This window comes from Mytilus edulis, chromosome 1 (genome assembly GCF_963676685.1).
Source record: "Mytilus edulis chromosome 1, xbMytEdul2.2, whole genome shotgun sequence".
Taxonomy (NCBI): domain Eukaryota; kingdom Metazoa; phylum Mollusca; class Bivalvia; order Mytilida; family Mytilidae; genus Mytilus; species Mytilus edulis.
Window position 1 is genome coordinate 22,380,415 of NC_092344.1, and position 103,973 is coordinate 22,484,387.

Here is a 103,973-nt window from a genome sequence, read left to right on the forward strand (position 1 = left end):
CCAATAACTTTATGTAAATAACTTCATTGGAAATTTGCCAATATAAAATGTTGCTGATGAAGTTTTTTTTATTGTTTTATACAATAAACAATGTATATTCACTTTTACTACCAACCAATCTTTACCATTCAGTGATAACAAGCACTTTATTTTACATTTTAATATTTTATGATGTTTTTAAAAGAGTAGTTATTGTTGCAAACTCCATCAGAAATTTGAATCGATATCAGTTTTGGAAAAAGGGAAACGGGGATGTGAAAAAAGGGGGGGGGGGATTTAAATTTTTCTCATTTCAGATTTCATAAATAAAAAGAAAATTTCTTCAAACATTTTTTTGAGAGGATTAATATTCAACAGCATAGTGAATTGCTCAAAGGCAAAAAAAAATTTTAAGTTCATTAGACCACATTCGTTCTGTGTCAGAAACCTATGCTGTGTCATGATCAACTATTTAATTTTAGATTTAAAAAGTTTGAAGAAGAAATCTTTAATTGATTTGTAAAATCTTGACATTTGTTTTGTGTAAAAAAAAACCATGTAATGTCAAAAATTTGATCACAATCCAAATTCAGAGCTGTATCACGCTTGAATGTTTTGTCCATACTTGCCCCAACTGTTCAGGGTTCGACCTCTGCGGTCGTATAAAGCTGCGCCCTGCGGAGCACCTGGTTCGTTTCTGTTCTCTTAACTGTAACTTGCTGTAACCAATTGTTATCAAACTTGTACACACTGCTTATCACCACAAAACATAGATCTAAAATGAATTTTGGTGGCTTCAGTTTTACCGTTCTAGGGTTATGCCCCTTTCCAAATAGAAAAATTGCTGAATTCTATCGTTTCCCTGATCTAATTTAAGTTTGTCTCAACTCTCAACTAAATGTTATTAAATGTATATTTAATGCTTATAACCACAAAACTCAACTTAAGTTCAAATTTTGGTAAGGTCACTTTTACAGTTCTTTAGTTATGTCCCTTTATAACGATATATGCATAGTCTAGTGTCCCTATGGACACATTCTCCATTTATTTAAATCATGTCTGGTGTTTATGACAGATCTTTGATTGTCTCACAACTATTTTGGAATGAGAGATTCAGGGTTTAACCTACCTGTATTGTAGAAACCAGCATGCACACGCTGAAATGTCTTACCTGCTTTACTGAACATTGATTTTATGTTGAAAACAAAGATTTCCCTACAATTATCACATAATTTTAACCTTTTCCAAGATGTTTGACAATGGGGTCAAGGTAAGATAAATCCTTTCAGAATGACAGGAACACCTTACAAGCATTCCATTTACTAAATATAGTTGACCTAATGCTTATAGTAATTGAAAAAAGAGACAAACATGAAAATGATCTCAAGTCAGATGAAGTATGCCAGACTGACATGTACCCCTTACAATCATTTCATCACATCCAATTGACCTACTGCTTATCAGAGAAAAGGACCTCATCAATTAAATTTAACTTTGATCTCTGATCCATGAAATTTAGTTTAAACATATTTATATATAGTGGATTGGGAAACAAGTATATTAATCCTTTTCCACTTTGCGGGTGTGAGTGCTGCCTTGTAGCAGCATTAGCCTACTCTTTTTCGAAATCTACAAGGGTGGCTTGTACGTGCAAGAGATATGGCTCTCTCTTAACATGGGTCAGCCATTTATCGTCCCCTTCCGACGGACTATCATCGTTTCCTCAAGACCATACTCGCAAATGGTGTCAAGGAAGAAATGAGGTAGAGGTCAGGTAAACCCTGTCTAACAGACATGTAGATGTTGCAAAGAACCCATGTACCAAATATAGTTATCCCATTACTCATAATAAGTGAGAACTTAATAATACTTTTTTTCAAGTTGTCACTAAACCATGATAAGGTCTAGGACAATGGACATATAACAGAAGGAAACTTTGTAAATTAAGGTATCTGCATACAAGGTATGAAGCATCCAGGTCTTATAGCTTCTGAAATATGAAGCTTTATACAAATTGGTTACACAGCCGCTGGTGGCAACCCCCATGTCTCACACACTGTGACTTTTGTCAAAGGTGAGACAAAAACTGCCAATTGTTGAAGACCTTTTGGTTTTGGTTTAGCAAGGTTGGTTTGTTCCTCAAAAGTATTAAAATTATGATGTACATGTTTGTTATGTAAAACCAATGTTAAAGTTATGTTATATAAAAGTTGAAATGATATGTCAATGCGTGATGCATTTTATTATTTGACCAATAAACTATTACTCATGTTTCAACACTAGTTCCTCTAGGAGAGATTTGGGATCTGAAAGAGGAATGAGTTTTATCTCCTGCTAAAAAAAACCAAAAAAAACTTTTATATTATACTTAAGGGGGTTTGCGGGTCTAAATCATTTTTTTTTATTTAATATAGGATATTGCTATATTTTTCTATAAATGAACTTTATCTTATACTTAATAGAAAAATGAAATAAAAAAATGGGGTCACCGTTTATTTACGTTCACAATATGCCTTCGAAAGAAGCATACATTTTTGTTAAAGTCCTTTTTTTCTGTTGAACTAATAGGAGAAATAGCGGTAATATCGAAATAAAAAAAGAACTAAATCACAGAAGTCGCTTAAATTTTACAATTATTTAGTTTATGTACAGTTAATTCAAAAACAACAATAAAAAATATAGTTCACTGATGAGCTACAAAAGATATTTCAATTTTAATGCCAAAAAATGTCATTTTTGCACCAAAGGGAGGTAATTTTTAGCTTTTTCAATGATATCTACATTTTAAAAGTCACCTGGGGCCAACAAGAATTGAATTTTTGGAATGATTTTTGTACCATATGATAAAGTAACAACTACTAAAGGTAATTAATAAAATTTGTAATGAAAAATAAATGTTTATTTTTTTCTGAAAATCTTATACCCGTGAGCCTCCTTAAAACTATAGCCAAACCAACAAAACTTGTTGAAACAAGAAACAAGTTTATAAGAAATTATTTTATTCACAAAAATTATAACAAAGTACATCAATAAAAAATAAAAGAGTTAATTACTAATGTTTAATAACTGCACATGATATTATAAATTTTGGTTGACTTAATTAACATCTAAATGCCATAATAAATCGTTATTTATTTTCAATATATAGTCTGAGAAGTTCTACTTAAATTCTTCTATCATAGCTAGATGTGTGTGTAATTTGGGTTTTTACTAGTCTGAGATTACTTTGATGTCAGTCTGTGTTTTCGGGGAAAGTGAGTCTACATAGCAGTCTACATAGAAGATTTGACTGAAGGCATAAAGTTTCTGTGTCTAAATCACAATGGATCCTTTCCCAAACAATTCAATCATAAATCATGTTTTCTCATATATTTTTCTCCATGACTATTTAAATGTTTATTTGTATAAAAAACTGAAAGGAGTACGTTCAGTAAGACCTCTTTTTGGCCCCAAAATATAGCAGTTTTACAAAATTGTTAAAATGTAAATCTTTAGTTATTTATTGGACAGTAGAATGCTTCTGCTACATAGATATGGGCTGTTTTTGACAATACAATGCACATATATCCGGTACTAGCACCATTAAGTCATGCTAAATTACTGAAATCCTCATAATTCTAGCATTTTAGTTAAATTTTAGACGGTTTTCGTGTAAAACGAAAGTGGCCGCATTCGTGTTCATCCTTAATATTGAAATGTAAGTTGTATTTGATGATAATATATAACATATATAAAGGTTGAAGATGAACACGGATGTGGCCACTTTCATTTTTACCAAAAAACATCTGAAAAGTGACATTTTTCGGCATATTATGTAGATTTTTCATATTTGAGCTTGAATCGGATCGTTTTTAATGATTAAATCTGTTAAAATCTTTCACATAAACTAATTAATTCAAATAAAATAGATACTTAAGTGTTTAAAAAGTGGTCAAAATATTTTGTCAGATGAACCTGAAGTTTGAGGCCAAAATTGGTCCTTACCGGACCTACTCCTTTATTCCCTTCAACCCTCCATAAGTCTTTGTAAAACTAAAACTGAAAGTAGAATGTCACTTTTTGGTTCCTTTAATATGACATTGCACAGTATAATAAATATTATCAAATACATGGTTGTCAACTAAACGTACTACATTTTGGTTGGCGACTCCAAATTTGTTTTAATTGGAAATCTACTTCAAACATCACTCCCTATCTCTGCTACTTACCATTAATGCATTATCTAATTATCCATGAGTTTTAACCCTGTCTAAATTGACAAAACTGTTTATTAGGGGTACACAAGCTGCCTGACATGATTCTACTAAATTTTCATAAGTGATTGGAATTTTGAATATGAGAATTGAACTTCAAAAGGTCAGCTTAAAGTGGATCAGGCCTATTCGATGTTCCTGTCAGAAGTGCCAAATGTTTTGCTTTTTTTTAATCTAAACAGAGAGGGAATGAAAGTGGTCAGAAAAAAAAGGGGTCCTGGACCATTCAAGCTCAAAAACTTTAAAACAGGTATGTAAAAGGGACCATTTTCAATGAAATGATAGGGTAAATAGAGGTGTTGGTGTTGGTCCAAAACTGTAGTATAAAAAGATGAAATATAGCTTCAAAGAATAAGCAAATAAAAAATATAGGTCAACAATGAGGAAAAAAGAATATATTGCCGTAAAACCTAAAATTTTGGCCGGAAAATGGTGAAATTGGGTGAAATATCATTTTGAGCCTTTCCCAGACACTCATAATAACGGTAATATTTTTTAGTGACAAAAATACAATAATTTAACATTTTTAATTAATCAAAATATTAAAAAAAATAATAGTGAATTTACAACACAGACTGTTCCAGTGCTTGGTAATTCATGCATGATATTATATTCCGTGGAATAGTCCTGATCCCCTTCAAGTACAATAGCAAACTGTAAAAAGAGATCAAATCTCAATTCAAATAAATTGCTTGGAGGGAGATCTTTTACTTTGGTTGAAAAAGATGACATCTATGTGTGCATACAAATATTACAAAAATCACAGTCAAAAGAGTGAATTCATATTTGAAATTATGGTAAAAATACCAATATCACAGTTTGTTTCATACTTTGAATAAACTTTATAAAATAAACATTAAAAAAAGTTCATAACAAAAAAAACAATGGTCAATAAACCTGAGCATTACACAATATCCAATATATCTATAAAAATGGGATCATAAAACTTTACAAAATTTATTATGTATACTATATACAAATAGAATAAATCCTATGTCCTTTTTCCCTGACTTATATTATAACAATATGATAAAAGATTCAAAAAAAATTCTAGAGGTATCGTGAGCAAAGCTAAAAAAATAATATCACAGCCCCTAGCAAAGTCCATGCTTTAGTAAGGGAAAACTAAAAAATAATTGCAATCAATATTTCATATATTATCTACAATTCCTGAAGAAAATACGAGCTGCACTTTGATATTATATGGTGAAGATTCTGCAGAAATTTCATGCAATCAAAGATACGGCCATGCATTGGAACTTTTTTGTTTAAAATATGGACTCCTTTCTTGTATGTTCTTGTATGTTCTTGTATGTTCTTTAAGACCAGGCCTGAAAATAGTGGTTTTATACCTAAATGGCAAGATACAGTCTGGTAAATTAAAAAAAATGGCTAACATAAAAAGTTATCTGATGTTAGCACTAACCATATTTTTGAAGCATCAAAGGACATATTGTCAAGCTTTGATGACACAATTTGACAGTGATTACAATAAAGTGATATCTTCAACATGTCAATGTTACTTACACCGAAATAAGCCTTATAATCTGTAGCTACCTTATAAAATCACTAATCACTTTGTTGATTATACAAATCCCTGATATTTCAGTGATTTTACAAAATCCCTGATTTTACAAATGCACTGTAACATATATATATCAGTTAAATATTAACAAAATTATAATAAAATATAAACAAAGGAAATATCAGTTAAATATTAACAAAATTATAATAAAATATAAACAAAGGAAATATCAGTTAAATATTAACACGGAATGCAACTCAGCATAGACACTTTGCATGTTTTATCCCAAACATTCTTTTACAATGATTTTGTTGGATGAGGAGTTGAAAAATTAGATGCAAGGTAAAAATTTGCCAGCCTAGACAGATGCCAAGTGATGACAACTGCTCACTTTGTAATTTTCACAATCATTATACTATTTAACTTTCTTATTTTGCTCAGTACTTGTACTGTTAAGGATTGTTTCTTTGATGTTGTTCTCTGTATTTTTATCCTTCGATTCATTCATTTCTTCTTTGTCTCCTAAAGCATTAGAATCTTTTACACCAGTTAAAATTCCAACTTTCACAGAAAATTCTATTCCTTTGATCCTATCATCTGTAAGAGATCTACTTAAATAATCTTTATCATGGTCAGGCAGTGGAATTTTAAACCTTTCTACTCTAGCTCTGGTTTTTCTTGCTGTGACAATATTGTTAACTTTGACCTTCATATCATGCAGAATACCTCGAGGATCCACCTCTGGTAATGGGGGACATTTACATTCATGTCGTACATGGGTATACTGGAAATAAAAAGTTTTTCAAATATCATTAAACTTAGTTTTATTAATAATTACTGTTGATATATACCAGAACATTTGTTTTACATAGATGTCAAAACAAGCAATGAATACAAGTATAATGTCAACGGATATCCCAGTACAGCATGTCAACATAAATTTGATCTGCTTTACAAAAGTTCAACAGGACACTTGTTATAAATAAGCCATAATATATAGATATAGGATGTGGTATGAGTGGCAATGAGACAACTCTCCATCTTAGTAACAAATTTATAAAAGTAAACCATTATAGGCCAATGTACGGTCTTCAACACAGAGTCTTGGCTTATGTTCCTATTGTAACTGAAGGTCATTTGGTAAACTCGAAGTGTCTATTTTATGAAAATGAAAATGTAGGTCACCATACCTTTAAGTTAACTTTAGTTGAAGTGTTGTTTTTTTCAATGATGAATAACCACCATCTCCTTTTATATACTTATCACTTCAATACTTCAAAACACGTACATGTATTAGATTCAGAAAAACATAAAAAAAACATACATATGCACACTCTGGTATTTATCTAGTATTTGTCTGATGTTGCATTTTCCCAGCATACTTTAAATTTAACTAAATTTAATTTCATTAAATTTTGTAAGTTTTGTAAATTTTGCAAATTTTGTACTTTCAATTTCATTAAATTTTGTAAGTTTTGTAAATTTTGTAAATTTTGTATGTTTAATTTCATTAAATTTTGGGTTCTTTTAATACACACTTCCTTCAGCCTTAATGAACCTATTTAAATATTATATACCTTATGAATGAGACAATCAAATAATTCTGCCCTTTTAAAAGATGATGGGTGAGTACTTAACCATTCTGGTTTAGATCTGCCTTCAAGCTGCTCAGCCAAGCTCATCATTGTCCAGAATACAGTTCCACATCTGATGTCGTAACACGCCTGTAAATAATTTGTAACATGTTTTTTTTAAATGTATTACATCAATATATATTGCATTTTTTTTAAAGTCAAAACAAGATGTGTATCTATGTGGAAAAATGTAACAATTTGCAATATATAGTCATATTAAAATAAAGACATGGTTCTGGTTACTGAATTCTCAAGTCTTCCTTCTTTGGGAAACAGTAGCTATTTTAGTAAGACTTGAACCTTTGCACAATAAAAATTTTGTTTATTCATCATATTGTTACATTACATTAATACTTTTATACATTCATGTATTTTGGAAGTTTGAACTGGTTTTGCTTTTATTTCTATGGCCATTGTGATCTATTTTATTATGTATGATTCTATGAACAGAGCTACTGGTTACAAATAAATGCATCACTGCAGAATTATAACAGATGACCCATTTCACATTACTGGCAATGTTTTTTATGTATGGAATCAGTGGCGGATCCAGAACTTTTCCTAAGGGGGGGCCCGCTGACTGACCTAAGGGGGGGGGGCCCTTTCCAGTCATGCTTCAGTGATTCCCTATATAATCAACCAAATTTTTCCCACGAAAGGGGGGGGGGGGCCCCAGGGCCCCCCCTGGATCCGCCTATGGGAATAGAACTTCTTTTTCTGTATAAGGTATTAGTTGATAAATGGATCTGTAGCAGACAAAACAATAATGTGTCCATAGATGACCCACGTGCACTATCATTTTCTTGTTCAGTCGACTGTGAAATTTGGGTAAAAACTCTAATTTGGCATTAAAATTAGAAGGATCATATCACAGGGAAATTGAGGGAACATGTGTACTAAATTTCAAGTTGATTGAACTTTAAATTCATCATAAACTACCTTGACCAAAAAATTTAATCTAAAGCAGGACAGACAACAAATAGACGAATAGACACACAGACCGAACAACATAATGCCCTTAGGTTGAGCATAAAATGTATATTTCAATTTCAAATCACCAGAAGGTCATATATATAAAAATCAGCATACAAGAAGTAAGATATATAGAAGGTACTGTTGTTAGTAATAGACTTTTAGAAATACTACTTGTATTGTTCTTATTAGGACTTACTTTTGCTGCCAGTTCTAAGCCAACTTTATCTGCTTCATTCTCCAGGAATCTACTGTAAGGTAAATCTAACAGAACCTAACAAGATAAAATGTAACAGTATAAAGAATGATCTTACTTCCAAACCACATTGTATGAACAAGGATTGAAACAAGAACTGAAAGCAATGCAAATTATTTCTATTCTAATTGAATGGAATAAGTTTAATATAGTTTATAGCTGTTAGATATCACAATGAATAGTCCTGAAACCATGTTTATTAAAGCTGTAGTAAATTCACAAGTCTTTGAAGTAGTCAATAATCAATATAAGTCATTTAAAATTCAGTGTTGCTCATATTTTAATATGACAATTTTTAAAAGGCATAACTCATATAGTAAATCAACTTTTATCAAAATATTGTTATCATACATTCGCACATGTAATACATCTATCTCTTACGTTGACAACTTTGTTCAGGAACCAGTGAAAAACAATGGCTATCCCATCATTTGGCATTAAGGCCCATAAAGTGGTCATGGTAGATATCACAAGGTAATCAACTAACTGTAGCCGGCTTAAATTTTCTGCCTGCAAAAAAAATACAACAGTTATTATGATGTCGCCTTGCTCTTTTCAAACTTATCAATTGTAGTATGGCTGTTTACCAGCATACCATGCAGTAAGCTGCTGATAGTTTAGGGTAACTTCTGTGCATTCCTGGGTATAAGATATTTTATTTATTATTTTATTATAAAGAACTGTTATTATTATTTTATTGGAAAAAAAATGCATGGAAATATTTGAGCTTTTTATATATGTTTGTTGTGGTTTGTGTTGGTGGTTAGTATGGTCTGTGTAAACACGGAAATATTTGAGTGTGTTTTGTTTGTTGTGGTTTGTGTTGGTGGTTAGTATGGTCTGTGTAAACACGGAAATATTTGAGTGTGTTTTGTTTGTTGTGGTTTGTGTTGGTGGTTAGTATGGTCTGTGTAAACACGGAAATATTTGAGTGTGTTTTGTTTGTTGTGGTTTGTGTTGGTGGTTAGTATGGTCTGTGTAAACACGGAAATATTTGAGTGTGTTTTGTTTGTTGTGGTTTGTGTTGGTGGTTAGTATGGTCTGTGTAAACACGGAAATATTTGAGTGTGTTTTGTTTGTTGTGGTTTGTGTTGGTGGTTAGTATGGTCTGTGTAAACACGGAAATATTTGAGTGTGTTTTGTTTGTTGTGGTTTGTGTTGGTGGTTAGTATGGTCTGTGTAAACACGGAAATATTTGAGTGTGTTTTGTTTGTTGTGGTTTGTGTTGGTGGTTAGTATGGTCTGTGTAAACACGGAAATATTTGAGTGTGTTTTGTTTGTTGTGGTTTGTGTTGGTGGTTAGTATGGTCTGTGTAAACACGGAAATATTTGAGTGTGTTTTGTTTGTTGTGGTTTGTGTTGGTGGTTAGTATGGTCTGTGTAAACACGGAAATATTTGAGTGTGTTTTGTTTGTTGTGGTTTGTGTTGGTGGTTAGTATGGTCTGTGTAAACACGGAAATATTTAGTGTGTTATATTTGTTGTGGTTTGTGTTGGTGGTTAGTATAGCTGGTTGAATTGTCTAATATTTTTGGCAAGTCCTGCAATCCTTTTTGTGGATTATAATATATGCTCAAATGTAATCAAGAAAAAAATACTCAGATTATATAAAAATATTTTACACAATTTCATGACATTTCTTTTCAAACATGTACATTTTTTTCTAATTTAAATATCAATACATACTGTATGTTTCAGAATAGCATGAGACATTTCATGGGCTAGTACAAAAGCTAACTGATCCACATCATGTACAAACTCTATCAGCCCTCGGTTTACAAATATATGACCTGTCTAAATATAAAAGTACAAAATATTTACTGGTATGTCAAATTTTTTTACATGATAATATAACAACTATAAATGTTATGCACTACTTTTGTACTCATTGTTACTATTTGTTTTATGTTTAAATATAGAGAAACAAGGCACATCAAGATATGTAAGGGGATCGCAGGTCTAAATCAATTTTTTTATTTAATATAGGATTTCGCTATATTTTTCTATAAATGAACTTTATCTTATACTTAATAGAAAATGAAATAAAAAAATGGAGTCACCGTTTATTTACGCTCACAATCTGCCTTCGAAAGAAACATACATTTTTGTTAATGTCCTTTTTTCTGTTGAACTAATAGGAGAAATAGCGGTAATATCGAAATAAAAAAAGAACTAAATTACAGAAATCGCTAAAATTTTACAATTATTTAGTTTATGTACAGCTTATTCGGAAACAATAATAAAAAATATAGGTCACCGATGAGTTAAAAAAGATATTTCAATTTAAATGCCAAAAAATGTAATTTTTGCACCAAAGGGAGGTAATTTAGAGCTTTTTCAATGATATCTACATTTTAAAAGTCATCTGGGGCCAACACAAATTGATTTCTTGGAATGATTTTTGTACCATATGAGTCAGAGTATTACTAATTCTTAGGCAAGTGAACCCTTTATTGGCCTATATTTAAAAACAAATTAATTCTTAGGCAATTTAACCCTTTCTTGACCTATTATTTAAAAACAAATTAATCAAAGTGTGGTTCCAGATGATCTCAGTAGGTGATTGGTTAAGTTAAAAGGTCACAACATATATCAGCTCTAATTATTGTTTAAGTTGTTCACTATAACATATGAATATATATTTTATTTAATACAACATTCTACGTTAAAAGAAGTCTTTCATTTATATATGCTTCCTTTTGATCCAGAGATGCATATATATGCAGCATATATGAAGTGTGTGTGCATCAATTTTGTAAGTGAATGACTTAACCAAGAATGTGAAGGTTCTCAAAAGAGAGTTTGGTCTTGGTTTGTCTTTATAGATGGTCAGAGATGTCTCCATAGAATAGAATTAGATGGTATGAGTTATTGTACCCGTTGACAGCAGGATTGAGGTTTCCCTATACTAACTAGTAATAGGATAGCATTTACAGCAGGATTGAGGTTTCCCTATACTAACTAGTAATAGGATAGCATTTACAGCAGGATTGAGGTTTCCCTATACTAACTAGTAATAGGATAGCATTTACAGCAGGATTGAGGTTTCCCTATACTAACTAGTAATAGGATAGCATTTACAGCAGGATTGAGGTTTCCCTATACTAACTAGTAATAGGATAGCATTTACAGCAGGATTGAGGTTTCCCTATACTAACTAGTAATAGGATAGCATTTACAGCAGGATTGAGGTTTCCCTATACTAACTAGTAATAGGATAGCATTTACAGCAGGATTGAGGTTTCCCTATACTAACTAGTAATAGGATAGCATTTACAGCAGGATTGAGGTTTCCCTATACTAACTAGTAATAGGATAGCATTTACAGCAGGATTGAGGTTTCCCTATACTAACTAGTAATAGGATAGCATTTACAGCAGGATTGAGGTTTCCCTATACTAACTAGTAATAGGATAGCATTTACAGCAGGATTGAGGTTTCCCTATACTAACTAGTAATAGGATAGCATTTACAGCAGTATTGAGGTTTCCCTATACTAACTAGTAATAGGATAGCATTTACAGCAGGATTGAAGTATCACTTTACTTACTGGTAATAGGATAGCATTTACAGCAGGATTGAAGTATCACTTTACTTACTGGTAATAGGATAGCATTTACAGCAGGATTGAGGTTTCCCTATACTAACTAGTAATAGGATAGCATTTACAGCAGGATTGAGGTTTCCCTATACTAACTAGTAATAGGATAGCATTTACAACAGGATTGAGGTTTCCCTATACTAACTAGTAATAGGATAGCATTTACAGCAGGATTGAGGTTTCCCTATACTAACTAGTAATAGGATAGCATTTACAGCAGGATTGAAGTATCACTTTACTTACTGGTAATAGGATAGCATTTACAGCAGGATTGAGGTTTCCCTATACTAACTAGTAATAGGATAGCATTTACAGCAGGATTGAGGTTTCCCTATACTAACTAGTAATAGGATAGCATTTACAGCAGGATTGAGGTTTCCCTATACTAACTAGTAATAGGATAGCATTTACAGCAGGATTGAAGTATCACTTTACTTACTGGTAATAGGATAGCATTTACAGCAGGATTGAAGTATCACTTTACTTACTGGTAATAGGATAGCATTTACAGCAGGATTGAGGTTTCCCTATACTAACTAGTAATAGGATAGCATTTACAGCAGGATTGAAGTATCACTTTACTTACTGGTAATAGGATAGCATTTACAGCAGGATTGAGGTTTCCCTATACTAACTAGTAATAGGATAGCATTTACAGCAGGATTGAGGTTTCCCTATACTAACTAGTAATAGGATAGCATTTACAGCAGGATTGAGGTTTCCCTATACTAACTAGTAATAGGATAGCATTTACAGCAGGATTGAGGTTTCCCTATACTAACTAGTAATAGGATAGCATTTACAGCAGGATTGAAGTATCACTTTACTTACTGGTAATAGGATAGCATTTACAGCAGGATTGAGGTTTCCCTATACTAACTAGTAATAGGATAGCATTTACAGCAGGATTGAGGTTTCCCTATACTAACTAGTAATAGGATAGCATTTACAGCAGGATTGAAGTATCACTTTACTTACTGGTAATAGGATAGCATTTACAGCAGGATTGAGGTTTCCCTATACTAACTAGTAATAGGATAGCATTTACAGCAGGATTGAGGTTTCCCTATACTAACTAGTAATAGGATAGCATTTACAGCGGTATTGAGGTTTCCCTATACTAACTAGTAATAGGATAGCATTTACAGCAGGATTGAGGTTTCCCTATACTAACTAGTAATAGGATAGCATTTACAGCAGGATTGAGGTTTCCCTATACTAACTAGTAATAGGATAGCATTTACAGCAGGATTGAGGTTTCCCTATACTAACTAGTAATAGGATAGCATTTACAGCAGGATTGAGGTTTCCCTATACTAACTAGTAATAGGATAGCATTTACAGCAGGATTGAGGTTTCCCTATACTAACTAGTAATAGGATAGCATTTACAGCAGGATTGAGGTTTCCCTATACTAACTAGTAATAGGATAGCATTTACAGCAGGATTGAGGTTTCCCTATACTAACTAGTAATAGGATAGCATTTACAGCAGGATTGAGGTTTCCCTATACTAACTAGTAATAGGATAGCATTTACAGCAGGATTGAGGTTTCCCTATACTAACTAGTAATAGGATAGCATTTACAGCAGGATTGAAGTATCACTTTACTTACTGGTAATAGGATAGCATTTACAGCAGGATTGAGGTTTCCCTATACTAACTAGTAATAGGATAGCATTTACAGCAGGATTGAGGTTTCCCTATACTAACTAGTAATAGGATAGCATTTACAGCAGGATTGAGGTTTCCCTATACTAACTAGTAATAGGATAGCATTTACAGCAGGATTGAGGTTTCCCTATACTAACTAGTAATAGGATAGCATTTACAGCAGGATTGAGGTTTCCCTATACTAACTAGTAATAGGATAGCATTTACAGCAGGATTGAAGTATCACTTTACTTACTGGTAATAGGATAGCATTTACAGCAGGATTGAAGTATCACTTTACTTACTGGTAATAGGATAGCATTTACAGCAGGATTGAGGTTTCCCTATACTAACTAGTAATAGGATAGCATTTACAGCAGGATTGAAGTATCACTTTACTTACTGGTAATAGGATAGCATTTACAGCAGGATTGAGGTTTCCCTATACTAACTAGTAATAGGATAGCATTTACAGCAGGATTGAGGTTTCCCTATACTAACTAGTAATAGGATAGCATTTACAGCAGGATTGAAGTATCACTTTACTTACTGGTAATAGGATAGCATTTACAGCAGGATTGAGGTTTCCCTATACTAACTAGTAATAGGATAGCATTTACAGCAGGATTGAAGTATCACTTTACTTACTGGTAATAGGATAGCATTTACAGCAGGATTGAGGTTTCCCTATACTAACTAGTAATAGGATAGCATTTACAGCAGGATTGAGGTTTCCCTATACTAACTAGTAATAGGATAGCATTTACAGCAGGATTGAGGTTTCCCTATACTAACTAGTAATAGGATAGCATTTACAGCAGGATTGAGGTTTCCCTATACTAACTAGTAATAGGATAGCATTTACAGCAGGATTGAGGTTTCCCTATACTAACTAGTAATAGGATAGCATTTACAGCAGGATTGAGGTTTCCCTATACTAACTAGTAATAGGATAGCATTTACAGCAGGATTGAAGTATCACTTTACTTACTGGTAATAGGATAGCATTTACAGCAGGATTGAGGTTTCCCTATACTAACTAGTAATAGGATAGCATTTACAGCAGGATTGAGGTTTCCCTATACTAACTAGTAATAGGATAGCATTTACAGCAGGATTGAGGTTTCCCTATACTAACTAGTAATAGGATAGCATTTACAGCAGGATTGAAGTATCACTTTACTTACTGGTAATAGGATAGCATTTACAGCAGGATTGAAGTATCACTTTACTTACTGGTAATAGGATAGCATTTACAGCAGGATTGAGGTTTCCCTATACTAACTAGTAATAGGATAGCATTTACAGCAGGATTGAGGTTTCCCTATACTAACTAGTAATAGGATAGCATTTACAGCAGGATTGAGGTTTCCCTATACTAACTAGTAATAGGATAGCATTTACAGCAGGATTGAGGTTTCCCTATACTAACTAGTAATAGGATAGCATTTACAGCAGGATTGAAGTATCACTTTACTTACTGGTAATAGGATAGCATTTACAGCAGGATTGAGGTTTCCCTATACTAACTAGTAATAGGATAGCATTTACAGCAGGATTGAGGTTTCCCTATACTAACTAGTAATAGGATAGCATTTACAGCAGGATTGAGGTTTCCCTATACTAACTAGTAATAGGATAGCATTTACAGCAGGATTGAGGTTTCCCTATACTAACTAGTAATAGGATAGCATTTACAGCAGGATTGAGGTTTCCCTATACTAACTAGTAATAGGATAGCATTTACAGCAGTATTGAGGTTTCCCTATACTAACTAGTAATAGGATAGCATTTACAGCAGGATTGAGGTTTCCCTATACTAACTAGTAATAGGATAGCATTTACAGCAGGATTGAGGTTTCCCTATACTAACTAGTAATAGGATAGCATTTACAGCAGGATTGAGGTTTCCCTATACTAACTAGTAATAGGATAGCATTTACAGCAGGATTGAGGTTTCCCTATACTAACTAGTAATAGGATAGCATTTACAGCAGGATTGAAGTATCACTTTACTTACTGGTAATAGGATAGCATTTACAGCAGGATTGAGGTTTCCCTATACTAACTAGTAATAGGATAGCATTTACAGCAGGATTGAGGTTTCCCTATACTAACTAGTAATAGGATAGCATTTACAGCAGGATTGAAGTATCACTTTACTTACTGGTAATAGGATAGCATTTACAGCAGGATTGAGGTTTCCCTATACTAACTAGTAATAGGATAGCATTTACAGCAGGATTGAGGTTTCCCTATACTAACTAGTAATAGGATAGCATTTACAGCAGGATTGAGGTTTCCCTATACTAACTAGTAATAGGATAGCATTTACAGCAGGATTGAGGTTTCCCTATACTAACTAGTAATAGGATAGCATTTACAGCAGGATTGAAGTATCACTTTACTTACTGGTAATAGGATAGCATTTACAGCAGGATTGAGGTTTCCCTATACTAACTAGTAATAGGATAGCATTTACAGCAGGATTGAGGTTTCCCTATACTAACTAGTAATAGGATAGCATTTACAGCAGGATTGAGGTTTCCCTATACTAACTAGTAATAGGATAGCATTTACAGCAGGATTGAGGTTTCCCTATACTAACTAGTAATAGGATAGCATTTACAGCAGGATTGAGTATCACTTTACTTACTGGTAATAGGATAGCATTTACAGCAGGATTGAGGTTTCCCTATACTAACTAGTAATAGGATAGCATTTACAGCAGGATTGAGGTTTCCCTATACTAACTAGTAATAGGATAGCATTTACAGCAGGATTGAAGTATCACTTTACTTACTGGTAATAGGATAGCATTTACAGCAGGATTGAGGTTTCCCTATACTAACTAGTAATAGGATAGCATTTACAGCAGGATTGAGGTTTCCCTATACTAACTAGTAATAGGATAGCATTTACAGCAGGATTGAGGTTTCCCTATACTAACTAGTAATAGGATAGCATTTACAGCAGGATTGAGGTTTCCCTATACTAACTAGTAATAGGATAGCATTTACAGCAGGATTGAAGTATCACTTTACTTACTGGTAATAGGATAGCATTTACAGCAGGATTGAGGTTTCCCTATACTAACTAGTAATAGGATAGCATTTACAGCAGGATTGAGGTTTCCCTATACTAACTAGTAATAGGATAGCATTTACAGCAGGATTGAGGTTTCCCTATACTAACTAGTAATAGGATAGCATTTACAGCAGGATTGAGGTTTCCCTATACTAACTAGTAATAGGATAGCATTTACAGCAGGATTGAAGTATCACTTTACTTACTGGTAATAGGATAGCATTTACAGCAGGATTGAAGTATCACTTTACTTACTGGTAATAGGATAGCATTTACAGCAGGATTGAGGTTTCCCTATACTAACTAGTAATAGGATAGCATTTACAGCAGGATTGAAGTATCACTTTACTTACTGGTAATAGGATAGCATTTACAGCAGGATTGAAGTATCACTTTACTTACTGGTAATAGGATAGCATTTACAGCAGGATTGAGGTTTCCCTATACTAACTAGTAATAGGATAGCATTTACAGCAGGATTGAGGTTTCCCTATACTAACTAGTAATAGGATAGCATTTACAGCAGGATTGAGGTTTCCCTATACTAACTAGTAATAGGATAGCATTTACAGCAGGATTGAGGTTTCCCTATACTAACTAGTAATAGGATAGCATTTACAGCAGGATTGAGGTTTCCCTATACTAACTAGTAATAGGATAGCATTTACAGCAGGATTGAGGTTTCCCTATACTAACTAGTAATAGGATAGCATTTACAGCAGGATTGAGGTTTCCCTATACTAACTAGTAATAGGATAGCATTTACAGCAGGATTGAGGTTTCCCTATACTAACTAGTAATAGGATAGCATTTACAGCAGGATTGAGGTTTCCCTATACTAACTAGTAATAGGATAGCATTTACAGCAGGATTGAGGTTTCCCTATACTAACTAGTAATAGGATAGCATTTACAGCAGGATTGAAGTATCACTTTACTTACTGGTAATAGGATAGCATTTACAGCAGGATTGAGGTTTCCCTATACTAACTAGTAATAGGATAGCATTTACAGCAGGATTGAGGTTTCCCTATACTAACTAGTAATAGGATAGCATTTACAGCAGGATTGAGGTTTCCCTATACTAACTAGTAATAGGATAGCATTTACAGCAGGATTGAGGTTTCCCTATACTAACTAGTAATAGGATAGCATTTACAGCAGGATTGAGGTTTCCCTATACTAACTAGTAATAGGATAGCATTTACAGCAGGATTGAGGTTTCCCTATACTAACTAGTAATAGGATAGCATTTACAGCAGGATTGAGGTTTCCCTATACTAACTAGTAATAGGATAGCATTTACAGCAGGATTGAGGTTTCCCTATACTAACTAGTAATAGGATAGCATTTACAGCAGGATTGAAGTATCACTTTACTTACTGGTAATAGGATAGCATTTACAGCAGGATTGAGGTTTCCCTATACTAACTAGTAATAGGATAGCATTTACAGCAGGATTGAAGTATCACTTTACTTACTGGTAATAGGATAGCATTTACAGCAGGATTGAGGTTTCCCTATACTAACTAGTAATAGGATAGCATTTACAGCAGGATTGAGGTTTCCCTATACTAACTAGTAATAGGATAGCATTTACAGCAGGATTGAGGTTTCCCTATACTAACTAGTAATAGGATAGCATTTACAGCAGGATTGAAGTATCACTTTACTTACTGGTAATAGGATAGCATTTACAGCAGGATTGAGGTTTCCCTATACTAACTAGTAATAGGATAGCATTTACAGCAGGATTGAGGTTTCCCTATACTAACTAGTAATAGGATAGCATTTACAGCAGGATTGAGGTTTCCCTATACTAACTAGTAATAGGATAGCATTTACAGCAGGATTGAGGTTTCCCTATACTAACTAGTAATAGGATAGCATTTACAGCAGGATTGAGGTTTCCCTATACTAACTAGTAATAGGATAGCATTTACAGCAGGATTGAGGTTTCCCTATACTAACTAGTAATAGGATAGCATTTACAGCAGTATTGAAGTATCACTTTACTTACTGGTAATAGTATAGCATTTACAGCAGGATTGAGGTTTCCCTATACTAACTAGTAATAGGATAGCATTTACAGCAGGATTGAGGTTTCCCTATACTAACTAGTAATAGGATAGCATTTACAGCAGGATTGAGGTTTCCCTATACTAACTAGTAATAGGATAGCATTTACAGCAGGATTGAGGTTTCCCTATACTAACTAGTAATAGGATAGCATTTACAGCAGGATTGAGGTTTCCCTATACTAACTAGTAATAGGATAGCATTTACAGCAGGATTGAGGTTTCCCTATACTAACTAGTAATAGGATAGCATTTACAGCAGGATTGAGGTTTCCCTATACTAACTAGTAATAGGATAGCATTTACAGCAGGATTGAGGTTTCCCTATACTAACTAGTAATAGGATAGCATTTACAGCAGGATTGAGGTTTCCCTATACTAACTAGTAATAGGATAGCATTTACAGCAGGATTGAGGTTTCCCTATACTAACTAGTAATAGGATAGCATTTACAGCAGGATTGAGGTTTCCCTATACTAACTAGTAATAGGATAGCATTTACAGCAGGATTGAAGTATCACTTTACTTACTGGTAATAGGATAGCATTTACAGCAGGATTGAGGTTTCCCTATACTAACTAGTAATAGGATAGCATTTACAGCAGGATTGAGGTTTCCCTATACTAACTAGTAATAGGATAGCATTTACAGCAGGATTGAGGTTTCCCTATACTAACTAGTAATAGGATAGCATTTACAGCAGGATTGAAGTATCACTTTACTTACTGGTAATAGGATAGCATTTACAGCAGGATTGAGGTTTCCCTATACTAACTAGTAATAGGATAGCATTTACAGCAGGATTGAGGTTTCCCTATACTAACTAGTAATAGGATAGCATTTACAGCAGGATTGAGGTTTCCCTATACTAACTAGTAATAGGATAGCATTTACAGCAGGATTGAGGTTTCCCTATACTAACTAGTAATAGGATAGCATTTACAGCAGGATTGAAGTATCACTTTACTTACTGGTAATAGGATAGCATTTACAGCAGTATTGAAGTATCACTTTACTTACTGGTAATAGGATAGCATTGACTGCAGGATCATCAACTATAGCTACTGTCCACATTATATCCTTGACCTGACTGATGTCTTGATTAGCATTAATCAGTACATTCAATGTATTCAGAACTACACCATAGTACAAGTGATTAGCAGGGAGGAACTTTCCCTTTAATTCAGCACATAACTGCAAATAATAGAAACCCAATGAATGAGACACATACAACATAAAAAATAAAAAAAGTTAAATCCAAAATTAACTGTCCAACTACTAGAAATAAAAACACTACAAAAATGTACTAGGAGGTGGTTAATGGTAATATTTATCAAAATTTAGGAAATTGATCAATTGTTGCAAATACAGAGATTTTTTTATGCCTAACTTTCCACAACAAGAATGTTCAGTCAACATTAAATAACTGAATCTTAAACCAATAATTTGGTCCTTAAAAATGCTTGATAATATGTGAAAACTTTCCCTGGTATGTAATTTTAAAAATCTGGTAAAATAAACAATATTTAAAATGTGATTAGGTGTTTGAAGTTCAAGTAAACATGGTAAACAAGTTAACAAACCTTTTGAGCTTGAAATTCCATAATTTTATCAAACTGATAATCTGTAAAAGCAATAAACCTCTCTCTTCCTGAAACTGGTGCCACCTGGAGATGTTTCCAATGGTAAACATAAAAACAGCAGCCTAACAAGGTGATTAGTAATAGCAGTTCATGGCGCTTTTTCCTGGCAGAATGAAAGAAGTATCTTCGTTTTTTATCTGGAAGTGCTTGCCACCATTGTCTAAAACCTCTGGAATAGCATAATAGAATATGAAATATAAAAACTTAACAACAGCCTTATTGATTAAATAAGGTTATAAAACTATTGTTGTCTAAAACCTCTGGAATAGCATAATAGAATATGAAATATAAAAACTTAACAACAGCCTTATTGATTAAATAAGGTTATAAAACTATTGTTCAATCGTTGTAATGAACATGATGTTTTTGGTCATTTCTCATGGTTTGAAGCATTTATATAATAGACAACTATATTATGTTTTTTCTGCATTGTTATTCTGTGACAGACTTGTTTAAAGCATTGTACAAGATCTGACATGTCTTACCATATTGTTTATGAATCTTACTATTTGAGTACAGTAAGTGATATAACAGCAAATGATTATATAATTCAACATCATCAGATCAAAGTATTGAGCTGGCTTACAGTAATTGCAAGCATTTTTTTGAAGATATTTTTCATTTTTGTTGTATTTGTGATTGTGGTATATTAACTGGTATGCTGTTATTATAGAGTTGAGTGCTTTTCCTTTACTGATTATTGTACATGTAATACTTAAACAATATTGTATAGACATCTTTCTATTATGTAACCACCTTTTAAAATGAAGGTCTAATACAAAGCAAGGTTCATATTCAAATGACATTAACAAGTTCTTGACCTCAATATGCATTTAACTTGTCACTGGACAAGAACAGTTATCATCATACATTCACATCGTATCTACACTAAGGAATATTCAATAAATTGAAATCTGGAACAGACATTTATTGAAGACAGATTTTTAAAACTCTGTAAACCAACCAACCAAAGAAAAATTCTACAAAACATTATAGGAAGCAAACAAAACAATAATACATTCTATTATACATGTTATATGTCATAACAATTATTTATTGTTGTCAAAAAAATGTTTCAATTCTATTTTTAATTTGATATAAAAAATAATCCAACCATCATGACTGTTCAACAAACATTATTTCCACAATCTTATTTCCAGAAAAAAATTACCCTTTTATATTAACTTTTTAAAATCATATTGTGAAAAAGAAAAGTTTTGTATCATTACAATCAGTGATGCTGCAGAGTAAAATAAAAAGTGCCCTGCAAAATCTAGGACGGACTAGTTCATTAAAAATATATACCTGTGAAGTAGTACCAGCTTAAAATAAAGAAGTTACCCTTATATCAAATTTGAATATTTTTTCATTACTTTATTCAGAAGGAAAACAGCTTATAGAATTTACATGATTTTTAAATGAATCAATTTGATATTAATAACAACTAAACATCATTGAGATGGGAGTCATCTCTGTGGGCCCCGCTCTGAATAATTATGTGTAGTAAAAAATTATATTATCATAAAACATGGGGTTTTCAACTGATACAAAAGTTTGTGACCTTGATCCTTGACATTAGGGAGTTGGTTAATATACATACATGTCAAGTATAAACTTTTAAATCATAAAGGTTCTCAAGACACAATGCGGACACGATCTTTACCATAGGACATGGGATTGTCAACTGAAACCAAAGTTTTGAACCTTGACCTTTGACCTAGGAAGTTGTACATACATTAAGACCCTATGGTATTGGTTAATAAACATGTCAAGTATAGACTTTGAATAATAATGGTTCTCAAGATATGGAGCACACGATTTGTTATGATTGAACAGGCGGATGGACGAACAGACAGGCGGACAGGTGGATGAACAGACAGGCTGACAGGCTGATGGACAGGCAAACAGACAAACAGGCGTACGGACTTACAGACCCAAGGACATCTTACACCTCTGACCAATAGGTCAAAGCATTCACTTACCGTCCACTAATAATTCCTGTTCCTTTCAAGACATTCCTAATAATTGGCCAAACTGTTGGATCAAAATGACGTCTTGGACTAGTATGAAATTTGCTGTGTTTATTTGGTGATTGACGATTATAACAGAATTTTGTGAAATTAAGCTGAAGTAATAAATTTTTTCTTTTGCTGTTTTGATGAAAAATATGAATAGATTTCCATGTTTTGTGTACAATGGTTCTATATTGACTAGGATTGTTAAATTTAAAGAGTGATCCTGTTCTAACCAAATGCATTGCTATAAAATTACAATCACATAACCCTAAAAAGTTCTAATCATTTAGCATATCATGTAGAAATTTCTTGAGACGGTCATGTTTTCTTCCTCATGTTTATTGTGAAATGTGAAATGGTAGTCAAAACGAAAGTAGAACACAAGGGAGATAATACAACAAAAGTTTAAGCTAATGACCAACTAAAAAGTTAATCTTTTATCAACAGTAACGGTCAATAAACGTTTTCAATAAATACAAAGAAAATGTACAAGATGTTATGATAGATTGTAAACATTGTCTCAGCACCAAACAGTTTTATGAAACATTTAGGAATTATGTTGGGGAAGTTTTTACACTGAAGTTTGTGATATTTTATAAGACCAATATTGGGCACTTTAGATGTCTCTTCTTGATGCTAGCTTGCACAAAGTATGTTAATATAAAAAAAAAGAAGAAAAAAGTGTGGTATGATTGGCAGTGAGACAACTCTCCACAAGAGACCAAAATGACACAGAAATTAACAACTATAGGTAACTATAACCAGTATATTTTAGATGCAAGAATGTTAAAATGTGGAATTTGAATAATTGTCATAATTCAGTATTAGTTAAGATATTTAGCACTAGCTTAAGAAATAATTTACTTGATAAATAGTTAATATAAATCTTCACAATTTTAGATAAGTGTAAAGCAAATTATTATGTAATCCCCTGAGGGCTAAATGACAATAGAGAATTAAGGATTAGAGAAGTGTTATAGACAAAAAGGATTTCTTACTTTTTAAGATAATTTAGGTTATGTCACAAAGACCTGATATTTGGGAAAATAGATAAAATAGCATTATTATGTAAATTAGATAAATGAGTATTAATGTTATGTTAATTGAATTATGAAATATACAATATATATTAGTTGACCATGTAGTAAGAGACACTTGCCTTATAGTCACGTATTGGACACTGGTGTTATAGACTTGGATTTATATTAGACATGCTGTTTTATCATGTCTCATTGTCATTATGTGAGAGTTGGACTTGTCAATATTAGTGATCTTCAGAGAACTTCCCTGATATGGACAATCTAAACTTGACCATTCCCCAAACCAAGAACATGTACATGTATATATATTTAGTAATGTTTTATTACAGGATTCAGTAAATTAATTAATGATTTCACCATAATTTTTTTGTACATATTGTAATATCTTATTGAAAGGAATCAGTGATTCAATTGCTTCACAATATATTGTTATATCTTATTGACAGGATTTAGTAATTCACTTGAACTATATGATATGTGTATAACATTTTTTTTTTATGATGCATTTTGTATTTTAATTGAAGATTGCAATCTTGGCAACGAAGGGAAGGGTATAACCAGTATATTTTAGATGCAAGAATGTTAAAATGTGGAATTTGAATAATTGTCATAATTCAGTATTAGTTAAGATATTTAGCACTAGCTTAAGAAATAATTTACTTGATAAATAGTTAATATAAATCTTCACAATTTTAGATAAGTGTAAAGCAAATTATTATGTAATCCCCTGAGGGCTAAATGACAATAGAGAATTAAGGATTAGAGAAGTGTTATAGACAAAAAGGATTTCTTACTTTTTAAGATAATTTAGGTTATGTCACAAAGACCTGATATTTGGGAAAATAGATAAAATAGCATTATTATGTAAATTAGATAAATGAGTATTAATGTTATGTTAATTGAATTATGAAATATACAATATATATTAGTTGACCATGTAGTAAGAGACACTTGCCTTATAGACGTTATAGTCACGTATTGGACACTGGTGTTATAGACTTGGATTTATATTAGACATGCTGTTTTATCATGTCTCATGAACTTATGTGATTATTGTGATTATTGTGATTGATAAACTATACTGAATGCTGATTTAATAAACATTATATATTGAACTTTGAATCTGTGTTACGTTGACATGTATTCATATAAAAGCTACCAGCTAGTTCCCCCAACCTAGCAAGATGATTAACCAGGTCAGGAACGAGCATTGTACTGGCCTTGGTTATATAACTTCATTTTAAAAATTTAGTATGGATTTTTAAGGAATAAATTAGAAAATAATGTCAACAAGATGCTCCGCAGGGCGCAGCTTTATACGACCGCAGAGGTTGAAGAAATTTTCTTTTTAAATTCTGAAATCTGAAATGAGAAAAAAAATTTGACCCCCACTTCAATTTTTTTTCACTTCCGTCTTTCCCTTATTCCAAAAATGATCTCAATTCAAATTTCTAATGGAGTTTGCAACAATAACTACTCATTTACATACATCATAAAATGTCATACAATCATGGTTAAAATTAATATTAATTAATAGTAACTTCTAAAAAAATAAATGGGGAGTGTGCAAAAGGTCACAGATTATGCCCCGTTAGCATATAACGTTATAAAGGGACATAACTCAAGAACTGTAACAGTGAAGCTGCCAAAAATTGAGTTTAGAGGTAATTAGCATTATATACACATTTCAGTTAATTTAGTTGAGACAAACCTAAGTTGCGAGAACAGAAACTAAAAAAATCTTCAATTTTTCCACTTGTAAAGGGGCATAACCCTAAAATGGTAATCAAATGCTTGTAATCACTGAATGATAAAGATTGCTTTAACTTATCAGTTGGTAGTAAAGTGAATATTGCATTGTATGTTGTATATAGCATTGATTTAAGTTGATCCAACTTCTATTCTGGGCAAAGAAAGATAACTCCAATTTTCAAAGATTATATCAAGCATTGGTTTTAGGTGAGTCAACAACCATTCTGGACAAAGATGACTCCAATTTATTGACTTGAAACTACAAAAATGCTTGTTTTTTGCCCCTTTTTGGCCCTTTATTCCTAGACTGTTTGCCCCATAACCCTTAAAATATATCTCAACCTTCTTCTTATGGTATTAACATTGTGGTACAGTTTCAGAACAATTGAAATACTTATACACAACTTATTGTACTGACACTAGATAAATGCTATTTTTGGGCCCTTTGGGCCCCTAATTCCTAAACCTTAGGTACAATAACCCCAAAAATCAATCCCAAGATTCCTTTTGTGGTTATAAACATTGTGTTAAATTTTATTGATATCTATTTACCTATACTAAAGTTATTATCCGGAAACCATCCGTCTTTGGACGCTGCTGACAACGACAACGACAACGTGATACCAATATACGACTGCAAAATTGTTTGCGGTCCCATAAAAATGTTGAATACTTTCCTTCAAAATATTCTTCAATGTCAATAATGGCCTTAGTAAGCATACCACATCTTATTTTAAGAAATACTGAAGTTCCAGGTCCTCTATTATCAGGAGATTCATACTTCATTGTCAAACAGATTGTTTCATGTACAAATCAAAAGTTCATATCTCAATTTACTCTGTGATTATTTATGTTGCAATCACAGTTGCATTAAACTAAATAAAATACTGATCACTGCATTCACTTGAATCATGATCATCCCTTGTCCTTTGTCTTTTCTTGTTATTGTGTTGCTGTCTCATCTTGATGTACCTTGCATCTTCTAATAGTGCTGTTACTGATGTAACATCTGTTTCACATCAAACTATCTGAAAACCTGAATCTGAGCAAAATAAAACTTGAACCAGCAATAACAGAAGACAATAGATCCAAACACTATATGGATGATTTGATGGCTGGCAAAGGTGTGTTATAAAGGGATTTATTTTACTTATCATGACTGTACTTTTAACAGCTGTTTTTTTTCTTTCCTTCTCTTGTTCTGAATACAATCTATTGAATTAGACAAAATAATGTTTCCTGTAATTCATTTTCCAATATTTTCAGCATTTTTGAATTAACAATATAGAGGCAGAGTGAATATATATATACTAGTTGTTGAAGGCATTGTCACTATCTGAAGATACTCCCTTTTTTCTTTCTGTTTTTTTATCAATTAGTTACAGGCTCATTGGCAATAACAACACATCACATCATTTTTCTGAAAGTACGCATCAGAAAATGTCAACCATTATATATTCCTCATATCACTCAGACTCTGATTTATTCTCAAAAAGTCAAACTAAGTGTAATGATATATATATGATTTTATTATGTGCCCCATAGATTAGCACTGATACTGATGACATGTACACTAAGATGATGCTACTGTTTACAATTATACTTGTGTGCCTAAACTAGTGTTACTTCTTATTGCCCACATACCGTAGGAATAACGATACACTAAGGACAGTTTCTTTTTTTAGCCATAACTCATAAGACTTTTTAAAGTTATTTTTTATTAATCTCTTTAAATATATATATATATTTTACAAATATCACAGAATAAAATAATCAATTCTGATTTTTAACAAGAACTTGCTATACATAAACAAAGTTCATAATATATATCTAAATTGACATTTTCTCTACATAAGAACCATTTGTTTATGTTCATGAATGTCAGAAATTTTTGCCAAGGTCAATTCCTAGCCTATTGACCCCCTAACCTGAAATCCTGTGTTTGTCCCTGATTACACATTAACAAGTTAAACTGTGATTTGTGCTCACTAATGGTATTCCCACACATGTATTATGTTGTCAGAGTGAGTGATAGATGTTAAAACAAACAACACATGTAAAGCAGGCCCATATGAAGGTTGATTCTAAAATTTGGAATCCCTTGATTAGTAGATTAAAAGATATATAGTTACCAATAAAAAATACATGAAAATTTCATGATTATCATGGTTATACTTCTATTTGAACATTGTTGTGGGTATAGAAGAAGAAATAACTACATTAAAGGTTCAACCAAGTACCAATTTCGTATAGGCATGAAGGAAGATTTTTGAAAAACCACTAAAGTGTGGGATAGCAAGAAAATGAAAAGAAATAATTAACTGTATTACAATCTAAATTTAATTTATACTAGAAAACTTTATTTCCTAACAGTACAACAGTATCTTCACACTTGGTGCTTAAGATTAATTGACTCTTTTTTAACATTCAGCCAATAATATAACACATTATCCCCGGCTTAGTATATTTTTAGGATTTTGATTAGTTACACGTCGTTACAAAACCCATAGCCCCTGGGTGTTGCTAACCCATATCCCCGGACGTTGCTACCCATTACATCTGGGAAATTCACGCACGTTTTCCTTAGTTCCATGGTTGTTCCTTATGAAATATCGAATTCTGTAGATTATTTATGATGTCTGTATAACTAGATACTTAATACACTAACGATTTTATCTTATTATGTCGATTATTTGCACTCATTTTAGAAATGCATCACTATTCTGCCACATTGCCAATGAATGGGACTACTGAACTAGCTATGCAAATGACCCACGTTGACGTCACACCGTCTATGATGTAACTCTCACAACTTTGAGCGCCAAATTCGACCAACTTCACTTTCTCTGTCTTTAGATTAAAAACGTCTTATATTTTTCTACTGTTAAAAATATGTCAAAATCCCAAATTTCAATAAAAGATATTTAAAAAATGAAAAAAACGTTACTTTCACGTAAAACTTTGTGGTCGAATTTCTCTTAAAATCGCCAGATTTAGATGAAGACAGGGGATAAATTTGTTATCTACGTTCATATCCGTAGATATGGATATGAACGTAGATAACTTATAATATTGTGGCCTAAAAATGTATAAAATATTGCAATATATATATAGCAAAAAAGTTTGTAAATATAAGTTGAAAGAGTCAATGTACATTTCTTCTAAAAATTCAATGACAGAGACACATACCATGCTGAAAATTCCCTTGCTAAAATATGTACATTTTTTATATAAAATTTATAAAACATCTTCTTCTATAAAATGTGATATATGAATTTGAAAGACACTCAGCTGGACACAAAGTGATGTGATAACAGTTTAACCCTGAGAAATTTCTCTCCAAAAATGCTGTCAGGACTAGAATAATACTTTTATATTCTTGAAATGTAAATGTAAAAGAAGAACTATTTCAAAGAGCAAAATATAGCTTATATAGTCTATCTCCCAATGATATTTTTTTTATACCTTTCAAGAGGATAGGTTTTATTATAAATACTATATATTCTATTGACTATTAAACCCCAAATAGCTCTACATTACACAGCTTTATTAGACAGCTGAAGGTTGACATGTGCTAATTTTTCAACCTACCAATTAGGATCAATTAGATCTTCCACCTTCAAAAAAGGAAATTCATAATAATAACTACAAAAAAAAACTAATTAAAATAAACCTAATAAATTAGTCATCAATGCCCAATTACTTCTTCCTTGCTTCCAATAATATTTTTGTCTTTACTATTCAGTTCCTGTGATATAAGAACATTTGGCACAACTTTAGAAGAAAAACCTTTTTCACATTCTGTTTCAACAATCCCATCATCAGTTACTTGTGTATCATTTTTATCAGACCTGATAGGAGAAACTGCTGACAAAATGTTTTCTTTTTCAGCTGTGTCTTTGTCATTAAGAATTATTTGATTTGTCGGTTGGTTCTTTGTTGATGGGTTGTTTGCCTGATTTTGTGAGACTAGTGGACTACGGCTTGAAGGTGCAATCTTTAATCTTTCGATGTTTCCCCTTGATCTTTTAGAAGTAATAAGATTATCAATCTGCTCTTGAAGAGGTGGAAGTAATTTTCTTGGATCCTTTTCTGATAATGGTGGACATCTACAACGTTTTCTCATCTCTAAGTACTATAGAAAAAAACACACATTTAAAATACTATTGGTAATGTTTTAAAATTTTATTTATGCTGCTAATGATACCAATGTATTTATTTATTTAATAATTATAACCTGTTGCTAGGCTGGCAGATCTGTAAGACTTTTTTCCTATTGTACACAAACATTTCCTACATTTTGTGGGTCATAATTATTAATCCTTCATTTAAATTTTTACCAAGCAAAGATATTCATTGCCAAAATGTACCTGCATATCTGACAGACACATGGACAGATTGGTGGACAAACAGTTCCATTCTCAATTTTAGAAATAAAGCAGTCAACCCCTATATGAAAGTTATAACAGTGAAATAATGCACATTTTGGATTATGATATGTTCTGTTGTTTCATGCATAAACTATTTGGTTTGATTAGCAAATTTGTCATGCTATGAATTTCAAATAAATAAACAAACCTCAGGAATAAAATGTTCAAAGAAGTCCACTCTTTTCTCACTGGCTGGATGAGTTGATAACCATTCAGGCATCTTTCCATTATCAACTTTGTCCTTTAGTTCAAACTTCCTCCAGAAAACAGTTCCAAATCTCACATCAAAACATGCCTACCGTATATAAGGTGTATCATAAAAAATCTAAGACAATATACAGTATCTGTTCAAAAGAATCTGTTATTTTTCTTAAAATTAAAAATGCACGTTATAGCAGTTAATTGAAATATTGAATACCATTATTCCAGTTATCTGAATATAACAGACTACTATACACAAATTTTGATATGCCAAGATATATACTGCAATTTAAGAGGTTTATTTTCACACAATTTAGATTTGGTGATTTATTTCACCAACTTGCAGGGGTTTATTTTTGTGCCTCAAAATTTAAATAGTAGTTTAAGAAGAGAAGATTTTTGTTAAATTTAAGACAGATGATAACATTTGACCATGACGACAGACAACAGATGCCACGTGATAAGAAAAGCTTAAAAAAATGATAAAAGGAATGAGTTGTGGCCTGTTATCTTTTTCCAGTATAAACAGATAAATCTTTTACACTTAAGGTGAGGTGAGGTGAAAATTAATAAATCAAGAATTTAAAATTGATACTATAAACTGGTAGAGCATTTGTTATGAACAAAAATAAGCTAAAAATATTGATAGGTCATGGACCTTCTTTTTGAGATATTTGAGACTTAAAATATGGCGGGAAAAGGCTGACTCGGACTTTTACCTTATATTTGCATTGGTATTATTTGGGTCTCAAAACAAAAGAAAGAAAATCAAGAATCTTCTAAAATTTTGGTAAATGATCTTTCATGAGCTATTAAGTCTTGTATGAAAAAATAAATGGGTGTTATGGGGCAAAATATTTTAACTTGTATTGTATGGAAAAACACCAAGGAGTCCGAACATTTAACACGAATTCTAAAACCTCACCTAAGTACATCCTTAATGTGTTGTTCGTCCTGATAAGTATAGATTATAACATGGCCTTTTCCATATTGGCCCTGGTATCATCCCAAGACTCCCATATCGGCCTCGAGGCTTTAGCCGAGGGCCGATATGGGTCGAGGGATGATACCAGGGCCAATATGGAAGAGACATGTTATAATCTATTTATCACATATCTAAGTTCTGCAGAATAGAGACACAAAGTTCAATTATTACAATTTAATAAAACATAACAGGTAAAATTTTAAATTTTGTATCACAAAAGTGTCGTTAAGGATGCAATGACGTAACGTCATTTGGAATCAGGGCACAATATCAATATCGTCTTTTTTGCCCTGGGCAATTTTGAGGTTATTGCATATGCAAAACCCAACGTATTTGTAACAAATATGTGATAATTCATTAATATTGTTAACTCATTCATGATTGTTGGGTCACTTATTTAATATTTTTTCTATATCTGAATTCTTGGATTAGTTATTTTAAAGTATTCAGATATTTTAAGAGATATTTTATATGAAGTTTCAATAGAGTATTTAATGGAGAGTTAAACCTTACTCAAATAATCTGAAATAATTCACAAACAAAGTGGTAAAATAACTAATGACATACTTTAGCAGCTAGTTCTAAGCCAACTTTGTCTGCCTCTGTTTCATGTAGCCTGTTATGTGGTAAGTGTAACATATACTGAAAAAAAATATCACTTTTTATTTTCCTTCATGCATACATATCTATTAAGATCTGTTCTGAACTTCCTTTATTTTTCATACTCTGTTTTTATTTCAAAATGACCACTCACACAAAATGAAAAATATCACTTAAACTTGATCACACAATGGACTATGACATTATAAGAATAATTTCTAATTAAAATGACATGATAGCACAAGAGCAGAAATGCAATACCTGTATCAATATCAATTCAGGAAAATGATTGTGTTTTGTATAATTTCTGGATGTATGGAAGTCAACAGTCAAGATTTTGTGTAATTTCATAATTTTATCGAATACTGCTTTTAAATAACCAACAAAAAAGATATAAATGTATTCCATTGTCTTTAAAGTATAAACATGAACGAAATTCAACATCTAATTCTGCAAATTGGAGATATATAAAAATACATTTGATTTAAGACCAATTTGACTTTGAATCACACCTTTTACTTTATAGAACATATAACAAAATAGATATAAGAAGCAGTGATATGAGTGCCAATGAGACAACTCTCCATCCAAGTAACAATTTGTAAAAGTAAAACATTATAGGTCAAAGTACAGTCTTCAACATGGAGCCCTGGTAAATGTATGCTTTCCATTCTCAATTTTATCTATTTGAATCATTTACGTACAGTCACTTTTTCAAATTTTATTCAGTATCAGATATAAGCCCTTTTATGAAATATGAAAATGTGTTATGTACTAGAACTATAATATCTTATTCCAAAATATTAGTTATGCTTGTTGATTTTAAACTTACTCAAGTTACTTACACAGTTCATGCTATTTCTGTCATTGGTGGACCCTTTTACATGGTAATGCCATTGTTTTCATATCTAAGTAAGTTTGTATTAGTGTTTTATATGCATGTCCTCAATGCTGTAAGTAAGTGTAACTATTATATAAATTTACCTCAGTTACTTTGTGAACAAACCAGTTGAAAACAAAAGCAATTCCATCGTATGGTATTACAGCCCACAAAGCTGCCATAATCAGTATCACAAAATAATCTATCCATTGGGCCTGACTTAGTGACTCTGCCTGCAAAACGATAATTCTTTAAGTAATCATTTTAAAAAAGCCAAACCATTTAAAATTTTTGATTTTGACTATCTTGACTTGATTAAAACAAATAAATAAAGTAAATTGCAAAATTGCAACTTCAAATGCTTTTCTTCCAAAATTAAATTATCATGTATTCTTCAGCCATTTAAGGAAAAAGATTATTTATACTGCTGGATACATACTATTATAGATCAGAATAGGGTATGATTAACTAGATTTTTTTTTAGCTAGAGTTATTTCCCTTATTCAGTGAACATTATACACAAAACATATCTTAAAGAACTTCAGAAAAAGGCAGAAATTAGTCCAGATCTCTTGACATTTCAAAGGTTAATAATTAACTCATGACAAAACAGATTTTTTTCTTCAATAAAACTGATTGACATCAAGTTTTATAAATGTATAAAAAGTGGCATTTTACTTGAACATAATAAGCACATTTTTGTTTTAAGTGTTTTAGTCCTATAGTTATATACCAGTCTTTAAAACTTACTGCATGTTTGAGTATAGCATGTGCCATTTCATGTCCTAATACAATTGCTAGTTCATCTTCAGTTTCCACAAATTTAATCAATCCAGTGTAAACAAACACATCACCTGTCTAAAAGTAAAATCAAGTCATGTTCAAATTTTAAAACACCTTCCTCTAGATTTATTATAACTAGAGAGTGCACTGAGGGGTAAAAAAATCATACAGAAATGTTTTTAATAAAGAAAAACTTTCTACTGAATACTGAAGGGTCTTGTTGTGAAAAATAAGAAACTATGTGCTTATCTGAGACAATCTTAACTCTTTTATATATAACAATTTTATGCTATGAGGCGAAAAGTACATCTATAAATATCAACAATATATGATGTGAGAGAAATGGGGTATGAACAAATCTTATGGTGCATTGGAAAGGTCTAACATAAACCTCACAGTGAGAAATCAAATATCATTCTTTAATGACATTGCACAGGTTTATAAAAGATACAAATGTTTAAACTTAATCATAGTTTCGTACACAACATGTCAGTTTTATGACTAGAATAGTGTGTTTGTATTAAGGAAAACTGTTTAGTCAGAAAAAAAATGCCTAAGGTAGCACTCCACAGTTAGAAAATAAAATTAAAAATGTACTGTACATGTGCATATGTATGTAATCAGTATCTTCCACAGATTTGATTTTCAAAAGTTGAAAGGATGAAATATAATTCTTTTTATGTGTATCCATGGCAACATCCTCCATTTATTTACCATAAAATATTGCAAAACAGGGGTGAAAATGTCACATATCCCCCCAAAATGTGGATCAAACTAGAATTTCAATACCTGAGTATTGAGTGATACCTTTTTAGAAACTGTTGATATAAATCTTCTTAATGATCAAATAAAAAATGGGTGCCTTTCGCCTCATTTTTTTGTAAAATTTAATCATGAAGTTGGTGCGACAAAAAGATGGAAAAAAGCATTGGTATGGATATGTAAATACAGACTGTCATACAGAAAACAGCCTATATTACATACATTACATAATCTTGATGTTCATATAAACCCAATATGAAGGCTATTTTTATCCTCAGCTATCCAAAAATGAATTTTATCGCACACTAGCTCTCATATTTGAAAAAATCCACAGGGGCCAAAATGCGAAACTACACACCTTACTGTGGAGTGCTACCTAAACCCTCGATTTTTGTTCTTAATCATATAATTTTCAGATAGTGAATTTACATGTATTTGGAAATTCATTGAAAGAAAAGTATTTGTCTGGTAAATGTAACTGTTTTTAAGCCCTATTAGTAGCTATGTTTTGCTATTTTATTATGATAAAATATCCAATGAAGTATTATATGTAATAGTAAATATCACAAATGCAAGCTCTATTATATAGATGCTCATAAGATCCTGTGTCGCTCACCTAGATATATAAGCCTCTTCAACAAAGGGCCACGTCCAATATTTAAGACTAGGATAAAATTCATAACAAGAAATCACTATTTTGTTCATCTTCAATTGCGGATAATTTTTGTGTTACATTTTCTCTCTAGGTCTCTTCAGTTTATGCACACAAAAAGGGTAAACAAATTGTTATTGGGCAATAACTCCAATAAAGAATCTACAAACTATTTAGGCAAAATTTTACTTATTTGGAGATCATTTTTGCTACTTAAAGTTTAATTATAGTATGTATAATTTTGAAGATATTAGGCAAAAATGCAAAATATTGAAAATAGTTGTCATTCTTAAATAAGAAGTGGTCTGAAGATTTCAACTATTATAATCATTTGAGGATATTGCATTGCTGATCATTTTTGTAAAAAAAAAAAGCAGATTGCATCAATCACTGAATAAGCTAGAAATATTAAGTTTTCTTTGAAATACCTACTGGTAAAACAAATGCATTGACATTATCAGGGTCATCTACAATAGATAGTGTCCACTTTTGCATCTCTACTTCTTTAATATCTGTGTTAGCTTCATATAATCGCTGAACAATCTTTAACAAAACAGGATACAGTTTATGGTTGTTTGGAAGAATCTGTTCTTGAAGCTGCTCCTGAAGCTAAAATGAAAATTTCTATAAAGATTTTAGATTCTTTTGAAAAATATAACATGTGTTAGACTTTGAAAGTGTAGTTAGTTGTTTATATCCTTGTATTTGTGTTTTTCGGTCACATGGATAGTTGTTTTATTGGCAATCATATCAATTTTTTTTTTAATTGGATACCCTGCATTTATCATGTTTTTCAATAACATTATGATATGATCAAATTGCTGAAAGACACCCTCCTCAATTATGGAAAATTCTCACATGACGTTCTTCAAACGCTTTGAGTACACACCCCTTGCTGTCGCTCGTGGTAAAATAATTAGCATAAAGGGCCAACCCGTTGTAAAATCAGTATAAATTCAAGCCTTATTATTTCTTAACATTCATTCTACATTGACAATAATATAATGGTGTAAATTATATATATATCCCATTCGAGCTAACATCCTCAAGGTGTATCTAATACTAAAAAAATGGCACTTATCAAACTGAATCTAAATATCACTGAAAAATGTGATTAAAAGCAGACAGTTTCGAACACAAAATATGTCTCAAAATACAGGGTCAACGCTTCAAAGTTTTACATATTAGGGATATGCCTAAAGTGCTCTGACAGAGAGAAATCCTTGCCTGATATGCATTTGTCACTTTGTATAAAAGGGGGGAAATATAAGAAGTAACCAAGGAGAAAATAAAATTTTATGTTACAATCAGCATGATTGGTGAGCTAAGGTGCTCTGGAAGGGTAAGCAGTTGCTGGTCAAATGATAGCACATGTGATGTTGTGGATATCAATACAAATATGATATTATAGTTCTTTTAACTGAAAAATCAAAGCATGGAATGGTGAAAAGAATAAAATATAATTTTCATAATATTCATTCAACTTGCATATTGTAGATAGACATATATATATATATATCTATGCTAATCAAAACCCTAAATCTCTCTGCATTTACATATTGGTTTGATTTTTTTTTCTATATCATATTTTAAAATCAGAAGCAATCAACAAAGAATTCACAAAGTTTAATAAAGATTGGATGTGTGATTTAACTTACATGCTTTTTATTGCTATACCTATAAGCAACTTTTTTGCATGTAAGGGAAATTATTAAAGTTATTTCCCTGTGTTATCTGAATCCTGATTTTGATCAAACAGAATACCTGCTCAGCTTCAATCTTCATCACACGTTGAAACTGATTATCTGTAAATGCTATGAATCTTCTCCTTCCTGTTATAGGGGCCTCTTGTATATGGCTCCAGTAATAAAGACTCCCAAGAACAGAAATTCCTGATATTGCTAATAAAATTTCCTTCCACTGTTTTTTAGAAAGATGAATAAAGTGAAGTCTTTTATGGTCAGGTAAGGTTTTCCACCATTGTCTGAAACCTCTGTAAAATAAATAAAAACTCATAAAGTTAAATCAAAGTTACTACAAATAACAATGAGTAAAAGTAAACATTTGTTGTACTGTTATACATGTACCACTGTCCTAGGTTAGGGGAGGGTTGGGATCCCGCTAACATGTTTAACCCCGCCACATTATTTATGTATGTGCCTGTCCCAAGTCAGGAGCCTGTAATTCAGTGGTTGTTGTTTGTTTATGTGTTACATATTTGTTTTTCGTTCATTTTTTTACATAAATAAGGCCGCTAGTTTTCTCATTTGAATTGTTTTACATTATCTTTTCAGGGCCTTTTATAGCTCACTATGCGGTATGGGCTTTGCTCATTGCAGAAGGCCGTACGGTGACCTATAGTTGTTAATGTCTGTCATTTTGGTCTTTTGTGGATAGTTGTCCCTTTGGCAATCATACCACATCTTCTTTTTTATAGTATCACTTTCTTGTATAGATAGATAGATAATGTATAAAAATAATGTATATAATAGATAAAAATGTATAAAACAATAGCAGACCTTATATTTTGTACTTCAGAATAGATAATAAATATGATAAAGTAACAGATATTAATATATATGTTATCGAAGTGTTAAAATAAACCATGACTTATGTCAAATTATTCGCTGTATATAAAGAAGTTCATGAGCTGCTACTTTAATGCAGCAAATAAATCTATTACATTGGTTGCAACAAATTACTGTGATTTCAGATGTGAGATATGTGTAATATGGTTTATGTAAAAGTAATATATATTAATTTCATTGGCACTTACATACCACATCTTCTATATATATTATATATATGTAAGATGTGGTATGAGTGCCTATGAGACAACTCTCCATCCAAGTCATAATGTATAAAAAGTTAACAATTATAGATCAAGGTACGTCCTTCAACATGACACCTTGGTCTAATTTATATAGAATACATGTAACTACACATGTAGTCCAAGAATTAAAATATCAGAAAATATTTAACTAGTTACCTACAACACTGATAATTAACTTTTAATGCACATAGCTTATTCATGAATTTAGGTGTTGTTGTCACTCTGAACATTTTACTATATTTGAATTCTTTGATTAGTTATTCTAAAAATTCATTACCTTTTGTTCACTTTTATGCAAAAAGAACCTGTAAGCATCTATGTTCTTCATTGTCATGATTGTTGTAAACCAAGAAATGATGATTAATTGGTTTTTATATTATATAACATTTACAGTTGACTTCACCTACTATTACTATCAATGAATGCTAGATTTCTGTAAGGTGTGATGTCAAATTCAATAGTCATATACCTTACAAGCTTCTAGTCTGACAAATATTTTTTTCAAATTAGTACCACTATCTTAATTTATGTATTTTTTGGCCTAAAAATCTTTATTTATGGCTCATTGTAAAGAGATTTTTCAGCAATTTACTGTACAAGAAGGGGTTAATGACCATTAATGAATAATTTTATTTGAAATTATCACGTATAGGTATTTTTTTTATGAAGAACCAAATTTTAAATTATCAAATTTGTAGGTTTTTGAGTAGTCCGAGATTACTCTGATGTCCAACGGCTGTTTTGCCAGACAAGCTGGGGCCTTGGGACGTCAGAGCTTGTCCCATATCAAAAAGTGGATATTTGTCCATCCAAAATAGATGCGCTGCTAAAATGTAAGTCGCTTCTGGTGCCAACTAACAGCCTTGGAATTATATAAATCAGGTATCAATTTGTTCATTTTTCATTTACCTCTTCATTTATGTAAGTTTCATCTACCTGCCATACTTTATTTTCTTATATTCAGATAGTTTTCAAAGTGACCGATCGTTTCACTTTATTTTCAAACGTCCTACGGCCCCAGCTTGTCTGGCAAAACAGCCAGAGTAATCTCGGACTAGTTTTCAAGTAACTTATTTTGAAATCTTGCCTTATACATGTGCAACAGGCAATGCCTTTCTCTAAAATGACTTATACACTGCACTTAGTCACAATGTTTACAAGTACCTGCCACTAATAACACTTGCTCCCTTCATAGCCAATTTCACCACAACCCATAGATGTGGTCCAATTGCTTGCTTTCTGGAACTTGTATGAAATCCATATTTGAAACAGTTAATGCATCCTTGTTTTAGTGGTTGAAACTTTAAACTGTTGGTACCTGAGATCAATGGGCCAGGAAAAGTTTTAAATGTACACACACTGAGGGGTTTTGTTGTAGTTCTTTCAGATAAAAAGTTGATTATTTTATTTGTATTTGAACGTGTAGATGGGTGGAACTGAAGTTTGTGTAGATGCTTAAGATAAGACATTGCTTCTACTGGACAAATTCTGAAAAAAAATCGTGTGTTACATCATCTATTTTAAACTCCTCAAATCAACATGAAAGTGAAACTAGTTACAAGGGAGATAATGATGTTGGAAACCAGTGGGCTAACTAATTACCAAAACATAACACCATGAACAGATAACACAGATACAGAAAGAATTTGTCTAAATATTTAAAATTTATCCCGTTCTAAAGGATTAATGATAACAACATTACAGACGAGACTCATATTATTCACTTCACGAAAGAGATAAACAAATATTTCCTCGTAGGTTAACAGATCTATCTTACTATCACCAAAACCGGAAGTTCAAAACGCCATTTGTCGTTTTGATCTTTAACTCGTCTAACAGAAACTGGCACGTTCCCAGTGTAACCGACGTCACGAAACCAGAATGGGATATGAATATTTGATAAAACTGTGTCACTGTACTTTTCGTGCGTCTAAAACAGTGCTGCTTTGTGTTTCCACATAACGATATGGACACCATCTGGAAAACCCCTTGAAAATATAATTTTCATTTCACTTTTCATTTTCAATTTAGAAAATCAAAGCTTCCTTATACAGCTATATCTTTCTTTAAGACCGTTGAGTTTTATTTGAACTAATTGGTAATCCATTGATTAGTTAATACGTTGTATTATAATTTATTTCGACATAAAAAAATGACATTATTTTGCTGACATTGCAGTGATGCTAAATTTAGACAGAACACTTTAAATTTGAAAAAAATGTTTTAGCATTGCAAACATCAATGGATTTCATAGACTTAATTAAATTGAGAATAGCCAGCATAAATTGAATTTTACATGTAGATGCAATTGGTATTTGAAATCCAAAATTGAACTGGACAAGTATAACCAACAGCAATGGGAGATCCTTTAGTAAGGAAATCTGCAGCGTTGTCTCGCTTAAGGCATCAGTTGAGGAAGAAACGAGAATCTTTAGCAGACCACTTTGAATTCAAGATGTATATTATTTTCCATTTTAAAGATAAGGTAAATGTAAATGATAAACACAATTGTTTTATTCACCTGTTGTAGCAGAGGGGGCATTAAGTTTTACCCATGTCTGTCTGTACGTACATGTACACATATCCAAACGTTGCAAAGTTGGTTTCCATTCTCTAACTTTTTGAGGTTTGTCTCAACCAAATGTAATGAAAATTCTACACAATAAACGTATAATATTTACGCTTTTGGTCTTTAGCTGTATCTTGCCTCCGAATGACCTTAGATCGTCTCCGAATCACCTTTTGACGTCGAACAACAATCACTTTTAAAATGTGACGTCAAATATTTAAAATGATGTCAAAGTTTATGGGAACCTGTGTGATTTTATGTAATGGCGGAAAAATTTGCATACAAGTGTAAATACTTCTATGCTTAGTAACACACAACTTGGATCAAGTTTGAATGTTGGTGGCATCACTTTAACCGTTCTAGAGTTATGCCCCTTTATAAAATAAAATGCTGAAATTTTGTTTCTGTTGTCAAACTTGAGTTTGCCTGAACCATATGATATGAGACTTATATATGCTTATTATTACCACAAACATCAGTGTTTTCCCTAGGCTATTCAAGCATAGCGGTACCGCTACACATCAATTTCGACCGCCATGCTTTCATCATTGCCTCTATGCATCCCACTATGTGTGAAAATCGTAGCTGTGTAATATATTCATAATCAATATTTTGAAAGTGAAGTGACAAGTAACAAACACAGGTGATTTAAACTCATCCAACTGATAATAACATGCATCACGTAGCGTGTGCCGGTATTTTACAACCTTCTTAATTAGTTGGTTATACTTCTAGACTTCAGTTATATAATAGAAGTTGCCAGATAGCTAATAAATAAATAGTCAAATTAATCTCCAATGCTCAAGTACTTTCTGTGAAGAAAAAAAGTTTTAACCTTTTCTGTAAATTGACTTTTACCTGTCATTTTTGCCTGTGCCGTGGCTAACTTTTAAAACGGGTTTTTGACATCGTTGTTTAACAGAGATCTTTAAAATGTTTAATTTTGGTCAGGTTAGTTTATGAAACTAACATTTCACCGAGAATGAACAACGTATATATATTTTTTAAAATAATTTTCACAGTTACTTCAACAGTTAATAGAAGGTCATAGAAAGTTGATGAACTATTTTTTGATTGGTCATAACAAAAAGATATTTTTAGATTATGCGTGGTTGATTGATTTTATCAAAGAATACACATCGCCGGGCCGAGTAAAAGACAGTCTTTATATGAAAAATTTATAAGATTTGATAATTTACAGAAAAATTATTTGTTTTAATAAACTTGTGTTGTTCTATTTTTATTTCAATGGGTCACAAGCTAATTAGCGGCCCCATTTACCGTTTTTAAACAAGTGATCACAAGTGGGGGTCTTTCACTTCAGCAAAATAGGAATTTTACAATATGAATCTTTATAAATAAATCAAAGACGGGTGTATTGAAATCGATAGTTAATTTTCATGAAATAAAATGTCAGCTTAGCTTCCAAATAACAGATATTGACTTCATCTTAATTGAAACTCTTGTGTCAGCAACACACATAACCACTACAAAACTGATTGATCAACCTGGACACTACATGCCTTACCTAGAAGGTTAAAACAGAGTAAAATATCAACAAAATAATGTGTACCTGACATTAATTTGTAAATAAGCAGACTGGATTATTTTTATTATTGTCTGTAACTCCAGGGCTTTACTTTTAGAGTTGCATGATTTGTATGAATTGCTGTAATTTTAATAAAACAATTAGATTGGTATATGGCTTTTAATATATACATTATGAAGTGAAAATAGTTCTGAAAAAAGAAGCGTTGCGCGCCATGTTGCAAGTTCACCATGGACCCACCATGCATGAGAAATTTTCTAGGGAAGACACTGAACAGGACAAAGCACAGATCAAGTTTGAATTTTGGTGGCGTCACTTTTCACCATTCTAAAGTAATGCCCCTTTACAAATTGAAAAATTACTGATTGTTTTTCGTTTCCATTCTGTTACATGTATTTTACAAAAGTTTTTATCAAAAAATTGTGTCCAACATCATCTGTTTTTCATGTAGCAAGTGGTATTTTCCCTAGGCCAAATAAAAAAAGTATGTGTGGTTCGTTACATCTGAAAAAAAGTTAGGGTAGGTAGGCAGGGATTTTTTTAATTTTTTTTTTTTTTTTTTTACATTAAGTCTATGGGAGCAACATTCTGACTTTAACAGTGCTAACGAAAAATGACAATAAAATGTTTAGGGTAGGCTATTTGTAAGCCAAAAAAGTAGGGAGGGTAGGGTTACTGGAACCACACATATATTTTTATTTGGCCTCAGGTAGTCTTCATTTTCTGATTTGGCCCACATCTGTCATGTGTCTGTCCATTTCCAAATCGTGACCACTAATATAATGCATATTTATGTTGTAGACCGTCACATTCATTTACAAATGTACGACTCTTCTTCATTGAAAAATTCACTAAATGTTAGACTTGCAAGAAATTCCTGTGCAATATAGTGTTAGCATAAACATATGAAATGTATAATAGAATAACAAAAGATATGGGGTATCCACCAATGATCCAAAATCAATATGCACAGCAAAAAAAGTACATGTATAAGTTTATTCTTACAAACATAGTTTAAATGTATGATTTATTGAAGAGTATGAATGATGAAATCATGTAAAAAAAAATATTTTCCATTTTAAGCAAAAGAAGAATGGTGCAGTATTTGAGGTAGCAGAAGTTATACCAGTTATGACAAACAACTATGAAGACAGTATTATGAAAGGAGTAAAGGTATTCTTACAAAATATATAATAACAGAGTCTACTATCAGCCTTCACGCTTAACTTTTGAGTCCACAAGCCATGTGCCAGAATCTTTCAATTTTTTAAAAATTTTAGTTGGATTCTGTTGGCTTGTAGAATACAATTTTACAAGTCTGATAGCAATTTTACAATCCAATGTCATAGGACTTGTGGGTAAGCGTGAAGACTAAATGTTCTTTGGTTTTATTTGTTGTGTACATGTATATACGTTGTATAAAAATATGAAAAGTATCCAAATTAAGTGGTTTAATTTCAATTTAATTTGTCTGTCTGCACATCTGTACGTCCAGAAATTGTTACTATTTTCTAACTGTTTTTGCATGTATGTTATCTGGTTAAAGTACATTTATGCAAAAAGTCAGCTAGGATACTATACTGATCTGCATGTATCTGTCTTTTTATGCAAAGTCAGCTAGAGCTAGTAGACTATATTCATGATATTGATGTGTTAGCTGGATTTAACTATCCAGGTACACCATGTACATCTTTAAAATCTTGTAAAATTTATGCAAAGACAGGAAATACTGACTGATACATGTATGCATGCATCAAGGCCAGTGTAACAAATGTCCTTGCTTCTTTTTTATGCTGATCTAAACATGCTAACGGTTTTATATTTGAAATTAGTATGACCAGTTAAGATAAGGCTTATCAACTTGCCCACATTAGCTTTTTAAGCTGACATAGCAAAAATATTTCTTTTTATTGATATCTTACAAAATGAATTGTATATAATATGTCAGAAGAAAATGACATGATAATTATTACTTACTACTGCGATTGCTGTACTGAGATTATTTTTGAGTTTTTGTTAAATCATTGTTATGTTTTATTCACACTTGGTTGTATTTGTAGGAGGAAGCATACTCTTTAGAAAGCTCAAAAGAATTACTGGAAAAAGATGTGGTTCAACTCCATGCCCCAAGGTGGCAGTCAATGAGAAGGGTAAGCTTTATGCATAGAAAAAATGTGAATTTGAATGAAAGGGTGTAAAACCGCAAGAAAAAAACAAAAAAACAAATTCAGACAAATATCATTGAGTCGACACATTAACTCAAATTTTTTCCATTTTCAACTGCAGCAGAGGATGTGAAATACACTTGATAGGAAATGGAACAATATTCAACAAAATATAACAATTACATTAATTTAAAGTCTCCTCAACTGCGATGTTTCCATTAATAAAGTTACCAGAATCTTGATTAGTCCCTAAATTGTTCCAGAATATCCATACAAAAAGATGAAAGCACTAGTTTTTATACCACCGCAAAAAAAAATATTTTAGGATCGTAAAATGGAATGATGTTCTTGTCTGTGTCATGGCCGTCCTAAGACAAATTGGTTTCCAAACAATAACTTTAGTTTAAGTGATTGGATCTCTATGAACTTTTTTATGAAGGTTCAATACCACAAAAGGAAGGTTGGGAGTGATTTAGGGATGATGGCCCCAACGGTTTAGGAATTATTGGCCCAAAACAAGCATTTTTCTAGTTTCAGGATAATAACTTGTGCATAAGTGATTGCTATGAAATTGTACCACAAGTAGAAAGTTCAGATTCATTTTAGTGGTTGTGGGGCCAACAGTTTAGGAATTAAAGACCAAAAAGGGGAAAAAAACAAGCATTTTTCTAGTTTCCAGACAATAACTTGTGTGTAAGTGTATGATCTCTCTGACATTGTACCACAAGGTTCAACATAATAAAGGGAAGGCTGGGATTGGGTTTGGGGTTAATTGCCCTTAACATTGAGAAATTAGGGGCTAAAAAAGGTGAAAAAAACAAGCATTTTTCTAGTTTCCAGACAATAACTTGTGTTTAAGTGTATGTATCTCTCTGAAATTGTGCTACAAGATTTCATACTACAAATGATTGGCTTGAATTGAGTTTTGGTTTCAAAAAAGGGTGGGGGATATTTTTTGCCCAATTTTTTTCAGGGATTCCAATTTTTTTTTTAAACTTTCAACAAGAAATCTTCAATTGCAAAGTATTGCCCAATATATTAATAAGATCTTTGACCACATTTATGTTGTATCAGAAACCTTTGTAAAAAATTTGATCACAATCCAAATTCAGACAGTATCAAGCTTGAATATTGTGTCCAAACTTTCCCCAACTGTTCAGGATTTCGACCTCTGTGGTCGTATCAGGCTGCGCTCAGCCAAGTATTTATTCTGAAATAAAAAGAAAATGTTTTTAATATGTTATATTCATCAGAATTATTTTTTCAAATGTAGATATAATTTTGATCTACCAACAACAAAAGATTTGTATCTTTATCAGAAATTGTCTTTTAATCACAACCCATAGATAAATCCAAAGTTCTGAAGAGAAAATGTTGATTCTAATATGACGTGCTTCTTTCACTTTGTAAACAACACTGTGATAAAATTCTCTATATATCTATACTTAGCGCAGACTCAGAGATATACATAATAATGGCTTAATAATGGCTGTTACAATATACTTCCCACGTTAATCTACATGTATTGGAAACTATTCACAGACCCTTTGTTGATTTTATTGTTTTAAAAAGTGCAGTTGAAAAAAGACAAAATAACTGTTTTTCTTATTCTGATGCGTAATAAAAAGCAGTATTGCACAAGAGCTCGGAGAAATCAACAAAATAAAATAAATTTCTGCGAAAGACTATTATTTTTTTTGGCGCATTTAAGTTCGATTTCAAAACATGACGTCATACAAATGAAACCTCTACAGTTGAAAGTTTTCTGTTACGTGAACCATCGTAATTCGTATGATTTGTATTAAAACTGATTTTTGAGGTAGGTTTTGTTTTGTTTTATTTTCTATTCTATTGCATTATTTGCATATTTACTAATTTCAGTTAGTCGACATGGCGGCTCCTTAGTTACGAAATGTCAACTTTTGATATGACAGAAGCTTACAAGAAAATCTTGTAAATTAACGCTCAGGATAAAAATGACAGAAGCTTACAACAAAATCATGTTACTTTTTGTAAACTAACGCTCAGGATAAAATTTGAATATCAGGGCCCAGGCCATGTGTAAATTTCCAAGGATCTATGGCTTCCATGAATTATTTCTTAATTAAAGTTGTGATGACATCTTTAAAGAACTATGGAAATGGAGAAAAGCAACATATTTTTTCTGTGCAATTAATAAAACATATTTATGAAATCCAAACTTAACAGGTTGCAATATCTATTAGACTGTGGTAACCTGGCAAATTCATTACAAAACAAAAAAGTAAAATGTATTTTGTTAACTTTTCATTTTTTACCTGATAAGGGACTGGGTGATTAAAGTCTTACAATCTAATTGAAATGTATGGGCAATTTCAAAATATATTGCAGGATGTACTTGGATGTACAACAGAAATAGACTTCTTTTTGTGGCCAAGAAATGATATAGAAAAAATTGAATGCATCTTATTCTCAAGATGGAAAGGAGAGGACACACCATTCAAACCTATTCAGGTATTTTTCTTTTATAAATTTTAAGTTTATGTTTCAGAAAGAACATTGATTACCCTCTCGGCACAGGGTGTTGATTAGGGTGACATACAAGCTCCAGTATGTTGTTCAATATTATATTTCTATTGAGTATAGGTTGGTAAACTTACATAGGTTTTACTTTGTTTCTTTAAGTTTTACTAAAAATTAAGATTAGAAGATGAGGTATAATTTCCAATTGGACAGTTCTCCACAGGAAACCAAATAATATAGAAATTAACAACTATTAAGATACATGTACAAGTCATCCTCAAAGAATGTTTATTCAGGCAGACTTGTATTTATGAAACCAATTCTCAAAATCAGGCTTATTTACTTTTTAAAATTTGATATATTGATTATAATCATTTAAAAAAAATCACACCTTTTAAAATTTGCTGTGACTTTTTTTCAGGCAGAATTTAATTTTCTACGTGGTGACTATGAAAAACAATTAATGCGGCTGCTAACCAGAAAGGACAAATCTGGAATGATTATCAACAACCCAGCACAATCTATGTTTTTATTTATAGACAAAAATCAATTACAGGTAAATATTTCTTGCCACTAAGGTAGCGACACCTATTAATTGAAAATGAGTTAAATATCATTTATGGTATGATTTAAAGACAAAAAAAAGTGGACATGTTGGAACCATTATAATTCTGACCAACACCAAATAAAAAAAATAGTGTGCTTCAAAACACCATAGGTATATGTTTATGACTTAGAAATTTTTTATTGCAATGAAATGTACAACTAATTTTCTACAACTGTCAAACTCAAGGGAATATTTTTTTCAACCCTTTTTTCGTATCCCATTAGATGTGACATACTATGAAATAGTGGTATTACACCTAAATGAGGACATTTTGTTTTAACTTTATTTAACATCAGTCTTGACTCTAAAAATATTGTTGTTGGATCCTTGAATTTTGATCACATCTTAATCTTAAAATGACTATTGTATATTTCAGACAAGTAAAAACAAGGCGATTGTGTTCAAGCTGTCAAGTGTATGTCTCTACTTGCCACAGGTAAGAATTATATTCTTATTTGGTGAAAATTATTGCATAACATTTCATGAGTATTTTGTAAAACAGGGGGATGGGGTTTTTAACATGTCGTGCCATATCTCAAAAAGGATTTCTGATTATTGTTTAAAACTTTACACACTTATTAGTTGTAGTAATCTAAAGATCTGTATACTTTTTGGTTTTGATTCAAAATTTTATTTAGAAATATTGAGTTTTTTTGTTAAAAAAGGTGGGTTTTCACATGTCACGCTGTATCTCAGAAACTATTTATAATTGCACACAAGACGACAGGCGTATCATGCGCTCCTGGCGCAGCTGTTTATTCATTTTGAAATAGTTATTATTTGACTACAGTTCTACTGCGGATTCACTATTATTTATGGGGAACAAATTTTTGTTGATTCATTGGTATTGGGAACTCAAATATTTTGAATGTTCAATAAAGTATGAAATGACTATAGACTCATAAACAAACTTTTGCTGAACCACCAATTCAAAAATCCAAGAAAATATTGTGTTTCCTCAATCTTCAAGAAATGGTACCTATGAAGGAAAAGTATCCACCATAAACACTATTTTGGACAATGAACCATAAAATTTAATATGTTTTTTTATTCTTCAGGATCAGCTGACATCATGGGGGCCTGGTACTGTGGAAGAAATTCTCTCACAACATATTCCAGATTAAACCAAAGCATACATAAATCAGGGATGTTCTGTGTCATATAACTGTTACAAAGTCAATATGTTGATAGTGAAAATAACTATGTTAATGGCAATGTAATCTTTTGATTGGCCAGTGCAAAAATTATTTTTATGGACATTTCATTCATACATGGCTCATATAAAAAGCTTGTTACATATATAAAGTAATGCAGACATTTCATTTCACATTTAAGTTGGACCCAAGATGATTCTGTCTGAAGGACAATCACAAAGATGGCATTTAAGTGTAGAAAGTATAATTTCTTAACGACCAATCAACTACTCTGGACTAATAAAAGCTACATTATTTTGTTTGTCACAACACATGTTGGAGAAGAAATGTTTAGGCTTTTATTCATTATAAAATTAATTTAATAGGTGACACAATTTTGGAGTCCTTATTTTAATTTTCCTAATAAGAAAATAATTAAGACAGTATACAACAAACAAATATGAATAATAATAACCTATCAAAAATTAGTTTTTAAGTTACTAAATAAGGTTTATTACATTTATTCAAAGCATTTGTACTGAAAAATTTATGTATATTGAGTTAAGAGGCAATTTTTTTCCACTATTTTATCAATAAATTTTCTTACCACTTTCAGACTTAAAACTGTAAGGGAAGGTTTAAATAGAGTCAGAATATAGCTACCAGTTACTTCTTCATGTCATCCAAATAAGTGTTCTGCATTTTGAAAAGCTTACTTGAAATATGACATATATGAACAGAAAATTGTGTGTTTGTTAGTCAGGTACTGAGATGTTACAAAGAAAAGCATTTAAATGTTATCCTTGTTCAGTTTATTTCAGGTTAATACTATTGCATCTCTAATTAAAAAGAAGTGCATCTCTAATTAAAAAGAAACATTTATCTAAATAAATTTTAACAATTTTAAAATTGAACTCCAAGCATTGCTCACATCTCAGGGAGCAGTAAAGGATCAGATATTGGATTTTCCCTATGGTGGTAGTGATTTATTTTAAATCCAGATGGTGAACCAGAACATTAATAATCTTTTCATATCGTTTAGGCATCTTTCGTTATCCTTTTTATTTTATTTTCCAAAAGTAAATTATAAAAGGTATCTAAAATGTTTATCAATTTTGTCATGAAAGTGTGAGAATGAGGGTGTATGCTAGTAATTGTTACAAAGTTTTCCTATCTTAGTTCTATGTTAAGTGTGTTAATTGAAATTTGGTTTGGTTGTAAAAGGTTAGTGTGCATGCATGTATTAAGTGTGTTTGTATGTATTTTATTTGTTTGTAAATACAGTAGTGAAATTGGTGGTCTCCTGACATACTAATCAAGCAAGACGTTTTTCTATTGTCATCAATTGACTTTTTTCTTTCTGAAAATATGATTTTTTTACTGCGTTGTATTTATGTTAAAAGGGAGGGAGAAATTATGCACGGATTTTATGTATTAAAAACTTATTTCCATAAAATGTTGTTAATGTTGAGAATTGCAGTGAAGTATGATTTCTTAACAGGATTGAGCCATGCGAATTGATTTTTCAATTCATTGCTTTGATATGCTTGAATTTTTAAGAATCACTTCTATTAATGTAGAAGTTCAGAATTTTTTACACAATTTCCACCAACTAAAGTTTCAACAAAAAAATCCTGATAATATTTACAATTGGTTTTAAGATATCAATGTGTTTGAATCAGGAAAGTTGGGAGTCATTCTAGATACAAACTACTGTATGGTATAAAAGAGTTGTTTTTATCATTTGTTGATTTTGTTTTTTATTTTTTATTTTTGCTGATATTTATATGTTGATATATAATCTTTGGCAGCACAGTAATTGTGATTTTCATTTTTGCATAGGGCGAAAAATAAATTATGTCTGCAGCTACATATCTTCACTGTACTATTTCCGCATTTTAAGTAGGGTTTTTGGTATGTTTTTTAGGTCACATATATTCAATAAAAACTTGTGATTTTAGTACTTTAGAATTAGATAATGTCTAAAATTCCATTCACTTCAATGCTAGGTTACATCTTTTGAGTGGTGAACCTTATTTTAACCTGAAAGAATTGAAAAGCAATTGAACTGGGTTTTTTTTTGCATTTCTGCAATTAACATAAGACGAGCAAATTGCAAAAAACATTATTTGTTTCATAAATTATAAAGAATCCCTCAACTTATGTAATCTTTTTCTTCATTTCTACTTGTTTTTTTTGTTAATCAAATCATGGGGTAATGCATTAGCACTCTATACAATTTAGCCTGTTTTGGTGAGGATCCAAACTCATATACAATGGGTTTTTTTATGATAACAAACAACATTGTTATGCTACACATTAATTTGAGAGGGACATTTAATATATATTAAATCATTGCTATTTGACATTTTTGATACATGTACTTGTTAGAACTCAAGTAAGTAACTTTTTTGATACGATTATTCCCAGATTGGTCCGTCAAAATTACTTAACTTTAATCTACCAAAACTTGGCAATTTTTCTTTTCTCTTACTCTCAGTAACTCAGGTATGCTCCAAACAATCGCTATTAAAAAATGTTATCATAATAGAAGCAATAATATTTTCACTTTTGATTATTTTAAGATCTAAATTTCAAGAGTTATGGAACTTTAAATCTTGTGTAAAAATAATGATCTATGTTCAAAAGATTCTTGAAGTGGAATTATACAAAATAACATTTGTCTTAAAGTAAAAACAAAGAGTCAACAGGAATTTAACAATGCTTTGAATTTTGTTTTTATTAATTGTTTTTGGTATCATCTCAAGTATAAGCAGATAGAAAAAAACAAACTTAATGACTTAACAAAATGAAGACGAAAAAAGTATACATAAAATAGGAAACATTCATAAACAATGCCATATGATCTTTAAGCAAATTAGAAATGAAAGCAGTGAAAATTTTCTTCTAATTGAAGTTTGTTCTCTATATCACAAAAAGTTGAACTTATCCTGATGCTAACATGCAATGTTAATAGATTTAGTATTTACTATACATTTGTAATATGAAATAACAGTGCAGTACATGAATTTCATTTCTCATCATATACGGTTTGGAAAAGCCAGTCATAGACTTGTTATGCTGTTTAAAGGATGTCATTATTTATCATTTATATAACAATATTCATTAGTAGAAACAAATTTACATCTGCATTTTCAGATTGCAGACATATAAGCTACTGTTTCATCTGCCAGAATGTTGACATTCCTTAAAGAGACAGTAAATTAATAAATTATATTACTAAACTGATATTTGTGTTTTTCATTTCTCAAAACTACAATAGTTACGGTCTCAGAAGCAAACAATTAAACATTCTTTGACTTCACCCAACCCAAAAGGTCAATTGATCTCCTCTCATCACTTGGTGTCTTTTGTTTTTCATTGTTTGTTATCTTTTTAAAAATCTCTGAAACTTATGCACCAATTTGTACCAAATGTGGTCACAATCGTCATTGAGGTAGTTAAAAAAATGGGCCCAATGATCCCACTGCCAACCAACATTGCTAGCATGTATAGATATAGAACATAGGATTAAATAGGATTAAATAGAAGTTTTTTCACAGTTGGAAATGTGCAGAATGTTGAGATTTTTACTGTCAGACAACAATCCTTCTTGAAAGTGTTGTTGCAGAAAGCTCTACATAGGGATAGTGATCCAGCTGCATATCCTGGTCACGGCACCAATGTTTTGGACGTATCAGTTATAAAGGCGAGTAAACACAAAAGCGTCTTCAATGTTTTGTATGCTTTACTCGAGTCTAAGATATACAAAGAGCAAATAAAAGAGTATAAAATACTTAACTGAAATTATAACTAATTCACAACATACCAACTACTTTAAAGCTTTATATTTTAGAAGGGGGAAGGCCTGGAAGCTTGAATATGTCGAGGATAAATAGAGACTATCACAGTACGGCAGGAATCATATATAGATATAGGAAGATGTGGTATGATTGCCAATGAGACAACTCTCCATCCAAATAACAATTTATAAAAGTAAACCAATGTACTTATATGCATTTCAGCTGTCCATATGTAACCCCATGGTTGCTATGTGTTAACGTAATTGTATTCCAGCATTAAATCATTCATTCATAACACAATGAGTTCTACAATTTTACGATCATGAGATTGGTGCCGTGTCCAGGATAAAATGGATTTGACAAAAATCAAGTCTATTAGAGCTTGAAAAAGAGCTGCTTTCACTTAAAGACACTAGAAAACACTAACTTGCACTTATGCGCTAAAGCATAACAAACAACAACATGAATTACTACAACACTTTAGGGCAAGTTGGAAGAAAGAGTACCTACCATCACTACAGGAATTCCACAGGGCCAGTGGAAATAATCTACAGAAGATAAAGACTTGAGACATCGTACAGATGCATAATAAATCACCTAGAACCTTGTGGAACATCGGTATCATTGAGGACCTTCTGCGCAGTGGAGATGGTTTGGTGAGATCAGCAATAGTGTGTACAAAATGAGAACTTACCAATAAACCAATAGTCAAACTGTACCCATTAGAGATAAATTCTAATTACAATGATGAATCACAAATACTTACAAGGGGGGTGCTAGGATGAAATTTAAAAAAAAAGGCAGTACAGGAGTTTTGAGTAGAAAAAAAGGCAGGATGAGCAACTTGGCAAAAAAAAAGTCAGGATGACAATTTAAGTAAAAAAAGTCAGGATAAACTAATAAAAAAAAAAGGCAAAACCGAATAAAGTGACAAATTAAAAGGCAGGACAGAGATTTAAATTAAAAAAAAATGCAGGAATTTTTTTTTCATCCTAGCCCCCCCCCCCCATAAAAATCAAATGGTAGCTCCCTTAACGTCATTGAATTCCAGCATTTAATCATTCATTTGTATAAGCATCTTTTTCTCACTTCATAACACAACACATTCTATAATTATATGATGAAGAGAATACTTTCTATATATATTATAGATGCCTTGTTTTCTAAAATTTCCCTGTGTCACATGTTAATTGCCCTTGACCACAAGGTCATCATGCACTCAGACAGTGTTCAAATGACCTTGGTCTCATTTCATGGATCAGGAAACACGTAAATTTTAGTTGTCAAGTCCATATATCAGATACTATAAGCAATTAAGCAATTAAGCTATTATAGTTGGTGTATGGAATGATTGTAAGGTGTACTGGCAGATATCATCTGACCTTGACCTCATTTATTGGTTCAGTAGTTTAAGTGAAGTTTTTGCATTTTTTTTTTTTTTTTTTTTCAATTACTATATGCAATAGGTCAAGTTACAATATTTATTGTATGAATTTATTTTATGATGAACATGTAAGTCTGGAAGGTTTAATTTGACCTTGAACTCAATTTCCTGGTTCATTGCTCAGTTTAATTTTACCCTTGTCCGTACATATGTCCTAAAATTGATTTCTGTTCTCTAACTTTAGTTTGCCTCAACTAAATGTTATGAAACTTTTGTTTTGTGTATTACTTGTACTGTCATACAAGTGAGAGGTTTAGATAGCTATAAAACTAGGTGTTATCCACCATTTTTTACAAGAAAATGCCTGTACTATTTAAGTCAGGAATATGACAGTTGTTATCAATTCGTTTGATGTGTTTCAACTTATGATTTTGCCAATTGATTAGGGACTTTCCATTTTACTTTTTACCACAAAACACAGACTGAGTTTACATTTTGGTGGCGTCACTTTCACCATTCTAGAGTAATGCCCCTTTAGAAATGAAAAAAATTGCTGAATTTTTTTATTTCTGTTGTCTTGCTTTTGTTTGCCTCAAAAAGATATTTTTAGCTCACCTTGCCCGAAGAGCCAAGTGAGCTTTTCTCATCACTTTGCGTCCGTCCTATGTCTTTGGTTGTCGTCCGTCGTCGTCCGTTGTCATTAACTTTTAGAAAAAATCTTTTCCTCTACAAACAGCAATAATGTTCAGCAAAGTAAGATCTACAAATAAGTCAACATGACCAAAATGGTCAAGCAATAATGCACAACAAAGCAAGAGCTACAAATAAGTCAACTTGACCAAAAGGGTCAACTGACTCCTTATAAAGGAGTTATAGTCCTTTATAGTCAATTTTTAACAATTTTCATAAATTTTTACAAAATATTTTCTTCTGTCCCTTCTGGGCCAATTTCATTATAGATAGGGATAATTGTAAGCAGCAAGATTGTTCAATAAAGTAAGATCTACAACACATCACCAACACAAAAACACAATTTTGTCATGAATCCACTTGTGTCCTTGTTTAATATGCACATAGACCAAGGTGAGCTACACAGGCTCTTTAGAGCCTCTAGTTTCACTTGCTCGGGTAGACTTTATATACTTAAATTAAGTGGTACAAGAAAAGCAAAATGAGTATGTTAATTTTGATGTATGCCTTTTTGTGATTCTTCGTTACATTTGTTGTTTTTATAGTGATATTAAGATGATAACACAATAATGACTGCTGTACCCCTATTTTTGACATTTTTACTCTTTGAGTATGTTTGTTTTGTTCATACATCGTTGACAATGTAATGGAATTTGATGCGACTGTCATACAAGTGAGAGGTTTAGCTAGCTATAAAACCAAGTTCAATCCACCATTTTCTACATTAGAAAATGCCTGTACCAAGTCAGGAATATGACAGTTGTTATCCATTCGTTTGATGTGTTTGGACTTTTGATTTTGCCTTTTGATTTTGGATTTTCCTTTTGAATTTTCCTCGGAGTTCGGTATTTTTGTGTTTTTACTTTTTGCTCGTGATGCTTTTCACCACAAAACACAGATCAAGATTGAATTTTGGTAGTGTCACTTTAATAACTGTTCTAGAGTTTTAAATGGAAAAAAAGCAGAATTTTTCGAGTTGTTTCCTTTCTCTAACTTTTGTTTGCCTCAACCAAATACTATAAAACTTATACTCAATGCTTATTAACAGAAAATACTGATCAAGTTTGAATTTTGGTGATGTCACTTTTACTTTCTAGAGTTATGCCCCTTTACAAATGGAAAAAAAGCTGAATTTTTTGTTTCCTTTCTCTAACCCAAGTTTGCCTAAACCAATCGTTATAAGACTTATATATATTACTTTTTACCACAAATATCAGATCAAGTACACATTTGGGTAGCCTCACTTTACGGTTCTTCAGTTATGTCCCTTGATAAATTTATATAATATGCAAGGGAGGTCATCTGTGTCCAAAGGACATATTCCCCATTTATTTGTTTTGTGCTTTGGTCTGTTTTATTCATAAAGTAAACTATATTTGGTTAATGGATGATTGTAAGGTGAATATGTCTGTCTTGCAGGTATCACCTGACCTTGATCTCTCTTTCATGGTTCATTAGTCAATGTTAAGATTTGTTTCTTTAAGACTTAGATACTATAAGCAATAGGTTAACTATATTTGATGCATAGATTGATTGTTAGGTATACATGTCTGCCTTTAATGGTTCATCTGACCTTGACCTCATACATATAGGAGCATGTTTTACTAATTGAAACTGTGTCAATGCAAACATTGCTATGCCATGGGTATACACACGAAATCATAGTTTTTCTACAATTTCTATCCACAAAGTAATATTTCTGCCTTTAGTATTGGAACACTGAAAATCATAGCATATCTAGAAGAGGTATTATATATATAGCTACGACTTAAGACAAACTTTTCCCCAACAATTAGAAAAGTGGAATATTGAAATGATAATTCGTTATATTCCTGACATATTTCTGTCTTTCTGAATAATTATAAATTCTACCTCATTTTAGTCTGTATGTATACCACCTAACTTTTAACCTTAAATGGAGGTGACACAGTCACGTAAAGTGATTATTTACATTTTTTTTTTTATCTACATGATTAGTTAGACTTTAAAAAGATCTGCGTTAAAACATATGATTCTCTGTCTATTTATAGTTATGTTTATATATGTTCACATTACCATCAACAGTCTTTAGAGGTTATCATTGATTGTGTCTAAAATGATCTAAAATACTCACGAAATGCTGATACTCTATTAACATTTCACTGTTTGTTTAAAGTATTCTTAAGTAACACTTTATGAATGTTATCAATCAAATTAACGAGTTGGCGTTATGGTGATTTGCAATTTAAAAGTATGTTACCGTACATTGTCAGACCCTATTATGGCGGGAATTTGTTGTTACGGTAACAGTAAACAAAATGGCGTCGTGCACTGAGCTTTATGTCAACAATTTCGATTTTGTCGTGTAATTATATCTTGCAGACACAGTGAGTGAAATTACAATGTAAAAAATTATACAACGATTATCCCATTAAAACTGACATTTAAATAATTAGTTGTAAGAGATAGAGATAGCAGGAAAACCAGACAAATCTTCACTCAAAAATACACAAATACAACTTACAAGCAACCACATTTGCTTACACCAGAGATATGTCTCTGCTCAACCATATATAAAAGAGTAAAGAAAAAAATGAATTTTTAAAGTTTTTACAAAAAAAATATATATAATATGACATTTTCATAATCCAGATTTCCAGTTAAAAAAACTCTCCCTGCACTACACTTAGTGAGGGAGGGTAGGAGGGGTCCTGATCCCGAAATCCCGGGCTTAAAAACACGACATCCCGAAATCCCGGGCTTAAAAAACACGAAATCCTGAGGTCCCGAAATTCGAAAAAAAAAGAATTCCCGGATCCCGAAAGGGTCAATCCCGAAATCTCGAGCTTAAAAACACCCGATCCCGGAGTCCCGATAAAGGTCCTATCCCCCCTCCTTAGTCTACAGTCTAGTCACATAATTTAAATCAAGTTCTAAGGTAACATTATCGACATAAAAAACAAATCGTTGTCCATTTAATATGAGGCAGGCATTACCTGTAAATGGGAATAAAGTCTGTATAAATTATTTTTTTTGTAACTTTAATATTTGTTTAAAAAAGAAACGGAAATACTGTAACGTTTCCGATTTTGGTTCTATTGTTAGGTATTTTAGTTGTGACATTACTTAAGTTATGACGTCATATGCAATGTTAACAAAGAAATGCTGTCATCAGGTAACGTTTTTTCATATCAAGGAATTATTAAAAAATGAAATTGGTATTGTGTTCCTTACTTCGTCCCCATATTAATGTTAAAAACCACAGTCCTCGAAATTTCTATGACAGAGAATGCGAACACAAGTATACAAACACGAAAGTTTTATACTGATTTGGTTCATATACAATAATACAACCAATCAACCATATGATCTTGAGAGCTTTTTACCACAAGTGACAACACACAGACAGAGTTCAAATTTGGACAGCGAGTTGTTTGTCTTTATAGATTTATTCCCATTTTAAATTGGATAATTGTGAAGCTTGAGGGGAGTTCTTATAAATGTCCTCAGACAAATTAATTCTTCTTTTATTTTACATAACATGTACGTGTATATCAATATAAACTTTAATCCATAAGAATGATATCTTCAAACCAAAATTACTAACATATCAGTAAATTAGTGACCCTTATACAATATTTCCCAATGTTTGTATGATTCAAATACATTGTTTCCATATTCTCAGCAATCGTTGTACATAAATTTGTATTTAATTCAAGAAAATGGATGGAAAGAAAAGAGGGAAGAGGGCTAAAGGCAGTGTAGCACCTGATGAAAATGGATTTGCTAACAGTTCCTTTGAGCTTCATTTGGATTCAGATCATAATTTGAAAAACAACAGGTATAAATTTATGTAAACTTCATGGACAATCCTATTTTTTATACTTATTTTTGTCATTTAAGAAACATGCTCAGAAATATTAATTTGAATAATCAGTTTATTAATATAGTAAATCCACTCTAGACTTGATGCAAGAATTTGTCAAACAGAAATTAAACATTTTGCAATTAAAAATTTTGCAATTAAAGATTTGAAGCAAGTTTTTATTATTACATTTGCCTATTGATTTTTCCCATAGAAAAAAAGCATTATCTAGAGAGGAGCTCATATTACACTTCATATTTTTCTTCATACATTTTAGTAAAATGCTAAACACATTTAGAAGTAAGGTAGATGAAGCAAATAAAAAGAAAAATGCACTGGCTGCAATTGTCGAAGCAAAGAAAGGGGCACACAAATGGAGACAATATTGTGCATCAAAAAGAACTATCACAAAGTCAAGTAAGTTTGATTTGGTTAGACTATGTGTGATAATTTCAGGAATAAAGTCAATGACAAATGCAACAAACGAGTTAAAGACGAATGGTAACTGATTTGACCATATTAGCATATAAACAGAACTTACAATATTTAACTATGACTCGAGTCAGATAGTCTATTGCACCAATATTGATGAAAAAATGTCAAAGAACCATGTGCTTAACTTTTTAATTTATTCTTTTATTTCTATTTAAATTAAATTATTTTAATTAAAATCAAAGAAAACATGAATTATTCACCATAAACATCTTCCTATACAATAAAGAAGCAGACAGCAATATTATAGTTTGATCTCAACCAAAATGCTAAAAAAGCAATGGTCGATGGTAACTCATTTACAGAAATCTAGAAAATGACTAGATTGTAGTAGTTTTGTCACAGATCTTTCCAAAATACATTAAAGAAAATCTAAAGAATAAACACTCAAATTTGTATGCTCCCAATGTTATGAATATTTTATGGTATTTTATGAATTTTTATGATATTTTGTTAGAAGCACAATCAAAAGGTAAATTAAGTGTAGTGCATGCTTTATTTAAGGATACAGACAGCACACCAAAGGGTTGTTTGGTTGTTACTGTTCATCAACAATATTGCTTGAAATATTTAATTTTGTCTGAAATATGCATGTTAATATACATGTAGGTACTAATTTTAAACTTAGATTAATTTAGGCAATATATAAAGCAGCGCATGTTATGTTTGGCTTATTCATTGATATATGAGATACTGTGGGTTCATTTTAATTTCGTTGGATACCTTTTTCATGGATTTCATGGTATAGGGAATTATTCATTGAATTACAAATGTTCTCTCGGAATGTATGTAGTCTTTGGCATAACCTAGAAATCAATATAATTTTGAAATGCAAGTTATCCAGATCCATTATCCATGAAAATTGATACTCACAAATTAAATGAATTCACAGTTGATAACATGTATAATGCTTAAATGTTTAAATTCTTTATTTTAATGTCTTTCTATAATAATTTTATTCATCACAATTTTATACAATGCTCAATGCTCTAGTCTCAAATCTTAGGGAATGTCATAAAAAATTCAGAACTTACTTATTTGTTCAAAAAATTTATGATTTTATTTGTAAAATTAGTTCATTATCTATAACTATATATAGATGTACATTGTACCACTATTTTGATTTTGATATTTTATACATTAATTTACATTGGTTATTACCATACGTGTACATATCATACACGATAATGCATTGAAGGTAGAAAATGTGCTTTTATTAAGTTTTTTCATAGGGCAGTATTAAAAAAAATTTAAATGCAGAAAATATGAGTCTGCAGATCTGTAAACCATCTTATAAAAAATAAATTAAATCTGTCAGCAATTGATGAACAGTAATGGGGAAAAAATGCTTTAAATGTTGGCAACATTTTAAATGATGTAAATTGTAATCTTACATACTATTGTAAAAGTCAGAAAGTATAACTGTATTTGCATAAATTGATTTTATTATTCTAGAAAAAGGAATAACATTTTCCAATCCTTTTGTGCCTTCATTTGGAGTTTGTTCTTGTAGTATTTGTAGTAAATTTGTAAATCTAAGTTTAATTATTAGCAATAATGAGAAACACCATGTTATAGATACACTTGCTCCTGAAGGCTATATAAAGGAATACACATAAATTCAACTCACAGTTGCACATCAAAACATGACACACAGGGAAAGTATTTATAATTGTCACTTCTCACTTAACATATTATACACACATGGGTTCATATAAATTTATTACTAGGTTGTAAAATGTCAGGATGTTATTGTTGCATATAATTTTCACAAAATGGCTGACTTTTTCATCTATTGTAATGTTGAGCTTTCCTAAAAAACTTGTCCATAGAATTTGTTTATTGGTAATGTGGAAGACATCCCTTTGGAAGTTTTACCCACCCCATCTTGATTTGGTTGACTGTTATGGAACATCTGTGTCATGAGATACCACAGATATTCCCAATGGTCTTAGTCACAATCATGTTCTCATTCTATCAATTGTCACATCACCAAATAACATTTTTAACCAAATTTGTATTTTTTATCAGCAACACATGTACAACAGGTGCCACATGTGTAGCTGAATCTCCTTTCCATTCCAGAGCACTTGATATCACCTGCTTATTTTTTGTTGTGATTTGTACGGTTCAGGATTAAGTTTCTAAGCTGCTGTTTGTCTTGTTTGTTGATTTTTTTTCTTTTCCAATTTATTGCTGTTTTTTGTTTGTCTTCTAATTTATTATTGCTTCTGTTAGCATGTTTTGACTCATTTTTAACCACATGAATTGAAACCTTTAATTCATATGAAAGATTTATATTTAGACCAAAAACATATCTGGATATTAGTCCCAAATGTGAATTTGTATATTGGCCAAAATTTTATTCACTTTTTAAAAAAACATGATAGCATACTGGATGTTGATGTATAGTTTTCCTCAAATACCAATCAATGTATTCTGATCAATAACACATTGTTTATCTCTACTTAAGGTGGTACCCAACACCTGAACTAAAATTAATTTGGCTCGTTTAATTTTCTTAAAATTTTGACAAAGTATTGACTTTGGCCCTTTGACAAAAATATAAAAATTTCAAAAAATTTGAACCAACCGTTTAATCAGAAAAATTACACTGGTTATATAGCAGTCTGACCAAAACTTATTTTGATCCTTGAGAAGCTTAAAGTCATAAGAAACCTCAAATCAAAAAAAATAATGCATATGATTTTAATAACTCAATGGATAGTTTTCATTATAAAACTTATGTACATATACTTTTTTCTGAAGAAAATTCTTTAATTTATTCATATTTAGAAGAAGTTTACTTTATTTGAATAGCTTCCTTCCAGCAAGCAATTCCCCCCGAGATATTTTCCGTATGCAAGGTGACCTCAGTGTGACCCATCTCGTAAAAATCCGGTGACCACAATACGCATGGATGTCCTTAAAATAAACTATTATCTGAATTTACATGTTAAAAACGTGCTCAATTTCCATGCTTTTTTGTTTATTTTTCGTCAATTGTTGACAAACAGGTGACAATCGTTAAACTTCGGCTTCAAGACACGAACTTTAATTACCTGCCATATTTTCACAACAACACTGACCGATTGAAAAAAAAATTGACAATTATACGAAATTTACACGAAAAAAATGATAAATTCGAGCACAGAAGACTAAGTTTATGATGTTTGTATGCATTGGTTCAAGAATTGGAAGAACATTATTTTTCACCGGTCACTCGTTTCTTATGACTTTAATATTCCCTTATCAACACAGCGTCATTAAAACGTTCTGCTGATTTTACAGAGTTATCTCTCTGTAGTGTTAGGTACCACCTTAAAGCCAGTTAAATTATTTTTTTGTAATTATTTATTTTTATTTACCTTCTTCTGATCTTGAAAAGTTAAATGCATCTTAAAAATTAGATGCATTTTTTGCTTATGTGGATATACTTTTCATTTTAGAAAGTGAATTAAAAGGTGAGAGAGAGGTCTAGATCTGCATCTCCCCATATCATAACCTGATATCACATTTATCAGTCTGTTATATAGTATTCTGATGTACATGACTACATGTAGATATGATCATAGCTTCTATCTTTCTTAGGTTTTCTCTTTTTAACCCATAAACATATAGTTTCACTTTGTATATCTTCTCTGTGTGTCCTTTCTATTTGGTAAGTTTCATTCTGAAATGAAATATTGCATATGATTGTAGAATCTTATGTAGATTTGCATGTTATATTTTAATGAAAGTGGAAAATTGATTTGAGGTTAAACTTTGTGTTCACATGAAAAATCTTATATTTAGGGAACCCATTTTTGTGGTTTCAAATTCTTCTACACTGTTTTTTGTACTGGAAGGAAATTTTGCACAATTATTAGATCCAAGCATTGAAATTTTTTCTTGTGTTGTAGAAGTTATTTTAGGATAACACTTCCTCTTTCACCAAAAAGAAATCCTTATTAGAGTACAGTTGATTCCACTTAATTGCATACCGCTTAATAGCATAATTTGGTTAATTGCATACTTTTCTCCTGCACAAAACCATTTCCCATTCATCTAATGTTAAATTGTCCGGTTATATGCATAGCCTTACAAGTGTATCAGATTTAGTTGGGGTAAATAATTCTTGTCTGTCTTTGTCTTGGAAGATAGTGTATCACAATTTTTTTGAAAATCTTAAAAATTATATTTAACTTAGTAACATTAACTTTTGATAAAAAAGTCAAAATTTTTGGGAATTAATATTGTTGAGAACAAATCCTTTAACATTTTTACTTAAAAAGAATTGAAATTTCAGTTTTCAGATGTTAAAAAATTTCTATGTGATTATCACATTTTCTTAGTTAAATACTAATTATTTATGTAAACTTAATTCTCAAAACAGGAAGGCAAAGAAGTTCAAATGACATTTAAGCACATACATACTTAATGAAAACTATGGAATATCAGATTAAACACAATTTGCATGTATATTTACAGATTATCGTTTATCGTTGATCATCTCAACGAGATTGATTTTCTCACTTGAGCCGGTAGGCGGTACAGCGAAAGTGAGAAATGCAATCGAGTTGAGATGACCAATGATAATCTGTTTATCGCTATTTTTACCTATGACAACGTTGTCAATATTTATGTCAATTTCATTAGCAACGCCATGTGCCTGCTTAGTTTCTAGTGATAACTTTCCATCTCAAGCGAGTAGCATAATATGAAAAATTATCACAAAAAAAGATCAAAGGAAAAATGCACAAAATAGCGATAATATAAAATACATGCTTACATGTTTTTCATTGTGCCTAAAATTTCCCACAGAGATTTTCAGAAGTTGAAAGATATGCATAAATGATTATTTTTTTTACAGAACAAATTGGGATTCAGTAGGAAGTACGATTATTCTAGTACCAATTGGATCTCTAAAATCAGAATTATGATTAATACTTAGTGAAATTAAGTACAAATCAAAATTTAAATATCAACTGTGTAGTAGAAATTAGGATATCCAGATTTGTACTATGAGAACTTTAATACCTACACTACTGAATACCAACTTATATGTGTTTATACTGTTTTTGACAAAATTAAAACTAAACAAATAATTAAATTTTTATTTGATTATTGCATTAGTCAGACTATTATGAATATAAATCTTTCAATAAAAACCTGTTTCATTAAATAGAACAAGCATTATTAAAGAAAATTGAGAAAAGTAAGTTTGAAACCAGGAGATGATATGATTTTTTTAACATTTAACAAAAGATGATATGGCTATTTAACATTTAATAAAAAGTTTGGATAACCTGCTTTAGCTTCTGTTTTAAATTAACACACTGATCATTTTGGCCAGTTTTTATAAAAAATATTGTGGTCCTAATTAATTTATTTTTGTCATGTCTGTAAAAGAAGTTATCCTTGTGTTACTTAACCTGATGATGTATTGGGTTTGTTCAGTTTGACAGGACCTTGACCTTAAAATAATGTATAGAGATATTAATGAAATAATTAATGAGGTTTAAACATGTATCAATGTCTCAGACTAATACAAAAATCAGTGCTTATTAACTAGTTTTTATTGAGTTATGCCCCTTGGAAATTGATTTTGTGTAAAGTTGCATTGTAAGCTTTCTTGGAACTCAATTTCTTGTAGAATTGTTATAAAATTTATATCAATGATTTCTATCAGCAATGTCTTGGAAAATCTATGCTCAACTCTTATTTTGACATTTAGCTGAAACTAATGTCTCTCTGAAAAGTAATGTATAATGAAAATTACATTGTAAGAACTCCTACAAATACATTTTCTTCTAACTTTTTATGAAGTTTATATCAAAGGCTTGTATGAGCAAGGTCTATAACTTTGTGGGGACCAAACATTTTTACAGGAGAAGTGCATGGAAAATAATAGTGCTAACAATTTCATGTATATATATATTTATATCTAAGAAACCAATTGCTCATTGTTGTTGAAGAACATTTAAGTCACCTTGACCTATACTTTGATTTTTTTACTTGTTATCTTTTAGCTCACCTGGCCCAAAGGGCCAAATGATCTTTTCTCATCACTTTGCGTCCGTCGTCAGGCGTTGTCTGTTAACTTTTACACAAATCTTTTTCTCTGAAACTACTGGGCCAAATTAAACCAAACTTGGCCACAATCATTATTGGGTTATCTAGGTTTAAAAATGTGTCCGGTGACCCAGCCAACCAACCAAGATGGCCGCTATGGCTAAAAATAGATCAAAGGGGTAAAATGTAGTTTTTGGCTTATAACTCAAAAAGCAAAGCATTTAGAGCAAATCTGACATGGGTATAAAATTGTTTAACAGGTCAAGATCTATCTACCCTGAAATTTTCAGATGAATCGGACAACCCGTTGTTGGGTTGCTGCCCCTGAATTGGTAATTTTAAGGAAATTTTGCTGTTTTTGGTTATTATCTTGAATATTATTATAGATAGAGATAAACAGTGAACATCCATTATGTTCAGCAAAGTAAGATTTACAAATAAGTCAACATGACTGAAATAGTCAGTTGACCCCTTTAGAAGTTAATGCCCTTTATAGTCAATTTTTAACCATTTTTCGTAAATCTTAGTAATCTTTTACAAAAATCTTCTCTGAAACTACTAGGCCAAATTACTCCAAACTTGGCCACAATCATCTTTGGGGTATCTACTTGAAAAATGTGTCTGGTTACCCAGCCATTCAACCAAGATGGCTGCCACGGCTAAAAATAGAACATGGAGTAAAATGCAGTTTTAGGCTTATAACTCAAAAACCAAAGCATTTAGAGCAAATATGACGGGAATAATTGTTAATGAGGTCAAGATCTGTCTGCCTTAAAATTTTCAGATGGAATGGACAACTGGTTGTTGGGTTGCTGCCCCTGAATTGGTAATTTTAAGGAAATTTTGACGTTTTTTTGTTTTTATCTTGAATATTTTTATAGATAGAGATAAACTGTAAACAGCAATAATGTACAGCAAAGTAAGACCTAAAATTAAGTAAACATGACCAAAATGGTCAATTGACCCCTAAGGAGTTGTTGTCCTTTATAGTCAATTTTTATAAAATTTGTAAATTTTTACTAATATTTTCCACTGAAACTACTGGGCCAAGTTCATTATAGATAGAGATAATTGTAAACAGCAAGAATGTTCAGTAAAGTAAGATGTACAAATACATCACCATCACCAAAACACAATTTTGTCATGAATCCATCTGCTTCCTTTGTTTAATATTCACATAGACCAAGGTGAGCAACACAGGCTCTTTAGAGCCTCTAGTTTATTTCTTCATCCATTTTGTCAGAAACCTATTTTACTTCTAGTGTGCTACAATCCTTATATATGGTAATTTTCTTTAAAATTTCACCACTTTTGTAGTCTTGTTTAGAACACTTAGATCACGAAGACCTACATTACCCAATTTAAGAATGTTTATGGTTGATTTTTTTTTGCAGAAAACTATTGTTATTTCTCAATGTATGACAGTTTTATCACCTATGAGGTGTGTTATTTATAACAATATCCCATATCTGTTATGACGCCAACAGTCCAATTAATAAGGACAGATGAGATTACAATATGGCATAATTCTGAACAATAACTTTGTCTATTCTCATCCCCCTTTTACATTATTTATAAAAACAACTGTTTAGATATTTTATTTTTTCATTGTAAATGAATTGTAATGTAACCTCCCCTCCCCAAATTAAAAAAAAGAAACAAATTGATTATGTAAAATGATTAATGCATTCTTTTCATGAATGTGACCTACCGAATTAGACTATTTACCGGATTTGTTATCACATAAGCAACACGACGGTGCCACATGTGGAGCAGGATCTGCTTACCCTTCCGGAGCACCTGAGATCACCCCTAGTTTTTTGGTGGGGTTCGTGTTGTTTATTCTTTAGTTTTCTATGTTGTGTCATGTGTGCTGTTGTTTGTTTGTCTTTTTCATTTTTAGCCATGGCGTTGTCAGTTTGTTTTAGATTTATAAGTTTGACTGTCCCTTTGGGATCTTTTGTCCCTCTGGATTTCTGTCAGTATCTTGTTATGTTGAAAAAAAAACTATTTTCAGCTTGCCTTTTTTTTTATGTATTTTTTTAAATTTTAGAACTATAGTTTTAACTTTAACAATTAGATCAATATGATTTCTTAATTGGTATTAAACTTTTATTTATTGTAATTTATTGTAATTTATTTTTAAAATTTCTAAAGTTAATCTTTTTAAACAGTAATTTTCTTGTTTTTTTTATATTTTTTATATTTGTTAATGTTCTACAAATACAATGATAGAAATTTTAATTTATTTCTTATTGCACACAAATTTAATGAAGAAAAATTGCAAATGAAAGTTGGATTTATAGTAATCTGATGTGATAAAGTGTTGAATCCTGGATGATAGAAAGTGAAAATTTATTTTTTTCCTAAAAGGCGGGAATACAGAGGATGAGGAAAATCAACCAGGAAATAAAGGTCAGGGTCTAGATGCCATTGACCCCGAAGTCCTGGATTCTATAAATGTTGGCCATGGAAAGAAGAAAAACAGCACTATGATTGCTTCACAGACAAAAGCATTGTTTGATCATTTTAAAGAACTTGGACGTTCCAAAAATCCTAATGCTGTAGTAGACCTAGAATTCATATCAAGTTTGCTAAGGAATGGTGCCAATATAAACTGCTCAGACAGACATGGACAGACATTATTACATGAGGTTTGATATGTTTTTGTTCACCTTGTCAACCTGATTGTCCAACAAATATAAAGATACTTGATGATATTTTGTCTACATTTATGTTCATGTTGATGAATTTTCGTGGATTAATGAAAACTTTTATTTTTCATAGATATTTGATCACATGGTTTATTCAAAGTGTGCATGTAAGCTTTAAGACAATTTAAAATTCATTGAACATTTAAATTTGTGGTGCACCTGTAACCATGAAATCAACAAAAAATGAAATTTGGATAAAAATGACTCCACAGTATACCGTAAATTATTCCAATGTTGAATATGATTTTGCTTTGTACTTCATAGGTTGCACGAATGTGGCATGTAGACATAGCCCAATTTTTACTGGATGCAGGTGCAGATATAAACCACCCTGATCACCTTGGTAGGACGCCATTACATGTAGCAGCAGCTGTTGACTATCCAGAAATGTGTGAAGTTTTGATTGACAGGGGAGGTAAATCTTGTATACACTAGACTCATTATAAGTTTGGAGTCAAAATACTCAGCTATTGTTAATGTTAATCTAAATTCTACAAACATTTACCATTGCAGAAGATTTTTCTTGCAAAACAAAGCAGCAGGTTTAATTATTACCAGAATATTTAAGAACCAAAGATAAGAGCTGTTCTGGCTAAAAAAAAGAAATGAGCCAGCAAATTCATCAGTAACTATATAATTGTGTTGCTTGTTTTGAAAACTTGGAGTGAATATGATGTATTGCCCTGTTATTTTATATTTTTTCTTCCTTAAAACATTGTCACTCCTTTAAGAAAATGTTTGAAGAAAAATAACTAACATTTATGGTGTCACTGTTTTCTGAAGTAGTGAACTAAAGCAGAATACAGATAACTTTATTTATTTTGAATGATGCGAATTTTAGAAATTAAAAGAATAGCCTATTTGTGATGTTCATTGTCTAAATGACCTTCTTATTTCACTTTTTATTAAGCAAAGGGAATAACAAATGCACTAGAATTTAAATAAAGAATTAAGAGGTCTGGTATTACTTACACATATCTTCTTACTTGATAGCTGTAAAAGAAGCAAAAACTAAAGGAGAATTGCAGACGCCTGTCCATTTTGCAGCCAAAAATGATGCAGTAAAATCTTTAAAGACCCTAATTAAAAGAGGCTGCTTGTTTGATGGTAAAGAAGTATTAGATTACAGAAAAAGGACACCTCTATATGTTGCTTCACAATTGGGTAAGTACATGTTTGAATTCAGGATTTTAAGGGTAAAACACTAAATGAAAGTTGTATTGCACAGTTAGCATGTGATGACATTAGGGACTTACCCAAGTCAAGAACCTTGTCAGTTAGTTAGGTTTTTTTGGTCTTGCACTAACAAAAGTCAGCGTAAACAAATGTTTAAGTTCTATGTTTAAGTTAGTTAGATAAGAACAACCTGTTGTACTTTGTATAAATTTGCTCCACTATTAGTACAAATCAGTTCGACAACTGTTTAGAGATATTTCTCCTTAAGTCCAGTGACTGAATTAATTAACAATTTTGCAATGTTAAGTTTTCTGCTTCAGTCAGTTTGATAGGAACTACAGAGTAATAACATATTTACAGTGCATTGTATTTGTTTCTTGCTATTTTTTTTACCAAATGTTCCATGCTACACCACATTCTCTCAATTCATCTAGTTATACTATTGTTATTACAGATAGAAGTGAAAGTGCTCAAATTTTACTGAATAACAAAGCGTCTGCTACAACACGGGATGTCAGTGGACAAATATGTCTGTCTTGGATGATAGTTAAAATGCCTCCTGTCGTAAGTTTTCAATCTTGAACAGAAATTACAAAAATTATTGCCAGGTTTTGTATTGATGTTAAAAATGTGAGTGTGTGAGTATCGCAATAAGAAATTCTGATATCCCAGATACTTAACTTTATTGCACCTCCAGATAATTAGTGACAATGTGGTGCTGAAAAAACTATGAATCTGTAGGGGTACAGTAGATTTCATAGTGGTATCATGACATTGCATCTAACTATTATTGTTATTATATTTCATTATTTATTTATATTAAAAATTGGCAAGGAAAGTCTACAGATAGTGGGAAAAAGTCAACTGTGCCTGAGGGAGTTGGAACTTTAGTATCTTTATAATTTTTTGATTTATCAATGGAAATTTTAAGATAAAATACTGTATTAAAAAAAATTAAAGCAGATAATTTTTAACACTAATGTAATTCACACACTAACATCTAACATATTGTATTTTTGATTTATCAAGGCACAAGATGCTTTAAGCCAGTTTTGGACATGTGACAGACCTAACAGGAAGCAGTACTTTGATTTACATCATATGGTTCATGATAAAAGTAAGACTACTATATTTAACATTTACAGCTAATTTCCTAATGCTGGTAGAGTAAGACTTTTCAGCATTGTATTTTAAGATTGACATCTGCAAACAATTTAGATATGCATAGTTAAACCTGTATATATGATAATTAAGAAATAATTCATGGCAGCCGTAGATTTGCTTTCATTTAACCTTGGGTTGGGCATTTATATTTGATTATTTTACCCTGAGCGTTAGCTAAGCATGTATCAAAAATCTACGGAAGTCTTTGTTTTATAGCATATTTTTAAGGAAGTTACCTCAATTTAAAGGATCTGATTATTGCCAAAATACTGATTGTTGCCACAATAAAAAAATTAGACCTAATAGAAGTTGCAGCTGAGACACATGAAAAGGTCAGCTTTATTATAATTTGGATTCTGTTTTATTCTATTTTAGAAGTTGACAAAGACCTTGTTGCTGTTACTCCTGTAAGTAATAGATCTGTTCCAAAATTGATTTGTAGGGAGGGAGAGAGGTGTGGAAGCACCCAAGTTAATTATTTATGGGTTATTGCATTTTCCTTAGAATTTTAAAAGAATTGATAAAAGGAAAAAAAAAAATTAAAGAAACTATCCACAACATTAGCATACATTTTGTTTCACAACATGTATTCTTATTAAATTTTTATTGTTTTGGATTATGAAGGGGGATACAGTGCTTCAAAGAATGAGTAAATTATCTTTAAGTAGATTGATGATGGAAAGTTTAACAACCTTCACTGGCTTTACAGCCCTTGCTTGGTTGGTTTAGTAGATTAGACCTGAGGGCAGAGCTTCCAAAACATATTTGAGCCAGCCAAATATTTTATATCTGATCCCGATTTTAATTTCTTAAGACTTAGTCACAAAAGGCAATTATGGTAATCAGATGGCTATTCCAATGATAGACATTGGTTTAAAAAAAAAAACGATTTTTAAATTTACTTTGATATGCATTTTCGTATGTAAACTGTTAAATTGGCAGTGCATCATTCAAAGGGTGCACATCAGCGTGCTCATATCTGCCTTAGACTCTTTATTTGTGCAAAATGACATTGTCAAAAACTTTTCTTTTGTTTTTGAAAATCACATTTCCTAAAACTGAATGTTGACTTGACATTTAAGTTGTCAATGGTAAAACATGGACCATAAATGGATACGTAAAATCCATGTATGTTTACAAAGCTCGACTGAGTGAAGAAGCTCTTTCCACGCTATTTCTTCAACAAAATACTTGAAATGAACGTTAAATACAGGTATCAATGGTTAATTTTTCATTTGAAACCTTTTTAAATTTTTCATCAAATCATGTTGATAAACTAATTCCTTATAATAAATTTAATCTTTTGGACTAAATCAATTAGATACAAACCGCTGAAATGTAAGAAAATAATTGTGAATAGATCAGTTTATACCATCTCCAGTACCGAAAATAGTTCACCTGTCACCTGAATAGGTAGATTTCAGCTGTCCAACAACTAATTAGCCTTGATTACAATTTGAAGGTATTCAAGTAGGTTTTTTTTTTATAGTAATTAATCATCATGTCACTTTTATAACAGGAAATGTGTGGATGTTAAAGGCAAAAAGGTTGGGTCAAAAAGATCGTGAATTATGTTAATTATGTTAAAATATCGAAAAACCCTTGAAAACTAAAATATATATGACCGTTTCATGCTTTACACAGCCGGACTTTTACCAAACATTATACAAATGTCTGGAATATATGACTGTTTTGGAAGTCTTGCCTGAGGGCTGCACTGAAGATACACTATTGTCTGTAGTAGAGGATTGATTTTGATCTGTAAAGTTTGACATATATAGTACTGTAGCTGTTTATCAAGGTTGTTTCATTTTAACTGGAATTACTATGAAAATAGTTTTTTGCCTTATCTCCAAAAACATTAAAGAATGAAATTTGTTAATGTATAATCTTTATTTACTTCCAGTTAGGAGCAGCAGTCAACTATAAACAGTATGATTTATTGATGAACAAAACATTTATAAAACTGATTAACACACAGTGGGTTAGATTTGCAAGGTTTGTTCATATTATAACTCTAAAAAAGACTTTTATGTATAAATGCTGTTATGATATTTAGAAAACCATTTCTCAAGATAGTTTTTTCAGAAAAATTATGAATTCTTAAATTGTATTGTTTAATGAACCTCCCAAAGTTGGCATTCTCCATAGAGCGTGATCTATCTTTTCTTATGACACCTTCATGCTGTAATGTTTTACCTTGATCCAATCAAAAAGGGATTTTCCATAAAGTTTTACTATCTTCCCTGTGAAGAAAGTCTCTGAATTGGAGACAAACGATTCAGTGATGGTATAAACATTAAAGTTTTATATTTCAGAAGGTATAACCTAAATAAATATTAATGTTCTGTTTAGATGGAGAGCATGGTTGAATTTATTCCTGAATTTTGTGTACATCCTTTTATGGTCATTAATTGGTATCTTCATAGAATTTGATGAACGACACATATATACCATGCCAGAGCATTGGTATAGAGTTGTATTGTGGGTAAGTAGCCATTAGAATAAAATATAGACTTAGCTATATATTATTAAAGTTTGTTCAGTCTGTCACAAAGTAGGGGAGGATTGAGTTCTTGCAAACATGTTTATTTGTGCCTGTAGTTCATTGGTTGTTGTTGGTTCATGTCTGTTATGCTTTAAACCAACATCTTCATGAGCGATTTATTTTCATGACCTTCACGAGTCGAGAAATAACTGATTCATGTAAAACTTTGAGCTTTCTTAAATTGAATAAATACATCAGGTAGATTTGAAAATCACGAAATTAAATTGATGGGATATGGGTTTGGGAGGGCGTTATAAGAAATAAAGTATTCGCCAAAATAAGTTAGTTTACAGTATTTGTTTTTCATTTATTTTTTTGTTTTGAATTAAGATTTCTCCATTGTATTGTTTCAAAATTTACATGTCAGGGTCATTTATAGCCGATTATATTGTACATTTTGTTTCATTGTTAAAGGATGAACACTTGCCTGTAATTGATTTAAATAATTTGTTAATTCCAGATAATACTCACATTGTATCATGAGTATGAAATCTTGAATTTATTAAATGAATTTTCTGAAAAATTTCAATCAAGATTTTAAATTAATCTGAGGGCATTAAAGCAAAATCAGGATAATACAATCTGCTCTCTGTCAAATTTGAAGTCAATGTTTGTACATTATTTATAGGTTGCAGCAGTAGGTTTTACAGCATGGCAAATAATAGAAGAAGTTTTAGAATATAAAAGATCTGTACGGAAAAACTATGTAAGTTGATTTATCTAAGGAGAATGTGATAACTGTAAATTCAGAAATTATTGCTTGCATTTATCATTGCCATTTTGTCATTTTAGTCTAAAATTCAATTTTAATTATTGTGATATTGAGAAAAATCATGTTTAATTGTTATAAGAAAAATTTCAAAAAGCAGGTTCAAATTATTGAGATTGTAATCCTGTCGCATTATTTGCAATGATAAAAACATCGCAATAATTCCAGAATTTACAGTAATTTGAATTTAAAAAAAGATGATGACCTGATTTCTTACCAAAATTTTTTTGTTATAATTATAATAATGTTGAAATTTTAAAGTCTGTTATTAGTAAGACAATATCATAAATAAGAGAACTATGAATATATAGAAATAACTATCAATGTAAAAATAAAATACAAAAAGAAGTAGCCAGTAATATGCACAATCTACTCAGGTCATATTTGTTGAGAAAATAGTGCAAATCATTAATGTTATGTATTCCGGATTTTAAGTCTTATGCTTATGACATTACTTTGTACTTTTGTTTGAGTGCCTTAGATATAGATTTTGATCATAAAAGTAACACAACGCCAAGTATAGAGACATTCCTTTATTTCATTACAACATTAAGGCATTGTTGTAAAGAAAAATATTGAGTATATACTTATTTTAGTCAGACATGCATATATAGCTAATCTTCTAATGTCTTCTAGCTATGGGAATCAACACGCTCAAAAGAAATTGATGCAGACTTGCAGTATTGCCATGAACGATGGCCTGAAGAGAGACTCTTTCTTCTATCAGAAAAAGAGGACCTAAAGGAGAGAGATCCATCTTACTTCTCAGATTTTTGGTAAATTATTTTATATGCATCTTTACAGAATATAGTAGTAAGATACCCCTATATTTTGCATCAAAGAGGGATATTTATGCTACTCATGGCAACATAATGTTCAGTAGGGTTGACAATTTACAACCAGAAAGCAAGTTCAGTTTGCCATACTTAAAAACAAACTGCATTCTTTAATCAATGATTATAATAGACTGGAAACCAGATAATTTTCTATTGTTTTAAAATAAAACATATCAATTTTATTTTGATAGGAATATATTTGATTGGACATGTTATTTGTTTCTAATGGTGTGTATTGCCACCCACATAGCTGATGTTGTGGACCACAAAACAAGTGTAGCAAGAGCGCACATAAGACTGATGGCAGTTACTATAATATTACTATGGCTCAGGCTCATGAAAAATGTCAGATGTTTTTCTCTACTTGGTAAGTCTCAAATACTGATTAAAATCAATTAAATTCGACTGACTTTAATGCAGATTGTTTGATGTTTAAGAAAATGTAATTGAAAATAAGACACAAATTTATTGCATCAGTTTTCTACTAGTCTTTGAGTTGATCTTCAAATTTTAAAACTAAATATCCTTTAAAGGAATCTTCAATAAATATATAAATATACATGTCTAAACATGTGACATCTTTATGACAGACATTCTCCATGGGATAATGCATGGTTGTACAGGGCTAACACCATAATTTATAATTTTATATATATAATTTATCTGAAATTAAGCCCAACAACGTTAAATCTTCATTTGTTTTTCCTTTGCTTATGTGACATCGTGGCAACACCACCTGTTAGGCCTTATGTGCTCCATACCACTTGTGTATATAAATATATAATTAATAAGTATGTATAAACAAGTGACAACCCTAAGACAGATCTATCCATTGGATAACCAGTGAAGGTGATACACCGCTAAAAACACATATTATATTCATAATTACTTTAAATTTCAGCACAACAATGTTAAATCTGCAAATTTTTCCCTTGCCGGGATTCAAACCCGTGCTATTGGGATATCGAGACAATTCTGCCTGCAATATTTAGCGCTTTAGGACTCTACCACCTAGACCGAAAACATTTATATTAATTTTTTTAAGTGCTCATTCAATACATGTCTTGATATTTTACAGGTCCATTTATAGTAATGTTAACACATATGTTAAAAGATCTGGTCAGATTTACATTCCTTTACTTGGAATTCTACATCCCATTTGGTAAGTCTAAAAATAGAAAAGTTTGATATCTGAAAAATTGGATAAATCAAACTCTTGAGACTGAGTCAGCTTGCTAGCTTGATCATACATCTGACAGACGAGTACAAATAACTGTTTCATGTAACTTAGTTCAAGGATTTCATTAAAGTAAAAAAAAATTAGCATAATGCAATTTTATGTTTCTCATTTGTTGTGACATGAGAATGCATTGAGCTTTTTTTGATATAAAACACAATATAACAGATAAAGTTATAAAAGAGCCACTCTAAACAGAGTTATGAGAGACTAAAACACACATTAAGATTCATTTAATATATTACATATAATGTACATCAATATAATTATCTTAGCATTAAACACCATAATATTAAAAAAACAATTATAAAAAAAAACAAACACTTATTACGAGTATGAAATACACTTTCTCTTAAAAAGTACTTCATTGAAGATTTAGGTGGTAAAATAGCAAACTGTCATCACAAAACATAAATGAAAACTTTTTGTCATTACTCTTATTACTAAAACTACTTTCTATATTACATACACTGTTAAAAAATATCGTTCACAAATCTGCATATTGTAGGCATTCTATTATGTTTTTCATCCTCTATTATATTCAGGGTTACCAGAGAATTTTTTTTTACTTACAAACATTTATTTGTATACTTATTATTCATACTTTAGTTGACTAATTGATATTAATTTCAGTGTTTGCATTCTACATGATATTTGGTGGAGATAAAGCAGCTTATTCAGGAAAAGGTGCTGCTGCAAGTGCTGAGAATGTTACTGTGTCAGGATATGAAGATTTCAACAGCGCCCTCTTCAGTTTGTTCAGATTAACTATGGTGGATGACTATGATTTTGATGTAAGTATATGATTTAAGGTGGTACCTAACACTACAGGGGGATAACTTTGTAAAAATCAGCGGAACATTTTAATCAGCAAAATTTTGCAAAAGTGTTATTAAAACCTTTTTATACATGTGCTTAATCATGTTACTATAATTTGTACTTCCTGTCAAATATCAGTATTAATTATATATACTATTATTGCACCTTTGTTAACCATGTTGTTCTAATGTAAATATGTTCACACTTTTATTGTTTGTTAAAAAATGTTGTTCTTATATACGCCATGTGGGGGCTTTAGTGAAATAAAATGTCTTATGTCTTAATGTCGTTCTATTATTAGGGAAGTATTAAGCTTCTCAATGATATTAATTAGTGTCTGTTAAACTGCTATCTATCCAATGATTTTTTTCCGATGAGGTGTGTGGTTCAAGTTTTTTTAATTTGATTTTTAGAGTGAAAGTAAATATTTTGTCAAAATTTAATGAGAATTAAATGAGATAAATTAATTTTAGTCCAAGTGTTGGGTACCACCTTAAAATAAATTTTCTTCACAAGAAACCAAATGACACAGAAATTAACAACTATAGTTCACTGTACGGCCTTCAACAATGAGCAAAGCCCATACTGTATAGTCAGCTATGAAAAGCCCCGAAATGTAAAACAATTTTAAGAAGAAAACGTTTATCTATCTAAATATGAATGAGAAGAGATATAGGGTGTCAATCTAACAAACCAGTTGTAGCTATCTAAGACCATGTTCAAACTGCATACATTTTTTCAAAGAGACATGTTTTAACTACCTAAAAGACTTTAAACAAAACATTTTTATTACTTTAATTTGTGTTTAAAATGTTTGATCCTAAACTATAAAAAGGTTCTTTTTTTCATTAAATTTTCATTCTTTCAGCTCATTTCTGATGACCATTGTTTTTGTAAAACTTGACCGTAACAGAAAGTTGTCTAAGTGATTTGGTGTTTTTCACCATTTTGTACTTAATAGTAATAAGGTGTATGATATAAATTATGTTAATATGTGCAAAAAGTTTTATGAAAATTATATCTTCTAAAGTAAAAAAAAGAGTTATCTTTTGACCACAATAAATCACATTTAAAATGAGATAAAATTATGCTTCACATTTTGGTCCAGATTTAAGACAACCATTGGTAATTTATTATTGCAGTCCTATAATTTTTTTAGCACTCAGTTTATTACTTTTTTGTATGAAGCTCCATGAGATAATTGATAGCTCTTGCTGAAGATGGCAGTGGGTAATATGTTTTCCAGTCATTCTGTGTGTCTGTCTGTCCATTAGTTCATTAATCAATTCATCTGCCTGTCCATGCCATATAAGGTTAAAGTTTTGGTTTTAAATTGTTTACCATGAATTTGTGGTAACATCAACTGGAAACCTTCTAAAGATATTCATTACCAAAAATTTCCATCTTATTAGGAAAATAACATTTGGCATCATCTACATGTATATGTTGAAATAATATTATGATAATTAAATTTATAAATTTGTAGAATATGTTAACAGTTGATCCTTTAATGGCCAGACTATTGGTTGGTCTTTGGTTAGCCCTGTCAGCTGTTTTATGTCTCAATCTGTTCATTGCCTTGTTATCCGACACATTTCAAAGGTAAGTGAGATATTTTTAAAGAATGATTCATTTGATTCAAGTTGAAATTTGTATTGTTAATGTTGTCTTTCTTTTATTTTCATGTCAGGCTTATCCTGTACAAGATATTCTACGTATTGAAACAAAAACAATTGTATGAGACGTAATGAGACAACTATCCACCAAAGTTCAAATGAAGTGGATGTAAGAAATGATAGACAACTGAACGACCTTCAACAATGAGAAAAATAAGAACCTATTCAATTAAGAAAACTAACTGTAATTTATAACAAAATAATTTATGAAAAATAAATATGACAATCAAGAACTAATGACAACCACTGAACTACAGGTTCTGGACTTGGGACAGGCACATAAAGAATGTGGTAGGATTAAAGATGTTTGTATGACGTCAACCCTCCCCATAACCTGGGTCAGTGGCGTAACAGCACAACATAAGAACAAACTATAAATCAGTTGAAAAAGGCCTAACTCATCAGATCGATACAAACAAAAGCATCATACAAAAACACATACAGTATGTGGCAGGGTATATATCAATCCTTAACCCCTAACAACAAAAAAGACACTAAGTACAGATTTGAGAGTACTTGCAGTTACTAACAGCTAGTTCAAAACCAATAACAACGAAAACAAAAATCATGAATCTAAGAGTAAACTTACTTAGTTTACTGTAATATACCAACCTCACTTTCAATACTTGGTAGCTGAACACATGTATTATTTTCTATTTAAAGATACTGTTAAACCACTTATTTGTGTAGATACTTTATTTCATATTTAGCCATATCCAGCCATATCCAGCTCTTTTTGCAGATATTTAATATTCTAATTTTAAAATTCACTTGTTGTGGTTGAATTAATTCAGATTTTTTTTTTTCACCGAATATTTCTTTATTTTTAAATATTTTTCAGTGAGCCTTGCTGGCCCTTTTAGATTTCTTTTTTTTTTTAGTTTCAATTGAATATGAATTATCAGATTGTGTTAAAACTATGGAAGCAAAATTCCTTTTAAAATTGCAAAAAAATTTATCAACAAATAGAATTTTTCGGCGTCAGGGAACTGTAAAAACCTGTTTAAATCCTGCTGAAACATAAACAATTGGAATACTTTAAATTTTTCAATAATAGCTCATATCATGGCCGTTGCTTCTTGGTTTTGCATATACAGTCAGCTTTTCTTAAGATAACAAGGTTTTGTCAGTTTCATTTCTTGACTATTTGTAGAGTATATGATAATGCCCAGGCAAATGCTATGATGCAGAAAGCTCAGTCCATCATCAGTTTCTGGGAAGGCATGTCTCACAATAGTCGAGATAAATTTCTTCGCTATATAAGTGATGAATGTTCACCGCTCAAACAATATTATGATGATGATATGACAGACGCTGATGGAGAAGATCTGACAAAGGTCACAATTCAGATAAAGGTATGTTAACATGCATATGTGACTTCATTCATTATTTCTGAGATATTAATAGTCATTATTGAATAACTAATTCAAAAGTTTAAATGTAGAAAAGTATTCAAAGAGTTACCATACATAACATTAATTTATGAATGCTTGTAGCACATGAGTTAATTATCAGTGTTGTTTGGTCACAAGTTGAATATTTTTGAATATTTTAATTCTTGGATTAGTTATTCTTTTTATAACATTGATTATGGACTTTTTAAATGTAATTAAAGTAGAAAATGAAAGGAACTTAGACAGTTTTGATAGGCTGTTAGTTTGAATTTGTTTGTCTGAAACAGTATGTTTTTATGAAACATTAATTTGATGTGATTTAAATCTTAGTTCATAGATATACATGAACTTTCACTTGATTTATTTTTGTTAATTGTTATAAAAAATTAAAACACATTAGCATCAAAAACATCAAATAATTTGAGTCTTTTACTATTCAGCAGAAAGCAAGCAACTTGTTAGCATAAATGGGACTGAATCTCATCTTATCAATATTACTTGTGGTCTACCTGAGGGAAGCATAATAGGCCCTTTGTTTTTCTTGTGGTCTGTTAATGATATGTCGATCATTTTATTTTTGAAAAATGCTTTTTTTTTGGCCTTCCTGGTTAAGACATAAACAAACTTAGACAGTTTGATGGACTGGTAATCTAAACCTGTTTGTCTAAATTAATAAACTATACCAACCATAATTTACATGTAATTAATTTCCTAGACATAAATAAACTAAAGTGGTATCTTTTTTTTTTATTTCTATATAGGAACAATTGGATGATCTAGAAGAGAAATGGAGTGAAAACTTTAAGCCATCCGGTCAAAAGGTAGTCATTTATGTTTACTTATATTCCTTCATAAAATGTACATTATTGCATATTACTAATCTATATTTTATGTAAATATTTAACACTGCTTAAATTTTATTAGACCTTTGCTTACTTCTTGTATTTTTTTTATTTTTTTTGTTAAATTTTTAGTTAACATTTAATTTATGTTTTCCTGAAGGTGCACATATGAAAGGAGAATTTTTGAAATTTGTAATTTTCTTCACTCTTTTAATTTTAATTGGTGTGGAAATTTTAATTATGAAATATTATTTCTGTCATAGACTTGTCATTATTGTATACATTCAAATTGATCATACCATATTAATCTCATGCTTTATATCTGAATTAATGATACCAGTTTTACTTGTATAATAGAGCATTTTGACAATTTCAAATTTAGAATAAGTCACACATGTGCAGTGACAAACTTCTCTATAACTTAAATAGAAGTAGTCGTTACAGTTCTATAAAAAATAGAATTGTACTACAACCATTACAGTAAGACAATATACAAATATGGCCATGAGGTATGATAGCCAATAAGAGAACTAACCACCAGAGATCAGGATAAGAGTGTAAATAAGTTTGCTTTGATCTAGGATTTTGGGTTTTTGTTTTAGCTTTGTATTTTTCTTTGTATATTAAAACAGGGTAATTAACCATTTTCATTGTAATGCATTTAATGTATAAACTATGTAGCCATGATCAATGTGCTTCTGCAATAGTACTTATTTACATAGTTGTTGTTGTTTGTAGACTGTATAAACTATGTAGCTATGATAAATGTGCTTCTACAATAGTACTTATATACATAGTTATTGTTGTTTGTAGACTCTCCCTATGCCAAAGGTAACTAACTCCCACTATCTCTATAATTAGACCAGTGATGTGTATCCATGGCTATAGATTTCTTTACATCTTGTCAAAGCTGTTCATTTCGACATGTTTTATTATCTCAGAGTATATTTATATACCTAAAACTAGTTTTTATTCTGGAGCTTAGAAATTCATTTTTAAACAAATTTTTGAAACATGCTAATTTACTCTTTAAATTGACTCTTGATTTATATGGACTAGATTAAACATCATTTGGAGCCATTATTAGAAATCAGTTTTTTAAACAGATTTTAGAATTTGTACTTTGGGAAATTGGCAATAAAAAAATGAATCCATGAATAGTGAAAAGATGATTATCTTTATAATGTTTGTGATTTATACATTTTAAAGACAGCTGTTGTATGAAAATTTGGAAATGAACAGTTTTGATGCTGGTTTATATGTATACACATATTATAACAACTTTGCTAGATAGTTTGAAACATGCATGCTGACTGAACTGTTTGTATACGTCTGTCATGTTGTATACATCTGCATCTTTTCAGTGTTTAAGTATACCTATGTGATGTTCTCAAGGTTGAATTATATGTTTGCATCGTTCTCAGTATAAATATGCATCTTCAATGTTCTCAGTATTTAAGTATACATCTTCAATGTTCTTAACGTTTTAAGTTTGCATCTGCTATGTTATAAGTGTTTAAGGGGACTTGCAGGTCAAAATCATTTTTTTTTATTTAATATAGGATTTTGCTATATTTTTCTATAAATGAACTTTATCTTATACTTACCGGTAATAGGATAATAAAATAAAAAAAAATGGGGTCACCCGCTCGCAATCTACCTTCGAAAGAAGCATACATTTTTGCAAAGGTACCTTTTTATGCCCCACCTACGATAGTAGAGGGGCATTATGTTTTTTAGTCTGTGCCTCCGTTCGTCCGTCCGTCTGTGCCTCCGTTCGTCTGTGCCTCCGTTCGTCTGTCCGGTTAAAGTTTTTGGTCGAGGTAGTTTTTGATGAAGCTGAAGTCCAATCAACTTGAAACTTAATACACATGTCCCCTATGATATGATCTTTCTAATTTTAATGCCAAATTATAGTTTTGACCCCAATTTCATGGTCCACTGAACATATATATAGAAAATAATAGTGCAAAGTTCAGGTTAATGTTTTTGGTCAAGGTAGTTTTTGATGAAGTTAAAGTTACATCAACTTGAAACTTAGTACACATGCTCCCTATGATATGATCTTTCTAATTTTAATTCCAAATTAAAGTTTTGACCCCAATTTCAGGGTCCACTGAAAATAGAAAATGATAGTGGGAGTGGGGCATCCGTGTACTATGGACATATTCTTGTTTCTGTTGGACTAATAGGAGAAATAGAGGTTATATCGACATAAAAAAAGAACTTATTTACAGAAATCGCTCAAATTTTACAATAGTTTACTTTATGTACAGCTTAATTGAAAATTATGATACAAAATATAGGCCACTGATGAGTTAGAAAAGTTATTTCAATTTTAATGCCAAAAAATGGCATTTTTGAACCAAAGGGAGATAATTTGGAGCTTTTTAAAAGTCATCTTGGGCCAACACAAATTGATTTTTTTTAATGATTTTTGTACCATCTGATAAAGTAACAACTACTAAAGGTAATAGTAAAATTTGAAATGAAAAATAAATGTTTATTTTTTTTCTGAAATTTTTATACCCGCGAGTCTCCTCAAGTATAAATCTGCAATGTTCTCAGTGTTCAAGTATATATTTGTAATGTTCTGTGTTTCAATATGCATCTGAAATGTTTTCAGTATTAAAGTTTACATCAACATTGTTCTCAGTGTTAAAGTTTACATCTTAAATGTTCTCAGTGTTTAAGTAAACATTTGTCATGTTCTCAGTGTTCAAGTATAGATTTGTATTATGCTCTCAGTGCTTAAGCATGAATCTACAATGTCCTATGTGTTTAAGAATTCATCTACTATGCTCTCAGTGTTTAAGCATGCATCTACAATGCTCTCAGTATTTAAGCATGTATCTACTATGCTCTCAGTGTTTAAGCATTTATCTACAATGTCCTCAGTGTTAAAGCATTCATCTATAATGCTCTCAGTGTTTAAGCATTCATCTACTATGTCCTCAGTGTTTAAGCATTTATCTACTATGCTCTCTGTGTTTAAGCATTAATCTACAATGTCCTTTGAGTTTAATCATTCATCTACTATGCTCTCAGTGTTTAAGCATTCATCTACAATGTCCTCAGTGTTTAAGCATTCATCTATAATGCTCTCAGTGTTAAGCATGCATCTACATTGTCCTCAGTGTTTAAGCATTCATCTGTAATGCTCTCAGTGTTTAAGCATTTATCTACAATGCTCTTAGTGTTTAAGTATGCATCTTCAATGCTCTCAGTGTTTAAGCATTCATCTACAACGCTCTTAGTGTTTAATTATTTATCTACAATGCTCTTTGTGTTTAAGTATGCATCTACAATGATCTTAGTGTTTAAGCATGCATCTACAATGCTCTCAGTGTTTAAGCATTCATCTACTATGCTCTCAGTGTTTAAGCATTAATCTACAATGTCCTCAGTGTTTAAGCATTCATCTATAATGCTCTGTGTTTAAGCATTCATCTACAATGTCCTCAGTGTTTAAGCATTCATCTATAATGCTCTGTGTTTAAGCATTCATCTACAATGTCCTCAGTGTTTAAGCATTCATCTATAATGATCTCCATGTTTAAGCATGCATCTACAATGCTCTTTTTGTTTAAGCATGCATGTACAATACTCTCAGTGTTTAAGTTTACATTTGAAATGTTCACAGTGATATGCCAAATAGCATTAGTTTGCTTGTCTAGATTAACATGAATTGAGAAAGATTGAAGATAGAAATATTCTAAAAAAATAACATAGTTTCAAACATTATGTGATTATTGAGATTACTGCATGTGTACATACTTTTGTATACACTGGATAGTTATGTTGTCAGGGTAAGCACCAGTATGATGTTCTTCAGGTGCACACACAGTTTCATGTTTTTCACACATTGCATATATTGTCACATATGGATCATTTGTATAGATTTACAAGGGTAACCTCTAGATAAGCCATAATAACTAGGCATTGATTTTTATAGTTTTGTTAATCTATTAGTTCTATCATTAAACCTTTGTTTTAAATATTTTAGAACAGTTTTTACCAGTAGTAAAAGGTTTTCAGTTGATGTAAAGTTTTAATATGTGTATTTATAACAATACAAACACTGTGTTTGTAGATTGGACCTGTCTAATGTTGATATTTGTATTGTAGGATGAAGATTCAGAATCTAATGGTCAGACAGTATCTGTAGAGAAGTTTGAGAATGAGGTAGAGGTTTTACGTGAAGGTATCAGAGACCTATCACTCAGACAGGATGACATGATGGATTCTGTTAAAGCTATAAAGAGATTACTACTCAGAATGACTGGACAGGGTATGTGGTCATTATTTGTATGATTGGTACTCCTTATAATTATTGTAAAAAGATAATCACCTTTTTTACCCTAATTAATGCCTCGTTTGATTCCAAAACCTTGAAATTTCCAATATATAATAGTATAACACTTCCTTACCATAATCCCAAAAATTGATTAAATGAAAGAATTAGATTGTTTGCCATTTATTCAAAGCAGGATTAGGGAGATATTGCTTTCTTATACCTAGTTTCAAAAGGGAATCTGAGTTAATTTGTGTGGTCTTCATGGAAACTTAATAAAATAAACCAACATTTGCTGTTTTTGTTTTAAATATCAACTTTCATTAAACACCAATGAGTACCATGATTTTTTTATGAATGTAGATGACTCAGAGGATGATGACAATGATGGAGATGAAGGAGGAGATGATGATTCACCTCCAAGAAGGTAAAGTTCTCTGCCTTAAATCCTTTGTAGATTCATCTTTAAAAATATTTGTATGCCTAAAGATGTCCTTTGCATGTTTTTTCTACTGTGATATTTTATTGACTTATGTTTAATGCCTTCTAAATATTTCATTCTGATGCAATTTATCTGTAACAATAATTTTGATTTGAGGTTGACAAGTATTTTGAAGTGGTAAATTCCAGGTTCTACCAGTCTGTAACTAAGAAAGCCACCATTTTGTATTCCGATTATCTTTTTTATGTAATTTCTCACAAAATAAATATGAAAGTCACATTTTGAGCCTCAAAATATTCTTTTTGTCAATGTTGAAATCATTCCAAAGCGTAAGAAAGATAAATAGGTCTAGTGTTTATGTTTGACATCGTTAAAATACATATGACGTCACATTGTTTAGTTGTTAAAGACAAAGCAACAGTTTTGCAGACTTTTTCAATTATGCCATTTTACACCAAAATATTTATTAAGGTATTTATTTTAATATGCTGCATTAGAATGAAGATAACTGTATTGTATTTTAAGCTTGGCTTTAGTAAAACTTGATTTTTACTGTCGCAAATATCTGTTTACCTAGCTCCGCTACACGTCGCTAAGTAAACTCAATTTGCGACAGTAAAATCTATGTTTTACGAAGGCTAAGATTATGACACAATACAGTTATCTTCTAATTTTATTCTTGCAATAATTACTGTTGTTGACTGTGTGTTTTCTAAGTATTTCCCTTGTGTTTTTTTTAGAAAAACTAAAACTTTGATGAATTATTATCTGCCCCTGTCGTAGTATTGTATGACCTTGAATAAATTCTATTTTAATCAATCATGTTTGCAGTCATTTTAATCCTGCTTATTTTGTACAGGTCAAAACCTAGATCCAAGCCAAAAAAGAAAGGAGGTCAGAGAAGAAGTAGGACACCATCTTCTGTAGTTGATGGAAGTGCATGGGAGGTAACTCGTACATCAGGTAATAATACACTTAATAGGAGAGGTGTAACTGGCAGCGTTCTTGAATAAATAATACACTTCCATTGGAAAATGCATCACTTAATTGGAGAGGTGTAACTAGCACTACACCATTCTAAGATAAAAAATATAGATTAAAACTACCTAAATTGACTCCAATACAATGGAATAGAGTAATTGAACCTCAGGCGGAACATAATAAGTTGGGGTATGATTGCCAATGAGATAGCTGTCCACCAGATACCTATTAATTAAATGACGTCAAAGTAAGCAACTATAGGTCTTCGTACAGCAATTAATAATGATCATAAATCATTCTGTGTATCAAAATTAACATTGTGAATTTTGAAAATATTTAACACAATAGCTCGTTTCACATGCCTGAGATTCAGCAGGTTTTTTGGTTTTTTTAACTTATCAGTGATCTTGTTAGTCCAAAATAGAAGTTGTCTTGTGGAAAAACTTAATGTATATGGACAATAAGAAGACACTAATAAATTTAAATTAATAATTGTATTGTAGATCAAAAGAATCAGGTTTAAAGCTATGGAAACTATAAATTTAATAAAAGTTCTGCTTAAAAATTTAATTTTGTTCTGAGTTGATTGTAATGCTGTAATCTAACAATAATTGGGAATGTGTAGTTTAACTATCATGACAAATTAACTTGTTCAAGTTATACTATACAAAATCCTTAACACCGACAATGAAAAAAAACAATAGTTTCCAGGGCCAAACTCTAGCTGAAACTTTTCAAATCTCCAATTGTGACAAGACAACTCTGTCACATGTATGCTAAAATATTATATTTTTTTGGTTTTTTTTGGGTTTTTTTTTTTTTGTGTGTGTGTGTGGGGGCGGGGGGGGGGGGGGGTCTAATGCAAATTTAATAGAATGGATAATAAACCTTTGCATCTTTATTGGAAACATATTCAGTAAAAAAAACCAATGCAAACTCTTAAAAACCTTGTAAACCAACAAAATGAGCAGTCCCTTTTCCTATCCTAAAAAAGTGCCCTGCCCTCCACTGGCACCCTTCCCCTTTCAATTTTTGGTTAGAGCACTGCTTATATTTGGAAGCAGTTAAACACTCTAAAATCTGCTCTGCATTACTTTTTACTAGGGATGTCAACTCGGTGGAGATTTGCTCCTCGAGTACTCGTTGGATTTACCGCGCGATACTCGAGTACTGGCTCGATAAAACATTTACAAAATGGAAACACAAATCATTTCCCATTTTATGTATTGTAGATCATTGTCTTAATATGATCGTAAAACCGTCAACATTATGACAAAGAAAACTTAAACCATGATAGCTCTTTTATTACATGTACTAATTATTTAAACTGGTAATAATCTAATCAAGTAATTAATTTATATCTATACAATAATTATAACTGAAACACTGTGTGACAGTATTTGGGAACCGTAAAAAAACCACATTTAGTGATAAACAAAGGGTTGATGATTAGATGTCATTTATAATTTTCTGAGGGTCGATTCAGGGCGCAATAAAATTGTTCTTATTTAAATATATTATCTTGTCAACTTTTTCTGGGATGGAGCGATTTCTCAAATTAAATAGGTAACTAACAGTTCTGCTTATAAAAAATATATGCTCTGACGGTACAGAAGTGGGGCAGTGACTAAGTTAGCTAAAAATTGGAGAAATGCTCATGTTTATATATCCTATATGTACAAAATGTACCTCTGTTTGGAGAAGTTTCAAATTACAGTAAAATGCAAACATTCGAATCATTTTTTAGTTTATATTAATTTTGATTAATATATATTTTCCTGGGAGGCACTCTCAATAAAAATATTTTTGTTGAAACTTAAGAAAGTAACAACATTCTAACAGGAAACTGATTAATCGAGTATCATTATGGTGATTGATACTCAGTACTACCGAGCAATACTGGAGTACTTAAGTTCTCGTTGACATCCCTACTTTTTATGTTGCTGTTTTTCTGCTTTTGCATAATTGTGTAAAAATAAGTTTTTCTAAAGATTAAATTAGCATTCATTAAAATAAAATAAAATTGAAAATGGAAATGGGGAATGTGTCAAAGAGACATCAACCCGACCATAGAACAGATAACAGCAGAAGGTCACCAACAGGTCTTCAATGCAGTGAGAAATTCCCCCACCTGGACGCGTCCTCTAGCTGACCCCTAAACAAAAATATATACTAGTTCAGTGATAATGAACGCCATACTATACTCCAAATTGTACACAAGAAACTAAAATTAAAAATAATACAAAACTAACAAAGGCCAGAGGCTCCTGACTTGGGACAGGCGCAAAAATGCAGCAGGGTTAAACATGTTGATGAGATCTCAACTCTCCCTTATACCTCTAGCCAATGTAGAATAGTAAACGCATAACAATATGCAAATCAGCCTGTACCAAGTCAGGAATATGACAGTGGTTGTTCATTCGTTTGATGTGTTTTATCATTTGATTTTGCCATTTGATTAGGGACTTTACATTTTGAATTTTCCTTGGAGTTCAGTATTTTTGTGATTTTACTTTTTTCATATAACCTACATTAACCAAATTCAAATTGTATGTCAAATCTTGTTTGAATCTATAATATTCTTCTCAAATTGTAGGTGTCTCAACTCCACAAGTATGGAGTACTGGACCAGTGGTAGATGTATCTACACCTAGATTTACATCAAGTGGCCAGGTAAATATACAGCTTACAAACATTAATGTCATTGCTCATAACCATTGGTTGCCATTAAAATGTATCAGTTTTTATAGAACTACAACATCAAGTCACAGTAAATATTATGTAGACCTTATGATTATCAACAGGGTGTTTAAGGGTGTAGACAGATGACATTAAACAAATCTGGAATTTAATATTGATACTTTAAATTAGAAGAGTCTTATTATTCTTTATTGTTATTAAGAAACAAAATAAGTTAAACATATTGATAGGTTATGGAACTCATTTTCAAGATATTTGATTTTTAAAAATATGGTGGGAAAAAGCAGACTCCTGATTTTACATTATATTAGCATTGTCATTTTTTGGGTCCAAAATAGTAAGAAAAGATAAACAGAATCTGTTAAATTTTGGCAATTAGCTTTGATGAGCTATCAAAGTCTTTTATAAAAAGAAAATTGAGTAATGCTGGGTAAAATATTTTACCCTGTATCTTATGAAAAAACAAAATGAGTCTGAAGATTGTAAAAAAAAAAATTTTGAACATGAAATGACCTAGACTATATCCTTAAAAGATATAAAATGACTGTGTGGACCCATCTTCATTTATTTGTTTTAAATGTTTGTATAAACTACGAAGTTGGTGTTTATAAAATGAAATTTGTTCATAGTAACTTTAATCATGGGTAATTTATAAATTATGCTAATTTTTATTTCTTGTTTATTTCAGGATCCTACTACAGAATGTTAATACTCAGTGAAACATTTCAAACTGCAAAAGAAAGAGACTATCATGCCATATAGACATCAAAATAGATACCTGTACATGTATTTTCATAGTACTGAAATAATCTAAGTGGGCACAGCCTTCTTTGATAAAGTTCTCCACAGATATTGACTTGTGATACTATCACCCACAAGTTCTGTAGAGTTGGGAAATAAGATCAATTAAATAAGTGCAGTAAAAATGCAGTTTATTGATATTTATATTATTTTAGATTATGATAATTTTATACTTATTTTAGAATTTCATGCAAATTTATATTGGTATTTAGAATTTTACAAACAGTACTTAATAAGGAATAGATTTGTTAGCTATTTTTATATTAGCATAGCTTTGATCCGTCCTTAGCAGAAGCAATGTTTTTATTGAAAATCAAACTAAATGTTTGAAGAAACTTTTGTAATAGAAGAAATGTTATATATTTAGTGCCAATATTAATAGATGTATATAATTCACCATAACTCTTTGTAGATAGTCATCTGTTCTGGTAGAAATTGGTGCTATGTAACTTAGTTTTCCATTTAATTTTATATTTTAGACAAATTGAAATAAATGGGATGATTTTTACAGCATAGAATATATCTTTTCCATTAGGGGTGCAATTAGATGCTTTATATGAAAAGGTCATATAGATCATCCTAAACATGCATGAAATATTTGCCACTGGATGTTAAACAAGAAACAATCAACCAATAAATAATCAAGGTTTTTTTTATATTTGTTATGAAAACTTAGGAAATTTTGATAGAAGGATTGAATGGCATAAAGAAATAATATGCTTTTATTCTTAATCAATTTATTTTATAACACAAGATGGAGTAAGTTAAAATATTTGATATCCAGAATATGAATTGAATTGCTTTAATTTGACTTTAATTGGAATTGTAGAAGGTTAATATAATTTTAATTTGGCATTAAGGGTGTATATTTTTAGCAATAAAGAATCTACTTAATTGTTTACATTAATCATCTGAGCTATAATAATCATCATTTTCCAAATGTGCATGTGAAATATAATGTTATTCACAACTAAACTACATTTTATTGAACCTCTTTACTGTTTATAACAACAAAATGAAAATGACTTTTAAATGATTTTGTTATTTTATATTTCTGCTATTGAATTGCTGTCTCTAATTTGTTTTATATTTATTATCAATCATTTATTGTACAAATTTATAATGTTTGACAATGTGATATCCTTTTTACATGGTGTCTTTCTGTATTTTAATGGTTGTTATTTACCCTTTTATTTTGTTTTCGTAATTTATTGATACATTTTGATAGAAATATATTTATTTTATGTATGTTCTTATACTTTGTTTCCTCTGCATGATTATAATTTTTGTTTTGGAATGTGGTCTATTTATAAACAACATAATGTTACTAATTACATTCCAAACATTGCAGGTGAATACCATTTTACTCTGCTATTTATTTTAAGAATGAAAAATATTCAACTCTAGATTTAACATTTGAAAGTAGATTTTTTTGGTTTATTTATCACTCAAAACATATTTAAAGTTAAAGTAACCTGACATTTCATTAAATTTTAAGTTTTTCAGGGTCTAAAATTTAATTATTATTACTACTGATGCATAAGTTCCAAATATAGGTGGTGTCATATATAACAAAACTGTAGATGGATTTCTATATTTATATTGATACCAAGTAAGCAGTGTTTATTTATTCCTATATATTTAAGCATAGTATAGGAATAACCGAATTCTCTACGAGTGTAACACTTATCATATAATTTGCAATATATATAGCGCTGCTAAATTCATGCTAAATAATTCAACATACATATAAAACATGAAACATGATTTAAACAAAATAAGTTTAAAAGGCAAAATCAAAATATTATGAATATTAAAAGTAATCATGGAGTGTTCATTTGATATTGCATGAAAATGTATGACAACAATCATATTTTCTTTTTATATTTTTTTTATCATTTTTTATCAATGATATTTTTGTCTGCTAGTTGAGCAGTTTATTGGTTGTTTACCAGAAGACTTTGAATCTGATAGAAAAAAAAATATTTTCAGTCCTGATCTTTGAATATTTTTGATAGAATGTAAGCCATTAACTTTGAATATTTTTGATAGAAGGTAAGCAAGGAATTATCTATGTATTTTTATATCCAATTCAAAGTTTCTACATTGATTGCCATTTATAATTTTTTAACAACTGCATGTCTAAACAGAGTATCTGCAAAGTGTTTACAACATATAATCAGATTCTATTTTCAATACTTTTCTGTACAGTGCTTTGCCATTCTGAATATCTGCAATCCTAACTATTATTTACTTTTCAATTGCAATATGTGATAGTATGATAGAATAAAGCTTTCATACACTTTATGTTTCATTATTGCTAGCTTTAAATTTGATAGTATATATAAATAAGAAGATGTGGTATGAGTGAAGATGAGACAACTCTCCTCCAAGTCACAATGTATAAAAGATAACAATTATTTGTCAAAGTAACTCCAAAATGACTAGTGTTAAACAATTGAAACAGGAAAACCACAATCTTATCTTTATAAAAAAATGAGAAACACCTATGAACTACACCAAATAAAACAAGTTCTGAACAAGAAATACCTATGATTCACACCAACAAACATCACCACTGAACAATAGGCTCCAGACTTCGGTGCATAAAATTTCAGCAGGTTTAAACATTTTAACAGGCAATTTGTTAGTTACCACATCAAATTAAGGAGAAGCTGTTTGATTATGCATGCCACATATATCCCCTAGAGACCAAGACTTTTTTTTTAGAAATATGTAGGATTAACCCTATAACAATAAAAGGCTTGTATGTGAGGTAATCTTTGGTTTTACAGTTATGATAAAAATAATTCTTAGAATAAAAATAATAATGGACTAAACTCCAAGGCAATTTTTAAAACAATCGTTCAGATTCTCTGTACGGAATATGAACACAGTTTTCTTCAATTTTGATTGTGAATGTTGTATGCTTCACTTCTAATCCATTCTTGCTGTGGAAGTCTTTCACATGTTCATAAACTGTATATCCAAAATCATTGGTTTTTATTGTGTTTTATTTGTAGTTTCCCAGAATATCTAGTTTTGGATCTTTTACTTTACCATATTGATCAGATTTGAAATTGATTGTTGCTTTGTAGTTGTTCAGCCTTGAAATTTTCAACCTAACTCAACTCAATGTATATTTTTGATGTATTGGGCTATAAATTACAATTAATCTCTCACCACTTTCCTTCCGAAATACAAGTAATCAATGTGAAATTCATTATTTGTTTCATTAATAGTCGCTTGGTTTGTGTTTTTTTCGATTGTGTCCTTTTCCTGTAATTTTGACAGGGTGTGGGTTAGATTTTCTGCAGATGAATTCTAAGCATGAGACATTTACCCCGAAGACCAACCCGGTATCGTTCCTTCAGTTTGTGTTTTTCCACTTGGTTTTTTCTTCTTTTTTTTACATCGGAAAATGACTGTACCATCTCAGAAATATGACATGTTATCTGTTCGTTCTGCTGGTTGTTAAAGTTAGGCGTTTTTATGGACTTTCCTTATTTACTTTAGACATTGGACTTCAGTATTTTTTATGATACTTTTCCAGTCGATTTATAAGATTTGAACATTGGGAAGCTACCGTTTCCTTAATTTACTGCTTAATGTTTAGAGAAATCATTATACGAAATATGTTGCCGGTCGAGACTTCCTTGTAGTTTATAAACATGGGTTTTAAGTATAATCCATTCATGGTTAATTTACAACGGCGTCACAGCCAATACAATTCTGTGAGCCAAAGCACTTAATAAATCATAATATATTTCGTCTCATCTACAAACTGACTGAGATCTCATATTTTTTTGATATTTCAATTTTCCTATTAAAATGAACTTTCCTTTTCCGTGTATTCAATACTAATTGAGTTTATGTTTCACAGCTGATACGAAATCTCAAGGTTTGCGTTTTATATATGTCTTTTTTTAATAGGGTTACTGCTCATCAGTAAACATTAAATCCAATCTTTTTGGTGTGTCCATATTGCTAACAGTAGCCAGCACTTCTGTTTTAAATGAAGTATCATTGATATGGTCATGATTATAAATTAACAATGAGATTTATCAAAATTCTTAGGATCTTCCTCCCACGAAAAAGATTGTTTTAGCTGAATTTGACAAAATCTTTCAAAATATTGAATCCTGAATGCTTGTCAACTTTGTTCCTTTTTACTATTTTGGTTAGAGCGTCACTAATAATTCTTTTGTAGACGAAAACCTGTGTCTGGCGTACACAATTTTAATTCTGTTATATCTGATGAGTTTATCATTGAATTTCTTTTGTTTCTGTATAATGTTTTTTGGACTGTTGGCTTCCCATTCAGCTTTTTTATTTTGCCCATTGTGTATTTTAAAATCAAGTTACAATAACATTAAGCATTCAAAGAAATAAGAATTAAATAAACCCTGTTTATAATTTATCATTTTCCGGCTTGAACATTTTTGTTGAACGAAGGTAGTCGTACATCCGACAGAAATGAAATTGCTTATGCCAATGTAAAGTATACATTTGAATCAGACTTAAAAGAGGGACGAAAGATACCAAAGGGACAGTCAAGCTCATAAATTTAAAACAAACTGACAACGCCATGGCTAAAAATGAAAAAGACAAACAAACAAACAACAGCACACACGACACAACATAGAAAACTAAAGAATAAACAACACGAACCCCACCAAAAAACTAGGGGTGATCTCAGGTGCTCCGGAAGGGTAAGCAGATCCTGCTCCACATGTGGCACCCGTCGTGTTGCTTAATAAGTGCACATTCACTTTCCATTTAAACAGAGAGATATAGTAAACCAAAACTTTTAGCAATGGAATGATTCTCCAAATCTTGCAAATCTTAAAGTACACTTCTTTTTATATTGTCCCCAACTTAAGTTATTCCCTATTATTGTTCTCTTTATCGAAAAAAAATATTCCTTGGAACTAATTCCTTTCTAGAGACAAATTGTCTTTATTCCAGAACTACACCTTATGTTTGCAAGGGGGAAAAACATGTTGATTTCAGGTTTATTATTTCTGAAAAGATTTTTCTTAAAATGACCTATATCTAATGCAGAAAATGTTGGAAACACATCACATCCATACAAACATTTATGGCCACTTCTTAATTGAATTATATATACGAATTATGTCTTTATATCAATTTGAATAAATATATACGTTCTGATAAAATCGGATACTTTTCTGAACTATTGGCTGAGAAAATTCCTTTACATAATCTTGATTTGCTAATGAAAGTATGAATGCTTTTCATTTTGACAATTTTCTTCAGCTTAAATCAGTTAAAGCAGATATCATTTGTCTTTCACCATCTTGGATTTCAAAAGAGCAGAACAACACCTGTGTTATATAGACATTTTCCCTGAGCAAGTTTTTTTCCATGGGGGATAAACTGACATGAGTATATATTAAACTCAAAATCCCCCGGAGAAATTTTGGATCATTGCCATTCTTTTCCCACATAAAGTTGACAATACTTAAACTTATAGCCACACACCTTTGCCTATTAAGAAGAAAAAAGTATTCACGACAGCTTGAGAAACATTAGTTAATTTGAAAAATATGAAACATCAGAAATGGATATCGTTAGAAACACTTGTAAAAGTGGCAGAAAGGATAAATATAAAAAAATATATGCTGAATAACAGCAAAACATGATCAACAAAACAATCAGCCCCAAATTAAGACAACAGTAGTATACCGTTGTTCGAAAATCGATTGAGAAAAAGACAAATCCGGGTTACAAACTAAAACTGAGGGAAACGCATCAAATATAAGAGGAGACCAACGACACAACAGAAACACAAAATTAAAATGTAACACACACATAAACGAACTATATTATAACAATGGCAATTTTCCTGGCTTGGTACAGGACATTTTAAGGAAAAAATGGTGGATTGAACTTGGTTTTGTACAGTGGCATGTCAAACCTTCCGCTTTTATGGAAATGTTAAATATAACATTAAAATGACAACATTACATGCCAGGACTTCAATACAAAAAATGGGAGAGAGAGTATACTATAGCTAACAAGGATGTTAGGAACAGTACAAGGAAAGATAAGAGGGCCTTCGTATACAAACTGACAGCAGAAACAGCCAGAGATCAAAGCTATGTATGACAAAATAAAACTGCAAACCGGAATATACTAGAAAGGTAGTAGACCAGAATAAGGAAAAGATTTAAAAACACTCCACACACATGAAGGACAAAAAGTAAGATCATAAACATACTGAACTTCGAAGAAAATTCAAAACGGAAAGTCCTTAATCAAAGTGCAAAATTGAAAGATAAACACATCAAACAAAGGGATAACAACTGTCATATTCCTGACTTAGTACATGCATTTTCTTATGTATTAACTGGTGGATTTAACCTGATTTTATAGCTAGCAAAACCTCTCACTTGTATGACAGTCGCATCAAATTCCATTATATTGACAACGATATGCGAACAAAACAACAGACACATTAGGTAAAAATGTCAAAAACAGGGGTACAGAAGTCAATATTGTGTTATAATCTTTTAAAAAACCACAAATTTAACGATTAGAAGAACTTTTGGCACTTGACTGTAAATTGACATCAATAGGAAAAATAAATATCCATATAAATGCTGAAGAACAACAAACATACCTACAGCAGCTATAAAAGCAGTCATTGAAACATCAATTAAAATGCTATATGAACTGTTATGAAAGATTTGCGAAGAAGGAGAGGTACATCTAGAATGGAAAGAAGAACACACAGTAAAGCTTCCAAAGAAGAACAATTAAAGCATTTGTGACAACTATAGACACATTGGTATTAGTTCCCTAGAAATTTTAAAATAGAGTTATGTTAAAACGACTCAAAAATGCAACAGATAAAAAGCTTTGTGACAGATCATGTGCAGACCAAATAGCATCCTTACGCATCGTCCTTGAACAATCACAAGAGTTCAGTTCATCACTGAATTCTGTTATTGTCGAATTTGCCAAAGCTTGTGAAAGCTTTGATAGAGAAGTGTTGTGGCAGTTGACGAGACACTATAATTATGTCTCTGCACACCATATTCTTATTTACTTTATCAACCCTTGCAACAGTTTCAATAATACATCACTTCATAAAACTCTTACTTACTTTGATAATCTTAGCAGCTCAGATGTAAAAATCAGAATTAGCAAAGCTAGAACTGCATTTAATATGAAGGGATAAATAAGGAAAGCAAGAAACATCACTCTCAAGACCAAAATACCCTTGTTCAATTTAACTGTAATAACCATACTCTTTATATACTTGGGAAAACAACAAAACACCTGCTTCCAAAACTTCAAATCTTCATAACCAACTGTCTCAGGCGCATCCTTAACATCAGATGGTCTTACAGTAACACCCAAAAAAAAAAAGGAAAGCGAGGCAGGGACAGACCAAGATATGTCTTGAGAAGGAACGTTGCAGCCGAGATGGATAAAGAAGGGTACAAGTGACATGTAATCGAGAGTTTAGCAGAACAAGGTGGCGAAATAGAAATAGCGTCAGTGGCATATGCTTCACCAAGGGGCAACAGGATTAAACAAGTAAGTCCTTGCCCATATCACCCTCCCCCCCCCAAAAAAAAAAATTAAATATATAACCAAATCGAGTCATATCAAATCAAACCAACATTCAAATTACTAGTATACAAATATATCATATATTTATACATTTCGGATGAGGTGATACTTAACCATCATAATTGGACTTCAATTTATGACAAAAGAGATGATTTCAGCTTTCCAATTGTGAACTTTCCATTTCTAAGTAGCAACATTCCAGCAGCACCTGCATACGGGGTATATATCTCCAAATTGATACGATATTCCCGTGCTTGCATGTCCTATCATGCTTTTCTAGATAGAGGGTTGCTGCTCACAAGGAAGCTATTAAACCAAGAGTTCCAAATGGTGAAGTTGAAATCATCCCTTCGTAAATTTTACGGACGCCATCACGAGTTGGTTGACCGTTATGGAATAACCGTTTCACAAATGATATCGGATATGTTCCTTACGTCGTAACTACAATCCCCTTCCCTTTCATGAATGTGACCTACCGAATTAGACTATTTACCGGATTTGTTATCACATAAGCAAAACGACGGGTGCCACATGTGGAGCAGAATCTGCTTACCCTTTCGGAGCACCTGAGAACATCCCTAGTTTTTGGTGGGGTTCGTGTTGTTTATTCTTTGGTTTTCTATGTTGTGTCATATGTACAATTGTTTGTCTGTTTGTCTTTTTCATGTTTAGCCATGGCGTTGTCAGTTTATTTTCGATTTATGAGTTTGACTGTCCCTTTGGTATCTTTTGTCTCTCTTTTATGGCATATATTTTCTCGGTATTTTCAAAAGATTTAAGAAAAGCTAAAATAATCTGTTTCTCGATTTGTGTTGCATAGAAGAAATTTAAGTACAAGTTGTGTTCAATTATTATCGGTACGCTACTAGGGTCAGGCAGTAGATGTTTGTGATCTATATGTTATTACAAGGGAGCTGTTTCCATTCGAAAAAATACCCCCATTTATATATTGACTCTTTTTAGAACACAGGAACCATGCCAATTTTTTCGGGAGTTGAGAGATAGATCGAACGACCAAACCAAATGGAAGTTTTTAACGACCTTGACTGGCTATACAGCCCTCGCACGGTCGGCTCGGTGCCCGAACGTGTTTGGTGAGCATTTAAATATTTTCTGCAGTGGGTCAGAAACAGGTTGAAGGCGCCATTTTGGTGAGCGGCCATCTTGGTTTTGCTGAGTTGATTTTGGTTTGTTTACTATTTTAGATGTTTTTTTACCGTAGATACTCCACAACGGTTGTTTTCAGGGCCAGGTTGATCAGCTTGGCAGCCTCCTAACCACGACGATGTGTTTATGGTAGATGGAACGATTGGCACCAACAAGAATGGCTTGGAAAAAGAATGAATATAGAACGTCGGTCTAGATCATTGACAACATTTTCAAATTTCAAAGAAGGATTTTACTTTTTTTTTTATAACTATTCAGCTAAATGAAGATGTGTATGAGTTTTATCTGATTATTTTGCTTGATTTAAAAATGAAAACGACAGAGCATTTTTTTTATGAATCAATTTGTTTCTGCTTTGCCATATAAAAGGAGAAAACTCATTTAACCATTATGTTTTAAGGAATGTGTAAGGATTTCACCCATTTCATTTTGTAGCAAGAACACTTTTTTAGAAAAATTTAAAGAATGATTTAGATACGGATTTCATTTTGAAAGATTATTAAAAAAATCTATCGATTTAAATTTAGATACTTAATCTACCCTAAACCTTATAATTGAACATACTGTAAAGATCAGACTATTCAAATTATCTCATATAACTATATATAACACAAATACAAGGCTTTATGGCGGGTTAGATTTTAAAATTGTCAACAACATTTATTTACGAAGCGTGGTAGCCAAAGGGTCGATAAACTGTATGCTAAAAATGACATAACACAGTTGTAATGGATTATGTCGATGTCTAGCAAAACGTGGTAAAAAGACCCGGATCTTTAAATGGTTAAAAGCTGTGAGTATGTTCTCTACAGTAAAGCAAATTATTCTTTGAAAGATAATCAAATTTATGAACACTCATGACCCACTTTCAGCGTTCAAAATATTGCTAGAAACCGGTCAAACTAAATGACAAACATAGTACTACTTTAGTCCACGTTATATAAGCTGTTAGCTCGAGAAAAAAAAATTTGTATCGAAAATTAACATGAATATTAAAAAAATAACAAAAAAAGTGAGAAACTACCAAAGGTTATTAAAACTCACAGGTAGAAGAAGGAAGGGGTAATACAAGGCTAAAAGAAAAAGAAAATAGAGATAAAGACACACAGATAAAATAAAGCCACTATTGGTTATTACGACGCATACACACACACACACACACACACACAGCATTCCACAAAACACTAGGCGATTAAAACCGAAGAACGGGTAAAAACTCAAACACCATCAATAAGCTTTGTGTTGAAGTTCTGGTGTTTGTGAAGGACCTGACTCATATCAAGTACGCTGATCAGTCGCGTTCTGTGCATATCATTGAGAAGATTAGGCAGAAATCTTAAACAAATAAATAAAAAAAATCTTTGGAATTTTAACCAAATATGGATTAAGGCAGCAGTACTTTATCGCTGTTCAAATCCGATAAATCGACGAAGAAGACAGCTCAAGGTTACTAGGAAAACTGGGGGATTCAAATAGTTCTTCTATCGTTCCTCTAGACACCAAACAGATACCAAACAACAATCAAAATTCATGTCATAGAGAAACTTACAAAACACGGTAAGAAAGCGATAAAAAAAAGACAAATAACTGTCCACAAAATGCTACATAGAAAATAACAACACGAACCTAACCAAGGAGCAGCGGAGATCCCAGGTGTAACAGAAGAGTGAACAGTTCCTGTTGAACGCGTAGCACCTGTCGTGTTGCTTGTGGTAAATACACATTGTATAATAGTTTGACATGAGTTATCATTGATATGGTTATATTTATAAATTAACTGTTTAATTTTTTAAATACTAAGGCTTTTCTACCTCAGGAATAGACCATCTTAGCTGGTTTTGGCAAAACTTTTAGGAATTTCGGTCCTCAATGCTCTTGAACTTCGTACTTTATTCTGCCTTTTTAACTTTTCTGGATTCGAGCGTCACTGATGAGTCTTTTATAAACGAAACGCGCGTCTAGCGTAAATACAAAATTTAATCCTGGTATATTTGATGAGTTTATTTATTAATCACACGTTACCTAACTAACAACGTCAGGGTTTGCCAAGTAGTTTATGATACTTCTTTACAAACGGCTAACATCTATGCATTCAGCAACTAACATCGGACTGCAAACTTACTTATCCTCTTCATCTCAGGGGGACATAAGGCCACAACAAACTGCCTCTATTTCTCTCTGTCCTTAGGCATGCACTCGGCTTGAGCCCAGGGCTGAACCACTGCTTCTTAGTTTGCTGTTACAGTTCGTCGTCAGGTGATTCTTGGTCTCCATGACTTTCTTTTTCCCCTGGTGGTATCCAATATAAAGCTGTTTTAGGTATGGTGTTTTCGGCATTCTCAGAACATGTCGTAACCATTTTATTCTTTTTTGTTTGATTTACTAGTATGCTGTTATGCTCTTAGCATTACATTTCTACAAATGGCTCTTTTTGCTGATCTTATTTGGCAAAAATATTCTATTGATCTTTCGTAGGCAGCTAGTATGGAAAGCATCTACTTTTTGAAGGTCACTAACTAAAACACGCCAAGTTTCTAAACCATACAGTAGGACATATTTTACATTGCTGTTGTAGATTCTCTGTTTTGTCCATGAACTGTACTGGTTGGACTTTCAGATTGTATGAAGTCAAAAGTCGTGCCTTGATTGATTTCCCTGCTCTATTATCTTAACCTATGATGATCCCGAGGTACGTGAAGTCTTCAACACTGTCAGATCATTGATTGTAATTAGTGTTGTATTTCTAGTGTTCATTAACATTATCTTGGGCTTCTTGTCATTAACATTCAGACCAGTCTGCTTTGCAAAATATTTTGTATGTTATTCTTCTCTTGGAGGTGTTTGCATGTTGTTGAATATATGGTTATGTCATCAAGAAAATCAAGGTTTTAAAGCTTGTTGAGCATGGTCCACTGAATACCCCTTCTCTTTTCTGATGTTGTATGGCCTTGTATCCAATCAATTACCAATCAAAACAGAGGTAAATATCCCTGTCCTACACAAGATTTAACTTCACATGAGTCTGTGGTAGGGCTACCAAGGATAAATTGCATTCAAAGCTGTTATAGAAGGCTTTTTTTTAATTATTTTTAGCAAAAATATTTTATGTGGAATTCCATATGATTTAATAATTCTCCAAAGAGTTCCTATATGTAAACTTACAATAGTCCTTTTAGTACAAATTTACAATGTTATCCCTTCCAAGTTTATTTTCTTTCTTTGGTAATTTCACAATGATGCCAGTCTGATGATATGTCCCTTTCTTTCCAGATGACGAGGAAAAGATTGTGAAGTACTATGAGTGGTGCATTTAAGTCGGCCTTTAACATCTTACGTGGATAGAATTACTTCTGGTGCCTTGTCTGTTTTCAATGATTTCATGACATTCCTTACTTCTTCTATAGTTAGTATGTTTCTGTTTAAACCATCCTCTGTTATTTGGAGAAAAAAAAACACCTATAAAGGTCAGCCTAGGCTTATACTTAAAAGATAAGGATCGATTAAAAAAATAGTGAAAGAGTGATTAATTCATTTCCCGTTGAACATTTCATAGTCTTGTACAAATATTTCAGTATCACCTGCAAATTGAGACTATACCAAGGTGTGTCTGTCCTTTCATGTTTTCTTAATGGAGAGTTGCTGCTGAGAATAAAGTTACTTGACTAAGGGTCATGAGTTAAAAATGTTGAAGTAATCTTTTCGAAATGTTTTACGGACGTTATCGTGATTTCCTTGACTGTTACAGAAATATGTGCCTCAGTAATGACTGTGGGTGTGTTTCATTTGTCACCGTTTTCCTTTCTTTTTGACTATTAAGAATAAAGATCACTAATGGAGCACAATTGTTCTGCCCCTTCTAAGAAATTAGATTTCATAATCGGTTTAGGATTAGGTTCGGTTTACTGAAATGTATGGAGTTTTGCAGGCATTTTGTAGTTTTATCTTCATTCTTTTTGCAGTTGTGTGTTGACTTCGAAGTTTTATTTTTTAGTCCCCCCTGTTTTATACTATAGTTTCTAGAATTTACTACACAAAATACATTTTTGACGAATCTACTTAAACCTTAAGAGTTAATCTTTTCCATTTCGGTTTAATGATTGAAGCAATATCTAGATCTTATTCATAGATTTTTTTCGTATGTCTTCAATTTCACAGAAGAGTTGGTTTTTGTAGTTTGGTGAAATTTGCTGTTGCATCAAATATTTTTGATATCTGTTTTATGTGTTAATTGCAATAATTTGCACTAAGCAAAATCCTTTTATGAGACATAACACTGAAGTAGATGAAGCAGCCACTATTTGCCGCCATTGGCATTGCCAGTTTGTTCTCGACGACTTTGAATTTGAGTTGAATTTCACTTTGAGATCTCTCGCCTCTCTTTTTAGATGCCCATGTCCACTTGGGTTCAAAGGGAAATATTACGTTATGAGAATATATACTCTTTCCGTTATACAATTCTGCGTTGATCTGTTTTATTTTAAATACCATAGGAAGCGCTCTATATTCGTTTTTTTTTAAGAATATCTTGTACCAAGTGAGCGGTTCGACAATCGAGATAAACAGTTTATTTGTTGATTTGGTAGTCTCTATCTCGGTTTGATATTTATTAAGATATCAATGGATAGCACTCAAGTCTATATTCGTTGTATAAGGATGTTTTGCAAGATTTCCTTGGTGATTTAACACATCAAACACATCTTACTACTTCAGCATGTTATCTTTTTTTTTTATCTTGTACATTCCTTTGTAAATGTTGTATCATATCATTTATGACAATAATGTGTTACAAAAGAAAGAAGATATGCAATGAGATGATAAGAGTCTTACTATTATATTATATGAGATGACTACATTTAATTTACAAAGGTGTAATGAACTCTTATTTGATCTATTATCTCATTCTTAAATGAGCTAGTTGCATTTACTTACAAACAGGGATGATGTCACTATTTCCAATTTTTCTGATGCAATAATGACTTTCAGAAGATATTTTATAGTTATGGATTTGGAATAAAATATTAATTGCTATTTGCCTGTCATTAAAATTTGAATACCTTATCATTACTTTTGAAAAATATTATGTATTGCTGTTCTATCATGTCTTTTTCGTGTTTACTTATGATTGCCAAAACCAGAACTTCTACTGGTTAATGGTAACGTTTCTATGTAAATACATTAACATGAAAGAAAGGGGCTCATCAGCTATATACTCTATACTTAGTTGGATGGTTTCATTATTAAAGACTTCTATGTAAATACATGCATATGATATAATGGGGCACATCAACTCTATACTCTATACTTAGTTGGAAGATTTCATTTATAACAGACTTCCTTCAAGATCTACGACAATGCTTTTAAAAATGAACGCCCTTTTTTAATATTCTGTAATTATATATCCCTTAATGACACATTATTGCCAATGTATATATCTATATATAATTCAGCTGATCTGTAACAATACCATCTTCATGCCTTATATATTATGTACTGTATTACGACGCTAGATTAAAACTGACGAGGAAAGGTAACCCCCGGCCACCGAATGTCTTATTCTTGTGAAGCCCAGGTGGTCGAGTGGTCTAGCGCGTCGGATACAGTGCAGGCGATTTGGTGTCACGATATCTCAGTAGCATGAGTTCGAATCCCAGCGAGGGAAGAACAAAAAATTTGCCAAAGCAAATTTACAGATCTAACATTGTTAGACTGGTGTTTATAAGACGAGTTGAGTTGTATATACAGAATGTACACAGCCATGTATCATCATCAATGCTGGTGATCCGATGGATAAGTATGTTGTAGAGTTGTCACTGGTTCAGACGTACTTATAAATATAATTCTTTCTGTGAGTGATTGTATCTTGCTTTAATTATATTCATTAAATAAAATAGTAAAATAAGTAAAAAGTTAACAGTTCCATTCTTTTTACTTATTTTACTATTATATTTAATGAATATATATATCTGCATATGTGAAAATTATTTTTTACACCTATATATCTATACAAATGTTTAGAATGGTACAAGCGTCCTAACTGATGTTCGGTTTGACTTTTTTATTGAATAAATTTCAAGATTGTAATAGTCTAATCTAAGAAGACTTAAAGATGATTTTTTTAACATCAGAATCTGACTGAGGAAGGATATCTGTTATCCGAAATATTTATAAATAATTACATTTTATAGTTACCTTTTTAGTATTTGGTGTTGTTGTGTACACTTTTTTAGGCGTTTATATAATTTATTTATTGTGTACATTTATTGTTACTCGTAACGATCCAGCGCCCATGTGGGGAAAATCGTTGACTCATGACTATTCAGACGTTTTATATATATATACCCGGCCACCGAAAGCTTCATTTTTTATGAAGCCCAGGTGGTTGTGTGGTCCAGCGGGACGGCTAC

At 31.4% G+C, this 103,973-nt stretch overlaps 4 protein-coding genes across 9 annotated transcripts; 2 read left to right on the forward strand and 2 right to left on the reverse strand.

Moving 5' to 3' along the window:
• Positions 1–4,472: 4,472 nt before the first annotated feature.
• LOC139528174 (metalloendopeptidase OMA1, mitochondrial-like) lies at positions 4,473–23,089 on the reverse strand. The gene is made up of 8 exons (XM_071324048.1): positions 22,662–23,089; positions 20,620–20,848; positions 20,057–20,230; positions 10,305–10,412; positions 9,001–9,129; positions 8,563–8,637; positions 7,335–7,481; positions 4,473–6,541 (listed from the first exon to the last, which is right to left on the reverse strand). The coding sequence occupies exons 1-8, from the start codon at positions 22,934–22,936 to the stop codon at positions 6,173–6,175; spliced, it is 1,506 nt and encodes a 501-aa protein (XP_071180149.1). The 5' UTR covers positions 22,937–23,089; the 3' UTR covers positions 4,473–6,172.
• Positions 23,090–27,187: 4,098 nt separating this feature from the next.
• LOC139528183 (metalloendopeptidase OMA1, mitochondrial-like) lies at positions 27,188–39,196 on the reverse strand. Its single transcript, XM_071324059.1, has 8 exons — positions 38,777–39,196; positions 36,544–36,772; positions 35,212–35,388; positions 33,333–33,440; positions 32,687–32,815; positions 31,670–31,744; positions 30,065–30,211; positions 27,188–29,621 (listed from the first exon to the last, which is right to left on the reverse strand). The coding sequence occupies exons 1-8, from the start codon at positions 39,079–39,081 to the stop codon at positions 29,175–29,177; spliced, it is 1,617 nt and encodes a 538-aa protein (XP_071180160.1). The 5' UTR covers positions 39,082–39,196; the 3' UTR covers positions 27,188–29,174.
• On the forward strand, positions 39,181–51,386 carry LOC139528192 (uncharacterized protein C6orf62 homolog). The gene is made up of 7 exons (XM_071324071.1): positions 39,181–40,097; positions 42,814–42,903; positions 43,791–43,880; positions 46,266–46,388; positions 46,819–46,953; positions 47,381–47,440; positions 48,063–51,386. Exons 1-7 carry the CDS (start codon positions 39,969–39,971, stop codon positions 48,126–48,128), a joined length of 693 nt encoding a protein of 230 aa, XP_071180172.1. The 5' UTR covers positions 39,181–39,968; the 3' UTR covers positions 48,129–51,386.
• A 4,901-nt stretch (positions 51,387–56,287) lies between these two features.
• On the forward strand, positions 56,288–91,102 carry LOC139528201 (transient receptor potential cation channel subfamily V member 3-like). 6 transcript variants are annotated; one of them, XM_071324090.1, is made up of 26 exons: positions 56,288–56,380; positions 57,713–57,834; positions 58,136–58,275; positions 58,808–58,822; positions 66,778–67,058; positions 67,383–67,533; positions 68,112–68,282; positions 68,749–68,858; positions 69,324–69,411; positions 69,834–69,865; positions 71,365–71,456; positions 71,814–71,946; positions 72,635–72,712; positions 73,412–73,551; positions 73,803–73,978; positions 74,690–74,773; positions 75,482–75,642; positions 77,154–77,269; positions 78,497–78,698; positions 79,499–79,558; positions 80,393–80,410; positions 83,708–83,870; positions 84,237–84,300; positions 85,175–85,278; positions 87,893–87,969; positions 88,685–91,102. In XM_071324090.1, exons 2-26 carry the CDS (start codon positions 57,716–57,718, stop codon positions 88,703–88,705), a joined length of 2,796 nt encoding a protein of 931 aa, XP_071180191.1. In that variant the 5' UTR covers positions 56,288–56,380; positions 57,713–57,715; the 3' UTR covers positions 88,706–91,102. The 6 variants fall into 6 exon arrangements, with proteins under 6 accessions (XP_071180191.1, XP_071180197.1, XP_071180182.1 ...); XM_071324096.1 differs by lacking the exon at positions 58,808–58,822 and adding an exon at positions 61,800–61,814; XM_071324081.1 differs by lacking the exon at positions 58,808–58,822 and adding an exon at positions 63,518–63,547.
• Positions 91,103–103,973: the final 12,871 nt, after the last annotated feature.

What these genes read in the sequence shown, in the direction of transcription:
- LOC139528201 (XM_071324081.1), top strand. Translation starts at nt 57,716, where the DNA reads ATGGATGGAAAGAAAAGAGGGAAGAGGGCTAAAGGCAGTGTAGCACCT. An exon ending in ATTAAAGAAAATTGAGAAAA is followed by an intron (nt 63,548 to 66,777) that starts GTAAGTTTGAAA and finishes TTTTCCTAAAAG; the next exon opens with GCGGGAATACAGAGGATGAG. An exon ending in TCATATGGTTCATGATAAAA is followed by an intron (nt 69,412 to 69,833) that starts GTAAGACTACTA and finishes ATTCTATTTTAG; the next exon opens with AAGTTGACAAAGACCTTGTT.
- LOC139528174 (XM_071324048.1), bottom strand. Translation starts at nt 22,936, where the DNA reads ATGCATTTGGTTAGAACAGGATCACTCTTTAAATTTAACAATCCTAGT. An exon ending in TCAATGCTATCCTATTACCA is followed by an intron (nt 10,413 to 20,056) that starts GTAAGTAAAGTG and finishes TTTTATATTTAG; the next exon opens with ACAGGTCATATATTTGTAAA. An exon ending in ATGCTATTCTGAAACATACA is followed by an intron (nt 9,130 to 10,304) that starts GTATGTATTGAT and finishes TTTTTTTTGCAG; the next exon opens with GCAGAAAATTTAAGCCGGCT.
- LOC139528183 (XM_071324059.1), bottom strand. Translation starts at nt 39,081, where the DNA reads ATGTCTTATCTTAAGCATCTACACAAACTTCAGTTCCACCCATCTACA. An exon ending in GCTTAGAACTAGCTGCTAAA is followed by an intron (nt 30,212 to 31,669) that starts GTATGTCATTAG and finishes TATATACGGTAG; the next exon opens with GCATGTTTTGATGTGAGATT. An exon ending in TTGAACATTTTATTCCTGAG is followed by an intron (nt 29,622 to 30,064) that starts GTTTGTTTATTT and finishes TTTTTTCTATAG; the next exon opens with TACTTAGAGATGAGAAAACG.
- LOC139528192 (XM_071324071.1), top strand. Translation starts at nt 39,969, where the DNA reads ATGGGAGATCCTTTAGTAAGGAAATCTGCAGCGTTGTCTCGCTTAAGG. An exon ending in TTTTCCATTTTAAAGATAAG is followed by an intron (nt 40,098 to 42,813) that starts GTAAATGTAAAT and finishes TTCCATTTTAAG; the next exon opens with CAAAAGAAGAATGGTGCAGT. An exon ending in TATGTCTCTACTTGCCACAG is followed by an intron (nt 47,441 to 48,062) that starts GTAAGAATTATA and finishes TTTATTCTTCAG; the next exon opens with GATCAGCTGACATCATGGGG.